A 144,179-nucleotide genomic window follows, 5' to 3' on the forward strand; every position below is an offset into this window, starting at 1 on the left:
AGCTCCACTATGTTTACATTCGGGCCGGTTGGCGCCCACGCGTCAGCTGATGGAGCGCCGCAATTGTTATTGCTACTTCGTGGCGGGGAGTGCATAACTGTACTGGGGAACGGCGGTGAATTTCGTGGAGGGTTATGATTAGTCATGCGCGAATTTTGTGTGTTCCACATATTCTGTCGGTGATTGTTAGGATTGTTATTGTTTTGATGGTAATTATGTCTGTTATATGGCATGTTCTTGTCAAAGTAGCCCGGGTTGTACCGGTTATTCTCACGTCTCCCATTGCGGTTGTTGTTGTACTGTCTGTGATTTTCATTTTGCATGTAGTTACCATTTTGATATGGGTGATAATTATTGTTGTTATTATTATTCCACGAATTTCTGCGGTTGTTCCTACCGTCATACACGTTTCCATTTGAATATGTTTCGAGCACAGGCATCGTATTGTGTCGCGGCGCGGACGGATGGTTCCACCAACCACCGTCACTACGGTTCCTTTGGGGTGGGTGCTGATTTTGGTTAGTAGTATGAGTAAAATTTGAATGGCATGAATCGCCTCTGTAAACTACGTCCATTTGATCTAAGAAGTTTAAAAAACTGTTAATGTCATTCTCCGGTACTCCTATTAATCTGTCTCGGTATGGAAAGGGTAAGTGGCTCTTTAAAGTGTCAATTATCGCTGGCAAGTCGGCTGGTTTGGACCAGTACAGTGTCTTGTCTAGGTACCTCTCAAAGTATTGTCTTAACGTCTCTTTTTTAGGGTCATAGGTCTCGGGGTTGCACACTTCTCTCCTAAGACTCTGTTGCTCATTCTCGGACCAGAATTCGTCCAAGAAGGCTTGTTCGAACTGTTCAAACGTAAGGCACCGCCGCTTCATAGCGGCACCCCACTTAGCTGCTCGTCCTCTCAAGAGATTGGTGACGTATCTGATTTTATCGACTTCTGACCAACTACGTGGAAAAACACCGTCAAATGATCTAATAAACACAATAGGGTGGACTTTGTGCTTGTCCTCACTGGAAAATGTCTGGAAATACCCATGCCTTACAAACGTTTCATCGGCCATGCCGGTTGGTATAGCAATATTGACGTGGTTTGTGTCACTTGCTACTCTAGGTGTCGTACCGTAATATTGCTCGTTTGGTGGAAAAGAAAGCGGCATATTGTAATTTTGACTTGTAATAGGTGATTCCACAATAGGTGTTCTGTCTGTGTCATTAGCCATGGTTTTAGCTGTTTTGTCGTTCCCTGACGATGCATTTGCACCAATCGCCAAACACGGCACAACATTGTCTCGTAATTTTGTCACTTCGTCTTCTATGTGTTTTGTCTCGTCTTTAACATGTGTCTTTGTTTTTGAAAGTATGTCTTGTGTAATTGTTTCAAGTTTTTTGTCCCACAATTTACATTCATGTACAATTCTTTCGGCCATGTTGGTGTCGTTGTTTAGTGACGCGAGGTCCGCTCGATCTTCTAGTTTTTCTATCTTTTCTTTGAGGCGGGTTTGTTCAAGAACTACCATTGTGAGCTGTTGGGTAATATTTCCCACTTCTTCAGTCAGCTTTTCTTGGGTGGAACTAGCTGAAGTGTGGGCCTGAGCTAACTCTTCCACACGAGTGTTCACTTCCTGCTGCACATTAACTATTTGAGTTAACTGATTCTCACATCGGGTGATATTGTTTTTTGTTTCATGTGTGAATGTAACCAAAGTTTCTTCCTGTTTAGTGACTCGGTCGGACAATGTCTCAAATCGCTGGCTGAGCTGTAGAGTGGTGTTATTTAATTCTGTCATCTGTTTTGTCGTTCGGTCATAGTACGGTTTAATACGTCAAATTTTTCGTAGTTTTTATCTAGCCTTTGTTTAAAGTCGTGACCAAGTGCGTCCAGTTTTGCGTCAATTTTCTGACTAACGTCTCGTTTCATGTCTGCAAATAACTCGAATAGTCGGTCCAGTTTGTCAGTCTCCTGTGTCCGATTTGTGTCACATTGCTGAATTTGTCTCATATTCGGTTCTGACATTGATGTTAACAATGGCGCTGACGGTCTAGTCTCGCGTCCATTCCACATTTCGTCATTTAAAATTGCCATCTGTGAATTATCACAAATGTTGCGAGTTTGAGGCAAAATCATTGCATTGATCTGTGAACTCGTCCATGGAGGGAAACGCGGACTTTCTTGTTGGTTGCACGATGAATCTAGTTCACTTAACTCATCTGCCGAAACTATCTCTACCTTACCGCGTTCCATTGTAATAGGATGTATAATCGTAAGTCAAAAAGGGAATAATATAAGTCTGACTAATAAAGATTTGACTCAAATTTAGGTTGAAATATTTTCTCGTCAATGTAAATGATTGCTCTATTGCAAACAATGGTTGAGAAAGATGCAGCAGGACGGACAAAATTTTTCGTAACAAATGACTGTTTGGCGGTCAAATTCACGATCTTCATATGCTACAACAATACTATAATTACCACAAACTACAATAGAGATAGATAATTTTGGAAAAATCTAGAAGAAAACTACAGGATGTGTGGAAAGGGAAAAATGGATTCTGCAGTTGGCTATTGAATGCTTGAATGAAACACAATTGTGTGACTCACCATTAAATTTTCTGTCTTGCAGCGGCTGGTCAATCACTTCTGCGTAAATCGTATTCGTCAAAATGTGGATTTTCTTAATACATCTCCATCGGATAATCACCAAAAGGTCTCACAATAACAGTTTTACATCAATATATGCCATGAAAAGAAAACAGATTGAATTAGTTACAAATATTCTTTACAATATTGTGGTATCATTTGCTTAGGTACAATAAAGTTGGTGTTTTCGTTACACTTCAGGATTTTTGGTTATTCTCTGTTGGGAAAAGATACAAATTAAAGTTTCAAATTTGCTCAAAAACGACACATCCGAAAATTGCGTCCTGTCGCGGGAGCCAGTTGTAGTGGTTAATAAAAAAATAAATGGGAGAAGAGAGACCGTGAAAAAGGGAAAGAAAGAAAAGCAAATCGGACTTTGTATTACAGAAAAGCTATCGGACTTCGTTATTCGGAAAAGCTATTGTTGGGGTGGTCCTTGTGGCGTTTTTGAGCAAAAGTTAAACCAATTTCCACTACAAAAATTTTTGAAAAAGAACAGAGAACAACAAAATGTAACTGACGGGGGGAAATGGCGTTGCTTTGAGTTCATTCTTTACCAGGTTAACATGTCTTCTTTCGTGCGGCGTCCAGGTCTTCAAAAATCTCCTTCAATTCTGCGTGAAAAGTCTGCTCCGAAATCTTGCAATCGTCCAGGAATCACTAATTTATACCAATTAAAATCATCTTGATACTGTATGCAATTTAATTTACTTCGCTACTTCCATCCTCCGAATTTCTTAACAACTTCCACAATATGTCTACACATTAAAATCAGATCAAGACTAGCTAATAAGTTTTTTTAACGTCTTCATCAGATCACGTCTGCCTTAAGCTTCGGCTATCAAGAGACAAACAAGAAACGAATAGAAAAAAAAGGAGTTACAATTTTAGTATTTTCTCTGCCGTCGAGCGCTCATACCGCTGCGACGGGATATTTTTTATCTGAGGGAACGAGTGTAGCGCGGCGAAATTCAAAGTCCCGCTACACCCATCTACTACACTACGAGAGGTTGTGACCAAAGTTCAAGAAGCAACGCAGCGAAGGCAGTTGAGATTAGCAGTTATGGCAGAAGGACTGCCAACACTATGCGCAGCCACCGTAACAACGCCAGAGAGAAATTTATTTACATTTAAATTTGTTATATAGGACTTGTCAGGATACATTTCAACAACTATATAATATCTTTACAAAAAAATTTTCTGTGCTGAATTCATATAAATCTATCTTATGATTAATACGATATACAATTAATAAGTGTTTTTATAACATAATTTATTATGTGCTTGACAGACCTATTCTTTGATGTTGTGATTTGTCACATTTATGATGTCATATTCTCATACAGTTGAGCAGAGCTATTCACTTATACTGTAGTGACATTTGTTAAGCATGTGGTTCTTAATCTTCTTATGTGCTTGACAGACATATTCATTGATGTTTAATTTCATTTGTCACATTAATTTAAACATATATTCTTATACAGTTGCGCAGAGATATTCACTTATGCTGTAATAACATTTGTCAAGCATGTGGTTCTTTATATTCTAATACAGTTGAGCATAGAAATTCACTTACACTGTAATAACATTTGTCAAGCATGTGATTCTTTATAACAGTTTTAAATTTATCCTCATTTTCCAGCTCTTTGATATGTTTTGGTACTGCATTAAAAGGTTTGATGCCTTGATTACATACATGTTTCTGACTTTGGGTCCTTGTTACACCTTGTAAGTGGAGAACTTTAAATTGCCGTGTATCATAATTATGGTAGTCTGTATTGGTTTTCATTTTGTTCTGATTTCTTTTGATCTCCAACAGACATTTCAGAATGTATAATGATGGAATTGTTAAAATTTTCAGTGCTTTAAAAAGGGGCCTACAATGTGTTTGAGGTGTGCTCTGGGTCATTATCCGAATAGCGCATTTTTGTAATTTGAAAATCTCATTTAGATGACAATTTGTTTTTCCCCAGAATATTATTCCATAGGATGCAATGGACTGAAAATAGCCAAAATATACTAATCTGGTACAGTCATTACTACAAACTCTTGAAATGATTCTAAGTACAAAACATGCTGAATTTAGTTTTATTGCTAAGCTCACCACATGTTCCTTCCAGTTTATCTTCTCATCAATGTGCATACCCAGGAATTTTGCACACTGTACTCTTTCAAGTTGTTTGGTCTCCATGGTGGTATTTAGGTCCTCATGTTCACTTATTTTTCCATATTGCACATAATTCTTTTTTTTTTTTTTGCATTCAGTGTTAGCTTGTTTGCACTAATGCCGTGGCCGTGTCTCGCCATCCAAGCAACTAGAAATGGGGTAACTTGGATCGGCTTGTGGCTGCACTGCTTACTGGCACCAACGACATTCTCTTGGAATAGGGAAATCCTTCCCTGTAACCAGGGAGCCAACAAACAATAGAAGAGGCAGATGCAACCTGGCACCCTCCAAGAGCCCAAGAATCAGCAGGCCATACCTATGGACCAGGGAGCAATGAAATGCATTGTGGAATGTGACAGACAAAAACTGAAGTTATTATGATAGTACTAGACCTCGATTTGGTAGTAGATGTAGTTTTTATTCATATGAGAACGCAATTTTTAAATTTTTTAAATTGTTATTAACAGTAGAAATAGTCATGGTGACTGGAGGTAGTAATGTGTAGGATAAAATTAAGTAGTAATGTGTCTTGCGTAATTTGTGTAAGAATCAATACACCATGTGTGTAAATTATAGGTAATAAGCAGCAATAGAATGGAATAAATAAGTGAATGCTTTCAGTTGTGCCAGTTTCCCCTGAATTTGTGCTCTGTGTAATGTCGGCAAGTCCAAATTACAATCTCGACAGTAATGAGCAGAACTTATACACAAATATACACGTCACACACACACACACACAGAGAGAGAGAGAGAGAGAGAGAGAGAGAGAGAGAGAGAATTGGCTACTGGGATAAGTCGTTATCAAACAGAGGAAATAAAATAATATATTTTGTACTGTCAGGTAATAATGAACATTTTATTTGAAATACATCAGGATTGAATTTATACAGTAATACTTCTTTTGTGATGCTTTCTCTGGTAGTGTCATGCAGGCATTCTGGTATGATTTGCGGCGCTGGTTTAACGCTGCACCTCACTGCATGGGAACTGTTCACATTTTCCCGATGTCAAACCAACGTCCGAAGCTCGGGTGATCCTCTTCTTGACAGCGTCGGGAACAAGTTCATTTGAGAATATCTCTTCTTTTATACTGAAAAACAGACAATTTTTTTTATATAGTCACTGGTGAGACAAGGGCTTTTAATGTACTGACTCAGTTGTAAATATCGATTGGTTTAAGACTGCCCTACGGCTGGCACTGAAAATAGTGGAATTTCCTGGGCAATACGTGCATTTCTTGCGGTGTAAGTGGCCTGTCAACAAAGCCCACAGTTACGCCTTACCCTGCGAATCGCCGTAAAGTGCACGGCATAGAATTCCTTTTATTGTACTACATATTACGATATCTTCCTCTTCCATTCTCAGGTGGGACATTACAAGAACGAGTGTGTACATCTCACATTCTTTTTCCCTAATTGGTCATTTCATTCCTCTCCTCCCCCAAACTGGAAGGGGCTGGTACCATACATATTGGTACTATTCAGCCATATAATAATACATAAACGGAAGTTTTTGCGTTAAAAGATTAAAATGGAATAATATCATTCCTTTTGGTGATTTGCTACAGACCACAGTTGGCGACAGCATAGCTGATGCTGAGACAATAATGAGGATGATGCTGCATGTGGCAAGTCCCTCGAAGTCCCAGTAAATGCTGTAGGGGTAGGAAGGAAGGAAGGATGGGGAAATAAGATAGTGACAGATAAGTGGGTTACTTTGCATGTGGGGGGTGGGGCCATTACATTGGCCTGGGAAATGGGATCTGTAAATGAAGGCTGGAACTAGAAGAGGCGCTAGTGGGTCAGGTGGCGGGGGAGGCCTTAATCAAAGGGAAGGATATGGGGACTAGGGCTATAAGCTGGCGGGATGGGTAATTGTTAAGGGGGTTTCTGCACTGAGAAGAAGTAGCTGTGGATATATATTTTATTTTATTTTTATTATTTTTCTTCAACGTCCGATTAGGCACGAAATTAAAACCACAGTGAAAATCTGCTGAATCTTCGCACATATGTATCATGCAGTGTCTCCAGTATGCCCATTCGTCGCATCAAGTAATACTTTTCACTTCTCAGTGCTCAGTGAGCACGCAAAGACGCCTAGGAAATAGCGTCTTCTGTCAAGTGTTAGGTGCCTACTGAGAGGTTTCGCCTCATTGCATGCAGCCCACATCACAATTCTCGGCCACACACTGCAGGGGCAGTCCTCCTCCCTGCAGCGTTTTCGATGGGAAGTGTTTGATCGCGGTACAGTCTGGACTTGGCTCCCTCTGATTTTTATCTCTTCGCTCGCTTGACCGCTGGCTATGAGGACAGCATTTTGGCACAGACGACGAGCTGCAGACCAGTGTAGGGAAACGACGGAAAGCACAAGTAACTGCTTTCTATGAAGAACGTATAGGGATGTGGGTACCACGCTACGACAAATGTTCAAATCGGAGCGGAGACTACGAAGAGAAGCAGCTGGAAGTTGTAGCTAAATGTTGCAAACAAAACATCTTTTATTTTCACTGCGGTTTCCAATACGCAACCAAACGGAGGTTTGAAAAAAAAATAGCCTCCGTATTAACTTAATTTTCTTTTCAACCTCCGTAAAAACACTATCTATGGCGGGCGAAGAAAATTCGTTGATTTGTCCTGAATACAGTTTACAGTGTCAGGTGTTTTGTTACAAGCGTCTTCCAGTAAAGATTTTGAAACGTTTCTTTCCCCTTTGTCGTGAGTGAAACAAGCTTGTGACCCTTTTGAGCGACCCTTATTTCTATACACTCTGTTAGTCCAACCTAATTTATTTGTCTGATGTTAGGATAGAATTCCGTTGTGGCAGTGTTTTTTAAGCAGTTCCTTGATTACGGGTTCCACACGATACTGTTGTATCCCACATCACTACCCCTGCTGGGTAGTCTGCACTTCCGAGATAGCAGTGTGCAGCATGCCTATATTGACGCGAGGACGTCTGCGGTTGTCCCCAAGTGCCACTAGGGACGACCACACTATTTCGTCATGTACGCCAATCGCCCATCATGATTACATCACCCCTCCTGTAGAGCAACAGTCTGGGCGCACGTTATTGCCTGCAGCACCAGCCAGTGTGTGGATGCAGTATAGTAATGCGTGAGGCTTTATGACCCGCGACTCAGTGATTCAACGGCAATTCATCGGAGGAGCTCATCTTCAGCAGAGCCAAGAGTTGACGATTCCTCGACAACCAGCAGCTTATCATCGGCAGCCAGGAGCCTGTCCTGACTAGTCCTCAGTCAGAGGGCATCAGCTACATAGGCTGGCGCTCAGGTTAGCAAAATGCGGAAGAGAGTTGCCACCAGTCCGAAATCCGCCATCCACAAGTAAACTGGCCGCGAGGGTAGTGACCAACACAGCCTGGGCAGCGCGTGGTAACTGATTTCGACTGGACAGTTGTTTACTTCTGGAAGTGACTGTACGTTTGTGGAACTTAGTTCTCGGCCTGGACAGTCTCAGAGGTGTTTAATCTGAACTGGATACACGTTTGTGTGGGTGGTGCAGTAAACAGATGTTCATTTACTTGTTTTAACTACTTACGTGTAATGTGATGCAAAAATGAAATGTTCGTATGGCATTGTTGGCTGGGAGGGCCCATTATTCGGGGAAGTTCGGCCGCCAAGTGCAAGTCTTATTTCAGTCGACGCCACGTTGGGCTACTTGAGTGCCGCTGATGAAATGATGATGAGGACGACAGAACACCCAGTCCGCGAGCGGAGAAAATCTCCAACCCGGTCGGGAATCGAACCCGGGCCCGCTGCAGGGGAGGTAGCACGTTACTACTCAGCTAATCAGGGGGACAACGTGATGCAGAACATATAGCACGATACTGCAGTCGTACGGATTAACGAACCTATGAAACACTCGCAGTCAACCAGGCACTTTGAACCGGGAAGAGCACTCAGTGGCAGCCAATGAAGAGGAAATAGAGTGGGTCACACTGGTGAGCTGTTTCGCATTTCGAGGGTGCACTATACAGTGTATTTTCACGTTTTTCTAACTCATGGTGTTGACTTGAGGACAGTATTACAGGGCATTGAGCTCGTTATATTTCCGAACTTGGGAATTTATAATTTTTTTTGATGGACAGTTTTCTTGTTGGAACTTTTCTTTTTGGAACCAACATTCTTGTTGGGTATTTTTGTTGTTGGAACCTTATCTCATTACTCTATCAAGTTGGCTGACAACTGATCTATCGGCAATACATTCCAGATGGCGCAGCAAACTGATTTTACGTTGACAATGTTGAACGTATTCCAGTCCGTTAATTCTACAATCGGAAAGGTGAGTGCTACCCAAGAAAATTTGTTGTAACGTTTCCAGGAACGAAAACGACAGCAACAAATTTACGGACGCCATCAGCTGTCCGCCCATTTGACGCGGCAAAGGTACAATGAGTCAGCTACACCGACAGTCTATGACAACACTTTACAGCATAAGGAACTTTAGTTGATTTTATCAAACTTGCTTTTTTATTGTCAAATGCTTCATGCAGCAAAACTTTCTGGGGAAGGATCTGAAAGCTGAATACTTTGAAAATAAGATTCTGGTGGTGGCGGCACACTATAAATTGTGTAGGACAAACAGGGTTATTTCGTTTGGACGTTACAAACTTGCGGAGATGATGGAAATGGGTGTGTCAATTTGAGGTAAGGGACTGTGGTCAGGAAACGACCGAGTCAAAATGTATAAGAGAAAATCGTTCTGGTACCTCTGACAGTGGAGTTCTTCTACTGCAACCTTTTTGCTTTTCATATTAGGAGAGATGGTGGCATGGACCAAAACAAGAAAAAAATATTCATTAAACATGGACTGTAAAGCGGATACCTTAAGAGCTATGAACACTTGTTCATTTTTGCTACTGTTCTGCTGAACAAATGCTCTTAAGGTATACATTTAAGAGCCCATGTTTAATAGCAGGGTGAATACTCGAACTTGAAAAAAAAGTCTCTGAGAATTTCCCCTTTCCTCTAACCTGAGATAAACTACCCATAAGCAGTAGTTTAACCGCAGTTTTTAAAACATCGATAATTTATACGGAATACTATTCATATAATTAACACACCTTGAAATACCAAATGGGTTATTTAAACATTTAAGATTTAGAAAACTAAATAATTAAATACCAGTGAAAGGTTAAAAACAAAGAATTCCCTGAGATTTCCTTGATATATCCAGGTAAAATATAATTCTAGGAGAATACCAGGTTATCCAGAAAATCGCTATCCTGCATAGACAACTTTTTCTTATTTTGGCCCACGCAACCTCTTTTCAGAACGCGGAAAGCAAAGAGCTTGCTGCAGGAGACACCTACTACCAGAGGTATCAGAACGATTTTCACTTGTATATTTCGGCTCGGTCGTTCCCGGACCAGGATCCCTTACCTCAAATTGAGACATTTACACTTCTCCATAATCCTTGAAAATTTGTAACATAATCATAGAATCACTCTGTATGCTCATTTTCATGCTTCAGACATAGGAGTGCGCAGTGATTTTATTCGCTTAAGTAATCCCACGTTTGCAGAGTGTTCATCTGTTACTCAAACCTTTGAACAGACTAAGCAAACGAGCGATTTCTATAACACAGAGGACGTTCAAGGCGGCACACCTCTCGGTAACAACGGTCAACAGGACGGCAAAACCTGCCACTGGTCTTAGAACAGCTCCGCTCCTCAAACTGGAGGCCAATCAAAATCCTTAGGACATCAGCCTACTAAAGTTAAATTTTGTGTTCAGAGCGTCCTGGCTCATGATAGACAGTTGCGTTTTTACAAAACCGTTAAGTACTTATATTGTCAGAAATAATGTCAAAGGCATTGTTTACAGAAACAAAGACGAACTGTCAAGTGCTCTGCTTGTACTGGCAGTGAGTTTGAACCTGATGTTCACTATTTTGAAAACAGTGTTTTCATATTCGTTTTTTATATCAATAAAGCAATGTTAGTAGGCGTTGACTAAATGGGCGCAACATTCAGTTCCAACTTGACACCGGTTTCGTGAAAACTATCATAGCAGTCAGAAATTTGCTTCTATTAGTGATCCGCTGTTATCCAATTTTCACGGCATGCCAAAGAATTATAGTGATCAGACAATTAAAGTCAAAGGTCTTTCTATGGTGAATGTCTTGTATAAAAACAAAAAAGTGCAGGATCCACTTCTAGTAGAGAAATCATATGTGTGGGACTGCGCTGCGGAATTTGAATCCCCGCCAGACGTCATGGACGTCGAAGACCCCTAGAGGTCTCTGTACCATCGCGCCGTAAGCTGTGGCGACGCGCGCCTGCTGGCCCGCATTTGGTGTGAGGGCGCCACAGTGGAACACGTGGTTCCAGCGGCCAATAACGGCGCCCCGGATAGAGTATTCAAGCGCCTGCATCTCTCTCATCCTGCGAGTCTAATCGTTGCATGAGTCTTAACATATCGCCTCGATAAGAGACAGCGTGTTTACCGTTCTTTGTTTTCATTACTAGTGGACGTCTTGGATTCATTTGGTTGTCTGTGTCACTTTGTTGCTTCTTGCATGTTGTCGTCGTAAGGTTTCTTTCCATCGTCCGTCGTTGTTTCGTGTCCGTCCTTTCCGTTTGTTTGTTTGTTCGCGGGCCGCTCTCCGTTTGGTCCCGCCGCGTTTTCTCGGCCATACCGCGACCGTTCCGGTCGCAGTTACAACAGCTTACAACAATATGCTGTAGCTAATTTCATGGGACTGGACTTTTCCCCGCAACTGAGCTTCATGGTACAAGATACGGGCAAATACATCTGCTTCATTGATGAGAATGTGGATCGCGTACTTTGCCTTGGCTTGAGGCAACGGAGCCCTGGAGTCAGCTTCAGCTCCGTTACACCGCGCTCTACATGGGGACAAACTGGCTCGTTCTTGTGGTCTGTGGATACCTATACCAATTACTGCTATGATGTAAGGATGAACAGTACGGGTACACTTCAAACGGTCCGTGCTCTGGAAGAGATTTTCGCCACACAATTCATTAGTCAATAATTCGAGTCTTTCTGCTTCGCCCTTAGTATACAGCATCTCCACAGTATCATTTCAACAGGGCCAGGTGGCGTGGTTGAATGCTTCATTTGGACATTCAAGGAGAAGATGAAGAAATTCATGGCTGATTATGCTTTGGAGGACTTTTTACAAATTTACTTTCTTTTTACAGAAACTCGCTCCACAAGGACGCATCTTCAGAGCGTATGTTGCATCATCGGTAGATGAAGTCCGTCCTGTCCCTCGTGGCACCCTGCCAGAGGGGGAATACTATCATCAGAGGATCTGACAACAGAAAACGGTCTTCAGGCCAATGCCAAGGTCTCATATTCAGAGGTACAGTGGAGAAAAGAAGAATGGTATCTGGGGTTGGTGGTTTGCCATCCAAGTAACCCATGTACTTTGTACTGATGGCAGATGGAGACACACTGTGGAAACATGTCCACCAGCTCTGGACATGTGCCAATACATCTCTTCTTTCCGAGATCTAACCACATTTCAGTCCCACGTGCCAGCAATGTGTCTGTCTCAGAAGGGGAAGGGGAAGCTTCAGCACTGGAGCAGCCTCCCAGTCATAACACTCTGTCACCATCTGAGCCCTTGGACGCAGGTTCCAGGAAAGTCAACACAGTGGTGGGATGGAGGTGAACTTTGCCCATCACATCACAGTACCTGCCAAAGAAGAAGAGGCTTCTCCTCCCTCTCTTGAAGGGGAGGGATGTTGTATCCCACATCACTAACCCTCCTGGGTAGTCGAAGTGACAGCATGCCTACATTTAGGCAAGACCAAGGACGGTGAGGGTCACAGCAGTTGCCCCCAGATGCGGCTAGCAGGGAATGCACTGTTTCGCTATACTTCGTCACGACCACCAGTCATGCACAACGATGACATTACCCCGTTTGTGGAGACAATGAGCTAGGCACATGTTATCGCTTGCAGCGACAGCCAGTCAGGAAGGTTTAGTGTAGTAACCCAAACTGCTTTTTTACTTGTGAACCAGCGAGTCAGAACCAGTTCCTTGGAGGACTTCATCATTGGTGGAGCCAAGAGCTGAGGAGTCCTCGACAACCAACAGTTTATCATTGGCAGCCATGTTCACCAGTTCTTGGTCACAGGACATCGGCTATGCAGGTCGGAACTTATGTTATCAATAGTCGGAAGAGAGTTGCCACCAATCCGGAATCTGCCACCCTCAGCTAAACTGCCCACGAAGATAGTGATGACCACAACCTGGTCAGCGACAGGGTAACTGACATTGTCTCTGGACAGTTGTTTACTTCTGAAGGAGACAATTTGTGGAACTGAGTTCTCAGCTTGGGCAGATTCATATGCGTTTGATCTGAACCGTATGTACATTTGCGTGTGTTTTGCAATAAGCAAATGTTCATGCAATCGTTTTAATTACTAGCACTTAGTAGTGTTGCAGAAGGCATACAAAAAATACAAGCTTGTAGTAAAGAAACATTACTAATTAAACTATTTCAACGTTTTTGGGATTATTCATTATGAAACAGAAAGTATGGAGTTAGGCGGCCGTGGTTGATAGGAAGTCGATAGCAGTGGAGTTTTAAGAGGAGACTGGAATGCCAGAGAATCATAGGCTTTTTCGATGTCTAGGGGCAGGAAGAGGGAGAGACGTCTTGTAGCGTTGCAGCTATTATGCGACTGCAGATTTTTGCAGTGTGTTACGTTATGGCAAGCTGTTTTGGGAGCCTGCAGTATAGTAGCATTTGGTGGCGGCCGGCATGTGGCCTGCCGTATGCCTCATAGCCCCACCTGTCGCTAAAGTGGACCGTGGGAATGCTCACTGTGGCGCGTACTAAAACCACTTATTTACCTCACCTAAGAAACTAAATAACTACGTTAAATATTAGCTGTTTTATTCCAAATTAGGTACATGACCTTTTGTTATTCAGACGAGCTTTGTGTCGAAATTTGATACCGCTACCTATAATAGTTTCAGAGATATAAAAAAACTATTAAAAAGCACTTAACCGACACTTACAAAATAAATTCAGATAGTAACAATAGCAGTTTATATTTCTTTTGTTATTTGAAAACAGTAATAGCACTCTTAGTGTGCCGATTTATTTTATAATGATTTTCAATTCTAAACTTTCGATAACAGTTTAAAAGGTAATATTTATATTTTGTGTTAGGGTGAGAGTAAATGAGCGTGAAAAAGTGTGTATGTGGGACATAAGTCAAATTTCAATTCTGTGTTGTATTACACCTTACGTAACTAGCAAGTGTTACGCCACCAGGATGTCATGAAAAAACTGTGAATCCTCCTAACTGGCGGATGACGTGTGTCTATCGGCGTTTGCTTTTGTAATAAGGCAGCCAGACAGATAGTAAGATGATAATCAGTTATAAAGTATATTTCAAGTATAGTATTCTCTTAGTTTTCGTTTGGTTTGGTAGGGTGGAACATTTGGTTAATACCTGCAGCATGAAATGACGTAGATGCATCTGCGAATGTTGATTGGAGTAAAGCAGATTTGAGCGCGAATATGACCACGAAAGATTAATCTGATTGGCTGTTCGTTTTGATCAACCAAAGAGAGTAAAGTCTTTCCCACGCATTGGGATGAGTTATATGCCCTGAAAGCAACGGCATTCAGTCAGTCGTGGACTAGCTGCCAGAAGAGAAGGTCATGGTAAACATGTCCGAAAAAATTGTTTGTAAAATGAAGAAAAGACATATCACGTTCGGTCTGTTTCGCCGTGCAAGCAGATGCAGTTACGGACAGTTCTGTGAAGTTTGGGAGATTGTGGAATGTTTGTTGTAGAGAAAACTGTGTGTGAAACTATCGGCCTTCGTAAAGAATTCTGCATGGCGTGTTCAGTGTGCATTTACAGGACATTTTTGGCGAGCATCTTCATTTGAAGAATCCACTGAAAAGGACAGAGAGTGAAACTCATTTCGTAGCAGAGTATTGACTGTATTAATCTCGTAATATTTCGGGTTGGACTTAGCACATTTCTGGCTGTCTTGTGTGTCACATAAGCTGCATGAACTAGTAGTGGTTGTGCTATTGACGTAAATGTGGGCTTGTTGACACAATAGCTAAAAGACAATAATAAACATTAGACCAGAAATCTACTCTATAGGAATCAGCATGGGTTTCGAAAAAGACGGTCGTGTGAAACCCAGCTCGCGCTATTCGTCCACGAGACTCAGAGGGCCATAGACACGGGTTCCCAGGTAGATGCCGTTTTTTTTTTGACTTCCGCAAGGCGTTCGATACAGTTCCCCACAGTCGTTTAATGAACAAAGTAAGAGCATATGGACTATCAGACCAATTGTGCGATTGGATTGAAGAGTTCCTAGATAACAGAACGCAGCATGTCATTCTCAATGGAGAGATGTCTTCCGAAGTAAGAGTGATTTCAGGTGTGCCACAGGGGAGTGTCGTAGGACCGTTGCTATTCACAATATACAGAAATGACCTTGTGGATAACATCGGAAGTTCACTGAGGCTTTTTGCGGATGATGCTGTGGTATATCGAGAGGTTGTAACAATGGAAAATTGTACTGAAATGCAGGAGGATCTGCAGCGAATTGTCGCATGGTGCAGGGAATGGCAATTGAATCTCAATGTAGACAAGTGTAATGTGCTGCGAATACGTAGAAAGATAGGTCCCTTATCATTTAGCTACAAAATAGCAGGTCAGCAACTGGAAGCAGTTAATTCCATAAATTATCTAGGAGTACGCATTAAGAGTGATTTAAAACGGAATGATCATATAAAGTTAATCGTCGGTAAAGCTGTTGCCAGACTGAGATTCATTGGAAGAATCCTAAGGAAATGCAATCCGAAAACAAAGGAAGTAGGTTACAGTACGCTTGTTCGCCCACTGCTTGAATACTGCTCAGCAGTGTGGGATCCGTACCAGATAGGGTTGATAGAAGAGATAGAGAAGATCCAGCGGAGAGCAGCGCGCTTCGTTACAGCATCATTTAGCAATCGCGAAAGCGTTACGGAGATGATAGATAAACTGCAGTGGAAGACTCTGCAGGAGAGACGCTCAGTAGCTCGGTACGGACTTCTGTTGAAGTTTCGAGAACATACCTTCTCCGAAGAGTCAAGCAGTATATTGCTCCCTCCTACGTATATCTCGCGAAGAGACCATGAGGATAAAATCAGAGAGATTAGAGCCCGCACAGAAGCATACCGACAATCCTTCTTTCCACGAACAATACGAGACTGGAATAGAAGGGAGAACCGGTAGAGGTACTCAAGGTGCCGTCCGCCACACACCGTCAGGTGGCTTGCGGAGTATGCATGTAGATGTAGAGTATCGATAAGCGGACATTTTCAATGAAGGAAGGAAGGATCCCCTTATGCCCGTTAATACTAGAGATTTGCAGGTTTATTTTGTTATCTGAGTTACGCGGACTATGCAATCGTAAGTATGGACGATGGTTTTCTTCAACGCTGATTTTAACATCGCCTGCATAGTACCTACGAATGTAGAGCAGCGTTTGGTGAACGAACGCTATACTGAGGTAGGCGGACGTTAATTTTGCAGCTTGCTTCACTCAGTGCTAGCGAACATAGTGGCGAATCGCCCCGCCGCAGGCTTTTGTTGTGTTTTTAATACAGGAGGTTTACTAGGCGATGAAGCTGATCATCAGAAGGGAAGTTATTAACGCATGACGATTTTTATTTGTTTGGATTAAGTCCTTCTACACATACCAAGAATGAAATGGCAGATAACAGCTGAAACGCCAAAGAAAATATTTCTACCGAGTTATAGATACCTGGTGAGCCAAAAGGATATTGGGTGTAGTATGTATGAAAGCTGAGTACTTACACATCCATGACTCGGCGGTCGAGTTCTGGAGCATCGGGGCGCTGCATCTCGCAGACGAGTCGCTGCAGACATGAGGACTCGCGCTGCCCTGAGCAGCTCAGGTAGCTGGCCAGTAGGGAGCGCTCCGCCCTCTCCTGGGGACCCACCTGGTTCAAAATGGTTCAAATGGCTCTGAGCACTATGGGACTTAACTTCTTTGGTCATGAGTCCCCTAGAACTTAGAACTACTTAAACCTAACTAACCTAAGGACATCACACACACCCATGCCCGAGGCAGGATTCGAACCTGCGACCGTAGCGGTCGCGCGGTTCCAGACTGTAGCGCCTAGAACCGGGCCCACCTGGGACACAGGAGAACAATGTGGCTGAAGCATCGGGTCACCGTCTACTGCGCCCTGGTGCTCCACGTATAACAATCGAGGCGATGGTGGAAAAAGTGAAAAGCAGTCGTGGATCAGTTATCAAGGTCTTGCACGACGTTTTATACATCACAAAAGTCACTGCCCACTGGGTCCCGTGAATGGTCACACCCGTTGGAAGAGACCGTCGAACTGGGGCAGCATCTGAAATATTGCCAGTCCAGAAGATTTTTTTCAGCAGCCTTATCACCAAAGACGAGTGCGGGGTGTATCATTACGACCCTGAGACAAAGGAGCGTAGAAAACAGTGGAAACAAGTGGTTCACCTCCGCCTAAAATGGCGAAGTCCCAAACATGATTGGTCAAAGTGCTTCTGTCGTTTTTATCTGTTGGGGTGGGGGGACTGCCATGGTGTGGTGGTAACACATTACACTCTTGAGGGACAATCTGTCACAGAAGCATACTGCCGAAATCTTCTGATAAGGTTTCATGAAATAATCAAGACCAAACATTGCGGAAAGCTGTGCAAGGTAGCGTTTTTGTTCCACGACAAGGTTCAAATGGTTCACATGGCTCTGAGCACTATGGGACTTAACATCTATGGTCATCAGTCCCCTAGAACTTAGAACTACTTAAACCTAACTAACCTAAGGACATCACACACATCCATGCCCGAGGCAGGATTCGAACCTGCGACCGTAGCAGTCGCGCGGTTCCGGACTGAGCGCCTAGAACCGCCCAGTGAGATCTTCCCTCGGATGAAGAAACCAGACTGTGACAGGCATTTTCAGAGTGACATTGAAGTAATTTTCGAGGTGGAACGTTAACTGAACAGCAAAAATACAGTTTTGACAACCAAGGTGTCCCCACCAAGTCATCCACCGTTGGGAAGAACGTCTCGGACTGAAGAGCAAATATGCAGGGAGAGACTAGCATCAAGTTTCATGGTCGTAGCTTGATTTTTCTCGAGGTGATAATTAGAGCTTTGTAACTACCACTTGTAATTAATTTACGAAAGAAGTGGCTTAAAAACGCTGGTTCGACCTATTCTTGAATAGGGAACAGTATGGCAAAATTGCACCCTTAAGACTTAATGAGCGTGTACTCAAGGAAACTTCATCAATTATAATAACACTTCAACTGGCTTTTCTTCTGAATATACCGAACAATGCGGAAAGAGTGCATTTATAGTGGGGTGAACCTGCGTCTGATTAAAAGACAATTTCATTTTCTACCTTGGTTTTATTATGATCGCAGTCATTTATTTCGCACGGTCAACTGATTTTTGCCATTTTCAAGTGCTTACTCATGTTCGTGATAGCGTAAAATTACTAGGATATGCGTAATGAGTTGAAAATGGTGCATCGCCGGGATCAACTGATAATAATGAAATTAATGATTGTGATCATAACACAGCCAGGGTGGAAAATGGAATTGTCTTTTAATAAATTTATAGCTGTGGCACCAAATAAAAAATTACTGCACGTTATTATTAAAAAGAGAAAACAATAGTGTCCTTCATTTCTTTTTCTACGTTTTACTTCGAGTACAGTGCACCTTTATATAAAGTACCTTGTTTCTCATCATGTAATAGTTACTACTAACACAAATTAGATTTTGTGTACACTACCGAGACTCGTCAACAAGGCAGAGTAAAAAATTCAAAAACCTACGAAATATTCCTGTCAGAGGAAATGCTATTCAACAAAGATCACAAATTCAACGTCCAGAATCTTCAGAATAAGAGCCGGATGCTTGTCTACATCTACATCTACATGGATACTCTGCAAATCTCATTTAAGTGCCTGGCAGAAGGTTCATCGAACCACTTTCACAACTCTCTATCATTCCAATCCTCTGGTAGAACAGCTAATGTTGAGGGCAAGTTTGATTCATATGCCGTGCAATTGCCTTCATTTAGGCATTATAATATTAAGGATGAAATGGTATTTTTCAGTAGCAAGTATCAAAACGTAATTTTAACAAGGGGAAGACATATACAGGGTGAGTCACCTAACATTACCGCTGGATATATTTCGTAAACCACATCAAATACTGACGAATCGATTCCACAGACCGAACCTGAGGAGAGGGGCTAGTGTAATTGGTTAATACAAACCATAAAAAAATGCACGGAAGTATGTTTTTTAACACAAACCTACCTTTGTTTAAATGGAACCCCGTTAGTTTTGTTAGCACATCTGAACATATAAACAAATACGTAATCAGTGCCGTTTGTTGCATTCTAATTTGTTAATTATATCCGGAGATATTGTAACCTAAAGTTGACGCTTGAGTACCACTCCTCCGCTGTTCGATCGTGTGTATCGGAGAGCACCGATTTACGTAGGGATCCAAAGGGAACGGTGATGGACCTTAGGTACAGAAGAGACTGGAACAGCACATTACGTCCACATGCTAACACCTTTTTATTGGTCTTTTTCACTGACGCACATATACATTACCATGAGGGGTGAGGTACACGTACACACGTGGTTTCCGTTTTCAATTACGGAGTGGAATAGAGTGTGTCCCGACATGTCAGGCCAATAAATGTTCAATGTGGTGGCCATCATTTGCTGCACGCAATTGCAATCTCTGGCGTAATGAATGTCGTACACGCCGCAGTACATCTGGTGTAATGTCGCCGCAGGCTGCCACAATACGTTGTTTCATATCCTCGAGTTGTAGGCACATCACGGTACACATTCTCCTTTAACGTACCCCACAGAAAGAAGTCCAGAGGTGTAAGATCAGGAGAACGGACTGGCCAATTTATGCGTCCTCCACGTCCTATGAACCGCCCGTCGAACATCCTGTCAAGGGTCAGCCTAGTGTTAATTGCGGAATGTGCAGGTGCACCATCTTGCTGATACCACATACGTCGACGCGTTTCCAGTGGGACATTTTCCAGCAATGTTGGCAGATCATTCTGCAGAAACGCAATGTATGTTGCAGCTGTTTGGGCCCCTGCAATGAAGTGAGGACCAATGAGGTGGTCGCCAATGATTCCGCACCATACATTTACAGTCCACGGTCGCTGTCGCTCTACCTGTCTGAGCCAGCGAGGACTGTCCACGGACCAGTAATGAATGTTCCGTAGATTCACTGCCCCGTGGTTTGTGAAACCCGCTTCATCGGTAAACAGGTAGAACTGCAACGCATTCTCTGTTAATGCCCATTGACAGAATTGCACTCGATGATTAAAGTCATCACCATGATTTTTGCTGATGTAGCGACGCATGAAACGGGTGAAAGCGGTGACGATGCAGTATGCGCATGACACTACTTTGACTCAGTCCACCGGCTCTCGCAATGTCCCGTGTATTCATGTGCGGGTTCATGGCAACAGCAGCTAACACACCAACTGCACCCACTTCTCCTGTGACGGGCCTGTTACGGACCCGTTTGCGTGCTACTATTATATCTGTTGCATACAGTTGGCGGTAGATGTTTTGCAATGTGCGGCACGTTGGATGCTCTCTGTCCGGGTACCGTTCTGCATACAGCCTGCAGGCTTCAGCTGCATTTCGTCGACACTCGCCATAGATGAGTATCATCTCCGCCTTTTCAGAGTTCGAATACACCATGGTCACAGTTCCTACAACATTACACTATCACAGACGTCTGGTAACACGGTGTATTACAGTTGGTCTGCGTGCGGAGACGAATGCAGAATAACAATAGCAGCAAGCGCTACATGCGGACACTGCGACAGCTAGACCAAACCACAACAGTGCACTACAGCCACACTCGTAAACACGGTCGTCATCGTAAACATGTCCCTGCAGATGCTGCTCGCCGACGTGGCCCGTGTTTGTTACAACACGCAACTGAACGTCGGAGGTTTCAAGCGTCAACTTTAGGTTACAATATCTCCGGATGTAATTAACATTTTACAATGCAACAAACGGCATTGATTACGTATTTGTTTATATATTCAGATGTGCTAACAAAACTAACGTGGTTCCATTAAAAAAACGTAGGTTTGTGTTAAAAAACATACTTCCGTGCATTTTTGTATGGTCTGTATTAAACAATTACATTAGCCCCTCTCCTCACGTTCGGTCTGTGGAATCGGTTCATCAGTATTTGATGTGGTTTACGAAATATATCCAGCGGTAACGTTAGGTGACTCACCTTGTATATCGTATAAATGGTAGGGTTGAGAGACTAACGTTGGATAACAGTGTTAACAGAAAGTTTTTTGAGGAACAAGGCAATATGGAAAAAGTTAAATAGTGTGTCAATAATAAACTAGGGCGTTTTAGCTGTCAAGGTTCGATTTTAGTGGTGTTCCTTGGAAGATGTATACTGGTAAAAATTCGTATCGTTTTGTTACCTATAGTAGACCAGAGAAATCAATGCCTTTGGATAAAGTAACAGATTGGACTAGTACTGAGAAACAATGTGGTGCAGGTAATATTGTATTTTAGACTAATTCATTTATATTGGAGTATTTGTTAGTGGTAGTGAACCTAAAGCAGACGATAATGTTCAGGCGGAAGTTAAATATGTATCATTTATGGCTAAAAATATTGTTACGCTAACGTTTTGTAAAAGGGGAGGGAATGTATCGTTCTAAATAAAGGCATATTATTCCAGCGTATGTCGGCGTTATTATTATTTTACGAAAACTGGGAGCACATCAGACACTATCCTGATTCACTCCGGCTTGCATTCCAGGTACCTGACACGGAGGCACGGATTGATATCCTCGCAAGGATTTTTTATGGAAACAAAATAAATGCGTCGGCTGCAGTTATTGTAATAGAAGAGTTGTGGTACTACAAACCTAATTTAGAACAGTTGTTAAGACAGTTCAGGGACACATATATAGAATATGTGTTTGTGCCAATGGTGTAAGATGTGCTAATAGTTATTATGGTTTTAGACAGGGTCGCTATCGACCTCTGTGGTTTACATATTAGAACCTCTATCTTTCCATACGAGATCTGATTTCCCTTATTTGGTTTCTCCCATATTTCGCGATATACATAACTTGCTGCCCTTCTTTGAACTTTTTCGATGTACTCCGTTGGTCATACCTGGTAAGGATGCCACACCGCGCAGCAGTATTCTAAAAGTGGACGACAAGCGTAGTGTAGGCAGTCCCTTAGTAGATCTGTTACATTTTCTAAGTGTCCTGCCAATAAAACGCACCATTTGTTTAGTCTTCCCTACAACGTTTTCTGTGTGTTCCTTCCAATTTAAGTTGTTCGCAGTTGTAATTCCTAGGTATTTAGTTGAATTTACGGCCTTTAGATTTGACTCATTTTGTCACCAGTCCTCTCACTCTATACACAGACTCCATCCTTCTGCTGATATGTTAACTGAGTTTTCACTACAGCCTGAATAGTGATATGCTCGTAGAGTTTTTGTCGATCTTTATTTATTGCTTCGCTTGATCAGAATCAAACGGTTTCCATTTTGTTTTCGTTCTTTTATGTTTTCTTAATTGCCATTACAGCTGATTTCTCAATGGGGTCACTGACTCCATTTGTGACGTATTTCCTTTTTTCTGTATTTTTTGGCCTCCTTTTCTTCTTTTGGAGAAACAGAGGTACCTGGTCCTGTTTGTGGGTTAATTGTAGATGCCTATCAACTTTGGTTCTGGAGAGATCCAGCTTCAGCTCCGGATGCACAATTAAATCACTGATAGGAAATCTTTCTCGGTGAAAATGTGACATCCGTGAGATAAATCATGAGCGCCTTTCTTGCAGTCGTCATTGTAGCCGTCCTTTGATAAGCAGTTCCAAAAATACAACAATACATTCTTGCGCAAATAAATATTCAGATGGTTAACGAATTATGATCCTTCAATGGCTTGAAAAAAGCAGAAATCCGGTGGTACGTTTTGTGGCTGCTATGGGGACGTTTCGGTAAATCCATGAATACTGAAGGCCCTGCAATAAAAGATAGCGTCCATACTCAAATGTGGTAAGTGATTGTCCAAGATCAACAAAAACTGATTTTCCTCAGTTGGCAGTCTGTATTTCCTAATATGTTGTAACCATGTGAGATACGGATATGAGTTGATGCAACCAGTACGCGAACACATCACTGGCGAACCAGAAGGGATGCCATTCTTCAAACAATCTTCCATCCTTTTCCGAGGAAATATTACTCCTGGAAGGGCGTGTCCTCCCCCATCCCCCACAGTCCCATAAGACATACAACCATAATCAACTGACCTCTTTCTGTGGCGTCTTCCTGATGCTTGTTTCCTGACTGTTGGAGCCCATCACTAGTTTTGTGTGCGGTCCCAAGGCTAAATACACGAAATCAGAAGACCAGTCCTTCCCAGCCATCTAAATGTTTGTGAAATACATGTTTCATTTTCTTCCTCTCAGAATAATCATAAACTAATTTTCTGAGGTCTTTGAGGGTCACACAATAATATTATCTGTCCCGACATTTGCAGTGTGCCGCTGTTTTGAGTTCCTGCTCATCATTAAAAGTTATTCTGAATCTTCCCAGTTTGTTTCCTCTAACGCCCTGCGACAAGAAACAGACGTAGGAGTTTTAATTGTAAGCTTGAGTTTACATAAGCAAGAAAATGGGTGTAGCTAGATCTGAAATGGACTCGTATCTTTTTAAGCAGGTTTCTGTGTGAAGCTTCACTTATTTGCACCTCCCTCGTTCTTGTAATTGAGACTTCCCTTTTTTTTCAGGACCTCTTTTGCAGCTTTCAGCTCTTGTACAGTCTCCGTTCTGTTTTTCTTTTGTAAATGGAAAAGTTGCCTCTTAGAAGGTATACAACATCCACTGGTAACGCTCATAGACGCTTGTAGATTTCTACCATGAAAAAATATAAGGGTAACGCGTGCAAGATTATGCACTGCAGAAGTTTGACTCACTTGCAACGCATAAATTTGCCCTGTTTTCCACGTCAGCAGTTTTTGTTTACTTCGTAGGAACGTTGTTGTGTTAATATATCACAAGAATGACATTGTAGCACATGACAGTATGGAGTTAAATTTCGTAAGCACATTATTGCCTGAGCTGTAGCCTATTTTCGTAACACAAAATTTTATATGAAAGTAACGTGAAACTGATCTTGAAGCGTTGAACAACGTTTAGCGCCAGGACAACAACCACACTAGGGAAACGAAGAGACAGCCACAGAAGTCCTTTCATGCCCAGAAGATTAACTAAGTGCTGCGTGATTACAAACTGAGATAGAGGCTTTGCGCAGACTTACCCGCCACTCAGACGCAACCCACTCTGCTCAACCAGCACACTCAATTCTTTCAAGAATAGATCTGTCATTTATAAAGCAGCTTCAAACGAATGATTATTGTGTAAATGAGTTAATTTGTTAAATATCTGATGTTAAGCATGTAAAAGCTTTATAGTTGAAGACGAAAAACTCTTGTTTTTATTAGTTTCAGATTATTCATTTATATCTCCTGAACAGTATATCATACAATGATATAATTTTGTAGGCAGATTCAGTGGTACATGGAAACACTGCGTGCAAAATATGTTGCGAACAGAGTTAGTAAATAAGCAAGAACTTAAAGCGACGTACCTGATTATGAAATTTTATTGCATGAACAGCGAAAGTGTGTAAGAGCGATGAAAAATTTCCAGATCAAAGGCCGTACAGTACAGAATCGGTATGCCAATCACGCAATATCGCCTTGAGCATTGAGGCAATCATCCCGCTGACGCGCCATGTTGAAGATACCCGTTTGGTAAAACACCTTGTCCTGCTGTGTGAAGAAGTCTGCAACTGTCTGCTGCAGATCCTCGTCAGACAGGAATAATCGACCATTCAAGGCCTTTTCTAAGGGACCAGAGGCTTGACAACCATATGGAGCGGGATCAGGTCTATAGAGTGTGTGCCCGAGTGTCTCCCAGTTCAGTTGGCGTAACTTATTGATTACCATATTTGCGATATGGTGACGTGCGTTATCAAGAAGCAGCAGCAGACATTGTCGCTCGCCATTCCACAACGGTGGTTTTCTACAAACAAACATGCCGTCCCATACCTATTTGTTGTTCTCCTGTGGATTGTTACCAGTGTTTGTCCTTTGGCAGCTAAGAAAAGAACAACAGCACGTTGGCCTTATGCGGACGCATTTGGTAATGACGTCGCCTTAGCTGACGTTTCCACATTTACCGCACGCGCGTCGGAATGTCACGAATGCCACACTAGTCTCTTGCCTCAATGTGGGTGCTTATACAGGGCGATCCAAAAAAACGTTTACAAACTGACATGGCACCACAACAAGCATCAATAATCACATACGAACCGGGAGTCGCAAACGTCACGAGAGGGCGCTACGGTCACGAGATCGAAGTTCAAATGGCTCTGAGCACTATGGGACTCAACATCTTAGGTCATAAGTCCCCTAGAACTTAGAACTACTTAAACCTAACTAACCTAAGGACATCACACACACCCATGCCCGAGGCAGGATTCGAACCTCCGACCGTAGCAGTCCCGCGGTTCCGGACTGCAGCGCCAGAACCGCTAGACCACCGCGGCCGGCGAGATCGAAGTCTTACAGCGAGTGTCCTCTTCACTAATGTACACTCGACAGCAAAAAAAGTGAGTCACCCCTGAATTCCAACGTGTAGGATGCACCTGAATGTATGCAACCAACAAAGCATATCTGCGTTGCACATAGTCGCAACCCTCCACAGTACAGTCGTTGTAAGATACACAATGGGTACCGCTAGAGACTACTAGAGAACACCAGTCTTTATGACAGTCCGTCCAGATGTAAAGTAAAGCCACGATAGTGCAGAAGAGATCAGACAGTCCTCAACGTTTGTAAACTAAACTTAATTACAATAAGTGACATTTCAAATGTTATGGGACAACTAGTTTTGTCACATAAATCGTTCAGTAATCCTTAGGCACAATTAAATATTTGAGACAGTATATGGATTTATAAAGTTGTATGGCAATTGGAAACAAGTTCTTTGCTGTCTGAAAGGATTACCCAACACATGCTGAACGTCGTTCAACGTTCAACGGGGAGTGGTTTCGCATCAACTTTATGTAATACTAAGCAGTTAAAAAAACGTAATTAACGGCGGCAACCACTCTATGGAAATCCCAACATTAACAGCGAATCACAAGTAATATCATTGTTCACATTACTTATCAACAGTTACTTGTACACGAAGTTGTACTTTAAATGACATGACCAACGTCTTCGTTCTGGATCCGGATGCAAACCCAGAACGTAAAGCCATTGTTAACCAAGCAAAGCTTTGTGCCTTATCGAGACACGACCACTAGGCAGAAAGAGACGTCAAATATTGACGTTTGCACCAGTATCAGTTATCAATTCTCAACTTGAACGTAAATGACGATAATGTTTGTACGAAAGCAGGAACCCTAACATGACAATTACCTTCTTGATAATTAACCTCGAAAGACGTTGTATAGTTTTGCATTGTCAAGGAATAAAGGATGCACATGCTTAAAATTGAAATGCCATCATGTAATGCTGGGGACAAGGATGTGAACCCAGCACCTAATCGGATTGTTGAATAAGTACGTAAAATCAGAATGTAGATATCACAGTTTGTCACCAGTAGTGGGGTTGGAACCTTAAATGACGACTGAAGTTGTATTGCCTGACCGGGATTCGAACCCGGCGCCTACCGCCGTCGTTGTCTAACCAGGAACAGACGAGAAATGTCCAATGTTGGTTCACCATCAGCGAGATGTGCACACGTTTAACTAGAAATAAGGTGACGAAAACGTCTATGCTGACTGAGAGTCGAACGCCGCACACATGGTTATGAAGACACGTTAATAATCAACTTCATATTCAGTAGTAGCTAGGAGTAGCATGTTTAGTTGCAAACCTTAAGGCCTTACTCATCCCTAGTAACGTGTTGCCTAATATCTGCGATATCATGATGTTAATTTACAAGTGGATTGACTGCCGTAAAGAGCAATGTTCTCTAGTAGTCGTGTATCATTGAGATGTAGATGAAGTGCCTCACCAGAAAGTAATTTCCGTCGTGCAGCACGTATTGTTTCAGAGACACTGAGAACATGTTATAAGTGCACAAAACGTGTATTATATACTAAGTATATACTATTATTTGGAGAAGCTGCCGCCAAACCTATTTACTTTTACATTCCGCTTAGTTGTCGTGGTTGAATACAGGTTTTCTTAAGGCTACATCTAATGCACAGCGCTTACAAGAAAGTATAGTTTCCTGTGTCATGCTATTGCTAGCTAGGTGAAATATTTTGTGGTAGCTATGTTTAAAATGAATGTATTTTTGAAAGTATTGTTCGTCACATATATGAATAAATCGTCAACTGTAGGTGTGCCTGCACATGTTACAGCATAATAGCTGTAGCTGCGTTAGTTTGTACTACAGACTTGGGTAGATTAGGTGTAACTTTTGATACTTCAAGGGGTGATCGTGGCCCTGCGGCCCGGGTCTGTACTAGCCGCGGCTCGCGAGCTACGGGCCAGCCAGGCTGGCCGAGGCGAGACGGAAGTGAGCGATCTGGCGGTGGCGTTGGGGAGCCAACAGCCCGGGACGAGCCAGCACGGCTGCGCCGCATGCCTCTGCCTCTGCCTCTGGGCGACCGCTACGGTCGCAGGTTCGAATCCTGCCTCGGGCATGGATGTGTGTGATGTCCTTAGGTTAGTTAGGTTTAATTAGTTCTAAGTTCTAGGCGACTGATGACCTCAGAAGTTAAGTCGCATAGTACTCAGAGCCATTTGAACCATTTTGAACCACTGCCTCTGCCGCTCCGTTTGACGTAAATATGTTTACCTCCTCTCCTGGAATCAGTATAAGAGCGGCAAGCAGAAATACACATCAGGCTGTCTGCCGTAATGGCTCACTGGGAGAGGTCTATTCGAGGTAGAGTCAAAAAATGGTTCAAATGGCTCTGAGCAATATGGGACTTATCATCTGAGGTCATCAGTCCCCTAGAACTTAGAACTACTTTAACTAACCTAAGGACATCACATACATCCATGCCTGAGGCAGGATTTGAACCTGCGACCGTAGCGGTCACGCGGTTCCAGACTGAAGCGCTTAGAACCGCTCGGCCACTCCGGCCGGCCGAGGTAGAGTCGTCGCTCTCATTGAGGAAGGAGGATGTTCCATCAGAGAAGCAGGCAGGCAGTATGGCGTACCACATACCACTGCAACGAGATGGTGGATGTCTGCCTAGGGCTCCTGGCTCAGGCAGGAAGAGAGTGATCTGACAGCAGGAAGACAAGGACCTAGTGTCTAGGAGCAGAGAAAATCCCTTTCTGATCGCGAAGCAGTTGCGGCGGGAGATCAACTTCCCCGGCTCCAGTGACACGATTCGCCGAAGGCTGAGGGACGCTGGACTGCATGCACGACGATCCGCCGTGAATCAAGAGCTCAGCGAAGACAACGTTTTATACCGGCTAGCATTTGCGGAGCTCCATCTGAGGGCGTCGTGGGACAACGTCATTTTCACTGATGAGAAGGTGTTTTCCACCAGTAACGACGGTCCACGAATCGTTTACAGGCCGCAAGGGACTCGCCATCGACGCGAATATGTAACCACGACGAGAAGAAGTGGCCGGCTATCTGTTACCTGCTAGGGTTGGAATCCTACGAGAGGGGCGGGAATTCTTCACAGGATAGAAGGAACTCTGGACAGCGCGCATTATGCCCACATATTGGAAAATGTGATGTTTCCGTCAGTGCGAATGCTGTACGCAGAAGGGGACGTCACATTGGAAGAGGACCATTCTCCCATTCACAAGTCTGCATTTGTTCAGCACGTATTGTCTTTACTCTCTCCCAAATCCACGATTGGCGTCAACGTCATGGACTGGCCGCCACGGGCGGCTGATATGATCTCCATGGAAAACATGTGGGCTGAGGTCGCCAGAACATTAACAGAGAACTGGCCACGAAACCAACCAACTACTGCGGACGCTCTTTGGGACTGCGTCCTGGAAGCCTGGGAGGAAGTTGCTTCTTCAGGCTGTTACGTCCGGCGGCTTATACATTCTATGCCAAGACGCGTGATAGAAGTACAAAATAATGAAGAATTCTTGATAAAATATTAGAGTTCTTAAAATGTTTTGTTATGTCTTCTTTTTCGTCATTTTTCCTCAAAATTCAAATGGCTCTGAGCACTATGGGACTTAACTGCTGAGGTCATCAGTCTCCTAGAACGTAGAACTACTTAAACCTAACTAACCTAAGGACATCACACACATCCATGCTCGAGGCAGGATTCGAACCTGTGACCGTAGCTGTCGCGCGGTTCCAGACTAGCGCCTCATTGGAAGCTAGTGGAAGATCGCGTGGCAGCAGAAAAGATACAATATGGGCTACCTTTCCTTTGAGTTGCCCTTTTAATTCAAGTGGGTTTCTTTTGAATATACAGTTTGTTAAGTATTCTATTTTGATTTCATTTATACCATGTCTACATACTTACAAACTAATCAGCGTAGATGGACTCTGTCACAGTAGTTTTTGTTATTTCAAATACGTCTCTCTCTTCCCCTCCATCCATGAATACACCCTCCGTCCGCCACACAATACGCCAACGATTTCATATTATGTTTACTCGCCGCGCGGGATTAGCCGAGCGGTCTTAGGCGCTGCAGTCATGGACTGTGAGGCTGGTCCCGGCGGAGGTTCGAGACCTCCCTCGGGCATGGGTGTGTATGTTTGTCCTTAGGATAATTTAGGTTAAGTAGTGTGTAAGATTAGGGACTGATGACCTTAGCAGTTAAGTCCCCTAAGATTTCACACACATTTGAACATTTATGTTTACTCGTTGTTAATATCTCTTCTATTCTCTCTCACACACTCTCTCTCTCTGTCACTATCGCCGCAAGTGCCCTTCTATTACACTGCCCCAAAACTTTGTAAACAAATCGAGCGGTTTCCAATGACGCTACATTTTCTCTTTTAATTGCTGCTGTCTTTACTCTCTATCATTCCTCTCACCACCTATGAAACCGTATTCGTTGATCTCCCCTTCCCTGTAACCCATTCTTCGTTCTGAGAACAGTCCTTCCTTATCTCTCGGTCCTAAGATAAAACGAACTATGGCACACGTCTAAATAAGCAATACTTTGCAAGCATTTCACGCTTATAGTTTGCACTTCTGCACTTCAATCCATTCCCAGATCCCGTCCTCCTTCCTGTTACGCGTCCCTTGACATCTGCATCTACATCCAAATGAATACTCTGCAATTCATAATTATGTGCTTGGCAGGGGGTTCTGTGGTCTAGTGGATTAATCTTGTACTGAGGTGTAAAACGTGTAGGTTCACATCTCACGTCGGGCGTAAATTTTTAACACACACAAGTAGCTCTCCTTCACCGCTAGTAACGCCAAGTGCAGAACGCCTGTAAGCTCCGTAGTTCAATATCCGCAGTAAAGATAATATCCCTTCGCTGCCGACTGGGCATTCGTTTGAGCTGTGACAGATGGAGAAAACCCGTAAGGCAGAGACTCTGTCACCAGCAAGCCGTCGTAAACTAGAAAACGTATTTCATTTTAATGAACCAATGGCCATGTATGTTCACAAGGGTCTTACTTGATTTTAAATTGAGACGTTGAAAATTGTGGTGCTGGACTGGGATTAGAATTCGATTTCACTATGTTCCCGAAGATTGCAAACTCTTCTAGGCGTCCTCGAAAGGCACCTATCTGGTTTCGAATCCTGATCAGCACAAAATATTCATTATTTCATTTCAAGCCCTAGCATGTGCACTCCGAACTACTGGTGAAAAATAGCTGCATTTTCAACGTCTCTTCGTGCGTTGTCAGCTGTAACGTGTTCGTTTCAACTCACAGCCACATGATAAGCGTTTTATCACAACATTACAAGATCAAACGTTTCCTTACATCTTTTCAAGTTAAAACATTCCTCTCCATCCTACTGGTGAAAACGGATTTGGGTTTGACGTTGTGTTCGTTGTGATCACCAACGACGACATGTTGTGGATTCAACTTCTAGCCAGCAGGGTATTTTCGATCACATCATTGACAATACAAACATGCCATTCCTAGCTATTATTGGAAAAGAATTTGATAGTTAACGTTTCTTCATGACCACGTGTGCGGGGTTTGAATTCCATTCAGCACAGAACTTTTCGTCGCCTGATGTCTAGCTAAACATGCGCCCATCTCGCTACTGGTGAACCAACAACAGCTATTTATCGTCTGTTCCTGGCTAGAAAACGACGGTGCTAGATGCTGGGCTCGAATCCCTGTCAGGAAAAAACAATTCTATCGTCAATTAAGGTTCCAGCATTTCGCTACTGGTGAAAACATTTGATATTTAACTTCTGATTTTATGTACAGTCGTGCTCAAAAGTATCTGAACGACCTGAATTGCATTTCATCTGATTCCCATGCGACCTACATAACGCAGCTGTCTAGCAGGTCCTCTAATCGCTCCTTGGTACAGTCGTTTGACTATTGAAAATGGTTCCAACAAGTCACCACTAGAAAACACTGCTCTGTATCGCAATAACTCAGGATGTAAAGTAATACCACGATACTAAAAATATCAGGGAACACCTCATCACGGGTAAGACTGTCCTTAAGGCTTGTAAGCTCGCATTTATTGCAATAACTGACATACCTGAAACGTTAGCACTCTCATTATTACCTCACATAGGTAGTGTACGTAGTAAGTTCGTCGTATTCATCATTTCCTCTTCAAAGTAACATACCATACTTGTTATTTAACACAAAATGTCATTAAAAATTTACGTTATTCACGAGCAGCTAGTTGATAATATGTATGAACTTCAAATGCCACGACGAACGGCCTCGTTCTGCATATGGATTCAAACCCAGGTCATGCAGGCTAGGCCGCGGTGGCCGTGCGGTTTTAGGCACTTCAGTCCGGAACCGCGTGACTGCTACGGTCGCAGGTTCGAATCCTGCCTCGGGCATGGATGTGTGTGATGTCCTTAGGTTAGTTAGGTTTAGGTACTTCTAGGTTCTAGGGGACTGATGACCTTAGATGTTGAGTCCCATAGTGCTCAGAGCCATTTGAACCAATCACACAGCCTAAGATTTCGTGGCTGACGGAAATTAACAGTCATCTGACTAGACATAAAGAGAGTGATATACCTCATTTTTGGACAGTATCAGTTAGCAAATATCAACTTTAAATTACATAATGTAACATTTTTAACGGACGCGAATTCCTATCCAGCATCTACTGTCCCTGTTAACGAACTACGAGAGATGTTAAATATTGCTACTTCACAAGTAACTTACTTGAAATGCAGTGAGGTAAAACTTTGTGTTGGACAAGGATTCGAACCCAGAATCTAATCGGATTGTTATCGAATCGCAATCAACTTTGACGTATCGGATTTTCTTGGCAGTAGCTAGATGTATTAAATGAAATGACGAGACGAAACATTAATTTTTCCTTTCCAGGACTCCAACCCGGCACATATCGCTGTTATATTCTAGAGAAAAGGAACGTTAAGTATGGGTTTGTTACACCAGCAGCGACATGTGAGCATGTTTGAACTAGAAATAATATGATGAAGTGTTCAGTGCTGACTGAGAATCGAACCCCAAACATATCATTGTTGACTACACACAAAGAGGCGACACTTACCGAATTTTTCTCCACCAGCAGCTCGGAATAACATCCCTGAACTTACAGTGATCTCGCAAATAGTCCTGTGTCTCACTGGGAGTCAAAACCGTCAGATATCGTTAGTGTTGACAACGAATGAAAATGCATTAAAAATAAAAATTATTATCCACCAGCAGATAGGTGTTTTCATGCTAGAGCTTGAGAATACATAGTGAAAAGTTTAGTGCTGGGCCAGGATTCCAACCCATTCATGCGCAATGTGTGGAGATGTTAAGGAATCTGCAGTTTTGAACAAACAAGTTGTAGTCGAGCTGTATTGTCACGAAGGGATCAAATTCCGCGTTAAGGGCGGTCTGAGTTGCATTCCCAGTTCAGAACCAATTTTATCGACATACAGACGCTCAAATAAAAGACGGAATAAATGTCATGTGACCATACACAGTGTTTGTTTCGTCACTAGAAATAAATAACTAGTATAAAAAAAGTTACTGGTGATAGAGTTTCCACATGTCGCCACTCCTTACTTTATTGTGGTTCCACCTAACGTCTACTTGGTAGAGAAGGAATATCATGTTTAATGTGATTTTCAGACCACAATGCCATTATACCTTCTTCACTTGGCGTAGCCAGAAGAGAATAGAATCTACCTCTCCTTATCAAAAAACATCGGCAGAAGTTGGAATCGAACCGAGACCAACAGCATATGAAACTACCATCAGTCCAACACACCCACTTCACTACGGCTCATTTCTCTCTCATAACATCGTTGCGGCATACAAGATGAGAATTCCGACACACAGGCTCCCTGTAGTGGTTGGGATGTTCAGTACATTCATTTACTTGGTTGACCGAATCGCCGTGAACTAGCTGCCTTGGCTACCCAGTGCATCCATTCGACTCTATTTTGTAATCACCGAAATAAAATAACGTAACTGCCACCTACACAGAACTGCCAACAGTGTAGGATGCAGAAATTTAAATAGGAAGTGTTCCTTTCGATTTGAGCTACTCTATTGCGCTATCTGTTTGTTGAAACCATCGTGCAGTGCAAAATAAATGCTGTAACTGTCTGTCTCTCAGAAGTCTATATCCGGTCATATGCATTATCTCACAGCACTGTGGAATGCCGAAGTTCTAGAGGAACTGTTGTTTACTTCCAGAGGTGCTGTACCTATGTCACAGCTAGTAGCGTAACGGTAAGCGTCATGCACTGATGATAACACGTCGCGTGTTCTATTACATTCGCTACTACATTTTTTTTTAAACTCAATTCTGCTGTCTGCTAAAGTATTCAATTTAATGGAACTTTGAACATAATTCTCTTCACTTCTCAACCCAAAATAGTCGCATGTGGAAAAAAGGCTAACTTCTGCGTCATTTTGTTCTTTTCAGGTTTAATAGACGGCCAGGCAGCAGATGCGCTCGAAGCATTTGTATTATGTATGGGGAGAGCGCATCGTGCCAAAATAGTCAGAAAAGTATTTTCTACATTAGCTGTCGTCTGGTAGTGGCATTTTATTCTTCTTCAAACCTTGTTTGACAGCTTTAACTCAGAACAAGTTTTCTACATGCATGTAATCAATAAACTGCATGTGCATTGCCAGACTGTTATAGATAACATCAGAGAATTCGCATATATCGTTGATGATTAATTTCTCTCTCATGTTTTACATTGTTTTAACAACACTAAAAGAAACCTTACGAAAACTGTGCACTGTATTGTAAGAAAGGAAATAAAACTACCCACGATAACCTTACGACGAAAGTCTGTTTTAACAAAACTGAGTATCTGTACAAAAGCGTGCCTCTATCTGCACGAATTAGTAAATCACTATTCACTTAGATTTCGATTGGGTCTGTGTTTAAACGGTATGCTGTGTCATACTCAACAGGTATGCAAACGTGATATTTCATAAATAAAGTTACGTATTCCTAGAAACCCTTAAATTTGCTTGTCAGCAGCGGAAAGAGGTGTTACCTGTCGTGAAGCATTGTAAGTTTTTCACCATTGCACTATGAGCTGAAAGTATTTTCTTACGATTTGCAAATCAATTTATTTCCTTCATACTTATCACCCTGGCATGGGAGTCTTAAGTGAAGAACATTATTGAATTTCATATCGTTGACGGTCGATTCGAATTTCTTCAGAGACGCTTGAATTGTATAGCAGCTTGGCAGTCAGAAAGCCGAGATCTATGACCATTAACACAAGTTACTGAGTCGAGCTGCCAAGAGGATTTGATGTGTAAAGGTTTTCTTCTGATTTTGTTACAGAATTTTTTCTGGGAATTCGCAGCTCCATGAAATAATACCCAAAAAAAAGCTCGCACGTTCTGCCCCTACCACAGTTAGAACTGACGATTTTCTTAACCGGTGGAACACGAGACACGGGCGGTACCACGGGGCTACGGACACGCTGCTGGCAGCACGCCACTCTCGTCATGGTATTGGTCGCTCAGCCTCATAACGCATCGTGAAAGATGTTAAAAGTTGTCACTTATGTGAAGAATAGCATTTCTTAAGTCCCCTAGAACTTAGAACTACTTAAACGTAGCTAACCTAAGGACATCAACACATCCATGCCCGAGGCAGGATTCGAATCTGCGACCGTAGCGGTCGCGCGGTTCCATACTGAAGCGCCTAGAACCGCTCGGTCACAGCGTCCGGCTTAACTTGTGGGCTGCCATCGTCGGAGACAGTTTAATTTGGCCGTACTTTCTTCCGGACCGGCTTGATGGTAGCACCTATCTCATACTCCTGCGGGACGTTCCTATTCGTCGCCGCATTCGATTTCAGTACGACGGAGTCCCCCGCGCATTTCAACAGACGGGTGAGGGCACATCTACAGGTAACCTTTCCCGACCACTGGATTGGTCATGGTGGGCCAGTTCCATGGTCATCACGATCACCTATTCTGTCCCCAATCGATGTTTTCCTGTGGGGGTATCTGAAGGGCGCTGTGTGTGTGTAGCTCCTGTTAGATCGACGGAAGACCTAGTGGGCAGGATTGTTGCGGCAGGAGGATGTCTTCGAGATGCACCAGGTATGTTTGAGATGGTGCGTCGTTCAATGCGGTTTCGATGTCAGGCGTGTCTCGATGCATCAGGACTAAGTTTTGAATATCTCCTGTACTGAGCGTCAATGGTTAGCATGTGACTAAATAACTGCAACGCTGTTTAGTAGCCCCGGATGGCCTTTGCGACCCCCCACCTCTTTGTTCCTATGTGATTACTGATCTTTGATGTATGTCGGATGTGGCATGTCCGTTTGTAAGCGTTTTTTTGGATCACCCTGTACACCCGTATCGTAATCGCGTTACGTTGCATATACGTTGCGGCAACACCTTCAGATGGAAACTTTTTGATCTCCCCTTATTTTAAGCGATCAACTTCTTTCCTTTAATTATTTTGTGAGGGATGACCAAGAGGAAAGGTTCTGAAAACTTTAAAATTGAGTGAGTAATTTTTGGAAGTCGCTACGTGCATTCTTTCTCAAATACAGGATGAATCTAGTCTGCGTAATTAGCGCGCTATGAGTTACACTGGCCCAGAACATATACACAGTTTCTAAATTTAATTTTTGACTTATTGTGTTAAGCCTTGAACGTAAGATTATGCCTCTTAATAAGTAGTTTATGACGTCATTTTAATTTTTTTTATTATGTGATATAATGAAAACCACATGTCCGTTGCCGTTAAATAAAAAACTGTCAACTGGAAGCTGGTGACCGTTTTAGACGTTTAGTATTACACATTTCTTGACAGTCTTGGAGGTTTACCGGGTAGAATCAATAGAAGAGGCAGAGAAGATCCAAAGAAGATTGATGTAGTAAGCGCAGGTTGTTACGATCAAAGTCCAGTGCCATACTGTACAATATAAGAGAAGCAACGTACATCAGGGTGAAGTTGGTTATTAAAATTCCGAGAGCGTATGTGTCAAGAAAATCCAGACTGAAAATTACTTCGTCCCACATAAATCTTATGCAATGCTGAAGACGAGAATGTAAGAGAAATACGAAGTTCATATGGAAGCATCCAGGTCGACGTTCTTAGAGACTGGTCTAAGGAAAGGGGTAATGATAGTGGTATAAGATGTATCCCCCGTCAAGCATTGTAAGGTGACTTAAGTTTTAACGTATAACCGTAGATGTAGGTGAAGAAGACTGTGGAGAAGAGAAAACATGTTAGTTTCAGGTACAGAATCTTTAACTGGAGATGGATGAGTTGAAAGCCTTAAAGAGAAACGTTTTATATGGTAAACTAGCCAAAGGAATAGTAGTACCTATAAATCATTGTTTGTACGAGGTAATGAACTGCATTTGAATCCGAAAAGTAATAAAATAACTATTTGATGCAATACATTGTATTATGTCGCGAAAGTCAGTTAACATGTGAAACATTTTAACTAACTTGATTGTGGGTTCCTAGTATTATTATACAGGGAAACACATTGAATTGCATTTTTCGCAACGTTTTATTTTACACGTCATAGGTTTCGAGTAACAAGCCAATTTTATAGTTTTATTGTTTCATATAACGTGTGAGTAGGATTTTGATACAGCTCTGGACAGAGAGAACTGATACTTTTGGGACCTGAGACATTACATTTAAAAAAAGGAGAGAACAGCATCAGAACAACAACCCAGTACTGCTACAGAACGACCAAACGTACTTTTCGTACTAGCCACATGGGATACTGTAAAGCAAATAAAAGAAAACCTCGTTCTACTTTTTCCCTTCCCATTCTTCCTGTAATGTTCTGTTAGATTATTTGTCCCAACATCTTGATCCCTAGATGCTGTGGCCCTTACTCAAACATTCTTTACTAATTGCTCTGTAGTAAATAGTGTCCCATTGTTAATGTTATGTAGTGAGACATACTTATTTAATCTGTAATCTATTTAACCAACTGGACATATTGTATAATGAGAGTCTCTATATTTAACGAGCAATCAGATTTCACTTAAAACTTCCTCGCTGATGGCCAATGGTTGATGCACAAAACTTTCCCCTAACGTTTCACCTCCGACAACGGAAGACATCTTCGCAGGTAAAATGGCGAACTGCATTTCGCCGCTTTACCTCTGGAGATGTCTCCCGTGATCGGAGGTGAAACGTTAGGGGAAAGTCTTATGCACTGACCACATCCTATCAGCCTGGAACTTTTAAGTGATGTCAGTACCGGACGTGAAAGCCTACACTGTATAATCTGTTAGATATTACAACAGCAAGGATTGATATTATTATCTAATTTTTTGTGATAAACTGTAAGGTGATGCATGCCAGATTACCGTTACGTTTACCAAGGAAGAATAAACACAAAACTCAAAACAGCATTTTCTGCCAAGAAATAAAATTGTTCTGTAAATTGTCCAAGAAGAGTAAAGAGGCCACTAAAACAAATTTAGTTTAAAAAGAGGGTTAAAAAGTATCTGTTAATCATTGCGTTCTATACATTGAAGGATTAGTTAGGCAACAAAGGTTCGGCAAAAAAGGAACACATGTAAATACTAGTAACGTTAATAAAACATATCATTTCAGCTACCATTTTCACACTTTTTTGTTTCCTTTTTCTTTTCTATCCAGTGTATAATACGCACACCTTTTTCTCTTTCTTAGGTTAACATCTACCTCGCTATAAAGGAATGCTTACTCAGTTTTTTCAGACTACCGAATGGCAATTGCAGTTCACAAAATGGAAACAGACATCGTCGCTATGACCATGACATTAGCTGATAGTGTATGTAGTGATATGCTAGGAAACTATATGTGTTTAGAGTGTGTAGTGTATGCAGCAACTGGGAGCGAGAAATGAATGAACGATGTAGCACTGGTTTTTTTCTTAATAAATAAATTCTTTGTAAAACACTATTGTATACTAGGGATAAACCAAATGAGGTAGAACTGTTTTAAACATACTGTTCTTACAGTCGGGAGGGTGTAACTCCTGTCTTCATCTGGCCAACCTGATTTAGGTTTTTCCGTAGTTACCCTAAAGTACTTCAGCCAAATGCCGGGATGGATCCCAGTATAAGGCCACGGTTAACTACCTATCTCATGCTTGTCAAATTAGACCTGTAAGTATGTATACAGGATGTACCATAATTAATGACGAAAACGCATTCAGTTGAAAGTACACGATACTAGAAACAACAAAGTGTAGCAAACATAGACTCTAAAATTCATATCTTAAGAGCTATGAGCACTTCTTCATCTTCTGTACCATGAAACAAATCTCTTCTATTGCAAGCTCTTTGTTTTCCCTACTTTGGGAGGCGGTAAAATACACCAAAACAAGAAAAAATTGTCACGCAAACATAGGCTCTAAAATGCATAACTTAAGAGCTACGGACACCTGTTCAGTAGAAGAGATACGTTTCACAGTAACGAAGATGAACAGATGTGCTCAGGGCTCATATGGCATGCACTTTAGAGCCCAGCTTTATTGGACATTTTCTTCTCGTTTTGATCCATACTAACTCTTCTCAAAATACAGGAGGAGAGGTGTTCCCACGTGGTGCATCCCAGGTGGCGAATAGGGGCTCGTCAAGAGCTTTGCTGGCGGACTTGAACGAAATAAAATAGCTCTCGTGGATTAAACACAAATCGTATCAATCTCATTTTTCATCCTTCCATATTTAATCCATCACCGTTCCAGATCACATCTGGAATTGTAAGCCCTGACCTTAGAGAGACACTTGAACGTTGATCGGATAATCAAATGAACATGAGGAGCCTTCTATCGAAAGAATCCACCGGTGTGGACAGTCACATCAAGATTACCCAGGTGAAGACACCATTCAGATACGGTGGGGCGTCACCAAGGTGAGTCGGAGCACCTAGCGACGCATTGAATAAACAAAGAAATATGCAACATATTGCACTCAAGAATAGGCTATAACAAACTAGGATGCTTTGCGTATTTTGCAACAGTAAGAATCATTTCTTTAAGGAAAGTCTGTAAGTCGAAACATCTAATAGCTATCTTATATCAATACAAAATAGTTATCACAGCCCTTCATGAGTTACTCGTGCGTAATACTGATCAAGACACGATGGAATCGTGTAATTTCCCACGAATGGAATTGTTAACAATTAAGGTGGACACCAAAATCTACACATCGATAAATGTTCACGCTCCAGCTAATGTTAAAAACAGAACTGATGAGGATGGAACAGAAAAATTTTGAGTGAACTTTACTAATTAATGATGATGATGATGAAGTTTGGTTTGTGGGGCGCTCAATTGCGCAGCCATCAGCGCCCGTACAAAGTCCCAAATTTCGTCACATTCCAATTTTTTACACAGTCGAATCTAGCCACTATCACGAATGATGATAATGATGAAATGATGATGACAACACAAACACCCAGTCCCCGGGCAGAGAAAATCCCCAACCCGGCCGGGGCCAATTGATAACAACCGTACCGGAAACTAATATAAAAATCCTACTTGGAGACTTTAATGCGAAGATAGGATGAGAGAAGAAATTTCGAATTGTGGTGAGGCGATGATCAGCACATAAACTTACAAGCAGAAAAGGAGAGCGGGTAACTGAGTTTTGTACTACACAGGGGTTGGTTTTGGAGACAACAAGGTTTAAGGGAAGACCACGTAAGTTAATGAGTTGGAAATGTCCCAAAGTCAAGCCAGGAGAGTTTCAGATAGATCAGGTGGCCATGGATCGGAAATCTCGTATAGAAATATATAATGTTAAAGTCCCCCGTGGGGTCGATATTGATTCAGAGCACTACAGGTAAAAATACAAAATCAAATTGACGTCGAAAAGGAAAAACAAACCTCAAAAGTTAGGTCGGAGAACTAATGATCCTAGTTATATTATTAATTATCCGATTCATTATGAGAGATCTAGAACAGTTGTAAGTGACAATCTAGCAGCAATTGTCAACGGCTTAAAAGTTTTGGTTGAAGATGTTGCTCCCTTACGAAAACGGAAGAGACATGCTTGGTGGAATGAGGAAAGCGATATGGTAATCCTGCGCAAGCATGAAGCTTGGTTAAGTGACCAACAGAAGAAAACTGAAAGTTTGGGGGAGAAATTAATCAACGATAGACGATCCACGGTTATAGAAGTTAGAAAGGTCAAGATGAAGTTTCAGCAGGACTCGCTAAAGTCTATCGAGGAGGCTTTCAGTCACCATAAGACGAGAGATTACTATCAGGTATTTAAACAGCACCAATCGAAATATACTGCACCTACTCTTATGATGAAGGATATGAACAGCAAGGTAGTAAATAACGATTATGACAGTTCAACGATTTTGGCTGAATACTTCAAACAGTTACTAAATAGTGCGGTATCTGAATATTTTTTGGAATTTGACCCTTATACGAGAAATAAGTTACATCTGCCACATCCAGACGAAGTACAAGCAGCGATTAATTCGCTTAGGATTTAAGTGCGAATTGAACAGGATAAGATTATTAAGACTGGAAGAATGATTCGACTTACTGTCTTGCATTTGCAGACGATTTTGCGTTGATAGCAAACAATATCGATGAAGCGAAGTTTCAGATAGGAGTACTAGAACCATTGCGGCAAAGGTGGGGTTGCAAATTTCTTTTGAGAAAACAGAAATGATGCCCATCTTTCTAGTTGGCACATCCCATACTATACTCCACAATGCTCAAAAAAGTAAGGTGGTGAAAAAGTTTAAATATCTTGATGAGATTGTTACTTGGCATGCCAATGAAAAAGCATTAATAGGTAATAGAACATTAAAACTACAACGAGCGCAGAGAACTACGTGGCCAACTTACAAAAAAGATCTATTTTGCTAAATGCTAAACTTCGGCATTATTCCAACGTTGTTACACCACAGGCAACATACGGAAGTGAAACGTTATTTAAACTAAACACTCAAGGAACAACTGATAAATTGCAGGAAGTTGATAGAAGAACACTCCGAACGATTATCAGTAAAAACATCAAGTTAATGGTAAATGGAGATTCTTGTCCAAATCAGTGTTTTACTAAGAAAGTTAATCCATTGCTGTTGCAATGCGGAAAAGAAGGGTTGCATTTTTCGGACACATTCCTCGTTTACCGAATACTAGACTCCTGAAACAACTTTTTAACTACTTCTGAAACAGTAAGACAAAAAATAACTGGTTTAAAGAAGTGCAAAAGAATCTAAATGGAATGAACGCTACCAAACGTCAGATTGAACACAGGGAAGAGAAGCTGCAGCTGAAGAACATATAAATACGACTTACATTTAAAATATCACAAAGTAAGAAGTATGTCACATCTGCAGAAGAGCGAGCCTCCAGATCACTTCGTGTGAAGAAGTCTTGGGATAGAAATAAAATGTTGATTGCTAAGGTATAAACTTATTCCTCGAAGATTCTGTTATGTAATCTTTCATTTTAGTGCTCCAATGTGGGCGTAAATTATGTAAATAAATAAACAGGCAAGAGAAGAATATTATCTTGCATAGTATGTGAAACGTGTTATCTTGGTTTCTGTTCCATCAAACTTTGCAGTTACTTCTACTGTAGAAACTTTATGAACCTATTCGTTCCTGCAGATCCTTGATGTGGTTCTTATTTTCGTAAGATTGTGCGATATCAGCCATGAAAAACCAGGGCATTATGTTTTTCAGCGAGATCTATGGCCTATCCAAGTCTTAGGCCAAACATAAAAGCCGCAATAAGTTTTGTGAAAAGAAATGCTTCTAATTTCTCGAACTTCCCCGAAGTGCTCTCTTGAGTACGTGGCTCGGAATGTAGCTGCAAGGTATTCACGTGAGCTGCGTGTCCATCGCAGAAGGCACACAGAAGGTTCGCTGCAGAAAGCACACAGTAGCGGCCTGTGTCACGCGATGAGAGGCGCTCTGAGGCCGTCATCTCCGGACCGTGACGTGGGACTCGAGGGTGTCGCGGAAGGGGCTCCACACTCCAAGAAAGTTTCCAACTTCTTATTGCCCGTAACAACCACTTCTCTTGCCATGGTTGCTGATACCTCACAAAACCTGAATAATCTCGAAATGGCGACCCCAAGGAAGAAGCAGTCAAATGTGACGAATATTACGAAACTTTCAAAGACGGACTGGAAGTCATAAAGCGCGTGAGTGAGTTAAGCAGCGCTTGATAAAAGACCGTCTTAGGCCGATACAGGAAGTTACAGAAAGAATTCGAACTGAACAGTGGGCTTTAACGGACGTAACTCAAGGTCAGATAGGAGAACGTATAGCACGTTAACATTACTAAACTCCGTAATAAATGAACTATATGACAAACCCTGGACTGTGGCGAGAACTTATACCACAACTACATTTGACATCCTCTTCTTTTTGTTTTCCAGGTTCTACTACGGGCTCGCCATTGTTATCTAGGTTGAGGCAATGTTAATGCCTGGACGACCTTCCTGACGTCACCACTCCCACCATCCCATACAAACACAGCGCACACATACCGGGTCAGAATCTGTGTACTTCATCTGCCGGCGTCTAGATTAAATCCATGCTCAAGTGTGAGGACGTTTTCTAAATGTTTGTGTAGCGTGTAAATGCGGCGGGACGTGGGTACTAGGCCGGTATTTACCTACTTGGATGTCAGAAACCGCCTAAAAATCACGTCTAGGCTGGCTAGTTCAGCAGCCCTCGTCATTAACCCGTGAGGCGTATTCGGTCCAAAGCAGTTTCGCCTCCCTTTCTTCTAGAAGCGGTGCTTAAACGCGCTCGGCTCTTATGGGGGAGGGTTTCAGGAAACTGTACCTTTTGGGCAAGTATTACGGGTATGACATGTTATGTTGCATTAACATGTGGTCTGGATCGGTTTCTGTGTTCTTGGTCAACTGAATGTAGATCACGAGGTCTGACTTATGAAGACGAATATTTACAATTACGTCAGAGAACCCACATACCGAACAGATTAAAATGGTTTACAAGTTGGAAATATTTACGGATGCATAGGAATGGTTTACGGATGCGGTTAAGGGACTTGCGAATGTCATTTCTCTTACTTGCGCAGATCTATAACTCACAGATTCTGACCAGTAACCCACCAAGGCGGAGATACTTACCGGCCGGTAACTTATAATTTTGAAATGTCGTTTAGTGCAGCCTGCATATCGCGGAAGTGGACCTTAACTAGCAAATCACAATGGTTTTGCAAGGGTGTCACTAAGTATCTGCGGCCGGACGACTTGTCTGTCGTAGCGATAATTTTATTTATGGGGTTCAGAGAGCAACGCTAGGCACCTGAATAAAGTAATTTTCACTGATACTTCTGCCATTGACCGCTAGATGGCAATGACTACTTTTTCATAGCGCCAGTTGTCTTTAATCGGTCGTAGTTCAGCCAATTCGCACGAAATCTTGATCAATTATATACACAAACCTTTCTTGTAAATCAATCTACCTGTTAGTAAAGACCATATCAAAATCCCTGTTGCCCAGATTTCCTTAGATTAGCCTGAACTTACGCATAAGATTTCGATTTATTGTACATATGTAGAGAAGAAGAAGAAGAAGAGGAATATTTCCCATCCTTCCTCACCGACATCGAACACCTGCACTCTCCTATGCTTGTTTCAAACTAGATTCCAATAACCAGTTGTTTCATCTCTGATTTCCAATCCTGGTATATTTCAGCGTCTTCACAAACACATCCTTCTGTCCCTACACCTACACACAATTCATGTCCTACCCCAACGCAACTTCAACCAACTCCTTCTCCCAGACAATGAGATCCGCTCCTATATTTATCCCTCCTACGAAGTTTTCCTCCCCATCCATCCCCATCTAATGTAACCATTACCCTAACCTCGCAACACACTACTCCTCACACTGTGTCTTTCCCACCGATTGTATTTCCCACTATCCACCTCAATTTCTGCCTATTACGTTCATAATTTTCCTGCCTGACAGGCCCCTATCTTTTTACCCACACCCCTCGCCTCAATGGAACATACTCTCTCCTCCGACAGTACTTCTCACCCAGTGCAGCATTTGACCCTCGTGGAGTCATATCACTTTCTCCGTTAGCCGCCACTGCCTACCATCTGGAATGAGGGTCTGAGGATGGTCAAATACTGACCGTAACTGGTTACATCTACATCTACGTAATTACTCTGCTATTCACAATAAAGTGCCTGGCAGAGGATTCAATGAACCACCTTCATGCTCTCTCTCTCTACCGTTCCACTCTCGAACGGCACGCGGGAAAAACGAGCACTTAAATTTTTCCGTGCGAGCACTGATTTCTCTTATTTTATCGTCATGATCATTTATCCTTATGTAGGTGGGTGCCAACAGAACGTTTTCGCCATCGGAGGAGAAAACTGGTGATTGAAATTTCATGAGAAGATCCCGTCGCAACGAAAAACGCCTTTGTTTTAATGATTGCCACTCCAATTCACGTATCATGTCTGTGACACTCTCTCCCCTATCTCGCGATAATACAAAACGAGCTGCCCTTCTTTGTACTTTTTCGATGTCATCCGTCAGTCCCACCTGTTGCGGATCCCACACCGCACAGCAGTACTCCAGAATAGGGCGTACAAGCGTAGTGTAAGCAGTCTCTTTGTTAGACCTGTTGCACCTTCTAAGTGTTCTGCCAGTGAACTGCAGTCTTTGGTTTGCTCTACCCACAATATTATCTATGTGATCGTTCCAATTTAGGTTATTTGTAATTGTAGTCCCTAAGTATTTAGTTGAATTTACAGCCCTCAGATTTGTGTGACTTATCGCGTAATCGAAATTTAGCTGTTTTCTTTTAGTACTCATGTGAATAACTTCGCACTTTTCTTTATTCAGGTTCAATTGCCACTTTTCGCACCATACAGATATCTTATCTAAATCATTTTGCAAGTCGTTTTGATCATCTGATGACTTTACAAGACTGCATCATCTGCAAACAATCTAAGACGGCTACTCAGATTGTCTCCTATGTCGTTAATATAGATCAGGAACAATAGAGGGCCTATAACACTTCCTTGGGGGACGCCGGATATTACTTCTGTTTTACTCGATGACTTTCCGCCTATTACTACGAACTGTGACCTTTCTGACAAGAAATCACGAATCCAGTCGCACAACTGAGGCGATTCTCCGTAGGCACGCAGTTTGATTAGAAGACGCTTGTGAGGAACGGTGTCGAAAGCCTTCTGGAAATCTAAAAATATGGAATCAATTTGATACCCCCTGTCGATAGCACTTATTATTTCATGAGTATAAAGAGCTAGTTGTGTTTCACAAGAACGATATTTTCCGAATCCGTGCTGACTATATGTCAATAAATCGTTTTCTTCGAGGTACTTCATAATGTTCGACTACAGTATATGTTCTAAAACCCTACTGCAAATCGACGTTAGTGATATAGGCGGATTACTCCTACTTCCCTTTTTGGGTGTTGGTGTGACTTGAGCAATTTGCCAGTTTTTAGGTACGTCTCTTTCTGTGAGCGAGTGGTTGTATATAATTGCTAAATATGGAGCTATTTTATCAGCATACTCTGAGAGGAACCTGACTGGTATACAATCTGGAGCGGATGCCTTGCCTTTAGTAAGTGATTTAAGCTGCTTTGTTACACCGAGGATATCTACTTCTATGTTTCTCTTCTTGGCAGTTGCTCTTGATTGTAATTCTGAAATATTTACTTCGTCTTCTTTGGTGAAGGAGTTTCGGAAAACCGTGTGTAATAATTCTGCTTTAGTGGCACTGTCATCAGCGACTTCACTGTTGTTATCGTGCAGTGAAGGTATCGATTGTGTCTTGCCACTAGTGTGCTTTATGTATGACCAGAATCGCTTTGGATTTTCTGCCAGATTTCGAGACAGAATTTCGTTGTGGAAATTATTAAAAACATCTCGCATTGAAGTACGCGCCATATTTCGAACTTCTGTAAAACATCGAAAAAAAGTTTTTGTGGTTGAGATTGTTTGTAATCGATTTTTGAAGTACTTTTAGGCAGATAGCTGTTTCTTCACGAGATATGTTCTCAAAAATTACTTCACATTTTAAGTGAAAGTACAGTGTTTCAGTGCTTTTTTTTCCACAAGAATACCACCTTCCTTTTTAACTGACAGCCCCAAATTTTGTTTATATTTCTCATTATATTTTTTTTTTTATTCGCTTGACTAAAGAGCGGGGAATTGTGCCGATGACAGCCAACACCCAGCGCATAAGGGCGAGGGGGATGAACTAACAATAAAGAACAAAAAAAGAACAAGAGGAGGGAGATGAAGATGCGAGGAGCGCAAGTGTCATCAATAAGGCGCCAGCGCAAAGAGTTGGCAGCCACGGCCGGCACTCACGGAGGCGAGGAAGTCCTCGAGCAGCCGCAGCTGCTGCAGGCGGCGCTGCGCCTCCGCCCCCGCTGCGGCGTCCCTCCGCTTCCGGCGCCGCCTCCCAGAGATGACGCCTATCTGCAGCAGCACCGGGTTGGCCGCCAGCGCCGCCGCCGCCCCCAGCAGCGCCGCCCCCGCCAGCGGGATGAGCAGGCCCTTCAGCACGGACGCCTGGACCCGCACAAGTAATAACACTCTAAGGTAAACAGCTAATTTCTGATCATTGTTTTCTGACTTACCTGTATTGCTACGACGCAGCCTCCGATACACTCGTCCATTCGCGACCCATAGTGTCTTAGCATAGAACATAGACTGAGAGTAAACCAAATATGTGAAACTAACGATAAACTCAACATAAAAGTGGGGGACCGTATGGTAGACGAAGTGATGGAATTCTGCTACCTTGTAAGCAAATTAGCCCATGACAGAAAAAGGAAGGGTGGAAATAAGAACCAGATTAGCACAAGTAAAAGGACATTCCTCGCTAAAAGAAAAAAAAAACATAGGTCTTAACATGCAGAATTTCTTATAATGTAGGAAGGCTAATTGTGTCAAAATGGAAACCACAGTGATTTCAAAAATGTGTTATTTACAACATTTAGCTACACCTTCCTGCTACTTTTCTACATAGTCGACACTCCAACTTTGACCTCTGCTGTAGTGTTGTACCAACTTTCCAATACTCTCATTATAGAAGGTAGCCTCCTATGCTTTCTGCCCTTTATCTAGGCTGGTCTTCAGATCATTGTCTGTGACAAAATACTTACCTCATAACCAGCGGTTCATGTGCGTCGAGAGATGAAAATCAGTGGCAGTAAAGTCTGGGCTCTATGGTGGGTGATCACTTTCCATCGAAAACGCTCCAGGAGTATCTTGGTTGCAGCTGCAGTGTGTGACCGAACAGTGTCATGAAGACGGACAATGCGTGATGGCAACATTCCTTTAATGCCCTTTGTAGACGATTTTCTCGAAGCGCCTGATCCACTCGCTGAACAGAAACATTAATTGACACTCGCTTCCTTCCCTGACTGCCTGCCTGCATCATGAACCTCTGTATGTCTTGCTTGAAAGTTCCTGTACCATTGCCACACTTTGCCGTCCCGCATGACAGTTACGCTACGCGGGTTGCATGAATTCAGGTGAAACCCGTCAGAATGTAGAAATCGAGTGACAGCACGCACGTTACAATCGGCGTGGGACTCTATTGTGCTGGGCATTTTTACATGCTCACTGTGCGCTCAGGATTCAAAAGAGCGACGACACGCGATCGACGGCTGTACTAGGGGCACTACACAATCCATCTGTGTAAAAATCGGCTTTTCAATGTGGTTTTAATTTCGCGATGACCGGACCTTCAAACAAAATATAGCCGTCGCACGTCTGGAGCACAGCACTGTATCGATATGCATTTGTGGAAAAACCGGGAAACGAAAAGAATCGAAACGTTTGAGGTGTAGTGTTAGAGAAGGACGCCAAAAGTCGAGTCAACTTATACCAGAAGAGGACGTCCTCCGCGCCGGCCGCGGTGGTCTCGCGGTTCTAGGCGCGCAGTCCGGAACCGTGCGACTGCTACGGTCGCAGGTTCGAATCCTGCCTCGGGCATGGATGTGTGTGATGTCCTTAGGTTAGTTAGGTTTAAGTAGTTCTAAGTTCTAGGGGACTGATGACCACAGCAGTTGAGTCCCATAGTGCTCAGAGCCATTTGAACCATTTTTTGACGTCCTCCGCGTAATCGGCGTTCGAATGAAACATACGATAAACACAGACGGCATGAGAGTGCATGTATTAAGACATGGAATAACTTACATGATTTTAGAGAAAGTTGTAGAGGACAGAACTGTAGAGGAAGGCAGAGATCAGAATCTAAATATTCTAGCGCGTTGGGTGCGGGTTTACTCTGAGATGAAGAGCTTGGCACAGGAGAGGAAGTTGTTGAGGGCAGCATCTAACCAGTCAGAAGAAGTATAAAAAAAATTGCCCACTCCATCCTTTATTGACGTGACTTGGTTAGAAAGGGTAATTTTTGGTTTGGACAATTATAGCTGCATTGGGATGCAGGTAGATGGTGTTATTATTTTGGATGGGTCGTATGGAATGCTGCACTGCATAACGATTGTACTGTCTCCTCTCTCTGAGCCCACGACAAATATAATTGTAGACATGTAACACAGCCTATGACTCGTGCTTAGAATTATGCAAAGACACATGCCTAAAGATGCAAGTGTGATCTTCCGAAAACGGACGCCTTTACTAGAGGGAAGTTTGCAAGAGGCGAATTCTAATTATTGTGTGTTCTGTGCTCCCCGGTAAAAAATTCTTTCTCGAAGTCCTCTGAGCCAATAGTCCGTGATCATTAGAGTTTACAGACTCGAACGGATGCAAATTAAAGACCTTTCAATTGGTGGGTTCGTGACAATAAAAGATTTTCTGCAAAAGTTATCTAGAGTTGCTATAAATAATGTTATGTGAGAGTACGGAGTTCACGGGAACATTGCGCCTGCTACGGGCAATAGCGGAAGAAGAATAGAACTTATAAGAGACACGAGGGAATTAAACAGAATTGATGTCAGAAGCAAAAATTACGCTGTCCGATTCTACAAGGTTATGTGAAGAGTGGAAGTGGGAAACGTTCTAAGTGCCAAATCTCACATTGATCAAGAGGATCAAAGCACAATGTGTCTCTATGTACATATTTGTATTCAAAAAAATGAGAAAATATTCTGATACCGAACAGTTTTGCTATCTACCTCATCACTGCAAAAACTAATGAGGTAAATTATAAAACAATTCATTTATTAAGACCGTTCTAAGTATCTTGCCAGTAAAGTGATTGGTTCTAAGGGCCAGTAAGAGACTTTTTGTTTCAAATGCCATTAATGCTGAGGCATTACATTTTATTTGTGATAATACAAGTACAGGAACACAGCATAAATATTTGAACTAGTAGCACTGTAGTGACAAAAATCATTTTTCATTTCTTTTACATTTTATGCAAGAAATTAACAGAAGTAAGTTCATGACAATACTCTCTTAGTATTGACTTGTGTTTCTTGTGCAACTCTATTCTTGGGATCCAATGTTACAAATTTCATTGTAAAACTTCCTGGGCTGTTGAGGAAGAAATGGCAAAATTGTCAACAGGTTTATCTGTTAAGCAGCTGATAAACACGACTTGTCTTTCAGATTAAGTACAGAATGACAAACATCTGTCATGGTATTTCCTCTTTTGAATTCATTGACGTTTTCCCAGTCTGCTGTTTCAGAGTAAGAACTTTTAATAGCTATTATCTGATGGATAACTATGTCACACTTTCATCGTACTGCATTTGGAGATCTTACACGCGTGCACTGACAAGAAGAGGCCCTATTTCTGCAGCATCTATGAAATGAAAGTAGTCACTTGTGTGCATTGGAATGGCATTTGAAACTCCCGAGGGACGCACTGCTTGTGACAGAGACCACGCACCTTCTGGTAACTAATCTTCGAAATGTTTTCTCCATGATTTGACACTTGGAACAAATCTAGGGACATGCAACAGAGTACCGAGAACACAACATCACTGAAAACGCGTTTTTGGGAGAAATGGCTCTAGAATGTTCTCCATTTCCACTCTTCATATCTTCTACAAGTTGAAGATGCAGGAGATGGACGAAGATATAGAAAACCAACGAGAAATGCATGCCTGATCATAAAAGTAGATGCTAGCCAAGCCTGCATGTTGCGCTGTTGTATTTGACCACGAACAGATCCTGTGCCACGTCCTCGAACGTGAGTAAATCGTTGGTGTTTTTATAGCGCGTGCCTCCGTAACCAAGGGAGTCGAAATGTTTGGTTTTTAATCAGCACCGTATCTAAGATTTATACCGCATACTGGGGTAGCGGAAAAACATCATCCGCTGTCACAAGGCGGACGAAAGTGTGTGTCGAGCGATCATCACAAACGGCCATTGTAGACAGGATTTCGTGAGGGTTCCCCCGTTCCCTGGTTGCTGCGGGGGTTAAATAGGGTTGCTGTTCCTCCCATTATCTGCTTGTTGTGTAGAGTTACTTCACGATGCCTTGTGTTAGTAGATGTTCTCAGGTTCATATGTCTTCTCTTTCACAGTAATGCCGGTAAGGAGTTGTGCTGTCTTCAATGCTCCCCTCCACAGCGTTTGGCACTCGGAGCACGCGCGCTCCTGCCGCCTGAAGATCTACATCTACATCTACATGGATACTCTGCACATCACATTTAAGTCCCTGGCAGAGGGTTCACCGAACCACCTTCAAATTCTCTATTATTCCAATCTCGTATAGCGCGCGGGAAGGATGAACACCTATATCTTTCCGTACGAGCTCTAATTTCTCTTATTTTATCTTGGTGATTGTTCCTCCCTATGTAAGTCGGTGTCAACAAAATATTTTCGCATTCGGAGGAGAAAGTTGGTGATTGGAATTTCGTGAGAAGATTCCGTCGCAACGAAAAACGCCTTTCTTTAATGATGTCCATCCCAAATCCTGTATCAGTTCTGTGACACTCTCTCCCATATTTCGCGCTAATAGAAAACGTGCTGCCTTTCTTTCAACTTTTTCGATGTACTCAGTCAGTCATATCTGGTAAGGATCCCACACCGCGCAATTCTGAAAGAGGACGGACAAGCGTAGTGTAGGCAGTCTCCTTAGTAGGTCTGTTACATTTTCTAAGTATCCTGCCAATGAAACGCACCATTTGTTTAGTCTTCCCTACAACGTTTTCTATGTGTTCCTTCCAATTCAAATTGTTCGTAATTGTAATACCTATATTTAGTTGAATTTACGGATTTTAGATTAGACTAATTTATCGTTTAACCGAAGCTTGACTCGTTCCTCTTTGCACTCGTGTGGATGACCTCACACTTTTCGTTATTTAAGGTCAACTGCCACTTTTCGCACCATTCCGATATTCTTCTAAATCGTTTTGCAGTTTGTTTTGATCTCCTGATGACTTCACTAGTCGATAAACGACAGCGTCATCTGCAAACAACCGAAGACGGCTGCTCAGATTGTCTCCGAAATCGTTTATATTGATAAGGAACAGCAAAGGGACTATAACACTACCTTGGCGAACGCCAGAAACCACTTCTGTTTTACTCGATGACTTTCCGTCAATTACAACGAACAGTGACCTTTCCGACAGGAAATCACAGAGCCAGTCACATAGCTGAGACGATATTCCATAAGCACGCAATTTCACTACGAGCCGCTTGTGTGGCACAGTGTCAAAAGCCTTCCGGAAATCCAGAAATACGGAATCGATCTGAAATTCCTTGTCAATAGCATTCAGCACTTCATGTGAATAAAGAAGCTAGTTGTGGTTCACAAGAACGATGTTTTTTAAACCCATGTTGACTGTGTGTCAATAGACCGTTTTCTTCGAGGTAATTCATAATGTTCGAACACAATATATGTTCTAAAATCCTGCTGCATATTGACGTTAACGATATGGGCCTGTAATTTAGTGGATTACTCCTACTACCTTTCTTGAATATTGGTGTGACCTGTGCAACTTTCCAGTCTTTGGGTACGGATCTTTCGTCGAGCGAACGGTTGTATATGATTGTTAAGTATGGAGCTAATGCATCAGCATACTCCGAAGGGAACCTAATTGGTATACAGTCTGGACCAGAAGACTTGCTTTTATTAAGTGATTTAAGTTGCTTCACTACTCTGAGGATATTTACTTCTGCTGGTGTCTTCTGTTTGCCTGCGAGTTTTCACCTTAGTGAGGTCGACTCGCAGGCCGTCAAGCGTGCTGTCACGACAACGCTTTCTGGCGCGCAGACGGCGTCTTCTTCCACTTCCTGGTGCAGATGCGGTGTCGACGGCCGCGCTGTCCGTCTTCGCAGCGTCGGTGTACGCTCTCTGCACAGCCTGTGAACCTGGGCGCGGACGTCGTTTGGAGTGGGCAATCTTCGGCTTGTGCGGCTCGCTGCGTTGACGAGCTGCTGCGGCTTGCAAATATTCACAGCCACGGTAACTCGCCACGTGCACGCCGCCACTTTGGTTCATGCGCCCTCGGAAGCGGACATTATTTGCTGGCGCACCAGCAGTGGTGAGCCACATGCGCCGCCCCCTGGCAGTGAAAGCACTGGACAACTCATTTCTGTCTTAGTGGCCCCACAGTGTGATTGCCCTGAGGGTCTTCTCGTCAGCTGGGATAGCGTCCTGTTCTCCAAGTTGTCCACAGCTATAACTAGGAGAGACGGCTACTCTTTCTGTGATTGATGATCCTTGACGCGCGAGACAGTAGGCAACATGGGAGCCGAGCTCCTGCAGTTGCCGACTGCGGAAACCTCTCGTAAACTGCCTTGATCAGTCGTTGCGGCACGGTGGCGTGTGTGTAGAAAGGCACCAAAAGATTGGAGACCTCCTTCGTCACCCACTGAAAATTTTCACGGTTGGTCATCTGTATCCTCACAATGTACAGCCCTGTCGTCTTCACAATGAAGCCCGCTGTTGATTGCTGTTTCAGACGAGCCCGAAACCCTTTGTAATCGTTTTTGACTTCCAGGCAATGGTTTCAGCTCATGACCCCTAGTTTCTGTTGGCGGTTAGGAGCTGCTCAGTTCTTCATTTGCAGCTGTGTTTTCATACTGGTTTTGCGGCTGTTCCAGAGCGCGATGTGGATCCGTCAACGCAGTAAAGCAGTTTGCAGACGTCTTTATTGATGCATCAGTTTTTGTGGTTGGCGCGGAACGAGCCGCACACCCCTTCTTCACTTCTGTCCAGCCATCTTCGCTATACCGGACTTGCAGGATGTGGCGTTATTCGCTACCACAGACGTCCATGCTCGCCCCATCACGGAATATCAGACCAGCTGTGTGGCTGGATTGAAGAGTTTTTAGCAAACAGAACACAGCATGTTGTTCTCAATGGAGAGACGTCTACAGACGTTAAAGTAACCTCTGGCGTGCTACAGGGGAGTGATATGGGACCATTACTTTTCACAATATATGTAATTGACCTAGTAGATAGTGTCGGAAGTTCCATGCGGCTTTTCGCGGACGATGCTGTAGTATACAGAGACGTTGCAGCATTAGAAAATTGCAGCGAAATGCAGGAAGATCTGCAGCGGATAGGCACTTGATGCAGGGAGTGGCAACTGACCCTTAACATAGACAAATGTAATGTATTGCGAATACATAGAAAGAAGGATCCTTTATTGTATGATTATATGATAGCGGAACAAACACTGGTAGCAGTTACTTCTGTAAAATATCTGGAAGTATGTGTGCGGAACGATTTGAAGTGGAATGATCATATAAAATTAATTGTTGGTAAGGCGGGTGCCAGGTTGAGTTTCATTGGGAGAGTCCTTAGAAAATGTAGGCCATCAACAAAGGAGGTGGCTTACAAAACAATCGTTCGACCTATACTTGAGTATTGCTCATCAGTGTGGGATCCGTACCAGGTCGGGTTGATGGAGGAGATAGAGAAGATCCAAAGAAGAGCGGCGCATTTCGTCACAGGGTTATTTGGTAAGCGTGATAGCGGTACGGAGATGTTTAGCAAACTCAAGTAGCAGACTCTGCAAGAGAGGCGCTCTGCATCGCGGTATAGCTTGCTGTCCAGGTTACGAGAGGGTGCGTTTGTGGATGAGGTATCAAATACATTGCCTCCCGCGACTTTACCTCCAGAGGAGGTCATGAATGTAAAATTAGAGAGATTCGTGCGCGCACGGAGGCTTTCCGGCAGTCGTTCTTCTCGTGAACCATACGCGACTGGAACAGGAAAGGGGGGTAATGACAGTGGCACGTAAAGTGCCGTCCGCCACACACTTTTTGGTGGCTTGCGGAGTATGAATGTAGATGTAGACCACTCTCGTGTCCACCACTGCCCACTTCTTCCCGCTAGTCGTCGATAACGCGAGCGGTCACGGCTTCTTACTGGAGGAGTGTGCTTCCGTCCTCCAGTGGCTTCTCTACACCTGGTCTAGGCGGAACAGCGATGCTGCTGCCTTACTTTTCTTTCACGCTTCCTCGGAAAGGCTGCAGCTGCGGCACGGGCCAGGAGGAGGGTCCTCTGCGTCGCTATTCATCTCAGATGAGTCGTCCACGTACATGAGCGCGTTAGCAGGACGCATAGTCTTGGCTGGGGATTAAGATGGTTCCACTGACGGAGCAAGCCTCGCCGGTAGGCGTCTGCCACACCATTTAGTTGGTTCAGCACCTCTGTAAGCAGCGGGCGCACCCACACTACGACTGAGTCAGGGCGAGCGGGAGCAAACTACGGGAAGGCACGTGCCACATCGTAGGTGTTGTCGCCTCGGCTGAAACCACATCCGCAGTCGTACACTTTGTTCCCGAACTCATTGCTACTCAGGTGCTGTGCCATTATGAAGGGATGTGACGAAAAGAAGAGGTCGCCATCTGCAAACGTTTTCTGCAGAATTGGATAATACACTCGGGAGCTCTGTCAGCACAAAAGCAGCGCGAAGGCATCTCCATAAATAAGGAAGTGCAGGGCGAGCTGGAATTGCAAAGCAACTCATCAGTGATGCAAAAGCCCGGAACAGGAGAACGTGGTGCCGAAGTCATGAAACCGGGGCTATGCAGCAATGGAGGAATGTCTTGTGGTCGGATGACTCTTGTTTCGCACTGCTTTCAGTTTTTGGCCGAGTTTACGTCCCACGAGCAGAACATGGCGGGGGTTCGGTTATGAATTTGGCAGCCATATCGTGGTATTCTACGTGCCCCACGGTTAGTCTGCAAGGCTGCATTACTGCCAAGGGCTATGTGGCCCATTTGGTTGATCAGTTGTACACATCTACATCTACATTCATACTCCGCAAGCCACCTGACGGTGTGTGGCGGAGGGTACGTTGAGTACCTCTATGAGTTCTCCCTTCTAGTCCAGTCTCGTATTGTTCGTGGAAAGAAGGATCGTCGGTATGCCTCTGTGTGGGCTGTAATCTCTCTGATTTTATCCTCATGGTCTCCTCGCGAGGTATACGTAGGAGGGAGCAATATACTGCTTGACTCCTCGGTGAAGGTATATTCTCGAAACTTCAACAAAAGCCCGTACGAGCTACTGAGTGTCTCTCCTGCAGAGTCTTCCACTGGAGTTCATCTATCATCTCCGTAACGCTTTCGCGATGACTAAATGATCCTGTAACGAAGCGCGCTGCTCTCCGTTGGATCTTCTCTATCTTTTCTATCAACCCTATCTGGTACGGATCCCACACTGCTGAGCAGTATTCCAGCAGTGAGCGAACAAGCGTACTGTAACCTACTTCCTTTGTTTTCGGATTGCATTTCCTTAGGATTCTTCCAAAGAATCTCAGTCTGGCAACTGCTTTAACGTCGATCAGCTTTATATGATCATTCCATTTTAAATCACTCCTAATGCGTACTCCCAGATAATTTATGGAATTAACTGCTTCCAGTTGCTGACCTTCTATATTGTAGCTAAATTATATGCGATCTTTCTTTCTATGTATTCGCAGCACATTACACTTGTCTACATTGAGATTCAATTGCCATTACCTGCACCATGCGTCAATTAGCTGCAGATCCTTCTGCATTTCAGTACAATTTTCCATTGTTACAACCTCTCGATACACTACAGCATCATCCGCAAAAAGCCTCAGTGAACTGCCGATGTTATCCACAAGGTCATTTATGTATATTATGAATAGCAACGGTCCTACGACACTCGCCTGAGGCACACCTGAAATCACTCTTACTTCGGAAGACTTCTCTCTATTGAGAATTACGTGCTGCGTTCTGTTATCTACGAACTCTTCAATCCAATCACACAATTGGTCTGATACTCCATATGCTCTTACTTTTTTCATTAAACGACTTTGGGGAACTGTATGGAACGCCTTGCGGAAGTCAAAAAACACGGCATCTACCTGGGAACCCGTGTCTATGGCCCTCTGAGTCTCGTGGACGAATAGCGCGAGCTGGGTTTCACACGATCGTCTTTTTAGAAACCCATGCTGATTCCTACAGATCAGATTTCTAGGGGTGTTGGGTGTTGTGTGATGTCCTTAGGTTAGTTAGGTTTAAGTAGTTCTAAGTTCTAGAGGAATGATGACCATAGATGTTAAGTCCCATAGTGCTCAGAGCCATTTGAACCAGATTTCTAGTCTCCAGAAAAGTCATTATACTCGAACATAATACGTGTTCCAAAATTCTACAACTGATCGAGGTTAGAGATATAGGTCTATAGTTCTGCACATCTGTTCGGCGTCCCGTCTTGAAAACGGGGATGACCTGTGCCCTTTTCCAATCCTTTGGAACGCTATGCTCTACTTGAGACCTACGGTACACCGCTGCAAGAGGGGGGGGGGGGGGGGGGGGGCAAGTTCCTTCGCGTACTCCGTGTAAAATCGAACTGGTATCCCATCACGTACAGTGGCCTTTCCTCTTTTGAGCGATTTTAATTGTTTCTCTATCCCTCTGTCGTCTATTTCGATATCTACCATTTTGTCATCTATGCGACAATCTAGAGAAGGAACTACAGTGCAGTACACTGTTTATTACACTATTCTCTAATGGTGTTGCTGTGTTCGAAGACGATATTGCCCCTGTTCAGACTGCTCGCATCGTATAGCACCGGTTTTGTTCACACGAGGATCAATTTTCGTAACTCCCCTGGGCACCACAGCCACTAGACCTCAGTGTTATTGAGTCTTCGTGATCAAATTTGGAGAGAAATCTGCGTCATCGCTATCCACCTCCACCATCGTTACCCGAATTTGTCACTATTTTAGAGGAAAATTCCCTTGAAAACCATACAGGATCTGTAGTTATCCATTCCGAAACGATTGCAAGCTGTGTTGATTACCAGTGGTTTGGCTACATAGTATTAGGCATGATAACGTGTCGTGTTTTGCTGTTTCCGTATTTTTGTCCAAGCCTCGTAGAAACCTGCATAAATTTTAACTCACGCATTTAAAATAAAACGCTGCGTTGGCCCCGCTTGTAAGTTACCAGCTCCTGCGGTTTCCACTAGGAGTCTCCCTGGTGCATCTAGCTGACTTGTTCGTTACCCAATTTGCGTCAAGTCGAGACGGAGGTGACATACCAGCAAAACGTGTTTTGCGTTCGCCGTTTCGACGGGTACAATTCTCGATTTTCGTCGAGAGTACCGCACTAAACCTGTGGCTGTTATGGGCGCACAGATCTCGCATAGCATCAGTAGCCTTCAAGGTCCTAATTGCAAAAACAATCCGAAGGTTGTATGTGCATACACATAAAACATATGCTCTTGTAAAATCAGATGATTCTTTTGAAAATAAGTCTTTGTACTCCTATACGTAAGTTAAAGTTACCTCACGTTTCTATTTACATTCATGTGAAACATGCACTGTTGTGAAATCGGATGGTTCTCCTTGGAGCAACGCGTAACTGTTTTTCGACATCGACAAGCAGTGATGAAAGGAGTGTTTAGCCTTTGTCACTGGTTCAGAAGGCTACTTCAGGGGTTGTGGAATTAATAATTAAACTATAAAATACATGTATGAATTAATGGGAATAGTTGAATTATTCTGATGACCGGAGCTAGTATGTTGAAACAGGTGGTGTGAAGAATTGACATGTATGTTAAAAAAGAGCGAATATTTTCGCATATCGAAATGAGTGGGGAAAATTTTAAAGGTATTGAAAAAAATAGAATGAGACAGCTGATACTCCACTTTTCGTTCAGAGTCTTTTAAATAAACAGGAACATATTGTAATTTTTTGTGCTTCAGTAGGAGCATTTTTCCCCTGGTATATTTCTTATTCCATTTTTAATTTTTATGTTCTGCAGTCTTTTAGTGAAATTATAACACTTACTCTGTAAAATAAAGGTTTTTCAAATGTGAATCATGTTCAAAAGTACATGGTCATGTACCTTGGAACAAATATTCTATAGCAATTTAAAAACTTTGCAGTAGAGAGAAAATATTGTCAATACGGTATTTAATATTCTATTTGTTACATTATTGCTCCACTACACACGAACGATCAGCGAGATGAATCAAACTGAACAGAAGTATTATCAAAAGCAAGTTACAGGATAAATAAATTTTGAAATAGGAACTGTAGGGAACTAACACAAACTTCCATTTTCAGGGATGGTAAGATTCTTAAGACATTAAAGAAACTCATTTCTTTCGAAGTATCATATGCTCCACAGTAAGATCTTCGTCTGTTCGAAGGTGCAAGAAGGCGCATGACGGACGAGGTATTGATAAACCGTCCACATATAAAATAGTTCTAAAATTATTAACATAGCACTATAAAACATAGCAGTATAAAATTCTGCACCTGAAGAATTAACTGTATGCACCCAATTGCTTTAATATGCACTGAGGTGACAAAAGTTATTGGATAGCTCCTGATATCCTGTGGGACGTCCTTCTGCCGGGCGTAGTGAAGAAATTTGACGTGGCATGGACTCAACAAGTCGTTGGATGTGCCCTGCAGACGTATTGAGCCATGCTGTCTCTATAGCCGTCCGTGATTGCGAAAGTGTTGCCGGTGCAACAGTTTGTACACGAATTGATCTCACGATTATGTCACATAAATGCTCCATGGGATTCATGTCGGGCGATCTGGGTGGCCAAATCATTCGCTCGAATTGTCCAAAATGCTTTGCAACCAGTGGAGAACAATTATTGCCCGGTGACATGGCGCATCGTCATCGATAAGAATTCAAAGATACTAAACAGACGGTTTACACTGCACTTGTCCGCCCTATTCTGGAGTATAGCTGTGCGATGTGGGATCCCTATCAGGTGAGACTGTCGGATGATATTGAAAAAGTTCAAAGAAGGGCGTATCGTTTTGTATTATCGCGAAATAGGGGAGATAGTGCCACAGACATGATACGCAAATTGGAGTGGCAATCAGTAAAACAAATGCGTTTTTCGTTGCGACGGGATCTTCTCATGAAATTTCAATCACCAGTTTTCTCCCCCGATTGCGAAAACATTCTGTTGGCACCCACCTACATAGGGAGAAATGATCATCACGATAAAATAAGAGAAATCAGGGCTCGCACAGAAAAATTTTAGTGCTCATTTTTCCCGCGCGCTGTTCGAGAGTGGAACGGTAGAGAGACAGCTTGAAGTGCCACGCACTTAATTGTCAATAGCAGAGTAGTCACGTAGATGTAGATGTTGTTCGGGAACATAAAGTACATGAATGGCTGCAAATGGTGTCCAAGTAGCCAAACATAACCATTTCCAGTGAATGATCGATTCATTTGGACGAGAGGACTCAGCCCATCCCCTGTAAACACATCCCACACCATTACTAAGACACCACCAGCTTGCAGAGTGCCTTGTTGTCAACTTAAGTCCGTGATTTCGTGGGGTCTGCATTACACTAGAACCCTATCGTCAACTCTTTCCAACAGAAATCGGGACTCATCTGACCAGGCCACGGTTTTTCAGTCGTCTGGGGTCCAACCGATATGGTTGTGAGCCCAGGAGAGGCACTGCATGCGATGTCGTGCTGTTAGCAAAGGCAGTTGCGTCGGTCGACTGCTGCCATAGTACATTAACGCCAAATTTCGCCATACTGTCCTAACGAATACGTTCGTCGTACATCCTACATTCATTTCTGCGGTAATTTCACGCATTGTTGCCTGTCTGTTAGCTCTGACAACTCTACGCAAAGGCCGCTGTTCCAAATCGTTAAGCGAAGGTCGACAGCCACTGCGTTGTCCATGGTGAGACGTAAAGCCTGAAATTTGTTATTCTCAGCACAGTCGTGATTTGTTCACCTCGGAATATTGAATTCCCTAACGATTTTCGAAATGTAATGTCCCATGCGTCTAGCTCCAACTACCATTCCGCTTTCAGAGTCTTTTAGTTCTTGTCGTGGGACCATAATCATGTCGGAAACCTTTCCGCATGAATCACTTGAGTACAAACGACAGCTCTATCAATGCACTGCCCTTTTATTCCTTGTGTACGAAATGCAACCATCATCTGTATGTATGTATATCGGTATCCCATCACTTTTTTCACCTCAATATGTTATACATCACTCAAGAATGTAAAGCGGAAATAATTACAAATGCTACACAAAGCACAACCTCATGTCTAACAGAAACAAAAACAGTAAAGAAATGGTGGAAACTGCTTATGGTGGTACCTAGTTCGCATTCCTTCGTGTGGTTCTAGAATCAGTCACTAGACTGAAGTACTGACCAGAAAACATCATGTGTTCCTAGGCACACTATCCTCTAGATATAACATTCTTTCCTATTGCCGAAATATCTTGTCGCGATAACGGGAGTGTTATACGTCTCGACAGCACCTCAGCCCATTCCACCGTGTTCTCTTGACATGGTACCTAGCGCCTTCTCTCTATTTCTCAGGGTGAAGAAACCATTGCGTCGCAGGCATTTCAAGAATGACGACGACGTAATTTTGGAGGTGGAATTTTTCCTGAACAGCCAAAATACAGACTTCTGCAATGAAAATCGCTGCCATGTCATCCATTGTTGGGAAATATATGCTGCACTGACGGGTGCCTATGTGGAGAAGGACTGACACCTTCACCAAATTTCATTGTCGCTGCTTGATTTATTCGAGGAGATAATTAAAACTGACGCATTCTTTATGTTACTCGAAGAAAAGGAGGGCGCTAGACGCTACAGTGAAAATATGTCTCGGCCCATCTGCTATGAAGTGTATAGTACCCAGCAGTCGTGATTTAGCGAAATTACGTTTTTCTGGACTGACATCAGGCGAATACTAGGGTAGTTCCTTTCACAAGACTCCGTCCGTATTTGTTTCCCCATCCTCACCCTGCAAGTCTCGTGCTCCTTCCGTGTGACATCCATGTCAATGGGACGCAAGATCTTGCTATCCGACTCTTCTAGGCATGTTCAAAGTATTAAATGGGAAAAATTCTTATTATTGAGAGAACCGAATTCCTAGTTGCTCTTGCGATGCAGCATACACTGATGATACAAAACTTAATGAAAATCTTAATGGCGCGTTGGTTCACCTCTGCAAGCCAATACAGTCGAGGCCCTGCGTATTTGGCAAGTTCTTGTTAGGTCTCCAGAGGTACGTGGCACCATATGTGAATGCACAGGTCACGCAGTTCCCGTACATTACGAGCTGGTAATTTGTGGGGGCAAAGCTGGTGTGCAATAGTGGTCCACACGTCCAGATGTGATCCACTGGGTTCAGATCAGGTGAATTTGGTGGCCAAAACACCAACGTGAGTTCACCGCCATGCTCTTCAAAGAAATGCAGCACGATTTTGGCCTTAGGACAGAGCCAGTTGTCCTCTCGAAGATCCCATCGATGTAGGGGAAGACATCAAATAGGTTATCCATAATAACGGTGCATAGTCCACAACTGTCGTGGTCCGCACGTAATGTGAATTGACGGTTCTTTGGTGTATAGTAACGCGCTTATGTTATTTGCGTCATATCTGTCATGCGAAGTGAAAACGATGCTTTTTTTTATTGAATGTGCATATGCAACACAGACTCATATATATATATATATATATATATATATATATATATATATATATATATATCAAACAATGGAAAATCCAGGATGGAATGTAATTTAATTTACCTGTGAAACCAGTCATGTGGTCTACAAGCTAAGCTGTAACCACTGTGCTGCATTCTATGTAGGCATGACAACCAACAAGGTGTCTGTCCACATGAATGGCCACCAACAAACTGTGGCCAAGAAACAAGTGGACCACCCTGTTGCTGAACACGCTGCCAAACATGATATCCTCATCTTAATGACTGGTTCACAGCCTGTGCCATTTGGATCCTTCCCACCAACACCAGCTTTTCGGAAATACGCAGGTGGGAACTTTTCCTGCAATACATCCTACGTTCCTGTAACCCTCCTGGCCTCAACCTTCGTCAGTCACTGTCCTAACCCATCCAGCCCCTTCCCTACTCCCATTCCGACACTATAGAGCCGTCATTCCACTGTCACACCCAGTCTTTTTCTCTCTCTTTTTTTATTTATTTAATTTTTTAATTTTTATCCTTTTTTATTTCTCTCTCTCCGTTTCCATTAGTTCCCCCACCCTCCTCACCTCTCCCCTGCCCGCTACCCAACCTACAGCACTTAACTGTCTGCCATCCCCCACTATGCTTCCCCGCCCCTCTCCCCCCCCCCCCCCCAGCCTCCTTTCCCCAGTCACTCCCATCATGCACTGGTGCTGCTGCTCGCAGTGTGGTTTCTGTTGCTGGAGACTGCAGTCAAGTGTGTGAGTTGCGTTTGCGTGAGTGTGTGTGTATGTGTGTTTATTGTTGACAAAGGGCATTGGCCGGAAGCTTTAAGGGCGAAAATCTTTCTATTGTGCCTATCTGCGACTCAGCATCTGCGCTATATTGAGACTCATATGTATGTTGTTATGGTTGTGAATGAAAAAAAAAAAAACAATGCAGCAGAACAGTTAATTAATATTATTGTAATATTCCAGCTGTGAGTGCCAGCGATGATGCGCTACCTTAATTGAGATAACAACGCTCTTTGCTGTGAAAAAGAGCATCTATGCCTTTTGTAATTTTGGAGATAAGGAATGGGGATTGGACATTGTTTTTTTGGGGTCAGATACGTAGTTTGCATGTAGATGTAATTTGAAGTGCAAATGAGATACAACTTGGAATCGCAGTTACCAATAATAAAAAAATTTATTTTGTGAAAAAGAAGGTAAATATCATCTACGAACCTTTATTCGATGTTGGATCCTTGGACCTTCATAAAACTATCAGTGTGTTTTGCAAACCACTGCATAGTGATTTCTTCACAAATTAACAATAATGGGCAAATCTGCAACTATCACACTCCAAACGACGCGAAATATTTCGCCGTCTGCTTGTGTGTTAAAGACGTTCCCTAAGCGACCAGTTTGTAAGTAAAAAAATATCGTACTGCTACTGTTGTTCAACCTTCTCGTTCTGAAAGTGTTTCCAGAAAATCTTATGGCCACTGCGAGCACTTTAACTGCCATGAGAGACGGGGTTTTCATTGGGAGTTGTAGCACTTTGCCTTGCGTTCTCTGAGAACCAGAGAAACGGAAATCTCCGACCGCCAACTCATCCTATACTTCACCTGTTCTCTCCTTACAGCAGCCATAAAAAAAACATAGAGGCAATTTTTTTCACTGATTCTTATATTAGACACCTCAAAATTTTAAAATCTATGCATATAGGAAAAAAAATCAAAAGAGATTTTAAACGCGGTAGCTGTCTTATCTGTCTCAAAGTCAAAGGTCAAGTTATTTAATTATACTTGTGAAAGCCCAAGTGAATGTCCCCCACGGCATAATACTGCCTCCACCAGACTGCATATGGGGCGCGGTCCACATTTCGAGCAGCCATTCGCCAGGATAACGGCGTCTCAAGATACGACCATAGACCTGGTATAACAAGAGTCAATCGTCTGACCACAGTCCAGTCTCGATGACCCCGTATCCACTGCAACCACAGCTGACGAAGTCGTTGGATTGAGCATAATATTCTCTCGTCAGATATAACACAGATCGCCGCCTCTGCTGCATTACAGAGCAGGCATGGTCCGACCTCCACGTTCTGCAATGAAGCGTGGACAACTAACAACCTGTCATCTATTCGTCGTTTCACCATCCTTCAGCCTCTTTCCATAGGTGCTGTCTACCGTAGCACCTGAACAGTCGACCAGCTTCTCCGTTTCCGAAGTGCCCGTTTCCAGATGCCGGACCGTAACGAAATGGTTCAAATGGCTCTGAGCACTATGGGACTCAACTACTGAGGTCATAAGTCCCCTAGAACTTAGAACTACTTAAACCTAACTAACCTAAGGACAACACACACATCCATGCCCGAGGCAGGATTCGAACCTGCGACCGTAGCGGTCACGCGGTTCCAGACTGTAGCGCCAGAACCGCTCGGCCACAGACCGTAACGGTCTGCCGTTTGTCGAAGTCTAATATGTCAGGGGATATCTGGTTTGTGGCCTGTATCATCGCTAGAATGGTTCTCCACTGGTTTCTGCTCTGCTTGTATAGTTTTCTTACCGCATCATGTGCTCGAGGCAGTATTCAGTCTCGCGATGGGCAGTAGCCATAATGTATGAAGCTCATAAATATATCTCCTAATGTAGCAACAAACACACATGTATAGTAGAGTATCTGAGAGGAGCAAGGACTAAACTAGTTGAAGTGTCGCTTACCGGGTAGTGGGGGTGATGACTCGGGACATGAGGATGCGGCAGCGGCAGGGGCTGGTGGTCAAAGCCCCCATGCACGCTGCCTCCGCCCTCCACACCATACGAGCCATAGGAGCCGCCGACCAGACCGGCGCCACCATAGCCCACACCTGTTCCCGGACCACTGACGAAGGAGCCGCCATGTTCTAGCCCGCCGCTCCCATACGCCCCATAACCGCCAGATGCTGTAACATGAGTACATCGAGTATAGTCAGAGCCAGGTCCATATTCAAATAGTGTAGATTTTGAAAAATGAAGAAACTGCAGGACAGCTGCTTAACCCACAATCTTTTATTGTTTACACTCGGTTTCGCAACACTTAAAGTTCCATCACCTGGTGTAGAAAAGTGTTCCGGAACTAGTCGTGTACACAATAAAAGATTCTGGACTACGCGACTGTCCTGTAGTTTCTTCATTTTTCAAAATGAACTTGCACAGTTGCGGCTGCCCCTTACGAAGAACTCTTGAAGCAATGTGCGTTTGGGACAGCTGCTGTGCTGGGCAGGGCTCTAGTGGAGGTGGTGCACCATTGCTTTCTTCTTGCGAAATAATTGTGTATTTGTGTATCTGTATCATGGGGATCACTTGTAGTGCAACAGCAAAAATTACAATTAGTAGCGTATAAATGTTTGTACCGTTTCACAAATATTATAAAAGTGGATGCAAAAGTGTATGTATGTATGTACCACATCTCATAAACCACTGGATCGATTTCAACTAAATAAGGTACACATATTACTAACTGTCTGAAAAGAACTCGTGTAGGGGTAAGTACCACCTACCTCACCTACCTCTCAAAAGAATGGAGCTGGAGGTGAAAAGAACGTAGTTCACGGCGCGCGAATAGTCAGGCTATATTCATCCAATATTGGAGAATGAGAGCACCTAATGACTGCCAACAAACTTCACGCACAATTTCAAACCTTTACGAGACTTTTTCTCGTTGACACCCTTCACGAAATGATGAAATGAAATGCGCGTATGGCATCGTTGGACGGGAGGCCCTGTAACGCTGGAAATGCATATCCTCCTATTTCCATCTATTGTACTATAAATTTTTTTCCTATATTTGTTACCTGCAGATATGACATTTCTGTGTCTTTATATGGCTCTGAGCACTATGGGACTTAACATCTGTGGTCATCAGTCCCCTAGAACTTAGAACTACTTAAACCTAACTAACCTAAGGACATCACACACATCCATGCCCGAGGCAGGATTCGAACCTGCGACTGTAGCATGTATATATATATATATATATATATATATATATATATATATATATATATATATATATATATGTGTGTGTGTGTGTGTGTATCGATATATAATTGATTTGCTTTGTAAATATTATTTGTATTTTTACGCTGTGTCTTGCCTAGGGAAAACTATGCTATCGAGCGATTACATCGATAGGTCGTGTGGAGAACCAAAGTGTTTAGGATCTTTGGTAGTGTTAACTCTGCCGCGTGGAGCACGGTCAGAGCGGAGTCTGGCTGAAGTAGGGCGATGGACGAGGTGTGTTGTGTGACACTCCCGCGAGTTACCGCGCTTTCGGGGTTTGGCAGCATGTAATTGCGCTCGACTTGCTATGCTAGTTTCTGACACGGTGTCGCGGACGGGAAGCATTAGCTGGCGCACATCAAGAGCCCGTTTCGCCTGGCGACCATGTCGAGAAGAAGGCGCGCCAACATCCAGCTTCTGCAACAGCTACGGCCGACAATGAGTGATTGTCGCCACCTCCTCCATCGACGACTTCAAACCTTCAATCAACCAACAAGGAAGACTGAAAGCACGTAAAGTTTTAGAACTCTATGGCAGACCTCAGCTTTTCAAACTATTCCATTATTTTAGTGAAAATACATTCCATTTCACCGCTTTAGTTTCAAAGTTCAGTTAGGGTATTCATAGCTGGCTACAATATTTAGATTACACAAGCACAAATTAAGAGTGCGAGTTTTGTTACCATATTTTAGCTTACCTGTGACTGCAGCTCAGCTTGGTACGTACTAAATTTTACTATTGTTAATTGTTCAGAATCATTTAATTTAAGTTCAAAATTATTTCTAAATTGCGTAGATTCAAGTAGCTTTTGAAATGATTGTTGAGGTAGTCCAAGACTAACCTTATTTTATTGAATTTCGTTGTTCTTCAGAAACAAAGTTCTCTATTAAACTCAATCACTAAATTAACTTTCAATTTTCCGGTTTTATTAATTATTTTGCTTAATTTAGTCAGAGTGTAGCGAAATTTATTACTTCTGCAAACATTCAGTTTTCACACAACACGTGTCAACCTTCAATGCCACGCTTTTAGGGCTACTCGTAATTATATGTGCATTAATCTTTCATTTTCAGTTATTATAGTAGTTGTCCATAGGACTGGCGACCGTAATTTTCCCCAAATCTCAAATATCTAATTAACGCCAATTAATTGTTAACGTAACGACCGTACGTTTACTTTCTTTATTAAATTTACCCTTTTCTCAAAATTCATTTCCACCAATTTCATTTGCATTTTTCCTTACATTTAGATGTAACCCTTTCCTCCCTCTTTACCGACAGATTAACTTCGGTGACGATTGCTTTTCCCAAATTTCCATTAGGTACACGCGGTTTAATTTTTCACTGTGATTAAGGTCGATAAGTGAGGGGGAGGTTACAGCCCCATCCGGGGAAGGTCGACCGCCAAGTGCAAGTCTTATTTGAGTCGACTCCACATTGGGGGACTTGGGCGACGGTGATGAGGATGAAATGATGATGGAGACAACGCAATACCCAGTTCCCGAGCGGAGAAAATCTCCAACCCGGCCGGGAATCGAACCCGGGCCCGTTTCCATGCGAGGCGAGCACGTTATCACCCAGCTAAGCAGGCGGAAATGTGATGATGAAAGGAAAAACAAAATTATCGCTTACTACATTCTCGCTGGTTATGCAGCAAAACTGTTGTATCAGTTATGACGTTTTAATTTACTACTTCTATTCGGAAAAAAAATTTGCAGACGGTATTCACATATACCACTGACTATTCATGCCATATGAGGTAATGAGAGAACTTAGTGGCTTGCAACAAACTTCACACATAATTTCAAACCTTTACGAGACTTTTTCTCTTTGACATCCTCTACAAAATGATGAAAGGAAAGAAATATTTCTTACTACATTTTCGCTGTTCGTGCAGTAAAACTGCTGCACCAGGCATGACGTTTTAATTTATTCTGTGGGATACACATACACATATGCATACATGTATACATACGCACACTACTAAGACACTACTACAGTCGAGTTAATTTAAGGAAATCCCTGAGATCTGGCATGGTTTTACACAGGTTTCAACTGCGAAGCGTGAACGGCTCTATGCGAAAACGATAGCCATCTATAGAGCTACGAAGGGGCGTTACCACAGAGACGTTTATAAAAGCGCGTTGTAGACATGCGAGGCAGCTGCACGCAATGTACAGGAACTGTCCGGGATCGTGTTCCTTATAATATGGTTATTGTACTTATGCGTTTATACCTAACGTATATTACTTGTATGACCGTTTCATAATTTGAAAGGTGTCTTCACGAATACATTGCAAATAATTTTTTTCGATGCTTCACTACAAACACTGTTCACTTTTTGTTTTCGTTCCTAATAGAAAACTGGCAGAACGAATCCCCGAGCAACGCTGGGTTTGTCAGCTAGTAATCAAATACCTTCAGACATCCGCGGGGGCAGTTTGGCGTTCCTCGATCGCCGCTGCACTATCGCCGTTCTGCCTGGTAGCTCGCTGTTGCTTCCTGAGTGACAGCATAGCTGTAACAACTACAATATTCTGAGACTCTCTGCCTTTCCGGTAGTTCGTTGGCCTCTCAGCAGTCCTGTTATTCAAAAACCTGGGAAGTAGATAGCGTACTCAAGTAGGTCATGACGGTCGCTATACGCGATTTGTCCCTCCTCTGGTGCAAGGACTTCTGGACAGATCGAAGAGATTCTTTCCATGTCATTGCACATGTTGTAACGAGGCGATGTTTTAAATCTTCTTGGATCGTCAGAACTTGTGAAGAGACTTCATCTTTGAGTTTATCCCAGAATAAAAGTCGGCTGGCGTCAAGTGAGGCGAACGTGTAGGCCAACTTATTATGTCTTTATGTCCTAATCAGAGTCCAAGAAAGGGCTGGGTGAGCGCTTTGCCAGCCACAAGCGAGTAGTGAGCCGGACACCCTTCACTAATCGAACTGGTACCACAACCACGTACATCAAGTATTTCAAGTAGTACTTCCTCTAGGAGAGCCGGTAACACTTGTAAAAAATTGTGCCCATTAAAGTTTCTTCAAAGAAGTAATGACCAGTTGCATAGTCTCCGATAACCCTATACCAGACATTCAGAATCCACTGGCTGTGGTGTTCAAACTCCTCAGCTAATATGGATTCTTAGCGTCCAAATAACGCATTTTTCTTATATTTAGCTTTCCATGATTTTCATCGGTAAACAGAAAGAACCTATTGTCCTGATGTGGCATCAGAACCGAGCGACAGAATTCCGTGCATCTTCTGTAGTTACGATGGTTAAGCCTCTGGTGAACTGACCCGTGGCGCGGGTAGAAGCTGTCTGACTGCAAAATGCAACAACGATCGTCTGATTTTGTCTAGAATCCCTCGCCGTTTCTCTGGAGCTAACATATGGATTATGAGCAATAACTGCCGTAACGACTAATTTCTTCACTGCGCTAGTTACAGGCTTTCTCCTTAGCCTCAACATTGTGTTCCAGTGCTCTTCCAATAACAATTTCCAGAACATTCGCTGAATTGACACCATCTGTCGGGATGTCTTTTTGCGTACAACTCAACTGTACCCTTGGCGTTCCGTCTGCGTTCTCCATAAAGAAGAAGCATATTTAGTTCCTCTAGTTTTTTTTTTCAAATTAATCAGCAATCTACACACGTGAACGATACAGACAGCTCCATTTTATCTGTGTACCTTTTATGCCGGTATCATGGCGAAGGGGCACTCTGCTTCCTCCTTATACGTCGTGACGTATTTCCTGATTTAGGTACGTATCAAACGACGAACTTCTGCATAAGATAGCAATCTGTTTCATCTTAAAAATAATTAAATCCCATGTCTTAAATGGTGTACTTACTCTGAAACTAGCAATCGGTTTTTAAAGAGTGAAAATGGTTCAAATGGCTCTGAGCACTAGGGGACTTAACTGCTGTGGTCATTAGTCCCCTAGAACTTAGAACTACTTAAACCTAACTAACCTAAGGACATCACACACATCCATGCCCGAGGCAGGATTCGAACCTGCGACCGTAGCGGTCGCGCGGTTCCAGACTGTAGCGCCTAGAACCGCTCGGCCACTCCTGCCGGTTTAAAGAGTGAAGCGCTGTTGAATTCGTCTCTTTCCGAACAACGAAACTAGCAGAAGAAATTATGAAAGTTCCACTTGAAAATGTGATACTGATATCTCTGTAATTAATACGGCTATGTAAAGAGACTAGAGACTATACGACGTTTAGACTACGACTTATTAGCGAGCGAGAGAATACGAAAATCTTCGTGTGGCTTATGAAGGCCAGCTACAACATTGTGGGTTGCATAAAGCGACATAAGGCGACAGCTGAATCACCCTACGAGGGTTACTCGGAAAGTAACGTCCGGTTTCTCGTGAAACATAAACCATCACAGGTCTTTTTTTTTTAAAAAAAAAAGAAGAAAAGAACGGTTTTATTTAATTCCTTACACGTTCCTATATTTTGCTACATAGTTTCCGTATTTGTTGAAATATTTGTCATAACGTCTTACAAGCATTTGCATCCATGAGTCATAGACATCTGCCTCTTGTAAGGGTAACCAGTCTTTAACTGCTTCCTCCACGCGGCCCCTCCCGCCGGAGGTTCGAGTCCTCCCTCGGGCATGGGTGTGTGTGTGTGTGTTGTTCTTAGCACAGGTTAGTTTAAGTTAGTTTAAGTACTGTGTAAGTCTAGGGACCGATGACCTCTGCAGTTTGGTCCCTTAAGAACTCACACACATTTGAACATTTTTTTGCTTCTTTCACCTCGTCATCTGATGCGAAGCGCTTGCTGCCGAGAAACGTCTTCAGGTAACGGAACAAGTGAAAATCACTCGGCGCTAAGTCTGGACTGTACGGTGGGTGGACAGTCTGTTCCCATTCAAAAGATCTGATCAGATTTTGAATGGCAGAATGGGGTCTGGCGTTGTCATGCAGCCAAAAAACTATAGACGTCAGCAAGCCACTTGGCTTAATCTGTATTGCACGTCGAAGCTTGCCTATATAAAACTGTCAAATCTCCATGTCTATCCAAAACACGGTTGCCACAACCTGGCATGCTGAGACTGTCTGCCTGACCTTGACATTGACTGGTGATGTCGTGTGACGCCTTTCCGTTGACTGATATTTAGACTCTGGGAGTCATGTGAGCAACCCACGGCACGTTCCCTGTGACACCGTTCTCTAAAAACTGATCACCTTCCTTAAGACATTAGTCCAAAAAATCAAGAGTACAAACCGAGCTTTCCATTTTGTCCTACTCAGTAAGCAGCCTGCAACCCAACGTGCGCGAATCTGCAAAATTGCAGATATTATGCAAAGCTGTTTTGCCCACATTCGGAAATTCCAGTTTTAGAGTTGAGATTCGCCGGTCTTCATGAGTTTTTTCATCCAGCGGCTTTGATCAAATCTTCTGAGATCACTGACGGTCGCCATGATCGCGGTTCATCATTGACATTCTCCCATCCGTCTTTGAAAGCTCTCATCCACTTACGCACTTATCTATCAACGAATTTTCATCGCTGCAACGTTCCTTGTTCCCAAAAACCAAATCTTTCACAAGCATTTCACAGTCGGTGGACCCGTCAATTGTTTTAAACATTTTGAACGGACACAGTAAACAGCACACTTAGACAATACCAACGCAAATGGCATCGTTTGACAAGCAAGGCATGCATGGGTTCGGTGCACAAGCGCAGTCCAGTGTTGGCGTGACATTCGATTAGCTACAGCGATTTGGGCCCTTTCAGAATAACCCTCATACAGGGTGTCCAGAAAAGGACTCCCTGATTTCAAAATTAAATATCTCGAAAACAAAGATCAATAGAGGAATGCAGTAAACGGTATGTTTATTGTGAAAGCTGTAAGAAGTTTATACAGCAGTTTGAAATAATAATTACAAAAGCTGCTAACAGATGGCGCTGTAATCGCCATACGTATTGCCTAGTATAAATCGTGATCCGAAGCCCAGAGCGATCAGTTCCACTACTGAAACGTGAAAGGAGCTTAGCGTACCGAAGGAAGAGATTAAAACCATGTACTCCATTGAACAATGTGTTTTTCTGGTGCTAGAGTACCACAGGTTAGAAGAGAGTCCTACGGCAACAAGGCGAAGTTTTCAAACACGATTTGATGTTCCAAAAGGACCCGATGCGAAAACCATTCGTACGCTCTTCGCAAAATTTCAACGAACAGGCAGCGTAACTGATGATCTAGTGGGGCATGTTAGCCGCAAGCAAACCGCAGTTACGCCTGAAAATATCGCCACAGTTTCTGGAATTATTCAGCGAAATCCAATGTCATCCTTCCGTAGAACTGCATCTGAGACTGGTTTGAAACGTTCCAGCGCGCAGAAAATACTGAGAAAGAGCCTACACATGTTTCCATTCAAAATTCACACGCACCAGGCTATACCTGTACGAGCTGTGCAACAAAGGGTTACCTTTGCTAATCAGATGCTCACAATGATTGATAGTGAAGGATTTGATGCTGGCTGCATTGGTTTACAGATTAAGCACACTTCCACCTGAATGGATACGTGAATAAGCAGAACTGGCGATTTTGGGGTTCCGAAAAGCCATATTGGTGTGAAGCGAAACCCCTGTATTCTCCTAAAGTTACTGTGTGGGCTGCAGTATGCAGCAGAGGCATTATTGGCCCTTTTTTCACCCGAGAAACGGTCACTGGTGCACGTTACGTTGCAATTTTGGAACAATTTGTCGCCACACAGCAAGCGTTAGAGGATCGACCAGGTACTGAATGGTTTATGCAAGATGGAGCCCGACCACATCGGACCGAACAAGTGTTTCGGTTTCTTGAGGAATACTTCGGGAATCGAGTCATTACTTTGGAATATCCCAAATGTACTGGTGCAGGCATGGATTGGCCTCCATATTCGCCGGATTTGACTCCCTGTGACTTTTTTGTGTGGGGCACAGTGAAAGACATGGTCTACCCGAAGCATCCCGCCACGCTGGACGAGCTTGAATCGGCGATCTCTGTGGCATGTGAATCCATTTCGGTTGAGACACTACGAAATGTGATGGCGAATTTCATTCTTCGTTTGCGCCACCTCTGTAGTGCCAATGGTGAACATTTTGAAAACATTGTGATGTGGTTGTTTGCAAAGATTGTTTTCATACGATTATTTCACTTATGTATGCTGATATGAGCTGTACAGCGTACAGCGCCATCTGTTAGCAGCTTTTGTAACTATTATTTCAAACTGCTGTATAAACTTCTTACAGCTTTCACAGTAAAAAACATACCGTTTACTGCATTCCTCTATCGATCTTTGTTTTCGAGATATTTAATTTTGAAATCGGGGAGTCCTTTTCTGGACATCCTGTATGTAGAAGAAATACTGACTTTTCAAACGGCGAAAGACAAGCTCAAGCCGGCCGAAGTGGCCTAGCGGTTCTAGGCGCTGCAGTCTGGAGCCGAGCGACCGCTACGGTCGCAGGTTCGAATCCTGCCTCGGGCATGGATGTGTGTGATGTTCTTAGGTTTAATTAGTTCTAAGTTCTAGGCGACTGATGACCTCAGAAGTCAAGTCGCATAGTGCTCAGAGCCATTTGACAAGCTCAAGAGAAATTTATTTCACTCTCTTTGTATTAAAGGGATATTTTTTCGGTGCACACTCTTCGTTGTCCTGACTATGATCCGGAGTATGCAACGCGATATACCTGCCGTTCACGGGATTGATAATGGCTCAGAGGTAGTACATCAATGTGAAGAGAGGCCCTATAGACACTGTGGACAGTAATGCCACCCCTCGAAAGGGGCGTTATATTCTCTGTGCCCCGAAGGTGTTATTTGAGAGTCAGCCATATGCGATACCACCAAGGTACGCTTTCTTCTTTGATTTATCACATATTCACCCATAACATGACTATCACAACAGTATACTTGATAATCTCAAGTATAACTCTAATGCCGGATGCATCATCCACGGGCACGGATGAAGGTAATGGGAGGCATATACATCTAAGTCTATGCAAACGATTGTGAAAAGCATAGCATAGGGTACCTCCCAGCGTTTCACTTGTTATGGATTCTTCCTGTTCCATTCATGTACAGAGGTCCCTCTCCGTAGTCGAGGTAGCTACCGCTCGACACGGAGGCTCAAATGGCTCTGAGCACTATGGGACTTAACATCTATGGTCATCAGTCCCCTAGAACTTAGAACTACTTAAACCTAACTAACCTAAGGACAGCACACAACACCCAGCCATCACGAGGCAGAGAAAATCCCTGACCCCGCCGGGAATCGAACCCGGGAACCCGGGCGTGGGAAGCGAGAACGCTACCGCACGACGACACGGAGGTAAACTAGTTCAAATCCTGGTGGTGAATAAAATTTTCGCTGCCATTATGTGGCCGGCAAGGAGGGAGAGGAAGTGGCTTAAAGACTTTGGGCCAGCGCCCTGGATTAAATACCAGACAACTCCTTGCCATCTCATGAAGTGAGGATATACGAGACTGTTGATGGTGATCCGTCGGTCAGATGGGGGACATTAAGCTTGGTGGTCCCCTTTGTACTTTTCAAGAGGAAAAGGCTATGTACCGGCGGCGGGTTTACCCTCTCTCTTCTCTCACCATTTTCATACAACACAAACATACCACAACACAATACACGCATCCATTACATCCTCTCGCACTCTACAAATACACACGCGACGCAGCTCTTATATATCCGCAAGGGAAGGGTGAACATGTTCGGAGGAAGGACAACCCGTTGGATACCATAGCCAACAATGTCATACCACACTTAACATTTTTACATGTATGGAGCGTGGTAAGAGTGGTTGCTTAAATGCCTCTATGCGAGTTCTAATTACTCCAATGTCCTCTTCGCGGTCCCTACTATAGCGACACGTAGAGAGTTGTCGTATATTCTAAGATTGCTCACTTAAAGCTCGTTCTTGAAACTTTGTAAGCAGGCTTTCTCAGGACAGCTTACGCCTATCTTAAAGTGGCTGCCAGTTCGTTTTTTCTTTTTTCTTTTTTTTTCAACATTTCCGCGGCGCTCTCCCATCGGTAAAACAAACCTGTGACCTTCGTTGCTGCTCTTTTTCGCATGCGCTCAATATCGCCTGTTACTTCCATTTGGCATGGGTCCGACACACTTCAGCAATATTCTACGTTTGTTTTTAAGCAGTCTCGTTTTTATCCGAATTGCTTTTTCATAGTATCCTAGAAATGAACCGAACTCTGCTACCTGCTCCACCTACGACATGGCCTATGGGATCATTCCATTTCATACCCCAATAAAGTGTTACACTCAGATTAGCGAAACCAGTGATGACGTACAGATATTTTAATCATATGACACCACATTTTTATTCTGTTTTTGAAGAGCGCAGTTTTACATTTCTGAACATTTAAAGCAAACTGCCAATCTTTACACCACTTTGAAATGTTATCAAGATCTATGTGAACTTTTGTGCAGCTCTTATTGGACAGTATTTACAGTATTTAAAAAGAAAGAGAAATGCTGTCTTAACACAAAAAAGGCGTATATGTGCTGGACAGAGTTAGAGATGTAAAAGAAGGGAACTAGCTTTTCGACGTATCTGAATGCTTCAAAGACATTTAAATCAAAACATTTTGACATATTTGAGCTTTTATACGAGTTAAACCTACAGTGAGCCCTATTAGCTGCAAGGTGTTCACCCACCTGCATCTTGTAATTTGTAGGGTAAAGCCGCTGATTCTATGCCCAAAATCAAGAAGATTCGCCAGCCGTAATAAACAGTATATAAGATCATATGGCTGAAGAGCATATATGGATTTGTTCCTGGAGGGTCGTTACAACATTTTGACATTTTTTTGATTTCTGGATTGGGGTGTGGGGGGGGGGGTTGATTTTTTCCCCGAGGGGACCATTTCTCCCTCTGTAAACGCAAGATTATGTCCTTCTGGTGAGTGGGTTGCATCTACAATAGGAAGTATCCCAAAGTGGGTGTGCATCTATAACAGGAAAATTCCAGAATAGAAATGGGTGCACGAAATGATAAATGCCATGTCGGATGACATGACGGCATGTGTCATGTTATACGACATGACATCATGTATCAAATGGCTCTGAGCACTATGGGACTTAACTTCTGAGGTCATCAGTCCCCTGTAACTTAGAACTAATTAAACCTAGCTAACCTAAGGACATCATATACATCCATGCCCGAGGCACGATTCGGACCTGCGACCGTAGCTATCGCTCGGTTCCAGACTGTAGCGCCTAGAACCGCTCGGCCACTCCGGCCGGCGACATCATTTATCATTTTACTTCATTTGACACGATGTGTTATATTACGTGACATGGGTACTAATACTGCACAGAAGCAACGAAGAATCTGGTATAGGCATGCATATTCAGATACAGAGATATGTAAACAGGCAGAATACGGCGCTGCGGTCGGCAACGCCGATACACGACAACAAGTGTCTGACGCAGTTGTTAGATCGGTTACTGCTGGTACAATTGCAGGTTACCAAGATTTAAGTGAGTTTGAACGTGGTGTTATAGTCGGCGCACAAGCGATGGGAGACAGCATCTCCGAGGTAGCGATGAAGTGGGGATTATCCCGTACGACCATTTTACGAGTGTACCGTGAATATCAGTAAGCCGACATCGCTGCAAGAACGCGGCCAAGGCGACTGAAGAGAATCATTCAAAGTGACAAAAGTGCAACCCTTCCACAAATTGCTGCAGATTTCAATGCTGGGCCATCAGCAAGTGTCAACGTATGAATCATTCAACGAATCATCATCTATATGGGTTTTCGGAGCCGAAGGCCCACTCGTGTGCCCTTGATGAAATGAAATGTCGTGTGGCGAGGGCCTCCCGGCGGGTAGACCTGATCGCTGACTGCACGACGCAAAGCTTTACGCCTCGCCTGGGCCCATCAACACCGACAATGGACTGTTGATGATTGGAAATATTTTGCCTGGTCGGATGAGTCTCGTTTCAAACTGCATCGAGCGGATGGACGTGTACGGGTATGGAGACAACCTCATGAATCCTTGGCGCTGCATGTCAGCAGGGGACTGTTCAAGCTGGTTGAGGCTCTGTAATGGTGTGGCGCGTGTGCAGTTGGAGTGATATGGAACCCCGGATACGTCTAGATACGACTCTGACAGGTGACACGTACATACGCGTCCTGTCTGATCACCTGTATCCATTCGTGTCCATTGTGCATTCCGACAATTCCAGCAGGACAATGAGACACCCCACACGTCCAGAATTGCTACAGAGTGGCTCCAGGAACACTCTTTTGAGTCTAATCACTTCCGTTGCCCACCAAACTCGCGATACATGAACATTAGTTAGTATATGTGGGGCGCATTGCAACGTGCTGTTCAGAGGATATTTTGCACCCCCTCGTACTCTTATGGATTTACGGACAGCTCTGCAGGATCCATGGTGTCAGTTCCCTCCAGCACTACTTCAGACATTAGTCGAGTCCATGCCACGTCGTGTTCCGGCACTTCTGCGTGTTCGCGCGGGCCCTACACGATATTAGGCAGTTGTACCAGTTTCGGCGGCTCTTCAGTGTGAGACGAAAAGGTAATTCCTTCTTTTACACCCCTAACCCTGCCTCGGACGTATTCGCCTTTTTTGTGCTATGATAAGAACATTTTTCATCCTGGTTCCCAACATTGTTGTTGTTGTGGTCTTCAGTCCTGAGACTGGTTTGATGCAGCTCTCCATGCTACTCTATCCTGTGCAAGCTTCTTCATCTCCCAGTACCTACTGCAACCTACATCCTTCTGAATCTGCTTAGTGTATTGATCTCTTGGTCTCCCTCTACGATTTTTACCCTCTACGCTGCCCTCCAATGCTAAATTTGTGATCCCTTGATGCCTCAAAACATGTCCTACCAACCGATCCCTTCTTCTAGTCAAGTTGTGCCACAAACTTCTCTTCTTCCCAATCCTATTCAACACCTCCTCATTAGTTACGTGATCTACCCACCTTATCTTCAGCATTCTTCTGTAGCACCACATTTCGAAAGCTTCTATTCTCTTCTTGTCCAAACTGGTTATCGTCCATGTTTCACTTCCATACATGGCTACACTCCATACAAATACTTTCAGAAACGACTTCCTGACACTTAAATCTATATTTGATGTTAACAAATTTCTCTTCTTCAGAAACGATTTCCTTGCCATTGCCAGTCTACATTTTATATCCTCTCTACTTCGACCATCATCAGTTATTTTACTCCCTAAATAGCAAAACTCCTTTACTACTTTAAGTGTCTCATTTCCTAATCTAATTCCCTCAGCATCACCCGATTTAATTTGACTACATTCCATTATCCTCGTTTTGCTTTTGTTGATGTTCATCTTATATCCTCCTTTCAAGACACTGTCCATTCCGTTCAACTGCTCCTCCAAGTCCTTTGCTGTCTCTGACAGAATTACAATGTCATTCCCAACATTACTCTATCACAATTTTGACATTAGCCCACATTAGCTTGGCAACCGAGATAGATTTTTGCTGACTCGGGTGACGAGTGTCTTTCGAATCATGTTACTTACATCCTAGCAAGGGATAAGGTTTTTACAAAACAACAGGAAGACCATTCATTAAACGTACTTATTTAACTTCTTACAGAATTTAAACCGATTCGCACAAGTTTGAAACATGGAATTGTGGTATATAAGAAAATCACAAAAACGTGTTTTTTGCACTTAAAATCAGAATGAAGCTAGATTTTTGAATGCGAGTTTTCAATTTTACCGTAAAAATCCGTATTTTATTTATTTGGTTAGCTTTAAACGCTTTCGTCAACTGAATTCAGACAAGAACGAATTCTACATGGTGCATATAACTCGAATTTAAACAGTAATGTGTCGACAACGGATAAAGATTAAACGATAAAAAAATTCGTTGTTACTTTACCCATTTATCTACCTTCGGGCAAAATTTGAACCGATTCGTACAAGTTTAAAGTACAGAACTAGCGCGCTTCAAACCCTCTCAGAAAAATTGCTTTTTTTGCACGTAAAATACAAGTTAAGCAAGATTTTTTCAAACGGTTATGACTTATCTTAGACCAAAGTCCGATACACAGTAGGACCAAATATGAACTCTCAGTCTCGCCTCAATCCGTAGTTATTTCAAATGGTTCAAATGGCTTTGAGCACTATGGGACTTAACGTCTGAGGTCATCAGTCCCCTAGAACTTAGAACTACTTAAACCTAACTAACCTGAGGACAGCACACACATCCATGCCCGAAGCAGGATTCGAACCTGCGACCGTAGCGGACGCGCGGTTCCAGACTGAAGAGCCTAGAACCGCTCGGCCACAACGGCCCGCCGTAGTTATTTAAGGGTGACTGTTATCTCATGTAAAATCCGAACGAGGGTGACTGTTTTTGCACTCGAAATGCGAACAATGCACATACACATGGTGCTGTTAGCTGAATTTCAGCAAAAGGATTTAATCAATTCGCACAATTTATATGGGCGCCAGGTCCGGCTGGTCGTTCAAACCTGGCTTAATATACTGTAATATAGCTACAGTAAAACAGATGTTCGAACGGCTATAGAAATGGCCGCTGGTCCGGGCCAAAACAAAAACTTTTTACCTCGTGTTCCTAGCTCAGAAGCTGAGTACCAAGACCCCCACAAACCGCGATTCTACATGCAGCCTTTTCAGGCATATTTGTTACAGCGCTTCCGCGCTGAGACTGTTATAAATAATTGCGCAATCTGTGAAAAGTCTGAGGATAGTATTGTCTGCAAGGTCAGTAATATGCAATATGAACCGTACTGGTCCCTACACACATCTCTGGAGCACAACTGAAGTTACTTTTACACGTGTCGATGATTTTCCATCCAAGGGAACATTACGTGTATTCCATGAAATCCTCAGTTCAGTTACAAATTTCGCCTTATACCCGATATGACCGTGCTTTCGATAATTCGAGGCGCACAGATATTCATGGGCGCTTGCAGAATATCTACGGAGACCTGGCGGTAAACTAAAGCATGGTGAGTTGGTGGGGAATGAAGCGTGGTTTCTTAACTTCGAAACGTAAAGAAAACGGCAATCCATGGAGTGAGGTCGCATGACGTCTCCTCGGAAAAAAAGTTCAAAGCCGCAACCTCAGCCGGTAAAGACGTGGCGATGCTCCTCTAGGACTCTGAAGCCAATTATCTCTGAAGTATATCGTGCTTCCTTCAGGAAATTGAAGAAACGACTTCAGCGTGTTCATCACCACAAAAATGCAAACGAAATTCTCCTTCTACATCTACATCTACAACTACATTTATACTCCGCAAACCACCCAACGGTGTGTGGCAGAGGGCACTTTACGTACTACTGTCATTACCTCCCTTTCCCGTTCCTAGAAGAGCGTAGCGTTCCAAAGGATTGGAAAAGGGCACAGGTCATCCCCGTTTTCAAGAAGGGACGTCGAACAGATGTGCAGAACTATAGACCTATATCTCTAACGTCGATCAGTTGTAGAATTTTGGATGTTCGAGTATAATGACTTTTCTCGAGACTAGAAATCTACTCTGTAGGAATCAGCATGGGTTTCTAAAAAGACGATCGTGTGAAACCCAGCTCGCGCTATTCGTCCACGAGACTCAGAGAGCCATAGACACGGGTTCACAGGTAGATGCCGTGTTTCTTGACTTCCGCAAGGCGTTCGATACAGTTCCCCACAGTCGTTTAATGAACAAAGTAAGAGCATATGGACTATCAGACCAATTGTGTGATTGGATTGAAGAGTTCCTAGAAAACAGAACGCAGCATGTCATTCTCAATGGAGAGAAGTCTTCCGAAGTAAGAGTGATTTCAGGTGTGCCGCAGGGGAGTGTCATAGGACCGTTGCTATTCACAATATACATAAATGACCTTGTGGATGACATCTGAAGTTCACTGAGGCTTTTTGCAGATGATGCTGTGGTGTATCGAGAGGTTGTAAAAATGGAAAATTGTACTGAAATGCAGGAGGATCTGCAGCGAATAGACGTATGGTGCAGGGAGTGGCAATTGAGTCTCAATGTAGACAAGTGTAATGTGCTGCGAATACATAGAAAGATAGTTCCCTTATCATTTAACTACAAAATAGCAGGTCAGCAACTGGAAGCAGTTAATTCCATAAATTATCTGGGAGTACGCAGTAGGAGTGATCTAAAATGGAATGATCATATAAAGTTGATCGTCGGTAAAGCGGATGCCAGACTGAGATTCATTGGAAGAATCCTAAGGAAATGCAATCCGAAAACAAAGGAAGTAGGTTACAGTACGCTTGTTCGCCCACTGCTTGAATACTGCTCAAGAGTATGGGATCCGTACCAGATAGGATTGATAAAAGAGATAGAGAAGATCCAACGGAGAGCAGCGCGCTTCGTTACAGGATCATTTAATAATCGCGAAAGCGTTACGGAGATGATAAACTCCAGTGGAAGACTCTGCAGGAGAGACGCTCAGTAGCTCGGTACGGGCTTTTGTTAAAGTTTGGAGAACATACCTTCACCGAAGAGTCAAGCAGTATATTGCTGCCTCCTACGTATATCTCGCGAAGAGACCATGAGGATAAAATCAGAGAGATTAGAGCTCACACAGAAGCATACCGACAATCCTTCTTTCCACGAACAATACGAGACTGGAATAGAAGGGAGAACCGTTAGAGGTACTCAGGGTACCCTCCGCCACACACCGTCAGGTGGCTTTCGGAGTATGGATGTAGATGTAGATGTAGATATGGTTCGCGGGAAGAACGACTGCCGGAAAGCCTCCGTGCGCACTCGAATCTCTCTAACTTTACACTCGTGATCTCCTCGGGAGGTATAAGTAGGGGGAAGCAATATATTCGATACCTCATCCAGAAACGCACCCTGGACAGGAAGCTGCACCGCGATGCAGAGCGCCTCTCTTGCAGAGTCTGCCACTTGTGTTTGCTTAACATTTCCGTGACGCTATCACGCTTACTAAATAACCCTGTGACGAAACGCGCCGCTCTTCTTTGGATCTTCCCTGTCTCCTCTTCAACCCGACCTGGTACGGATCCCACACTGATGAGCAATACTCAAGTATAGGTCGAACGAGTGTTTTGTAAGCCACCTCCTTTGTTGATGGACTACATTTTCTAAGGACTCTCCTAATGAATCTCAACCTGGCACCCGCCTTACCAAAAATTAATTTTATATGATCATACCACTTCAAATCGTTCCGTACGCATACTCCCAGATGTTTTACAGAAGTAACTGCAACCAGTGTTTGTTCCGCTATCATATAATCATACAATAAAGGATCCTTCTTCTCTATGACAACGCAAGGCCTCACACGAGTCAGCGCTCCCGAGAGGAGATCACAAAATTACACTGGACTGTTCTTCCTCACGCACCCTACAGTCCGTATCTCACACCTTCCAACTTACATGTGTTTGCTCCAATGAGGAATGCACTCCGCGGGAGTCAGTACGTGGATGATGGGAAGGCTACTGATGCAGCAAGACCTTGGCTCCGACGACGACCAGCAGAGTGGTACCATTCCGGTATACTGGTCCTTCCAGTAAGTGTAAATATCGTGTGATAGGGCCTCCCGTCGGGTGGACCGTTCGCTGGGTGCAAGTCTTTCGATTTGACGCCACTTCGGCGACTTGGACGTCGATGGGGATGAAATGATGATGATTAGGACAACACAACACCCAGTCCCTGAGCGGAGAAAATCTCCGACCCAGCCGGGAGTCGAACCCGGGTCGTTAGGATTGACATTCTGTCGTGCTGAACACTCAGCTACCGGGGGCGGACAGGAAGTAGATGAAGTTAAGGTATTCTTCTACCAAAGCAGCAAAATCGTCCATGACGGTTGGAGCAAGGAGGACATCAAAAGCAGACTAGCACTGCCAAAAAGGGAATTCCTGGCCAAGAGAAGTCTATTGGTATCAAACATAGGCCTTAATTTGAGGAAGAAATTTCTGAGAATGTACTTTTCGACCACAGCATTGTATGGTAGTGAAACACAGACTGTGGGAAAACCGGGTCAGAAGAAAATCGAAGCATTTGAGATGTGGTGCTACGGACGAATGTTGAAAATTAGCCATTGGTTAATCAGGAGGTAAAATGACTGAGGCGGATTTGGAGGGATGTTTGGAATGCAGGATAGAAGGCGAGGAAAGCGGTATCATCAGCGTACTGAAGGAGGTGGACTGGGGGAGTTGGTTTGCGCATATCAGTTACGTAAAACGGAGGAGAGGAAAGGAGAGAGGATGGAGCCTTGGGGCACGCCTGCAGTGGGAAGGAAAGTGGGGGAGTTGTTGATAACTGTGACAATGGATGGGTGATTAGGGGGAAACAGTCTAATAAGAGTCACATAATTAACTGGAAGTGCGTACGTTAGGTCTTCGAAAAGATGTCCGGAATCCCATACATGTTCGTAGGCATACTCAATGTCGAGGGAGACAAAAGTAGCAGATTTCTGGGTGTTGATCTGGTAGGATAGGAGATGGGTGATGTGCAGGATCTGGTCATCAGAGGAGAAGGTGGGATGAAAACCACACTGGTTAATGGGAAGGGGGTGGTGTTGGTTCAGGTGTTGATGAATGTATTAGACAAGTTTTGAAGACCTTGCTGAACTCTGAGGTGCGACAGATGGAGCTGTAGGAGGAGCCATCAATAGGGGTTTGCTCTGTTTGAGGAAAAATAGGATTTTGGACGTTTCCCACAGTTCTGTATAGTAACATGTAGCGAGGACAGTGGTGTAAAGGGGTTGCAATGGTAACTAAAAAGCAGACAGGGCATTCTTTGAGGTGTCAATAGGTAATGTGCTCATAACCAGGGACTGTGCTTTATTTTCTGTGAAGTACTTGTCTTGTCTCATGTGCTTGATTCAGGAGTTTAATTCTCTTTGTGGGAATCGAACCCGGTCCCCTTAGGATTGACATTTTGTCGCGCTGACCACTCAGTTACGGGGGGCGGACGCCCTTCCAGTAAGGTGGCGTAAGGCCGTCGCGTTGAACGGAGATTATGTTGAGAATCAGGGTTTTGTAGCAAAAGAGTGGAGAATAGTATGGTATATTGAATTAACCCATCCTGCTTTCAGGAAAAAGAGTTGCATTGCCTATTGAACCCTGAAAGTATTCATTAGCATCTTGCCAACAGAACACTATGTTGTTCCACACTCGGGCCAGTCAGAAGGAATTCTACTGACATGCCACGTACCTGGGAAGGCGGAAGCGCTCCTGTGTGAGGAGGGGAGCTGCTGCAGTTGGTCCTCGGCAGCTGGTGGTTCGCTCACGGAGCCGTTGGTTGCCGCGCCGGCCACGATGGCGCTCGCGGGGCTCGGAGCCAGTAGTGCCGCTAGCAGCAGTGCCGCCGGCAGCTTCCCAGCAGCCATGGTGCAGCAGAAGCGCTCCCGCGGCGGCAGGTGGCCCTATATACGCGACGGACACTCTCTCTGCCGCGACAAACAGAGCGGCACCGGCCGCCACAATGCACAATGGCAGACGAGGCGCTCGCGAGACGCACGGCACGACGCCTGCCGCTGGAGCCACGCGCTTCCGTGTTCCGCAATCTGCTGTCCTCGGTCACCGTCACTCACCGCACCTTACCGTACCTGGTACTTCCATGTACCTCTCTTTTCTACTAATTTACTTTATTTAACTTTGTGACCAGATGCCCTTCCTGTCATCACGGTCCTCAGTTAACCTACGAGAGGTAATCAGAAAACTTTAATTATCATCTCGAAAATCAAGCAGCAAACATCAAACTTGGTGTTAGTCCATTTACACAGAGTGATCCTGTGGTGATGTTACAGACTTTCGGGAATGATGAAGAAGGGTAAATTATTTGAGGTAACGGACCCTAGTACGACAACGATGGCTCCAAGCACTATCGGACTTAACATCTGTGGTCATCAGTCCTCTAGACTTAGCACTACTTAAACCTAACTAACCTAAGGACATCACACACATCCATGCCCGAGGCAGGATTCGAACCTGCGAACGTAGCAGCAGCGCGGTTCCATACTGAAGCGCCTATAACCGCTCGGACACAGCGGCTGGCAGTACGGCAAGTACCAAGTCGAAAGGTACACGAGAAAAACTACACTACTGGCCATTAAAATTGCTACACCACGAAGATGACGTGCTACAGACGTCAACTTTAACCAACAGGAAGAAGATGCTGTGATATGCAAATGATTAGCTTCTCAGAGCATTCAGACAAGGTTGGCGCCGGTGGCGACACCTACAACGTGCTGACATGAGGAAAGTTTCCAACCGATTTCTCATACACATACAGCAGTTGACCGGCGTTGCCTGGCGAAACGTTGTTGTGAGGCCTCGTGTAAGGAGGAGAAATGCGTACCATCACGTTTCCGACTTTGATAAAGGTCGGATTGTAGCCTATCGCGATTGCGGTTTATCGTATCGCGACATTGCTGCTCGCGTTGGTCGAGATCCAATGACTGTTAGCAGAATATGGAATCGGTGTGTTCGGGAGGGTAATGCGGCACGCCGAGGTGGATCCCAACGGCCTCGTATCACTAGCAGTCGAGATAACAGGCATCTTATCCGCATGGCTGTAACGGATCGTGCAGCCACGTCTCGATCCCTGAGTCAACAGATGGGGACGTTTGCAAGACAACAACCATCTGCACGAACAGTTCGACGACGTTTGCAGCAGCATGAACTATCAGCTCGGAGACCATGGCTGCGGTTACCCTTGACGCTGCATCATAGACAGGAGCGCCTGAGATGGTGTACTCAGCGGCGAACCTGGGTGCACGAATTTTTTCGGATGAATCCAGGTTCTGTTTACAGCATCATGATGGTCGCATCCGTGTTTGGCGACATCGCGGTGAACGCACATTGGAAGCGTGTATTCGTCGTCCTCATACTGGGGTATCGCCCGGCGTGATGGTATGGGGTGCCACGTCTGGGTCACCTCTTGTTCGCATTGACGGCACTTTGAACAGTAGATGTTACATTTCAGAAGTGTTACGATCCGTGGCTCTACCCTTCATTCGATCCTACTGCGAAACCCTACATTTCAGCAGGATAATGCACAACCGCATGTTGCAGGTCCTGTACGGCCCTTTCTGGATACAGAAAATGTTCGACTGCTGCCCTGTCCAGCACATTCTCCAGATCTCTCACTAATCGAAAACGTCTGGCTCGTGACAATACGCCAGTCCCTACTCTTGAAGAACTGTGGTATCGTGTTGAAGCTGCATGGGCAGCTGTACCTGTACACGCCATCCAAGCTCTGTTTAACTCAATGCCCAGGCGTATCAAGGCCGTTATTACGGCCAGAGGTGGTTGTTCTGGGTACTGATTTCTCAGGATCTATGCACCCAAATTGCGTGAAAATGTAATCACATGTCAGTTCTAGTATAATGTATTTGTCCAATGAATACCCGTTTATCGTGTGCATTTCTTCTTGGTGTTGCATTTTTAATGGCCAGTAGTGTAGTTAAGCTCCTCTTTAGCCTCGTGCAGCACTCAAACAGAGGACTCCATCTTCCGAACCCTGACTATGAAGTACATAATTATCGCTTAATACTCTCCAATACCCTCCGATAATTTGCCTTGCTGATTGTCTAGGAACAGCACGCGTAACTTGTCAGAGTCGAAAAATTCTGTGCGTACTGTATATTACTAATTAATTCCATTTAACAGCACAACTTTGAAAAGCTGCAACATCTACAACAGTTGTTGCAAATGGCGTTCCCTTGCGTCAATGCATGCACGGAATCTTCGCACAAAGTGGCGTAGTACCCGTTCTTATATCTCCGGCGTCGTTGAACAGTTCGCAGACAGCGACAGTTCTTACCAGTTGATCCCCTTCAGTCTCGACAGGCGTCTCGTACCGAAGACTTTTCGCATGGCCCCACGAGAAGAAATCAAAAGCCGCGCGCAGTGGCCGCGTGGTTTGAGGCGCCATGTCACGGACTGCGCGGTCCTTCCCGCTAGAGATTCGAGTCCTCCCTCGGGCATGGGTGTGTGTGTTGTTCCTAGCATAAGTTAGTTTAAGTAGTGTGTAAGTCTAGGGACCGATGACCTAAGCAGTTTGGTCCCTTAGGAATTCAAACACATTTGAAGAAATCAAATGGGGTTACATCAGGTGCAAGTGCTGGCCACGGAATAGGACCTCCTTACCAGAATGAGATTTTCACTCTGCAGCGGAGTGTGCGCCGATATGAAACTTCCTGGCATATTAAAACTGTGTGCTGGACCGAAACTCGAACTCGGGACCTTTGTCTTCGCGGGCAAGTGCTCTACCATCTGAGCTACCCAAGCACGACTCACACCCCGTCCTCACAGCTTCACTGCTGCCAGTATATCGTCTCCTACCTTCCAAACTTTACAGAAGCTCTCCTGCAAACCTTGCAGAACTAGCACTCCTGAAGGAAAGGATATTGCGGAGACATGGCTTAGCCACAGTCTGGGGGATATTTCCAGAACGAGATTTTCACTCTGCAGCGGAGTGTGCGCTCATATGAAACTTCGTGGCAGATTAAAACTGTTTCAATCTGTCAGGAAGTTTCAGGACCTCCTTAGTCTATTCACTTTCCAGGGAATGTCTGATTCAGGCCCTCACGAACCCTCGGTCCAAAGTGAGGTGGGGCTGCATCATGTTGGAACAACATCCATCGACGAATAACGTTTGGGAAACGTTCCAGGATCATACCTACCCAGCAATCTTTGCACCAACAGTACCGGTCGTGTATTCGAGTGTCAGAAGTATCAGAAAGATTTTCGCTTACAACTTTCGATTTGGCCGTTACTGGACGAAGGTCGCTTACCTCAAATTGATACACTTACCCTTTTCCATCATTCGTGAAAGTTAGTAATATCATCACAGAATCATATTTACCCTTACACGCGACGTGAAGTCGTCTATTGCTGGAAAAAAATCTGCGATGGATGACTTGGTGGCGACCTCGAAGTCAGCTTTCTGGCTGATCAGGGAAAGTTGCACATCGAAAATTACTTCGGAGAAGGAGGAAGCAGTCGCTGGGTGCCATGGCAGGAGAACACGGTGGCGTTGGGGAGTTAGGCAAAGATCAGTAGCCCAAAAAGCAGCACGTTTGACTGAGCAGAGCGAATTGATGCTTTGTCGTCGAGGAAAACCAGCTCCTTGGAAAGCTCCCCATGCACTTCGTCTTGAAATCCTTTCTTAACCTCGTCAAGAGATTTCCGTATTGCGCTCCTGTGATTGTTTGCCTCTTAAAAGCTCAATCTGCAGCGCCGCACTACGGCAGTCGCAAAAAAAATACTCAGCGTCAGCTTGCACAGCGCTAACACTTGATTTAAGAACCATGAAAGAAGGATGTACACGTCAGAGAGACCTACAGACACCGGAAGGTTTAAAATTGATTACATAATGGTAAGACAGAGATTTCGGAACCAGATTTTAAAATGTAAGCAATTCCAGGGGGCAACAATTTAGTGGTTATGATCCGTAGATTAAAACTGAAGAACTTGCAAAAAGGCAGGAAACTAAGGAGATGGGACCTGGATAAGTTTAAGGAACCAGCAGTTCCAGAGGGGGTATTAAGCAACGATTGACAAGAACGAGGGAAAGGAATACAGTAGAAGGCGAACGGGTAGCTTTAAGAGATGAAATAGTGAAGGCAGCAGACGATGAAGTAGGTAAATGGACAAAGCCTAGTACAAGTCTTTGAATAACTCTGGAGTCATTGAATTTAATGGATGAAGGAAAGAATGTGAAATGCAGTAAATGAAGCAGGCGGAAGAGAGTACAAACGTTTCAAAACTTGAAATTCACAGGAAATGCAAAATGGCTAAGCAGGAAGGGCTAGAGAACAAATGTAAGGATTTAGAATAATATTTCACTAGGGGAAAGATAGATATCGCCTACAGGAACACTAAAGAGGCCTTTAGAGAAAAGAGAAGTAGCTGGCTGAATATCAAAAACTCACATGGAAAACCAGGCCTAAGCAATGAAGGAAAAGCTGAAAGGTGGGGGTGGATTTAGAGGGTGTAGGAGATGTACTTGAGGACCATATTATAGAAATGGAAGAGGACATAGATGAAGATGACATGCGAAATATGCGAGATGTGATCCTGCGAGAAGAATTTGAGAGAGCACTGAAAGACCTAAGTCAAAGCAAAGTCCTGGGAGCAGATGACATTCTGTCAGAACTGCTGAGAGCCTTGGGAGAACACATCATGATAAAACCTTTCCATCTGGTGTGCAAGATGTATGAGACAGGCGAAAAACTTCAGACTTCAAGAATAATGTTGATAATCCGAAGACTGGTTCAATGCAGCTCTCCATGCAACTCTATCCTGTGCAAGGTTTTTCATCTCCCAGTACCTACTGCAACCTACATCCTTCTGAATCTGCTAACTGTATTCATCTCTTGGTCTCCCTCTACGAAATTTACCTCCCACACTTCCGTCCACAACTAAACAGTTGACAACTGTAAAAATTATCGAAATATCAGTTTAATAAGCCATGGTCGTAACATGTTAACGTGAATTCTTTACAGTAGAACGGAAAAACTTATAGAAACCGAGCATGGGGAAGGTTAGTTTGAATTCCGGAGAAATGTGGGAACACACGAGGCAATACTGACCATACGACTTACCTTAGAAGACAGGTTAAGGAAAGATAAACCTTCGTTTTAGCATTTGTAAACTTAGATAAAGCTTTTGCCAATGTTGACTGAAATACTTTCTTTGAAATTCTGAAGGCAGCAGCGGTAAAATACAGCGAGCCAAAGGCCATTTGCAATTTGCACAGAAACCAGACGGTAGTTATAAGAGTCGAGGGTCATGAAGGGAAGGAGATGGTTCAGAGGGGAGTGAGACAGGGCTGTAGCCTATAGCTGATGTTTTTCAATCTGTAAAATGAGCTGGAAGTAAAGGAGAATAAATAAAAATTTGGAGTATGAATTAAAGCTCAAGGAGATGAAATAAAAACTCTGACGTTTGCCGACGACATTGTAATTGTGTCAGAGACAGCAAAAAACTTGGAAGAGCAGTTGATAGGACTGGACAGCGTCCTGAAAGGAGGGTGTAAGATAAAAATCAGCAAAAGAAAAATAAGAGCAATGGAATTCAGTCGAATTAAGTCGGTGCTAGGGAATTAGATTAGGAATCGAGACAGGAAAAGTAATAGATGAGTTTTTGACAGCAAAATAACTGGTGATGGCCGAAGTAGAGAGGATATAAAATGTAGACTGACAAGGGCAAGAAAAGCTTCATGAAGAAGAGAAATTTATTAACGTATAATATAAATTTAAGGGCCAGGAAGTCTTTCCTCAAAAGGAGAGTAGTATGGAAGTGAAAAATGGGCGACAACAGTTTAGATAAGAAGAGAATAGAAGCGTTTGAAATGTGGTTCTACAAGAAAATGCTGAAGATTAGATGGATAGACCAAGTAACTGATGAGGAGGTACAGAACAGATTTGGGGAGAAAAGAAGTTCGCTACACAACCTGACTAGAAGAAGGAAACTGTTGATAAGACGCATTATGAGACACAAACGATCAACTGTTTAGTACTAGAAGGAATTCTGGGAGGTAAATATCGTAGAGGGAGACAAAGAGATGAATACATTAAGCAGATTCAGAAGGATGTAAGTTGAAGTAGTTATTTGGAGATGAAGAGGCTAGCACGGGATAGAGTCGCATGTAGAGCTGCATTAAACCAGTCTTCAGGGCATTGCTCAAAGACATGAACTGCATAGAAGTTTACAATACTTCTGACTCAAATGGAAAATACAAAGCATTAATTAATAAAGTTATCTCTACTTTTGAAAATTGTTTACCCATAAAAGTAAATCACACAGAAGTCAAAAAGTAAAACGTGGGCTACACAAGGAATAAAGACATCATGTGGGACAAAAAGGAGACTTTATCTACTATCTAGGAACCGCTCTGATGTTAGAATTGTAATGCATTACAAGGAATACTGCTAAATATTGAAGCAAATAATCCTGAAATCAAAGCAGCTTTATTATGAGAGAAAGATAATTACATCAGGCAACAAAATAGGAACTGTATGGGATGTAGTGAAGACGGAGACAGGTGGGGCCGAAAAGGACGAGGAACAGATAGCTCTAAAAATAAATGAGACTTTAGTAACAAGTGTATGTAGTGTTGCAAACCTCTTAAACAAGTACTTCATTTGTTACTGACCATATCTGAAGCGGTGGTGGCCCATGTTCCCAACAAACCTATCCACCCCCACCGTCCTACCCTTCCTCCACAGGCCATCCTGCCCTTCCCCGTGAATCCCACTGGCTTTACCGTTTCGTCCTCTGTACTCGTGACCGGGACACACTCCTCTGCCACTGGCAATTACAAAGACACATTCGGAGCCTTCTGACAGCAATGAAACGCCAGGAATGGCGCCATACATGCACATGATTCAACGCCACCGTCCCTGTCAACTCCTCGAAGTACTGGTGTGCCTTCCCCCTCCTTACTGGTAGCCATCCTGTCCCACATTACCCACTCCTCCATGACAACTGCCCCTTCCCTGACCTCAGTAGGGCTAACCATTTTGCTTACCACCTATCCCATACCCAATGACTCTCACTTTGATTACTCCCTCTTCCCTGATGTACTTGACCACACTGATACCACTGTCCCGCCACTCGTTCTTACTTGCTGGTACTTGGACCAGTTATCACTCTCACAATTGAACACTCCTATTACAGCACATGACATTAAACTCATCCTCCACTGCAAATGCAACATCGCCCATGGTCACAACTGCATGACCTACCGCCACCTCAAGGAATGCCCTTTCACCTTCCTCGCCGCCCTTGCCACTCTGTACAACACCGTCCTCTCCATTGGCTTTTATCTTGACCTATGGAAGATCTCCTGCATCCTGTTGTTCCTTAAACCCAAAAAATTCCTTTCTGACACCTCCTCCTATCACCCCATATGCCTCACCTCTGTGTTCACCAAGGTCTTCGAATCTATCCTTTCCTGCTGTATCCATCACCACCTAACTCAACACCACTTTCTTCCTCTTACTCAATGTAGTTTCCGGCCCTCCTTCTGTGCCGACAACCAGCTCCCTAACGATATCCATCTCCTCTCCCTCTGCCTAAAATCCCGTCGTTCTGCAATGTTTGTTTCTCTCGAAATCCAGAACGCCTTTAACTATGAATGTCGTTGTGGGCTCCATTTCAAGCTCTAGACCTACGCCCTTTCTATCAACTTTATCTATCTCATGCCTCCTTCCTCTCCCACAGTCCTTCTTATGTCACTGTCCATAATACCAATTCCCATACCTTCTACCCTATGACAGGTTTGCCCTAGGGGTCCTTCCTTTTTCCTCTCCTTTATCTCCTGTACACTGCTGACAGGCCCAAACTGCCCTCACCCGTCCATCTCCTTCAGTATTCTGATGACACTGTATTTCTTGCCCTCCATCCTACTTTTCAATGGCCCCAGTGTTCCCTCTAAACTGACCTAGACAGTTTACCACTTGGTACAACCAGTGGCTCCTTCGAATCAATCCTTCAAAAAACCCAGGCAATCGTTATAGGATACATTACCCCCTCATTTCAGCTCCATAATTTCTACTTCACCATCTATGATTGTCCTATCCAACTTACTCCCATCTTGAAATAATTTGGCCTCAACCTTGACAATCACCTCACCTGGGCTCCCCATCTCCTTATCCATCCAACGCAAAGTTCACAACAGACTCCACCTCCTGAACCTCCTGTCTGACCAGACATGGGGATTGCATCCTTCCACCATCCTTCATAACTACAAATTCTTGAACTCTCCCATCCTTTTTACACCAGTGTTGCCTGGATCTCTGCCCCCTCGTAAATTGTATAGTGCCCTCCAAATCCTTGAACGCCATGTGATCTGTCTCCCAACCCCTGTCAGGATCCTTTTTGACCTCATCCCTTTCCCACATCTCCTCCTTTTCCTTGAACATGTTTGTATCCTCTACACCATCATCGATCCCCCTCACTCCCTAATGTCTCCTTTCCTCTCCACTCCCTGCCTGCTGCTGCACCTCTACTGATATGTCCCAGCCTCTCTCAATCTCCACACCCTCCACGTCCTCTCCCAAAGAAACCTAGCATCTCCTCATCCCACATGATGTCTTTCATTGCAGGAAGTCACCATTATCCAGCTACAGTCCTGAAACTTCATGGAATACGCTTTACGCTGGGAAAATTTCAAGAATAACATCATTATTGGCTTCCCACTGTGATACCACATGACAACCTATTACTACAGCATTTAATCCTTTGTGGACGACAACTTCTCACCAGAGAAGAGACATTACTTACAATGAATAAAGTGTCACTATATAAATATTTATTTAAATATAGAACATTTCAACGGCTGAACAAATTATGATTTAATCAAAATGTGTACAGCCTAATGTAAATATTATATCACAAGCATGGAATGTGAGCCATGGGTGTATGTGTGTGCATGATTGATTATGTCTCTTATTTACTGAAATAAGTCTTACTTACTATAATTTTCATTGCGACATGTAGAGCCCACAAAGAACACCAGAATACGATGGTGTGTAGATTCGCAGTTGGCAGGGCATGCGCGGGGGGAGCGGCAGAGGAGGGAGGTGGGGTGTGAGGGGTTACTGACAGGTACTTAGAGGAAATGCTGAGCGCTGGAGGGGAAGTGCCGCTTTAAACTGAAACCGCCCCTCACATTTTTTCTAGATATTAAGTGGAACCCCTCCATGCCCACACTTGCATGGTGACCATTCATAAAGATCTGTCACCTCTGCTTTGGTTAGTACTGTATGTAAAAAGAATTCCACTGAAAATGCAGCTATCTATTTTCGCCTGAGTAATTAACCATTTGTAACTTTCAGAGAAGCATCATGAGTGGCGAATTTGGAGTAAAACCTACACGTTTCTCTTGTTGCCATGTTAAAATTTGCTTTTTTTGCTAAAACGGAGGAGTTTACACAGTCTCATCAACTCTCTAAGATTTTGTGCAGCCGCATTTGCGAGAGAATTCTGAAACAGTGGTTTATTAATCGAGGAACTGAGGAAATGTAAGGTCAGTAGCTTATGAAAAAGCACAACCTCGGTACAAATTAAGTCTTCACTTACGTTGTTTCAAAACCCCTTAGCACTTTTCGTTTCAACAGGTATCGATGACCCTTAAAAATTAATTCGTTCATCAAAAAATTCAGTTGTTGGTGAAGTAACACACCAGGTAATTAAGTTTTGCATAATAACCATATGGCAAAATACTCTCCTCCTTGTGTGCTACCACGTGCTAAAATCTCATTTCAATATCTCAAACTGTTTATGAAATATTAAGAATGTTGTGAATATTTCACTCTAGCTTTATCGCTGGAGCAGCGCGATGGCAAATTAGTGTGCTACATCACATTAATTTTCTCGAGATTGGTGATAGATAGAGACATCCCCCCAATTCTAAAGAAAAATTCAATATTTTAGCTAAATTTCATACACAGCAACATATTACACAATATGCACCAAACGGAAAATCATAGCGACTCCTACTTTTCACTGCAAAGTTTTTCAAATATCGCGGAGTGCCTTACTTCCACATTTATGTCTCAATAACAATGACCATTAACGAAATGGTGGGCACATCATCATGAATCTGGCACATAAAGCTAGAAGTAACGTAAAAATGAAATTTTTTGCAGAATAGTTACTGTAAAATCGTTTGAGAGAGATTGCAGAGTGAGCATTCGATTTTGTAATCGCAGACCGGCCGAAAGGTGGCAAACACTGACGGTCTCCCCTTCCGAACAAACGAATGAACTCGCCCAGCGCTTTGGAAGAAAACTGCTCACTGCACATTGACCACTGTATCCTGCGTGGATTCTGTCACAGGCTGACTGAATACCTTATCCCAAATTGATGCGTTTACCCTTCTCCATCACCCGTGAAAGTTTGCAACATTATCAGAGAATTACCCTGTAGGTACTATTCTGAATCCAAAAAATCATTATTTGTGAGTATAAAACATATTTTTAAGTTTTAATAACTGATAGTTCTGCTGGATGCTCTTTAATAATAATAATACGTACCATTCATTCGATCGTGATATTGATGTGCAATACCTTCGGATGTTCCCGTTTGCGTGCTCAGTAATCAGCTTATTTCTTCGTTGTACTGACAGGAAAAGCAGTGGATACGATCTACACTGAAGCACCAAAGAAACTGGTATAGGCATGTGCATTCAAATGCAAAGATATATAAACAGACAGAATACGGCGCTGCGGTCGGCAACGCCTCTACAAGACAACAAGTGTCTGGCGCAGTTGTTAGATCTGTTACTGCTACTACAGTGACAGGTTATCGAGATTTAAGTGAGTTTCAACTTGCTGCTGCAGTCGGCGCACGAGGATAGGACACAACATCTCAGAGGTAGTGACGAAGTGGGGATTTTCCAGGACGACAATTTCACGAGTGTACCGTGAATATCAGGAATCCGGTAAAACATCAATTCTCCGACATCGCTGCGGCCGGAAAAAGATTCTGCAAGAACGGGACCAACGACGACTGAAGAGAATCGTTCAGCGTGACGGAAGTGCAACTCTTTCGCAGGTTGCTGCAGGTTTCAGTGCTGGGCCATCAACAAGTGTCAACATGTGAACCATTCAACGAATCATCATCGATATGGGCTCTCAGAGCTGAAGGCCCACACGTGTACCCTTGATGACTGCATAACATAAAGCTTTGCGCCTCGCCTGGGCCCGTCAACATCGACATTGGACCATTGATGACTGGAAACATGTTGCCTGGTCGGACGAGTCTCGTTTCAAATTGTATCGAGTGGATGAACGTGTACTGGTATGGAGACAACCTCATGGATCCATGGACCCTGCCTGTTAGCAGGGGTTGTTGAAGTTAGTGGAGGCTCTGTAATGGTGTGGGGCTTGTGCAGTTGGATTGATATGGGACACCTGATATGTCTGCGTACTACTTTGACAGGCGACACGTGAGTAAGCGTCGTGTCTGATCACCTGCATCCATTCATGTCCGTTGTGCATTCCAACGGACTTGGGAAATTCCAGCAGGACAATGCGAAACCGCATACGTCCAGAATCGCTACAGAACGGCTCCAGGAACTCCCTTCTGAGTTTAAACTCTTCCGTTGGCCATCAGACTACCCAGACATGAACATTATTGAGCATATCTGGGATGCCTTGCAACGTTCTGTTCAAAAGAGACCTTCACTCCGTCGTATTTTTGCGGATTTATGGACAGGCCTGCAGGATTCATGGTGTCAGTTCCCTCCAGCACTACTGCAGACATTAGTCTACCCATGCCACGTCGTGCTGCGGCACTTCTACGTGCTCGCGGGAGCCCTACACGATATTAGGCAGGTATACCAGTTTCTTTGGCTCTTCAGTGTATATCGCGTAGGAAAGCAGCTCAGTTCTTGCAGTCCGGCTGCACAGATGTGGGTTTACGTGGCTTTCCCAAATCACTTGAGGGAGGTACCAGTGTAGTTCCTTAAAGAGACCACAACTGCTTCGGTTCACCATCATGTGAATTAGAGCTGCGTTACTTTTGATTTCGAGGGGAACTAAAGACCACAGTGCCCTTAATCCTGTTAGCATCATCATTTAATTACTTCGGCATTTATGTTAAGCTAGTCTGGAAATTTTCTACTTTCTTCTCTTCATTTCTTCATAGCGCGCCATTTTCTCTGCCATGTAAATTGTACTTGACAGGTTATACTTAGTGCGGATTTTTCTTTTTTTTTTTTTTTTTAGCAATTTGAGTTTATTTGGTTCGTCTTATTCGCCCCAATTGCCTTCACTGAAACATTCTTAAGGGCCCTACACACGAATGAGGGTCGCAGCGATCCGTCGCATTGGCGACCGATATCCTCATGGATCGCAGCAATCGGTCGGTGATCACTGATCGCATGGAATTCACAGGCAATCTGATGAATCACATGCGTTTCGTGCACTCAGTATGGCTGGCTCGATGGTAAGCAGCGGTTTGTGGCAATATGGCTGCAACTCGTTTCTCTATTTATTAAGCGTGGATGTGCAGTTTTGCCCACGTCGAGTAAGAAATTTACGTTACGATATATAGTTATCTAGAGACCACGAACTGCTCTGCGTAGTGAAGTGGAAGCAGGAGTTGCCATTATAAGATGTAATACAAGATGCACTCTCCAACTTCGCAATGGTTAGCATTTTGAAGCTTGTGCTATAGAAGTAGATTTGCTGGAAACTTTATAGTAATAGTCGTGATACAATGGGCTCGCTCTTATGATTTTTAATTATTTATGAAATAATTATACGGATTATTAAAGTTTTTAACTTCTGAACAGAATGACATAGATACCCACTGTAATGTTTAGAGGATATTTTAATTGAAATGTTAAGGGAAAATCTATTACACAGCTATACTCAAGTCTTTTGTTATTTCATATAATCTGGTCCTGCTTCATACAATTTATAACAACAGTTGTGGCAATCAGTAGTGCTGCTGTTGATATCATCTCTGTAGACACATCGAGCAAATTGTGTAAATACTTGCAGTTAAATTAGAAGACTAATGAATAAAAACAGGAATTGAGGACTAATAAACGCAGAATAAATTGTATTGGCACGCTTTAAAGATGTACACAACCCATTTGCCGTCAAAGAAGAACGTCATATATTCTATAAAGTAACCTACATTTCCCGAGAAAAATGTTTCAAAACCGGATTAATAAATCATAACTCTCGTTTATTTCTAATTTGTGTTTCGCAAGTATTCTCGGGAATACGGAAATCAGCTGCAACTGATACGAAACGCAGAGATTCATTTTACATAGCGGAACTTCTCGACTCAGTGACATTTATTATACAGTTTGAAAGTGCTTGGAAAATTGCTAGTGTTTGGGATGTCGAGGCTAAGGACCGATTGCAGGCGATATCGCAGGCGGCGAATCGCTGCGATCCGTTGCTCGTGTGGGGGCTGTTAAAGGCACATACACGCAACGCCTGTCAAAGATATTTTATTATTCGGGCGAGAACAAAGTGTGTTGTCTCTGTGACTTTTCGCTCGTTGTTTGTTTACGTCACACTGTTCTAACAGAGCTGAGCGATACATCGTCCCCTTTACAGCGGCTGTTGCGATTGGTCAGCATGTGTGCACACATTTAGTGAAATAGCTATTCCTCTCACCTTAAAAGGTTTGTCAAAAGACTGCAACACTTCTACAAGTAGATGTAAGAAGCCTCGTTCAGTCTATTGTATTTGTTGTGAAAATATAGTAAACAGTTTAACTGATTGCTTCGTAACGTAACGTAGGTGCTGTGTACACGTTAGCGATTATTCAGTAACAAAATGACAGGTGCTGGAAGAAACAACGCTGAATGGCTATTAATCAGGAAGAGTTTGTAAATACGTTATTATTCCAAAGACTTCACAGGGTGCTGAGAAATAAAGCATGACGCACAGGAAAACTATGGTTTCAAATCTTGAAAAGTTAATCGACTGAAAGACAACAGAAACAAAGTTGACGAGAAATTTTACAAACAATACAGGTAATACTATGAACATTCTTATCTAGATACTATGAAATAGTAACTAGATATACACATAAATCTGAATGATTTAATAAATACGAATAGCTAAAAAAACAACTAGATCAATATTGAATGCGTCTTACATTGCGTTTTAGAATACTGAAATCGTTAACTTCTTTTCACGATCTGCTTGTTGAACAATAAATTTAACCTAATGTAAATAACATTATTTAACCTAATGTAAAATAATGTAAATAGCATTCATAGCTTCAGATGTTTGGCGACGAGTCTTTCGTTTTAGGTTAAATTTAAGTGTGCTCTTACCTGATTACTATTCCACTGCCACAAAAAAGCAATTGATAGGCAAGTCTGATTTAATGAAAAACATTTGTTAAGGAAAATAATAATATGAAATGCATCTCTGACATCGTTTGGTAATGCTGTGCTGTTAAGGTACAGTGTAACAACGTTCTCCGCCTAGGATCAGTAGCAAATGTGATGAGCTAAGATACGATATTGCTTATTAAACACGAAGGACAGTACACTATGCGGTGGAGATGGAAAATGACAAAGCATATCTCGAAGGATTCTGGAAGTTATCGATGCATTTGTCGTAAAGCATGCCTCCAGAGACTCGGGAACGTAAAGACGCTACTAACGTCACGATTCTTGGGTACTCTTTGAGAGTCTGTGGAAACAATAGGGTCGAAATATTTGTGTAATGAGCAGGTACGCTGGGTCGTAAATGTTGCTGTGGCCTTTTGTCCACAGCGAACAGCATATATTTAATCTGCAAGGCCTGCCTGCAACGCAAACACACATGAACAACAAAAAAAAATCCGTTTCTTTTTAGCAGCATTATTAATTATGTGTGAGTAGGAAAGAGCTGTAGTAAACGCTGTACTGCACATGTTGATGACAACTTAAATGATGGGCCTGAAAGTGCTGTGTCATATTTGGTCCTCCAGTGCGGCTGGTTCCGGCGGAGGTTCGAGTCCTCCCTCGCAGGCATGGGTGTGTGTGTGTTTGTCCTTAGGGTAATTAAGGTTAAGTAGTGTATAAGCTTAGGGACTGATGACCTTAGCAGTTAAGTCCCATAAGATTTCACACACATTTGAACATTTTTTTTTTTGAACATTTGGTCCTCGCCTACTATGTTTTAAAATCAAAATATAACGGGCATTAGCTCTTCTTTGCAGGTTACTAGAGTAGGTAAAATTAATAACAACAGTAAGGTAGAGCCTATTCATTTTCTGGGGGAAGAAAGATATTTTTTATGTTCTTTGGGGATAAAATCATTTGAATGTGTTGCCATATGTAACGCAGCATGTATTCAGTTTCCTTTGTGGTGGACTTAAGCAATTACTGTCTTATTAATATATCTCTTCTCAGTCTTTATGAACACTAAATATAAAATATATTTGTCAGTTGTATGTTCCTTCGATCATTTTAACGATTCTTTTACCGAAACACGATAAAGAACACATAATTTTTATGTCTTAATTATGAAACTAGAACTTAATAACTTGTTACTTTACAGTCTACCATTGTTTACATAAAAATTCGTCTGTGGAATAGATGAAATTGTCTAGGACAAATTATTTCGGTTAGATCAAAAACTTGCTTTGCAATCTGTCAGACATTTTATGGTGTTGGGCAAATGATGAAAAATTTTTGTTGCTGCATATTGAATCCCTTTTGATACACTGACAACTTTAATAATAATGGTTAATGAGGGCCAGTATTTACTTTAGTGTTGTAGATACTGCTCAAATTGTGGTGCATTGTTTACGAGGAGTTTCATTAGTGAATAGATGTGTTGTGATGGTGTAGATAAAATGCCTGATTCGTTGAAGAAGTGCCTACATGACGACAGTGGGTGAACACCACATATTATTCTTACAGCTCACGTACATACATATATACATTAATCCTTGTTCCATAGATCATGAATATGACATTTTGCAATGATGTGGAACGTGTCACTTTAACATAAGTTTTCTTTACATAAAGTAATGAATGAATTAATTAAATTTTTTTGCGTTTACTACTACATATTTAAGAATTCATCTGTTGAGTAGAAGGAGTTGCCGTTCATAAATTCTTTTAATTTGCTTTTAAATGTTGGTTGGCTATCTGTCAGACTTTTAATACTATTTGGCAAATGACCAAAGATTTTTGTGGCAGCATAATTCACCCCTTTTCCCAAAGTAAGATTTAATCCAGAATAATGAATATCATCCTTTCTTCTAGTGTTGTAGCTATTCATTTCGCTGTTATTTTTTGAATTGGGATGGGTTATTAATGACAAATTTCATAAATGAATATATGTATTGCGAAGGTACTGTGAATATCCCAAATTCCTTAAATAAATGTCTGCAAGGTGATCTTGGGTGGGCTCCAGCTATTATTCTGATTACATGCTTTTGTGTAATGAATACTTTCTCTCTTAATGACTAATTGCCCCAAAATATGATGCCATATGAAAGGAGTGAATGAAAATAGGCATAGTACGCTAATTTACTGATATGTTTGTCACCAAAATTTGCAATCACCCTAGTAGCATAAGTAGTTGAACCTAACCGTTTCAGCAGATCATTGATGTGTTTCTTCCAACTCAATTTCTCATCAATGCACACACCAAGAAATTTTGAGTATTCTGCCTTAGCAACATACTTCCATTCATAGTCTGTATTTATCAGTGGTGTTATGCCATTTACTGTACAGAACTGTATAAACTGTGTTTTTTCAAAATTTAATGAGAGTCCATTTACAGAGAACCACGTAATAATTTTCTGAAAGACGTTATTTGCAATTTCCTCAGCAGATTCTTGCTTTTGGGTGTGATTACTATACTTGTATCATCAGCAAAAAGAACTAGTTTTTCATCTTCATGAAAATAAACTGGCATGTCTTTAATATATATTAAGAACAATAAGGAGCCCAAGACTGGAAGCTTTGGGACACCATTCTTGATACCTCCCCAGTTAGAGGACTCTGCTGGTTTTTGCAGACTTTCTGTACTGTTAATTTCAACCTTCTGTATTCTTCCAGTTAAGAATGAATTAAACCATTTGTGCACTGTCCCACACATACCACAAAGCTTAAGCTTATCTAGAAGAGTTTCATGATTCACACAGTCAAATGCCTTTGAGAGATCACAAAATATCCCAATGGGTGATGTTCGGTTATTCAATGCATTTAGTATTTGATCAGTGAAAGCATGTATAGGATTTTCGGTTGAAAAGCCTTTTCAGAAAACCAAATTGTCATTTTGTTAGTACTTCATTTTTACAAATATGTGATGCTACTCTTGGATACATTACTAGCTCAAGAATTTTGGATAAAGCTGTCAGAAGTGAGATTGGGTGGTAGTTGTTAGCATAAGATATATCCCCTTTTTTAAGCAATGGTTTAACAATAGTGTATTTCAGTCTGTCTGGAAAAATGCTCTGTTTCAGTGAGCTACTACATATGTGGCTGAGAATCCTACTTATTTGTTGGGAACAAGCATTCATTACTCTGCTGAAAATGCCATCAATTCCATGTGAGATTTTACTTTTTAGTAAATTTATTATTTTCCTAATTTCAGTAGGAGGGGTGGGTTGAATTTCAATTTTATTAAATTGCATGAGTACTGCCTTTTCTATATACTGCCTTACATTTTCTAATGAATACCTGGATCCTATTTTCTCTACAACATTTAAAAATGATTATTAAAAATGTTTTCTACTTCTGACTTCTTGTTAACAAACTTTTTATTGTGTTTGATAGAAATACAGTCTTCCTGTGCTCTCAGTTGCCCTGTTTCTCTTTTCACAATATTCCAAATTGTTTTAATTTTATTATCAGACATTCTAAGCTTAGACATAGTGCACATACTTCTGGACTTTTTAATAACTTTTCTTAATACAGTGCAGTAGTTTTTTTATAATGTTTCACTGTTTTGGGATCATATTCCTCCTAGTTATAAGATACATTTCCCTTTTCTGTTTACAAGATATTTTTATCCCTGTAGTAAGCCATGTATTTTTACATGGTTTCTTACAATTATATTACACTGTTTTCTTAGGGAAACTGTTTTCAAATATACTCAAAAAGGTATCATGAAACAGGTTAAATTTTAAATTAGCATCATGTTCCCTGTACACCTCTGCGCAGTTTAACTGTTGCAAGCTTTCCTTAAAATTTTGAATTGTTAAATCATTAATGGAATGCACTGTTTTGGAGGACTGTTTTGCATTAATGTATGGAGCTATATCATATACTGTAACTAGCTGTGCATCAGGATCAGACAGACCATTCTTAACAGGAAAAGTTTTTATTTGATTAAATTTATCTTGGTCTATGAAAACGTTATCTATCAGTGTGCTACTTTCCTGTACCACCCGAGGTCAAGCTATCTATCAGACTCTTTCAGAAAATCTACATTGATATCCCCACAAATTTGCTTTCCTAATTATAGGTAGTGGAACAAAGAATCCAAATTTTTCAAAAATAGTTGAAAATTCCCGAGTGGGGACCTATACATGGCTACATTTATAAAAGTGCCATTATTTAGTTTAAGCTCAAATGCACATGCTTCTATATGTTGATCTACGCAAAAAATTTTAATTTCCGAATTTTTCACGCTATGACTGATTTTAACATATATGGCAACTCCGCCTCTCTCCATAGTGTCTCTACTTACATGTGCTGAAAGCTTATATCCATCTACATTTACCATTTCCATACCTCTGACTATATGTTGTTCAGACAGGCATAGTACATCTATTCCACCCTCAGTTTCTAAATCTTCTAAACATACAAGAAGCCCATCTACTTTGTTTTTTAATCTCCTGATATTCTGATGCAATGTGTTAACGTTATTTTTCACTGTGCTTTTATCTGAATCTTGTGACGTACTAACATTATTTTTTACTTTACTGTTACGAGAATCTTGTTACATTTTCACATCTCTAGTACCTGCCTGTCTGAACTTCTCATTAAGCTTAATTTCAATCAATGTAGGATGACTGGACACTGATCTTAGCCTAAAAAAGTACTCCCATGAGTTTCAGTGCCCCCCTTAAAGATTTTGCTATCATCCCAGACAGTTTACCCTGCCCTTTCCTGTTGATATGCTGGTCATATCTCTTGAAGTCCCAACTACCAATACCATCAAGAGGAACCAAACCTATGTCTGACAAAGTAGCCGCCCAAATCAGTTGATCTAGCTCCATATTGACTGTCCTGACAGAGTTGTTCAGTTGGGGCCAGTCATACTGCATGAAAGCAGGAACCAAGCCAACATTTGTATGGTTCGTTGCAGATGCTATTTTTAGCAGGTCACACTCAATATTCTAGCCCTAATCCCTATCGATACTGTTTCCCGCTCCACCCACTACCACAACATGATCCTGCTTTGTAAAACCCTTGCACAATGATCCTACATCCTCTACCACTTGACTAAGACATGCACTGGGCTTGAAAATACTCCTGACTTGGTACCTGTCACCTATTTTTTCCTGCAAGATCTGGTCAACACCTCTTCCATGGCTACTACCTAACAACAGAACGTTCATGCTATTTTCTACTTTTTTGCAACAGTTCGTTTCCTAGTGAAAGTCTGTTGAGCGCTGACTACACTTACAACTACTTGAGCCTCTTCATTCGCTGACTGAGGTAGCAAGGCAAATCTATTGTTTGTGCCAATGATGAAACTGTCTGATACTGTTCTCTTTCATGCAATCAGTATTTTGTTTTTAAGTGATGAGTTACCCCAGAAAATTATTGCATAAGACGTTACTGTGCGGAAATACGCAAAATAAATAAGGTGGTTCATTCATTGGTTTACAAGAATAGCAACTATAAGAAGAGTTAAAGTAGCTGAGCTCAACTGTTTGAGCAGCTCAGTAAAATGCTTCTTCCAGTTCAAATCTTTCACCATATATACTTCTAAAAATTGGACCATTCTGCCCTATTTACTGACGCCTTTTCATGTGTTATACCAGTTGTCGGTGTGCATCTATTTGTTGTACAGATCCGAATACCTTGTGTTTTCTCAAAATCAAGGGAGACTCCATTCATGAAGAACCAATCAACAGTTCATTGGAAAACTCAGTAACAGTCTCTTCTGTTGCTTTCTCCCTAATAGGATTTATTACAACACTAGTATCGTTTGCAGAATGAGTCAGTTCTGCTCGATGAGCTTTAAATGGAAAGTCAGTCATATATATAAGAAATAGGAGTGGACCCAGAACTGCACCTTGCAGGACTCCCTTCATGATTTCTTGCCAGTCAGTAAAATTTTCTCTCCTTTCAAAGTTGTTTCAGTTGTTCGGCATGTGATTTCTCATTCCGTTTGTTAAGTATAATTCAAACCAGTTGTTGTGTAAATCCTTCAGTTAAGTATTTCTAAGTTTTTTTAAAGAGAGTAACATGAACTACACAATCAAACACATTGGCGAGGTCACAAAATTTATTATTTATTATTATTTAAGGATTGTAATATTTAGTGAGTGAATGTATACATAGAATTCTCAGTAAAGCAGCCCTTCTGGAATCCTAAGTGTGATGTACTTATTATGTTGTTTCTATTTAAATGCAGGACTATAATACTTTTTCGAATATTTTGCAAAAATACATCGGTAAGGGAACTGGACGATAATTATTTAAGTCTTTCTTATCACCTTTCTTATAAGGAGGCTTAATTGTTGCTTATTGTAATCTGTCTGGAAAAATTGCCTGTGCCTGTAATACATTACATATACTGTATTAGTAAGGACATTGCTTATCAATTTAGAATTCTCTTTCAAAATTATGTCTGAAATTTTACCAACACTGTATGAACCTTTGTTTTTTTTAGAATTTCTACAATTCTTTTAATTTCAGTGAAGGGTGTTGGTGTTTTTTATAGTTGTTTAAAGTTATGTGAAACAATATTTTTAATATATTCTATTGCTTTGTCAACTGAATCATTTAATCCTATTTCTGCAGCTGCATTTATAAAATTATTATTAAAAATACTTGCAACTTATGAGTTATCACTGATAACTCTGCCATTTAGTTGAACTGGTTGGTATCTTGTACCCTAACTGGCTGTCCTGTCTCCCATTTCACAATACCCCATATAGTTTTGATCATAATACCTGTATTATTAATTTCTTTGCTTATTTCTGAACGTTATAATGACTTTCCTTAAAATATCACAGAATTTTTTTTATAGAATGCTAATAATTTCGGATCTTGACTTATTCTGGCCTCTATACAAATTCCTCTCTTCCTCTTATATTAAGTTTTAACCCATTTAGTTATCTATGGTTTAGTTGTTTTCTTAATGGACTTTCTCGATAAAGGAAAGCTTTTTCCAAATACTGTCTCACATATTCGATGGAATATACCGAATTTCACATCAGCATCTCTTTCTACATATAACTCATTCCGCAGTACCTCTTTTAACTCACTCTTAAAACAGTGTACTATGTCCTCATTAATAAGCCTCATTGCATTGTATGAACATGTCTCATAGCTGTAAAGTACCACATTGTTTATTTCCATTAACTGTGCATTATGATCAGATGGCCCATTAGCAAATGGGCACACATTAATTGTTTGTCTGTAGACTGTGTAAAAAAAGTTCCTGCATGCGAGATGGAAAATTTCCAACCACTGAGGTCAGACTAAAACGGTCAAATAATGATTTCAGTTCATTTCTCTTGTCACTATCTTTTAAGAAATCTATAATACATTGAAATCTCCACATGCATCTAACGATTTCTTCTTGTCTGGCAGCTCAGTAATGTATCTAGATTTCTCATAAATTACTGTAAGTTTCCTAGAGGGGATCTTTAGACTGTTACAGTTACAGTTGAAGTATTCTACAGTAACAGTTCACAAGCACTTGCTTCTAGGCTCTAATCTACACAAAACCTGCTTGTATGAACATTATTGACTTTGTGTCCAACTTTTACCTATGCTGCAATTCGTCCTTTTTCCGACGTTCCTCTACACGAAAATGATGCTAGTCCCTGAGCTCTTCAGAGCAGAATTTTCCACATCTTCGAGGCATACAAGGAGCTCATTTACCTTGTTTTCAGTCCCCTAATGTTCTGTTGAGACATACTAATTTTACTTTTCTGGAAACTGTTCCATACAGGGTGTTTCATAATTACACGAAGAAGGTGTCTAGAGGGACAAAATGAGAATAAGAACCCATGTCCGGAAACATCATGCAACGCCGCTACAGAGCGTCGAAGCTATAGGTACAGGCTCCTGTACGTGTGTGCATATACAGGATGATTCCTTGATGGTGTTACAAACTTTCAGGCATGAGGGGGAAGGATAAATGTATCAAGCTCAAGTAAGGGACACTGGTCCGGAAACGAATGAGTCGAAAGTTATAAGCGAAAATTGTTCTCATTCCTCTGACAGTGGAAAAAAAGGTAACGGCACTGTTGTTGCTGAGATTGTAGGGCAGGCAACTTTCGGAGGCGGTAGTATGGATAAAAACAAGAAAAAAATGTCCAGTAAACATGGGCTCTAAAATGCATACCTGAGGTGCTATCAACACTTCTGTGAAACACATCTCCTCTACTCAACAGACGCTCATAGCTCTTAACGTAGGTGTAAGTTTTTAAAATATTCCGCAAATTTTCAGCATATTTAAATTAAGAGACAGTGGGATGTCCTGAGCTGTTTCCGAGTGTTGTACTATATCGGTGGTCCCCAACTTCTCTGAGGCCATTACTCCTGAACTAGATCGTATAACAGACAATACTACGCAACAGAATTTAGTATCTAATTAAATTTTACACTGAAAAGAAATATTTGAACAGTCCTATTTTTATAATTACTGGAAACAGATAATAATTTTGTTTTCAACATCGTAAATCGTGTACCAAGTTCAATCGGTTCCTTGCTTTTTTTCTTTGCCACTATAGTCGCAAATCTACTTTCGCACGTTTAAGTCACGGCGAATAGAACCACTACTCTTAACGCTTTTTCTGATGATACTGCATACTCTTCACAAATATTTCTTCTAAATGTTGCTAGTTCTGTTTTTGATAAATCTGTTTTTAGTCTCTTGTCTTCACATAGTCCAAGAAATTCTGTTTTGGTTTGAACTTCAGTATCTTAAGACCGAGGCAATTATTTGTCGATTGTCCAGTTCATGAAAGTAGTTATCTGTACTGATAGAATTTCTTACTGCTCATAAGTTATGAGTTATTTCATGCGTGACTGAGCATGTTTCACTGAGTGAGCGTCGAACATTGGTATCAGTACTGGGAAAATCGAAATGTCCTGAACTTCAGCCCTACGTTGGTAAAGCTCCAATCTATGACGAAAATTGGCAACTTTGTCCTGTGCTGTCAAAATATTCGCCATTTATCCTTGAAAGATATATCACTTTGGAAATAAATATGTTATCTGCTGTTTTTGTATGTGAATCTTTCTGCTTTTCCGACTTCGCCCTTTCGAAAAACAAAGCACTCTATGATACATCTTGCCATGTAATAGCCATCTTACTTCTGTGTAGACCAAAAACACATCATTTTGGCTCCAACTTCTTTGCACAACTCTTTCAGAACTCTTGTGGTTACTGTAGTACCTCGGCCGTAGTTTACAGTCGTCACCACGTGAGTGAGTACGTTCAACAGATCAGGAGGAAGTGTTTTCACTGCCAAAGGTATAAAGATACAATGTTATAATGCACTGGCTGAATGCAGTGTTTGGTAAAACTTCTTTAATCAATATGCGTAATCTAGAGTGAACGTCACACATGTAAGCTGCTTCGTCTGTACATACACCTACCAAATTCGACCAATGTATTTCACTTTTCTCAACAAAATTCTTCATTGTTCAGAAAACACCTACGCCGCGTTTAGTAGCGTCCAGTAATTCCGTGAACAAGTATTCTTCTTGCAGGCCGTCGTCTTTTACGTGTAGAATATAGACAAGTAGCAGGGTACAAGTAGCTCAATTCATGTAACAAATAAGTGACCTGATCTTATTTCGTTGAGTATGTGTTCGAAATACCGAATCTCTTGTCTATGATACCACTTCTGATTGTGTTTTTAGAAAGAAATCCTTACGTCTTGGCATTGGATGCAAGGTGGCAAGCCCTCTGAGCCTTCATACACTTATTCAGGACCAAAAAACCAGCCTACCTTGCTCTTTAATACTCTCACTTCAGACAGTTTTTTCTTCTTTCAGGAGTCATGTCACCTGGTAAAAATATCATAGAAAGATACTTTTAGGTCATGGGGTTTTACCATGATAGTTTATAAAAGCTAATGAGGAACCTCTGTAGGTTCTGTGCAGTGAAGTGCTAACAGCAACCATTTAAAAAACCGTTTAAAAAAGAAGTCATGCAGAGTTTGCTGGGAAGACATTGAATTCTTCGAAAGCAAAGATATTATACTGAAAAGTTAACAAAAATGATTCTTCGGGCTATTTTTTTCCAGTCAACGGAAGGTGGTCGTGAAGTTTCATCGCTGTTCAAGTCGCTCAAACCAAGAAACCTCTTACAATAGGACAGGATTTCATCAAGCTTTCCTTACTACATGCAGTGAAGTTAGTACTAGGAGAGCTACATGTGGAAAGAATAAACATTATGTCTTGTCAAGTAAATATGACTTCTTGACTTGTCCATTATTAAGCTTGAGGCTGTTCGAAACGAACGAAGGCACTTCGAGGTGGGGAATCAGACACAACGCAGACAGCAGGAAAAACTGACAGCCGTTAGGTTATCAGAGGTAAACGGTAACGGTAGAAGCCTGCGAAGTTACAGACAGTCCCGGCAGCTATTCCAGAATAGAAGTTTCACTTCAGAGAATTACGTAACTGGTAACTTCATACACGGCCTAGTCGCCGTTGTAAGGTGTAACATCACAAGATGGTCTCAAACAGATACGTCGTAGCACAGGTAGCAATCTTGGTACTTGCTCCTGAAAACAGCGACGTCAGTGGATTACAGAGAGATAGGAAATGAGTAAAGCTGCTGAAACAGCTGTACCAACTCATGAGAGGCCTCCAAATGGGGCCAATTGACGTAAAAAAAAGTATTGTTGGCAGCCATAATAGAACGGGCAGTGACGTATAGATTTCACCTGAATGCTGTTGCTACCAAACTTGGAGCTTGTTAATATAAAAGCCAGGAACATCCCCATCTATATAGTAGGAGAGGGTGAAGGATCTGAATATGCTTGGCCAGAGGTACAAGGGAGGTGCAGAGCCGTACATCAGATTGGCCGATGACTGTAAACTGCCGGTGGATTGGCGGGCCGTCGTCACAGCCCTTAAAAAAAATTTTTTTTTTGTATTTAGAGGAGTTATCAGGCAGATCGTTGGGACGGCCACTCCTGGTAGCTCGTATAACAACCCTGTTTTCTCACTTGAAGTGGTGCTTTCAATATTTGTACTTTACTGTGTTGCTAGTGATTGCTACTTCTGTTAACTCTCACCTCGGCGTCTCAAACACTGACTCCTGATATGCAGCCAGTTGCATCCTTTGTTTTATTAGTGCTTGGAATTAGTCTACAGTGTGGTAGTTAGTCTGAACGAAATAAATACTTGTAAATTTATTCAGACACTTGAGTCCTCTGAGTCTCCTGCATGTATGAATTTTCATACATGCATATTAATGTAATTTCGATATCTTATTACAGTGTCATGCAAAGTGTGCAGAGGTGGGAGGACGTCCAGTCACTGAGATTTTGCAGTCAGAGTCCCGACGTCTGGCTGGCTAGCGGCTTTCTCTTTTGATGTCTGGTCTCAGGGGCCAGAGAGATGGAAGCTCGCTGTTTAACAATGACTGTGCGCAGTTTTCTCTCGAATGCCTCATTTTTTGCACAGGAAAGCACCAGCTCGACGCCACGGCTGTCCTGTTGTCTGGGACGCTTCAGAGAAATGGTTGCCGAACACCATGGGACAGCCGACAGAAAGGCGCGATACAAAGCACCTCAAATATCACATTTCATTGATACCCGTCGTCAAAATGCTTTCCGCGCAAAGTCCTGGCGGAGGCTATGATAGGCCTTTTGACGTTACGACAGCATACGTTTGCAGTCATCGCCGGAACTGGTAGGAAGGAACGTTTTGGTGCCTAGTCTGGCTGATTACGGTTGTGGGAATCTAGACAGGTTATTGTAAGGCCATAACTGGCGAAAGTTTAGTTTATTGGCGACAATTGGCCAAGTTCTGGCACAAGCAGAGAGCGCGCCGTTTAGGCTGTCTGGCCGCTGCAAGAGTAGGTCGCGTGCTTTGCCATCCTTGTTGCAGAGTAATTTCATTCAGGTTTCACTTGTCCCACCATTACGACAAACACTCAGACTTTTTTTCCTTTCGCGCTCGTGCTTCGATCGGTCTCCAAGGCGGAGACCATCTCCATGCAGCGCAGCCGACGACAGGTTTCAGCCGTCGTCAGCACGCCGCCTTGCGCCATACTGTCGGTAATATACGCAACTCGGGCCTGTAGGATTTCAGTTGATATTTCAATCTCTAAAAACTCGAATTGAGATTCCTCAGCGATGGCATCAATAGAATCACTTTGCCTCCTTAGGTCGTATCGTGGTACTGCATCCGATTACCCACTTATTCTACATTTCACTTTTTATACTTGTTATACATTTAACTTGAAATGTTATACATTTCACTTGTTCGCTTTGCTCCCCCTTCTCGCAGTAGAGAAGAACGCTAGATTCCAATCAGTGTCGTTTGCACTAGTTTCTTGCCGACACCTCTATCAAGTAAGGACTGTTTACATGTTGCTTTTACATTAATATACATGACTGTTCATTGTACGAATTCATGATCAATTTTGTGTTCTGTTAAGGGAAAATAAATGTAATTCTAAATTCTTAGAGCAGCGTTTATCTGTTAAACAGTCACACTCACCAGAAAGATTTCTCATTGTCATTTCTGGAGTGAAACTTTGATAATTTAATGTAATGAATAAATTATATGAGAGGCTAGCCACCCCACGTAGGATTTGTTCAAATGTTCAAATGTGTGTGAAATCTTATGGGACTTAACTGCTAAGGTCATCAGTCCCTATGCTTACACACTACTTAACCTAAATTATCTTAAGGAAAAACACACACCCATGCCCTGGGGAGGACTCGAACCTCTGCCGGGACCAACTGCACAGTCCATGACTGCAGCGCCTGAAACCGGTCGGCTAATCCCGCTCGACCCCCGTAGGATTTGTATCAGGGTTTTTATAAGATTGCATTACACACCTTGTGCAGGTTCACTATAAACCCACTTGGGTGTGACTTGCATAACGTCGTGATTCTGCCCCCTAACTTGCATAGCGTAGCGTTCTCGCTTCCCACGCCCGGGTTCCCGGTTTCGATTCCCGGCGGGGTCAGGGATTTTCTCTGCCTCGTGATGACTGGGTGTTGTGTGATGTCCTTAGGTTAGTTAGGTTTAAGTAGTTCTATGTTCTAGGGGACTGATGACCTTAGATGTTAAGTCCCATAGTGCTCAGAGCCATTTGAACCATTTTAACCTAACTTGCATATTAATTAAGGGTCCTACGGTATTAAACACGCCGCTAGTTTCCAAGGAGAGACAGAAAAAAGGCTTAAGGTCAGTCTGCAATCTCCGTGCGTTTAGGAGCAAATGCAGAAAAACAGACTTCCAGTGATGGCATGTTGATTGCTTGTACATCACGAATCACTGCCGCAAGGAATGGACGAGAGGCGTGGATTTTGGGGCTCGATGGGATACTCGCAGGAGACTCAGAGGACTCAAGTGTCTGAATAAATTTACAAGTATTTATTTCGTTCAGACTAACTACCACACTGTAGACTAATTCTAAGCACTAATAAAACAAAGGATGCAACTGGCTGCATATCAGGAGTCAGTGTTTGAGACGCTGAGGTGAGAGTTAACAGAAGTAGCAATCACTAGCAAAACAGTAAAGTAAAAGTGAGAAAATAGGCTTGTTGGAGCTTACCCAAGGCTAGCGACGAGCGACCAGGAGTGGGCGTCACAACGATCTAACTGATAACTCCTCTGAATACAAAAAAAAAAAAAAAAATCATTTTTAAAGGACTGTGGCGACGCAGTATTTTTGCCTGTCTGTAGACGGCCCGCCAATCCACTGGCACTTTACAGTCATCGACCAATCTGATGTAGGGGACCGAGGGGTTTGTTGTAACAGTTTTCATGAAAACTAATATATCTTGAGATCCAATGATGAAATTGCTACTAAGTAAAGATGGATGGATGCTGTAACTCTTCCTCTACCAAATCAAGTAAAAATAATACCATAACTATTGGTCATTATTTTACAATCAATTATTTGCTAGAAGTGCGGTGTTACAACTTACCTCGTGCTTGGGGAAAGTTGTAACGTCTACCGGGGCAAGTAGTAACGACAACAAAAAACAACAATAATACCTCTAATCATTTATTCTTTGTATATTGTTAACAAAATTGACATTTTTCTAAAGTAGGTATTATGTAATTCTTATCAAAAATCAACATAAATACACTTTTTAAGTAATCAACACCTAAAATTAAGTAATTAACAGTTTTATTTAGTTAAACACTACTTATAATCATCATGACACTTTTCAATCACAGTAAGTAATTAAATTATTTATATCTAAGGTATTCTTCATAATTCTCTTTTTAATATCTAACTAACAAAGTATTGCACTTATATACGAATCAACATTTGGTGGGTTTCATTATAATTAAATTCAGTCTTCATCTAAGCTACAATTAATACAAATAAAAGATATAGTGTCTCCTGTAACGCATCCTACATGTGCCCACATCTTACAAATGCAACACTCGATTCAATCTTCTTTATTTGAATCTGTGTAAGCGTCACCACATACCAGACAATACCACTCTTCTGATTCAGATTCTGAATCTGAACATAAAATCTTCTTTTAGCTCTGTCTACTCCGGTTTTATGTTTTGTTGATTTACCTTTGCCTTTCCCCTTCCCCTTTCCTTTACCTTTTCCTTTAACTTTGTCATCTTTTTTCTGTTTTTTTTTTTCATCATTTCCTCATATTCCTTTTTTAAAGCTTCTATTTCAGGAGTGTCCGTCAATACTGTAGATTTTCTTTTGCGTCTGCTATTTGTATTAGTTTTTCTTGGTGGCGCCTTTGGCAGAGGTCTAATCTTTGATGGCGAAAAAGGTTTTTGTAGACTGGAGCAACTCGGAGTTGGTTCATTCGCAGTTTCAATTTGGCTTATAATTTCCGTGGTGCTGATATCTAATTCAGGGGCAGAATCTAATAGTTCTGGATTTTCAAGATTCAATGATAAATTTTCTGTGACATTTACGACATCTGGCTCTTGTGTCGGATCTGGACGATCAGTAACATAAGATGGCGCAAAGTCGGAGTCTTGGAAAATATCAGCATTCAAAGGCCACACACCAGAAGCTTTAAATCCACTCATAATATTAGCAGGGTTTAAGGCAAGCAGTAACGACTCTTTCACAATACCTGGGATGTCATATATTGTCATCGTTTTCCCCGGATTGTTGTGCATCCATGCTGTCTATGCCCTATTTATGTAATTTTTAAAAGGGCCGTACACTCCTACGTCTAAAGTTTGCAGATTGTGGGAGCAATGCGGGGGAAACGATAACATGATGACATTATTTTCTTTGGCTTTTCCAACAACTCCAATATTCACGAGTGAACTATGGTTATCAAGTAGCAACAGAACTGGCTCTTCCTTGGTGGGTTTGGCGTGTTTGAAAAAAGGATCCATAAAAATTATAAACTCTTTTCGGTCATCCATCCAGAGGAATTACCAGCTCCAATGCAATCTGGAGGTCCACCACGAATAAACATTTCAGAATATTTGAGCCTGGGAAAAACGAACATCGGTGGGATAAAATTACCCAAGCGTTAGAGGCACAAGCAGGTGTTACAAGAGTTCCCCTCTCAGTCGATGTGTTAGCTCGAATTTGCTTTTGGCCATGAGCAGCTACTATTTTCTTAGATTTTTGAACCGTTGTGACCCCTGTTTCATCAATGTTCCATATTCGAGAAGCATTAAACTGATATTTTTGGAGAAGTCGTTGATATATTACAAAGAATGAATTAACGTTAGTCTTACTGAACGACGTCGCTCGGCATAAAGACGTCGCTTCTGGTGCCCTTAAAGATAACTGTGTATTTCTGCGCATAAAATTTTGGAACCAGTCAGTACCAGCCATGTTATTTTGATGCCAAGAAGCAGGAATGTTTTTAGCAGTCCAAAATATATTTCGGAGCACTTGAGTTGGTAGGAAGCCATCTTACCCTCTTCTTCTGCAGTAAATACTTGTCTAGGCTTAACATAACCAACTCTTAAACACTCATTATTCTTCTTTTTCTTTATGTATCTATAAAGAGAGACGTGACATAATCCGAAAGTCTGACTAGCTTTCCGAATACTTCATTTTTGTTCTACAACTTCAGCTGCCGCTAACTCGTACACTTCTTGGCTTTGTGTTGCCCGCTCTGACTTTCTTTTATACATCCTCATTCTAGAAGAAAGGAGAAAAAGTAGGTATCTACATCATATCGTGGGGCATGTTGTAATACGTTACAACAAGCCCCGGGATTTTGTTACAACTAACCCCGTGGTATGATTTTTTAACATTATCAAGATAACTATTTAAACAATTTAGCAATCTGAAAAACTTTTACACATTATCAGAGATAGATAAATTTGAATGTAAATAAGATATAGAAAGTTTGCAATTAGTCGATAATAATAACGCAAACCAAAATGTTAGGACAGTACAATTTTATATTACCTGGCAAAAATGAAGCAGGTGCACACTTTCGCTCATTGCGCCGGCCGGCGGGACACTGGTTATGGCAACATGGTGCGGCGCGGTTTATAGGTCAAACCGAGTCAAAGAAATACGCCAATAAAGTTTAAGATCCTAGTGAAAAGAGCCTGTTACTACTTACCCCTGTTACAACAAGCCTCTCGCTCCCCTCTCCTACTATATAAATGGGGATGTTACTGGCTTTTATATTAACAAGCTCCAAGTTTTGTAGCAACAGCATTCAGGAGAAATCTAGACGTCACTACCCGTTCTGTTTTGGCTGGCAACAATATTTTTTTACGTCACTTGGCCCAATTTGGAGTCCTCTCATGAGTTGGTACAGCTGTTTCAGCAGCTTTACTCATTTCCTATCTCTCTGTAATCTACTGACGTCGCTGTTTTCATGAGCAAGTACCAAGCTTGTGCCTGTGCTGCGACGTACCTGTTTGAGACCATCTTGTAATGCTACAACTTACAACAGCGACTAGGCCGGTTATGAAGTTACCAGTTAATTCTCTGAAGTGAAACTTCTATTTTGGAATAGCTACCGGGACCGTCTGCAGCTTTGCAGGCTTCTACCGTTACCGTTTACCTCTGATAACCTAACCGCTATCACTTTTTCCTGCTGTCTGCGTTGTGTCTGATTCCCCACCTCGAAGTGCCTTCGTTCGTTTCGAACAGCCTCCAACTTAATAATGGACAAGTCAAGAAGTCATCTTTACATGACAAGACATAATGTTTATTTTTTCCACATGTTGCTCTCCTAGAACTAACTTCACTGTATGTAGTAAGGAAAGCTTGTTGAAATCCTGTCCTATTGTAAGGGGTTTCTTAGTTTCAGCGACTTGAACAGCGATGAAACTTCAAGACCACCTTCCGTTGACTGGAAAACAACACCTCGAAGAATCCATGCGTGACCTCAGTTTCATATCTTTGCTTTCGAAGAATTCAATGTCTTCCCAGCAAACTCTGCATGACTTCTTTTTTAAATGGCTGGGTGTCATACTCTCTGCTGTTAGCACTTCACTGCACAGAACATACAGAGGTTTCTCATTAACTTTTATAAACTACATTATGTCTATTTGCGACTGAATTAATGTAATTTATATTTCTCAATATACATTTCTTCTCAATTTATTATGAAGCACGTTCAGTAGCATGAAATGTATATATATTTATGAGCTGCTCATTACACTTATTTAGCTGTACGTGAACATAACTTCAAAATCATCAATACAGTCTTGTCATGCTTTATTCAGAGTAAGTTTAACACGGATACCAATATTGCGCTATGTTTTACCAGGCAAAGAAAGAGAAGACTTCACATACGTTGCAGCACCGTGTTTACGTCCGACAGAGAGGTAGACGGAGATTTTGAAAGCGTACCCTACAGTAGTCCGAAGCCCGATTCGCACTGCGACTCACTGTTGCAGACCTGTGTATAGACTGCAACCCAGATGAGTTCGTGACATTGCATCTTGAATCTGGTTTTGCGAGACAGTGTTTCGCATGCGTTTTGAATCCTACACGGAATGAGATTCTCAGAGTCAATGCTACGAAACAATGCCAAGTCCAACCAGAATCAGTGTCTATTTCGTAATCTGTTCCATGGCTATAGGCGTAGAGGGATTGGCTTCCTAGTGGCATGTAAATAATACCTAGCTGAAGTAAGTAGATTGCTTATGGCCTCGGGTGCCGTCTGTGGTTCTGGCAGTGACACTGCTTGACTCAAAAATATTTTAGTGACTTGAGATAGCAGCGCTATTGACATTCTCGGCACTGACAGTATGGTATGGGAGGCAGCCAACACAACTACGTAGTTTAGGTACTAATGGGTTGTAACCTCCAAATAGATAAATTCCGTAACCTCCCAATAAAAAGGTGACTGACCTCCCAATAAAAATGTGACTCATATATAACCATTCAAAAGAAATCTCGTAATGTAACCTTTCAATAATTAACTGACTGTGAATCTAAACTGTTAAATCTGGACGTCAGCAGTGCTGCGTCATGGCACTGAAAAATCATTCTGAATAAACTGAAAATTCTTACCTCAATGATGTCGTCGGATAACGCGTATATATCTGCTCCTATAAGAAATTTTTCTGGCACATCCCAGTGCAATGCTGGCCACTATATTTTGTTATGTATGAAAAACACCTGATTTTCTTTACGATAATCGACATGACTATGGATAGGAGAAATTAGTAAAAACTTTAAATTCAGATGAATGACTGTCAAAAGTTATCTTTATAAGAAAGATTATTACTGAAAGATTTCTGCAAACATTTACATGGGACTTTGATATAACAATAGTACAAAAATCAGTTGTAGCAATTAACATATGCGCGCGGCAATAAAGAACAATAATATTTTGCATTTACCTTATACTACATCGCTCAGTCACCGCCATTGTTCTCCACGACCGGCCTTGGTAGTTCTATAACTCTACTGCCCTTCTCGAGCTACAAAACACCACTACTGTACTGCATTGTCCGAACTCCAGCACACAAGTGCTCTCTGTGAGCTATACAGCTCGACAACTGCTCTCTACGAGCGATCTGACCCAACCGCCCGACTGCGAGCTACTGTTGCTACTGCTGTTGCTGCCGACACTGCTCTCTGGTCTGCGGTTCTATTGCAGCTTACATATCAGAGGCAGCGCGTGAGCAATCCATCGAAGTTACATCTGCTCGAGTGCGCTAGCAATAAATTCCTTAGTCATGGACCTCTTACAGGGTCTTATAATTACATTTCTAACTTAGTATGTATACACTTTAATGACTGGTGTGAGCAGTGAACACACAGCATGTAATATAGAATATTACGCCTGCAGGAGAGTGAGTGTTAATGTGTTAGTGGGAAATAAAAGAGTAAAGGATACATCTTAGAATGTATGGAATGTTAAAATCCTTGAGCAACTCTGCTTATCATGTTAACTAATTTCTCCATCGGTTTTTGATAGAACAACATAATTATAAATGAAGTGGCACAATTTTGTATATGTTCTACGGGATTAATTTTTTTTAGTTAACCGGTTTTCGGCTTACAAGTCCATCATTACATTTTAAGCTGCTTAGGATAGAAACCTGAAATTTTGAAGGGGTGTTAAGCTTATGGTGCAGGCGTCGTTTAAGAAGGAATTTTCCGAAATTCCACCCCTAATGGGGTGAAACAGGGGATTAAAAGTTTTTTGAAAAATGTCACTTTTAAAGCAACGTTGAAGAAATACTTACGAAAATTGGTATTTGGTTTCTCGCTAATAAATGAAGAAATACGTGTTTGAGCATTTTTGGAATTTTAATCCCTAAGGGGGTTAAATAGGAGTTGAAAATTTTTATGGAAATTTTTCATTGTAAGAGCATTTTTGAAGCTAAATCTATGAAAATTGGTACTTGACTCTTCAATTAGAAATTAAAAAATACGTGTTTCACTGTTTTTGGAAATTCAACCCCTTAAGCGATTGAAATAGAGGATGAAAACTTTTATGAAATTAGTTCATTATGAAACCATTTTATAAGCTAAATCTATGAGAAATTGTATTTGGCTTCTCTGTTAGAAATTAAAAAAATACTTTTTTCGGTGTTTTTGTAAATTCAAACTTTAAGGCGATGAAATAAGGGATAAAAATTTTAAGAAAATATTTCGTTATGTTAAAAAATTTTTAAAGCTAAATCTATTAAAGTAGGTATTTAACGTCTCGGCTAGATATAAATAAACATTTGTTATGGAATTGAAGTTTGTATGGAAATATCATCATGAGAACGCAAAAGGCATGGTAACAAAAACCTTTGACTGTAGCTACAAGTATCACTTTTTGGTCAGAAGTACATTCGGAAAAAACCATGCTCCTATGGCCTTAATGAGTGTGAAAAGCTTTGAAGGTGTTGCAGTTTGTAAACAACATAAAAATTCGATTAAAGGAAACTGAAATTAACGCAGTCTACAAGAGTGAAATATCGGGCACGAAGCTAGTGTAAATATAATTTGCATTGAATGAATCATAGTACAAAACAAAAATGGTTGCTAATTCAAGACTAGTCTCGTGACTGTGTTCATAATCATAAGATTCTTCCATATCCACAGTTGATTCATTGCTTACCTAGTTTTGCCCCATAAACAATACACCTGATTCTGCAAAACATAGCTACACATAAATTGTTTCCTAATGGTGTTACACACGCTATCGTATGCCGGATATCACTTCTGGGTCATCCCATGGTACATTTGTACAATTTACGATGAATTACTAACATAGAAATAAAAATCACACATCTGAAATCTGAATATGACACTGTATACACCAACTGTTTGATGAACGAGATTTGTTGATCTGTCACTGAACAAAGGGACTCGATGTCTTACAGACATAACAAAACCTTCACTTTTCATAGGGTGACCCTTTCGTACTTTCACCTTTGTTCTGTTTATACTACGTTAAGTAGAATATCCATTCTTTTTTCTAGTCCGCTTAAGAACTCCTTGCTTCCCCAAGAAGGATTGCATTATCTGTCGATGATGCATTGTCGTATGTTTTATCTGTCATTATAACAGGTACAATAATTGTTACGGTTTCTTACATAGGTTCACAAAAAGTTTATTTCGTTCCATTTATGCGACTATACCGACCTTAAATCGAGTGTGTACTATAGTCGGTCGAAAAAGTCGTAAATTTTACGCTTTATTAAATAATTTATTCATTATGTTACAAATTTTAGGAATGTATAAGTTATTTTCCATGTAGTTCATAGGTGCAATAAGTATATGATAAATGTCTTGCCAGATTCCTGTAATTTAGCTCTTTAGATCAGTAAGCGGGAATCTCATGGTATCAGTTTTTCCATTTTGTTTTTGGATGGCAGAAAATATTAAAGAATAAATCTTTCAGTCAAGCATAATTTCATTGATTGATGTCAAAAAATTGCAAATTATTTTAATCAGCATAATATTAAAGTTATTTTGTTGTTTTCTTAATAGGATGAGCTCAGGAAGGAACACGCCACATATCCAGGAGGAAGGTAAGCTGGAAAAAAGCAACAACTATCGGTTTGTATGTTTCTTGCCAGTCTGCTGCAGTTAAGTGCTATGTCGAGTTGAAAATATTCTGAAATTTAAATAAGTGCTATTACGTACGTCACGTGGCATATATTGCTTTGATTAGTTACGTGCGTCCTTGGTAACTGGTCATTCATGCTTGCTTATGTGTTCCACATAAACAGCTGAATGTGGTATCGAACGTGATGCTAGAATACATAACCATTTCATGAGAAGTATGAGGGAAAATACAAAGCAGTTAATATAAGAGTTTCGTTGGGCTAACTGGGCACTGTTACATAACCACATCGATGGGGTTGTAAAGTGGACACAGTGCATAACGACTGCCCACACACTTAACGGATTGGCTCCTCATCTAATTATAGATGCGTTTGCTATGTAGTTTGCTATGTAGTTTAGTTTCTGTCAGCATGTAGTGATGCGTCCCTACACCTGCGTATCAGCAAGGCTGTCTCTCTTCTGCTGGTTGCTTCAAGCATGTCCTTACCTCTCCTCTTGTTGCCAATTGTACTGGCTTATCACTAACTATTTGTTTTTATGATTCAGCTCTCGAATTATGTCCATATTTAAAGAATATCTGGAATGCTTGTACAATTTTCTCTTCTTTGTTAATTAGTTATTGCCATTTTGTCTGATGACATATGGTTCTTATGAACCAAAAAATCTACTTTTTGATTTTCATACTCTTGCTGTTTTCGACTCGAAACTTTCACATCATCTCTAAAACATTTCCGAATAGTTTTGTTCAATTCAGTATCGTCTTACTACTGTTATTTTTAAACTCATGCGTTGTCATTGAAAGACGCCACGTCTTATTTGAAGTTTGCTTTTCTTTTGCGTTCTTCATACCTTCACAATTTTGTGAACTTTTGGATGTCCTTTTCGTCTTTCTAAGACGCTAAGTTTGTTGCTTAATTTAATATAGTTTACCTTCTTATTCTTAAATAAGTGTTCCTACTCTACATTTTTGACTTCATGTTTGACAAGTATATATGATCTATTTTACGCTGCTTCTCTGTATTCATTTTTACTCTATGATCTCTTGGAGTTTCTGACATGGCTTATGACTGTTTTTTTTTCAATAACCGGTACTGTATGGTTTGGTAAAATGTAGTTAGTTTCATTTTCAGTTTCACTTGGTCCTTTCCAAGTTATCTTCCTTTTATTTTCTCACGGACGGCGAACTCACTATGAAAAAACGAAAATGACGTTTGAATGTAGGAATGAACAAGATATTTCCACTAAACTGAATATATCACCTACAGAACACGACACATTTGAAATGGGTGCTACTATATTCGCTGAAACGAAGCGGAACGCTAATGGAGAGGAAGATCTTGATAAACACGTACATATTTTGAGACCCATTAAAATTCTACAATATACCGAATGATTCAAAAGGAAGAACACATTTTAATTGTTTATTACAGACAAACTATAAAAGATATAAACACATTGTGCATGTCACTGGATAGAGGAAGGTTTTTTTTTTTCTTTTCGGGAAGCACTACTGATAAAATGTAGAGAAGCAGCATTTGAAGTTAACTGCAGAACGATTCTGTTGCCTCCAACATACATTGCGCGAAAGAACCACAAAAATAAGCCACGAGAAATTAAGACTCATACGGAGGCATATAGATGTTGTTTTTATCTCGTTCTGTTTGCATGTAGAACAGGAAAGGAAATGACTGTCAGTGGTACACTACATAGTCTAGAAGGCTGTGAATTGGTTTGTTTTGTGCCTGCTGCTACGTCTCAGAAGTTGGCATTATGCATAAACCTAAAAACCAAGCTGGGTAACACAAAACTGTCTGATGGCAAGACAATAAAATGCGCTGGACGACTAACGGACAAAGTAGTTGATGAATTACAGGAATATTACGGGACGGCCACTAGAGATAACTGTGGCAATTTAGAGAAGATGAAAAGAGCTGTGTGGAGCACTTTCTTTCATCGAATATCAACCGATGAAAAGCCATGTCATGTTTTGTGTCCACCTCCATTTGGTGTAAATATAGGCAAGCTGAATTTTCTGGCACCTTGCTTGAATTTACACATAAACATTCTCTTCCTTTGGCAGTAATGGAGGCAATCAAACCTATTTACAGAAATTTGGCAAATCCTGAGCTGCTAAAGAAGTGTCTACATGGAAAGACCCAGAATGTGAATGAGTCCTTCAATAATGTTGTGTGGTGCCGAGTGCCTAAAAAGGTATTTGTTGGATTTATGACTCTAAAGTTAGCAGTGTCTGATGCTGTAATAACTTTTAATGGTAGGAACTATGAAAGACTTAAGGTTCTGGAGAAGTTAGGGGTAAGATTTGGACAGAACAGAGCTGAAGGACTGCGGAAACTGGATGTGTTTCAAGTACGTGAAGCAGAGTTAGCCGCTCAGCAAATGACAAAAGAAGGAAGAAAGAAAAGGAGGAGGCAATCACTGGGCTGTTGTGACACTGAAGAAGACACAGACTATGGGACAGGGCAATTCAAGTGCATAAAAGACGCAGAAATGTATGTATAAGAATTTGTAATAAAAAAGTTTCAAACCTCAATATCTCTGAACTACAGTTTTTACAATAAATGACTTGTTTTCACGAAAACATGAAATTTTCACAGCATGCCAAGTGTGAGATTCAAATATGGAACTAGAATAATTAAAATATCCTGAGTTGTTTTGCTTTTATGTTCATTTATTTACAAAATTCTGTGAAAAAACTGAGTGTTTGAACAAGAAGATAACACGCCCAACAATACCATTTTATTAATAATTCTAGTTCAGTGTATCCAGAAAGGTGCATCCAATAATTATGGAAAATTGTAAGTTGGTGTCTTAAAAAGTTTCCAAGACAATGGGTCACAAAATTCTATAATTTAATATTGGCGGCACAGGACATACAACGTCCTCTTAACACCGCCTACTTTGGAATAGCCGTCCATGTTGCATTCACCTGGTTCCAAAGTTCATTTGTGGTTGTCGGCATTGGGTCACAGCGTTGCGCTCGTTGCTTCACCATATCCTACACATTTTCGGTTGGCGACAAGTCTGGTGATCTGGCAGCCCGGGGCTGGCTTCCTGTGACACCGAGAAGGCACGTGTTCGTGCAGCAACATATGGTCGTCCATCGCCTTGCTGAAAAATGGCGTCTGATGTGTTGTGCAGAAAGGGTATGGCTAGGAGTCGCTAGAAGTCATTCACACTGGTCACTGTGTGCCCAAAACTGTGATTTGTGGTTGTGCTCAATGGCACCCCATACCATGAGGCGTCGAGTTGTCTTGTACGAATGCAGTCACTGTGATGCCGCTCCCGCTGTCAGCGGGGAACCAAAATGTGGCCATCATTTTCAAACAAACAGAAGTTGGATTCGTCTGAAAACACATGCTATTCCTGTCCACAGTGACGTCGTTCCATACACCATTGCTTTCTAGGATTTTTCTGCAAATCCGTCTGAGGTAGGCGGAGAAGTGGACGACGCGCACGTAACCCGTGCCGTAATAAATGCACGATGTGTTTCATTGTTCCACTACTGCGCCAGAGCCGAAGAGGACGCAGATCTATCCTGCAATGCCATTCGGATGAGGTATCGATCTTCTCGAGGGTGTCTGGGTGGTGCTATCTGACCCATCTCGTCTTGTTCTATGGTCTTTCATGAATCATTCTGCAAACACCCGTTGCACTGTCGAAACACTCGGTCCTACAAGAGCAGCAATTTTCCGCATGGATGCACCACATTCTGTCATGCCAATAATACGTCCTCTTTCAAACTCACCGATTTGAAGGTACCGTTCGCGCATATGTCTGCAAAGTATGCTACACGTCTGCGTAAGTCACACTGATCCATTGCCTTCAGTTAATAGCGACAACGAGAGTGGCAGGCACATTTTACCAGTGGGTGATGTTACGCCGCGATATCGATGTTGACCTTGAAATGCGGGCCGACATGGTTCAAATTCTAATCATTTCTGCAGAACATACTAATTTACATGTCCTGTGAATGTGAACGTCTCAGCTCTAGTCGTTCAAGGTGTTCTGTTTTTTTCTGAACATGAGTGTATGTTGTACAAACATTTACAGGCATACCGGTCTAGTATGACAAGTATGGGACGAGTAGTCAGCCGTGGCCTTATGTTAGGTACCATTCCGGCATTTGCCTGAAATAATTTAGTAAAGCCACCGGAATCCTAAATCAGGATGGCTGGATGAAGACTTGAACCTCCACCCTCCCATTTACAAGGCTACTTTCTTCAAAACAACCGCTTTACCCTTAGTGTACAATACCGTTTAACAAATAAGTTATGTAATTCATTTCTCACTCCCAGTCACTGCACACATTATACACCCTGTATACATATTGTTACATAATATTACACACACTATAAGCTGATGTCAGGACCATCTTGTGCACCGCAACTCCCCATTTGCTAGCCAGAAAAACTGAGTTAGCATTCCTTTATAATGAGTGAGGTGTTACGTTCAAAAAGAGGATAAAGTGTTAGCTTCTGGAGTAAGCTTTTCCAGAAAAGGAAAAAAGGAGGAAAAATATGGTGCTAGAATGGAAGTTTTATATAGAATGTTAAATGTTTTATTATCGGAATTATTAGTTATTTGTGTTACAGCTTTTACAAACCCGTACTCTGTGTTAGCTCAGTAACCCTTCAGAGCGTATAATGTATTACTTAACAACTACCTTTTAACTGTCTTTTTAAATAAGTTTGTTCTGCCAATTTCTATAATCTCCCTTGGTAATTTATTGTACGGTTTTATTCCTTGGCAGAAAACTGTTTTGCCTGTTTTGTTTATTCTTTCTTGGCAAATGTATGATCAGCCTAGATATTGTTCTAAGCTCATGAACAGAGCTGTTTGTGCAGTAATTATCAAGGTTATTTTTGATATGTACAATTGATTGATAAATGCATTCACATGGTACAGTTAAAATTCCCAATGTTCTGAACTACTAGTTCTTGTTATTATTCTTATGGCCGTTTTCTGCAGTTTCAAAGTTGTGTTCATGCTTCGTGCATTTGTTCCCCAGAAAAGAACGCCACAATTAAGATCTGAGTGAAAAATGATTAGTATGTAAACTAAGAGAAATTGGCTGTAAAACAGTGACGACAGAGCTCTAAGGGTACAACATGCTGATGACATTCTGTTTGTTAGTATCCTTGTGCGTTCCTAACACCTCAGCTGAGAATCAGTTTTTATTTCTAGAAATTCTGCGTTTGCTTCACAGTCTCTAGAGGTGTCATCTACATTTAGTTTAACAGTGTAATTTTCCCTCTTGAAGCTGAAATTCGTGGCATTTGTTTTCTTTATGTTCAATGTCACATCATTGCTTCTTGACCAATCGTAAATTTCGTTAATGGTTTCAACTTTTCTCTCTACGATAAGTTCTCTTGTTTTCCCAGTGACTAGATGTCATCAGAAAAGAGAATTTTTTCCCTGTGACTAACACTACTGCAAAACTCATTGGTGTATATCATGTACAATTCTGACCCAATAATGTTTCCCTGAGGAATTCCCTCATTAATATATTTTGGTTCTAATAAATGTTTTATTAAAAGTTTATACATGTTTGAAGTATGTATTATCTCTACCCTTTGTACCTTATCTGCTAGGCATGACTGGAACCAGTCATTAGCTACCCCTCTTATTCCTAATGTTTATAGCTTATTTAGTACAATTTTATGGTCAACATTATCAAAAACCTTAGAAAATTCTAAAAATATGCCTGTGACATGCCCGTTTTTGTCAAGAGCATCAAGTACCACTTTTGTGGATTCTACTATGGCTGATTCCGTACGTATACCACTTCGGAAACCAAAGTGTGATTCATTTAAAAGACTGTATGTATTCAAGCAATTCATTAATCCGTCTTTCATAATTGATTCTATTATTTTTGAGAATGGTTTCAGCAGGTAAATGGGCCAGTTATTTTTCTACATCTTCTGCATTACCTTTCCTTATCAGAGGTTCTACTCTACATCGACATCTACATCGATATTCCGCAATCCACCTTACGGGGCGTAGTATGTAGTTCCCAAGATATGACTGCTCAACTGTGGCAGTATATGCGTAGCCCCGAAATTTGACAGTCACACGTAAACATTCAAAATATTTTTTGAAGTCTCACAATTGTCTGATTTTAATGTATTATATACCAACATGTTCAGGGAAGTGCAAAGTACATTAAAGAGTAGAAAACAGAAAATGTCAAATTTCAACGAATTTCACGTAGGCCTACAATGTCCCCATAAGTGTAACAGGAGACCATTCGCGCTAATACGCGCCGATGCCATCACGCATGGAACAAGTTATCAGTGCCCATGACGGACCCTGTGCCTACTAGGAAATAGGACACAGGCTGAACCGAGGTGACTGGAATACTAATCATTTCTGAAGGACATAATAATGTACATGTCCTGTGAATATGAATGTCCTATTCATAGTGTTCAAAGTGTTTCGTTTCTTTCTGAATATGAGTGTAATTTAAAAACAACGAAAATAAATCAATTCACATATTAAGTGAATTACTTTATTTTTTATTGTTCTTTAATTGTAATAACAACACACGTCCAATATCCTCATAAAATAGAGCACCAGATGAATAAAACTACTACAACAACTAAAACTACACTACACACCTCCACTCAGCTACTGTCTAGTTGATGTCTTGCCTCGGCCATTGAGGAGGTACAACTTCGAACAATGGTACTCGACTCAAATTGGCCATCACATGCAATTCCCTTCGCGACGTTGCCTCAGAAACTGGTTAAGATGGACCTGCGTTCACTGATAACAATAATTCCTGGCCATTTTGAAACCGATTGTCATTGAGAAGGCCCTGTCGGTTAAGATCTTTTTACGACCACTGTACTTACACTGTGGTAAATAGATGCGAGTAGTGCTCCATTACTTGTAGATGATATGGACAGCCTGCGTTGCTACACCAACAAATTTGGGATCTTCATTCATGGTGTGGTAATGAGCATGCCCAAATACGATAGCTCCTTTCTGCCATTCTCTCATGTCTCCACGTTGGTAATTTTATTGCGCCAATTCTATATTAACTGTTTGGTACATACACACCACTTCCCTGTCTTGAGTCACATCAGCAGCGGGAGGCACATGGACTCTTGGTACCGGTTCTCCACCACCTACAGCACACATTTAAAGAGGTGACTAATGTTTGTTTGTTGAGCTAATCAACTGAACAGTCCATGTGTTAAGTCGATTATTTGTCTTACATGCCTAGTTACCGATTTCGACGTCGCCTTTGGGAAAAAAACCTGCTTGTAGAGGGATTATGAACGTACCATGTCTTCAAAATTGCACGCATTTTACACCAGCGCTGTGTTTACGAAATGCTTTTGATAGTTTAAACTTAAAAATGGTCGTAGATAGGGGCTTTTTGTCTGCAGCAATAAGTATATAACATTCAGGTCTAGGATAGACAAATTACTTAATAAATTCGGATATATGTTTTGCCTTTGCCTTATTTCATTGGCGTTAACGCACCGACGTATCACCGCACTCGTTGGTACGGCGAATGGGATAACATTCAGTGGTGCTCTCTTGCTTAATCTGGGACGTGAGCGCGAAGGCTGTGGCACTTCAGAAGCGACTCACCAGAAATTAATGCGACACATGTATCCTACAAGTCAGTTTACGGAATATAAAAGAAAGGTACAAGACTATGGTACAAGGTATGAATTAGGAAGTAATGATGAGAGGAGGTACCAACACCTTAAGGCGGACACTACCGTATCAAGTTTCCTCGAGGTACTAATCCATTTATTTCGGACACATTAAGTTTCACATCCTCGAAAAAAGGAAGACTGCAATTTAACGCTCCGTCTACGACGATGTCATTAAAGATGGAGAACAAGCATATTCAGGAAGAAAATAGGTCGTGCCCTTTCAAAGGAACCATTCGGGTGCTTGTCTTAAGCCGGTTTTGGGAAACAACGGAAAATCAAAATCTGGATTGTCCGACAGTTATTTAAGGCGCCGTCCTCCTGAATACGAGTCCAGTTATCTGTGCGATCTCGTTCCATTTTACAGTCTCGACCTCGTTTCAAAATAGGCTGTCCGATTCGACACCAAGCTGTAAACTGGTTTTTGTACAAGAAAGATGTCCTGTGAAGGATACTGTTGAAGCCTTCCGGGAATAGATTCCTTCAGTGCGGATCACGTCAAAATAAAGGATCAAAGGGAACGCGTGTACAAAATGCAGTCCAAAGTAGCTACTGGTTTCAAGAAGGAAAGTTATAGAATTTGCTGTAACCAGTTGAAATAAGATGGCCCATTAGTAGACGGTCCAGTATGCAATTACGCTCTCTGGAAAGTTGTTGCCGACAGTTTTTCTGTAACATTCCTGAAGCTGAAGGATAATTTGGAGGAAGAGTTGGTACAAACTTTCAGAGGCAACAAGAGGAGTTGGGTAATGTGCATGTGGGATGCACCAATTGCGGAAAATTATAATCAGAGTCATATGAAAAATTGTTCTAAAACCATATATTTTAAAGGAAAGCTTAGCAACGCTGATCGAAGAACTTCCATACGACGAATTATTGTACAATCTGGCAGAAGAAAAGTGACGACTTGTACCAAGAAAGTAGCATCTTCTTTGCGTCAGCTACGCGGCGCATGTTTCAACCGGCGAGTGAAAAATATCCGAGGAAATTAACAAAGGCTACAGAGTTAATTACCCAAAATAAAGAAATTACACGTTGAACAGATGCAGACACCCTCATTAATTCATCATTAGCTATTATCGCCTATAGTTATAGCAGGAGAGCATAGATACACTACTGGCCATTGAAATTGCTTCACCACGAAGATGACGTACTACAGACGCGAAATTTAACCGACAGGAGGCCGATGCTGTGATATGCAAATGATTAGTTTTTCGGAGCATTCACACAAGGTTGGCGCCGGTGGCGACACCTACAACGTGCCGACATCAGGAAAGTTTCCAACCGATTTCTCAAACACAAACATCAGTTGACCGGCGTTGCCTGATGAATCGTTATTGTGATGCCTCGTGTAAGGAGGAGATATGCGTACCATCACGTTTCCGACTTTGATAAAGGTCGGATTGTAGCCTATCGCGATTGCGGTTTATCGTATTGCGACATTACTGCCCGCGTAGGTCGAGATCCAATGACTGTTAGAAGAATATGGAATCGGTGGGTTCAGGAGGGTAATACGGAACGCCGTGCTGGATCCCAACGACCTCGTATCACTAGCAGTAGAGGTGACAGGCAAGGCATCTTATCCGCATGGCTGTAACGGATCGTGCAGCCACGTCTCGATCCCTGAGTCAGCAGATGGGGACGTTTGCAAGACAACAACCATCTGCACGAACAGTTCGACGACATTTGCAGCAGCATGGACTATCAGCTTGGAGACCATGGCTGCGGTTACCCTTGACGTTGCATCACAGGCAGGAGCGCCTGCGATGGTGTACTCAACTACGAACCTGGGTGCACGAATGGCAAAACGTCATTTTTTCGGATGAATCCAGGTTCTGTTTACAGAATTATGATGGTCGCATTCGTGTCTGGCGACATCGCGGTGAACGCACATTGGAAGCGTGTATTCGGCATCGCCATACTGGCGTATCACCCGGCGTGATGGTATGGGGTGCCATTGGTTACACGTCTCGGTCACCTCTTGTTCGCATTGACGGCACTTTGAACAGTGGACGTTACATTTGAGATGTGTTACGACCCGTGGCTCTACCCTTTATTCGACCCCTGCGAAACCCTACATTTCAGCAGAATAATGCACGACAGCATGTTGCAGGTCCTGTACGGGCCTTTCTGGATACCGTAATGTTCGACTGCTGCCCTGGCCAGCACATTCTCCAGATCTATCACCAATTGAAAACGTCTGGTCAATGGTGGCCGAGCAACTGGCTCGTCACAATACGTCAGTCACTGCTCTTGATGAACTGTGGTATCGTGTTGAAGCTGCTTGGGCAGCAAGGCCGTTATTACGGCCAGAGGTGGTTGTTCTGGGTGCTGATTTCTCAGGATCTATGCACTCAAATTATGTGAAAATGTACTCACATGTCAGTTCTAGTATAATATATTTGTCCAATGAATACCAGTTTATAATCGGCATTTCTTGTTGCTGTAGTAATTTTATTGGCCAGTACTGTATAACGGTTACAAAAAGGAAAATAAAAATAAAACTACTGTGACATTTAAGTGTATATTGCCCCACAGAATCGGGTGCACTAAAATGCAAACATGCAGAAGTCTCTTTTGCATTCTGTGCACACTGTAGTAAACTGCACTATTTTACCTGATGGTGATGCATCAGCTAACAGTTACCCAGGCCTATATGACAACAACAAACACGCAGGATACGATCACGATCACAGTTTCATTATGATAGTCGTCTCGTATAAGTTCCCACAGTTTTCCTTCATTCGTAATAAAATACTGCGGGTGGAAAGTCGAAGGGCTTGGTTTACACCGTGGGTTGACATTCGGCTTCAGAAACCGAGTCACTCGTCTCATGGCTACACGGCCAGCTTGTCGCTCCGTTAACGTCAATGACACACCGAAGTGACGATTATGTTAACAAACAAACTATTGTTCGAAGACCAAAATATAGTTATTCTTTTCTGACCATATCGACTAAATCTAACTTTATACGATATCTCGCGACGAAGTTTGAATTTAAACAATTAAACGTGTCTTGTAAAGAAATCGATAGTTGAAAACGCCTACGGTTTTGCAGATACGTTACTTTCAAGATTATCTACATGCGATTCTGTTTGGCATATTTGAAAACAGAGGTCACAGTCCAGGAATCCCATTATTAGTCTCCGACATTACGCTGAAGGGACAAAAGACATGGGACACCTGCTGATGTCATGTCGGACCTCCTTTTGCCCACCGTAGTGCAGCAGTTCGACGTGGCATGGACTCAGCGAGTCGGTGAAAGTCCCCTGAAGAAATAACGAACCATGTTACCTCTATAGGCGTCCATAGTTATGAAAGTGTTTCTTGTGCAGGATTTTGTACATGAACTGACCTGTCGCTTATGCCCCATAAATGTTCGATGAGATTCATGTCGCCGGCCGTTGTGGCTGAGCGGTTCTAGACGCTTCACTCTGGAATAACGCTGCTGCTACGGCCGCAAGTTCGAATCCTGCCTCGGGCATGGATGTGTGTGCTGTCTTTAGGTTAGTTAGGTTTAAGTAGTTCTAAGACTAGGGGACTGATGACCTCAGATGTTTAGTCCCATAGTGCTTAGAGCCATTTAGATTCACGTCGGACGACCTGGGTGCCAAATCATTCGCTCGAAATGTCCAGAATCTTCTTCAAACAAATCAGGAACACTTGTGGTCCGGTTACATGACACCGTTGTTTGGGAACGTGAAGTTTATAAATGACTGCAAATGCTCTCTAAGTAGCCGAACACAACCATTTCCAGTCACTGATCGTTTCAGTTGGACAAGTGAACCCAGTCTATTCTATGTAAACACAGTCCACGCAATTAGGGAGCCACCACCAGTTTGCAGAGTGCCTTGTTGACAACTTGGCTCCATGTTTCGTGGGGTCTGCGCTTCACTCGAATCCCACCATCAGCTCTTACCAGCTAAAGCTGGGACTCATATGACCAGGGCACTGTTTTCCAGTTCAGTTATCTATGGTCCAATCGATACGGTCGCGAGCACAGGAGAGACGCTGCAGGCGATGTCGTGCTGTTTACCAAAGGCTTTCGCGTCGATCGTATGCTACCATAGCCCATTAACGCCTGATTTCACCGCATTGACCTAACGGATAGGTTCGTCGTACGCCCCACATTGATTTCCGTGGTTATTCCACGCAGAGTTGCTTGTCAGTTAGCACTGACAACTCTACGCAAATGGCGCTGTTCTCGGTCGTTAAGTGAAGGCCGTCGCTCACTGCGTTGTCGGTGGCGAAAGGTAATGCCTGAAATTCGGTATTCTCGGCACACTCCTTGCACTGTGGATTTCGCGACATCGAATTTCCTAATGACTTTCGCAATGGAATGTCCCATGCGTCTAGCTCCAACTACCACTCTCCGTTCAAAGTCTGTTAATTTCCGTCGTGCGGCCATAATAGTGCCGGACATCTTTTGACATGAATCACTTGAGTACAAATTACCGCCGGCCGAAGTGGCCGTGCGGTTAAAGGCGCTGCAGTCTGGAACCGCAAGACCGCTACGGTCGCAGGTTCGAATCCTGCCTCGGGCATGGATGTTTGTGATGTCCTTAGGTAAGTTAGGTTTAACTAGTTCTAAGTTCTAGGGGACTAATGACCTCAGCAGTTGAGTCCCATAGTGCTCAGAGCCATTTGAACCATTTTTGAGTACAAATTACCTTTCCGCCAATGCACTGTCCTTTTATACTTTGTGTACGCGATACTACCAGCGTCTGTATATGTGCATATCGGTCACCCATGACTCATCTCTGTATACAACAGAAATTGGGTTTTTGTTATAACTTTCTTTTTCAGAATAAAATTTCAGTCTTCAGTTGCTTTCTCAAGGACGTGAATAGTTTTTCTTTAGACAGAAGATCGTAAATAGCCATTTGTAACCTATTACAGTACAGTAATGACTCTACCACACAGTGACAGGCTTTACCACACGACGTAACTAATTTAACTACCTTTGCTATATGTTACATTTCTGTATTGTAATAATTTCGAGTAGCACATCACTTAAAGGGCGCGTTATCGCTATGTGCCAACTGTTTTATGTAAGTGACAGAAGAGGACAGCCCCCTCCAAAGGCTGATATACACTCCTGGAAATGGAAAAAAGAACACATTGACACCGGTGTGTCAGACCCACCATACTTGCTCCGGACACTCCGAGAGGGCTGTACAAGCAATGATCACACGCACGGCACAGCGGACACACCAGGAACCGCGGTGTTGGCCGTCGAATGGCGCTAGCTGCGCAGCATTTGTGCACCGCCGCCGTCAGTGTCAGCCAGTTTGCCGTGGCATACGGAGCTCCATCGCAGTCTTTAACACTGGTAGCATGCCGCGACAGCGTGGACGTGAACCGTATGTGCAGTTGACGGACTTTGAGCGAGGGCGTATAGTGGGCATGCGGGAGGCCGGGTGGACGTACCGCCGAATTGCTCAACACGTGGGGCGTGAGGTCTCCACAGTACATCGATGTTGTCGCCAGTGGTCGGCGGAAGGTGCACGTGCCCGTCGACCTGGGACCGGACCGCAGCGACGCACGGATGCACGCCAAGACCGTAGGATCCTACGCAGTGCCGTAGGGGACCGCACCGCCACTTCCCAGCAAATTAGGGACACTGTTGCTCCTGGGGTATCGGCGAGGACCATTCGCAACCGTCTCCATGAAGCTGGGCTACGGTCCCGCACACTGTTAGGCCGTCTTCCGCTCACGCCCCAACATCGTGCAGCCCGCCTCCAGTGGTGTCGCGACAGGCGTGAATGGAGGGACGAATGGAGACGTGTCGTCTTCAGCGATGAGAGTCGCTTCTGCCTTGGTGCCAATGATGGTCGTATGCGTGTTTGGCGCCGTGCAGGTGAGCGCCACAATCAGGACTGCATACGACCGAGGCACTCAGGGCCAACACCCGGCATCATGGTGTGGGGAGTGATCTCCTACACTGGCCGTACACCACTGGTGATCGTCGAGGGGACACTGAATAGTGCACGGTACATCCAAACCGTCATCGAACCCATCGTTCTACCATTCCTAGACCGGCAAGGGAACTTGCTGTTCCAACAGGACAATGCACGTCCGCATGTATCCCGTGCCACCCAACGTGCTCTAGAAGGTGTAAGTCAACTACCCTGGCCAGCAAGATCTCCGGATCTGTCCCCCATTGAGCATGTTTGGGACTGGATGAAGCGTCGTCTCACGCGGTCTGCACGTCCAGCACGAACGCTGGTCCAACTGAGGCGCCAGGTGGAAATGGCATGCAAGCCGTTCCACAGGACTACATCCAGCATCTCTACGATCGTCTCCATGGGAGAATAGCAGCCTGCATTGCTGCGAAAGGTGGGTATACACTGTACTAGTGCCGACATTGTGCATGCTCTGTTGCCTGTGTCTATGTGCCTGTGGTTCTGTCAGTGTGATCATGTGATGTATCTGACCCCAGGAATGTGTCAATAAAGTTTCCCCTTCCTGGGACGATGAATTCACGGTGTTCTTATTTCAATTTCCAGGAGTGTAGTTCCTTATTGGGTTTACACCCTACTGAATAATTCCATGCACGGATTAGTCTCTCCGATTTTTGTCTCATAATTACACATATGGTGCAATATAGACACTGTGCATACCTCTTGTCGTTTGTTAACGATTTAGCATCATGCTGGTCACATGTACATACACTACTGGCCATTAAAATTGCTACACCACGAAGATGACGTGCTACAGACGCGAAATTTAGCCGACAGGAAGAAGATGCTGAGATATGCTAATGATTAGCTTTACAGAGCATTCACAAAAGGTTGGCGCCGGTGGTGACACCTACAACGTGCTGACATGAGGAAATTTCCCACCGATTTCTCATACACAAATATCAGTTGACCGGCGTTGCCTGGTGAAATGTTGTTGTGATGCCTCGTGTAAGGAGGAGAAATGCGTACCAACACGTTTTCGACTTTGATAAAGGTCGGATTGTAGCCTATCGCGATTGCGGTTTATCGTATCGCGACATTGCTGCGCACGTTGGTCGACATCCAATGGCTGTTAGCAGAATATGGAATCGGTGGGTTCAGGAGGGTAATACGGAACGCCGTGCTGGATCCCAACGACCTCGTATCACTAGCAGTAGAGACGACGAGCATCTTATCCGCATGCAGCCATGCCTCGATCCCTGAGTCAACAGATGGGGACGTTTGCAAGACAAGAACCATCTGCACGAAAAGATCGACGACGTTTGCAGCACCATGGACTATCAGCTCGGAGACCCTTGAGGCTGCATCACTGACAGGAGCGCCTGCGATGTTGTACTCTACGACGAACCTGGATCCACGAATGGCAAAACGTCATTTTTTCGGATGAATCCAGGTTCTGCGTACAGCATCATGATGGTCGCATCCGTGTTTGGCGACATCGCGGTGAACGCACATTTGAAGTGTTTATTCGTCATCGCCGTACTGGCGTATCACCCGGCGTGATGGTATGGGGTGCCATTGGTTACACGTCTCGGTCATCTCTTGTTCGCATTGACGGCACTTTGAACAGTGGACGTTACATTTGAGATGTGTTACGACCCGTGGCTCTACCCTTCCTTCGATCCCTGCGAAACCCTGCATTTCAGCAGGACAATGCACGACCGCATGTTGCAGGTGCTGTACGGGCCTTTCTGGATACAGAAAATGTTCGAATGCTGCCCTGGCCAGCACATTCTCCAGATCTCTCACCAATTGCAAACGTCTGGTCAATAGCGGCCGAGCAACTGGCTCGTCACAATACGCCAGTCACTACTCTTGATGAACTGTGGTATCGTGTTGAAGCTGCATGGGCAGCTGTACCTGTACACGCCATCCAAGCTCTGTTTGACTCAATGACCAGGCGTACCAAGGCCGTTATTACGGCCAGAGGTGGTTGTTCTGGGTACTGAGTTCTCAGGATCTATGCACAGAAATTGCGTGAAAATGTAATCACATGTCAGTTCTAGTATAATATATTTGCCCAATGAATACCCGTTCATCATCTGCATTTCTTCTTGATGTAGCAATTTTAATGGCCAGTAGTGTCTGAAAACTGAAATTTTCTAGTTCACTGGAGTGAATGGATGATGAGTTTTAAAATTTACTATAGGGAGTTTGATCCTAAATTATGTACACTTGTTGTTGTTGTGGTCTTCATTTCAAAGACTGGTTTGATGCAGCTCTACATGCTATTGTGCAAGCCTCTTCATCTCCGAGTAACTACTGCAAGCCGGCCGCGGTGGTCTCGCGGTTCTAGGCGCGCAGTCCGGAACCGCGCGACTGCTACGGTCGCAGGTTCGAATCCTGCCTCGGGCATGGATGTGTGTGGTGTCCTTGGGTTAGTTAGGTTTAAGTAGTTCTAAGTTCTAGGGGACTGATGACCACAGCTGTTAAGTCCCATAGTGCTCAGAGCCATTTGAACTACTGCAACCTACATCCCTCTGAATCTGCTTAATGTATTTATCTCTTGGTCTCCTTCTACGATTTTTACCCTCTCCCACGCCTCCCTCCAGTACTAAATTGGTGATCCCCTGATGCCTCAGAATGTATCCTACCAACAGAGCCCTTCATTTAATCAGACTGTACTAAAAATTTCTCTCCTCCCCAATTCTATTCAGAACCTCCTCATTCGTTATGTGGTCTAAATTTATCGCCCATGTTTCACTTCCATACATAGCTACACTCCATACAAATACTTCAGAAATGACTTCCTGACGGTTAAATCTATACTCGATGTTAACAAATTTCTCTTCTTCAGAAACGCTTTTCTTGCCATCTATTCTACATTTTATTTCCTCCCTACTTCGATTATCATCAGTTAATTTGCTTCCCAAATAGCAAAACTCATTTACTATTTAAAGCATCTCATTTCCTAATCTAATCCCCTCAGCATAACCTGATTTAATTTGATTACATTCCATTATCCTTGTTTTGCTTTTTCTGATGTTCATTTTATATCCTCCTTTCAAGACACTATCCATTCCGTTCAGCTGCTCTTCCAAGTCCTTTGCTGCCTCTGACAGAATTACGATGCCATCGGCAACAGCAAAGTTTTCATTTCTTTTCCCTGGACTTTAATTCCTACTCAAAGCTTTTCTTTTGTTTCCTTTATTGCTTGCTCAATATACAGATTTAATAACAGCGGAGGTAGGCTACAACCTTGTCTCACTCCTTTCTCAACCACTGCTTCCCTTTCGTTCTCCTCGACTGTTCTAACTGCCGTCTGATTTCTGTACAAATTGTAAATAGCATTTCGCTCCCTGTATTTTACCCCCTCCACTTTTAGAATTTGAAGGACAGTAATTCAGTCAACATTGTCAAAGGTTTACTCTATGTCTACAAATGGTAGAAACGTAGGTTTGCCTTTCCTTAACCTATCTTCTGTGAAAAGTCGTAGTGTCAGTATTGTCTCGCGTGTTCCTACATGTCTCCGGAATCCAAATTGACCTTCCTCGACGCCGGCTTCATCCAGTTTTTCCATTCTTCTGTGAAGATTCGTGTTATTATTTTGCAGCCGTGACTTATTAAGCTGATAGCTCAGTAATTTTCACGCCTGTCAGCACCTGCTTTCTTTGGAATTGGAATTATCATATTCTTCTAGAAGACTGAGGGTATTTCCCTTGTCTCATACATCTTGCTCACCAGATGGAAGTTTTGTGATGGATGGCTCTCCCAAGGCAATCCGTAGCTCTAACGGAATTTCGTCTGCTCCCGAGGCTTCTTTTAAACTTAAGTCTTCCAGTGCCTTATCAAATTCTTCACGCAGTATCATATATCCCTTCTCCTCTTCGTCTACGTTCTCTTCCACTTCCATAACATTGCCTGCAAGTGTATCTTCCTTGTACAGCACCTCTGTAAACTCCTTCCACCTTTCTGCTTTCCCTTCTTCGCTCAGGACTGGTTTTGCATCTGAGCTCTTGATATTCATAAAGGTGGTTCTCTTTTCTCCAAAGGTCTCTTTAATTTCCTATAGGCAGTACCTATCTTACTCCTAGTGATATATGCTTCTACATCCTCACATTTGTCCTCTAGCCATTCCTGTTTAGCCGTTTTGCGCTTCCTGTCGATCTCATTTTTTAGACGTTTCTATTCCCTTTCGCCTGCTTCACTTATTGCATTTTTATATTTTCTCCTTTCCTCGATTAAATTCAATATCTCTTGTGTTACCCAAAGATTTCTACTAGACTACGTCCTTTTACCTATTTGGTCATCTGCTACCTTCACTATTTCATCTCTCAAAGCTATCCATTGTTCTTTTATTGTATTTCTTTCCCCAGTTCTTGTCAATCGTTCCCTAATGTTCCCTCTGAAATCCTCTACAGTCTCTGGTTCTTTCAGTTTACCCAGTTCCCATCTCCTTAAATCCTGCCTTTTTGCAGTTTCTTCAGTTTTAATCTGCAGTTCATAACCATTAAATTGTGGTCAGTCCACACCTGCCCCTGGAAATGTCTTACAATTTAAAACCTGGTTCTTGTATCTCTGTTTAACCATTATATAATGAAGCTGAAACCTTCCAGTGTTTCCAGGTCTCTTCCACGTATATAAGCTTCTCTTATGATTCGTAAACCAAGTGTTAGCTATGATTAAATTATGCTCTGGGCAAAAGTCTACTAGGTGGCTTCATCTTTCATTTCTTTCCCTCAGTGCACATTTTCTTACTACTTTTCCTTCTCTTTCTTTTCGTACTATCGAACTCCAGTCCCCCATGACTATCATATTTTCGGCTCCCTTAACTATACGAAAAATTTCTTTTATCTCATGATACTTTTCTTCAATCTCCTCCTCATCTGCGGAGCTAGTTGGCATATAAACTTGTACTACTGTGGAGGGTGTCGGCCTCGTGTCTATCTTGGCTTCAATAATGCGTTCACTATGCTGTTCATTGTAGCTTATCCGCGTTCCTATTTTTTTTACTCATTATTAAACATTCTCCTGCATTACCCCTATTTGATTTTGTACTTATAACCCTGTGTTCACCTGACCAGAAGTCCTGTTCCTCCTGCCACCGAACTTCACTAATTCCCACTATATCTAACTTTAACCTTTCCATTTCCCTTTTTAAAGTTTATAACTTACCTGCCCGGTTAAGGGATCTGACATTCCACGCTCCGATTCGTAGATCACCAGTTTTGTTTCTCCTGATGACGTAATCCGCCTTAGTCCCCGCTCGGAGATCCGAATGGGCGACTATTTTACCTCCGGAATATTTTACCCAAGACAACGCCATAATCATTTAACCATACAGTAAAGCTGCATGCCCTTTGAATTACGGCTGTGTTTCCCATTTCTTTCAACCGTTTGCTGCACCAGGGCAACAAGGCCGTTTTGATTGATGTTATAAGCGTGATCAGGCAATCATCCAGAATGTCGCCCCTGCAACTACTGAAAAGGCTATTGCCCTTCTTCAGGTACCACACATTTGTCTGTACACTTATGACAAAAAGAATGTTTACTGTGTTCAAGAACCTGAAGATTGTTAAGAGCAATACCGAAATCTGTTGCGTATAAAATGAGAGCTACATAAAAATAAGATCTATATAAAAAGTTAGCAGAATATATTACTTTCCAAGTGCATTGTAGGATGGCTCATTGAAACATCAAAATGCAGCGAGAATGTTTAGATTTGCCTACACTCTCATTTCTCTTTACTACATTCTCCAGTTAACAAACCGAGCGAGGTGGCGCAGTGGTTAGCACACTGGATTCGCATTCGGGAGTACGACGGTTCAATCCCGCGTCCGGCCATCCTGATTTAGGTTTTCCGTGATTTCCCTAAATCGTTCTAAGCAAATGCCGGGATGGTTCCTTTGAAAGGGCACGGCCGACTTCCTTCCCCGTCCTTTCCTAATCCGATGAGACCGATGACCTCGCTGTCTGGTCTTCTCCCTCGAACAACAAACTCCAACCTCTAGTTAACAAGTAATACATATACAGCTGCATGTGTATTCTTCAGATCTCCGTGAAGTGCAGGACGGAGGGTACTTCCGACAGCCGCCCGAGGTGGCCGAGCGGTTCTAGGCGCTACAGTCTGGAACCGGGCGACCGCTACGGGTGCAGATCCGAATCCTGCCTCGGGCATGGATGTGTGTGATGACCTTAGGTTAGTTAGGTTCAGGTAGTTCTAAGTTCTAGGGAACTGATGACCTCAGATGTTAAGTCCCATAGTGCTCAGAGCCATTTGAACCAATTTGGTACTTCCCACAGTACCTCCTATTAGGCTTCGGTTATGGAGCGCTGGAAGAACGACAGCTTAAATGCATCAGTGCACTTTGTAATCGGTCTTCAAGGTAGATGGGGAAGCGACGAATATGCAGACGTAGTATATTCCTTGAAACATTTTAAATGGAATTTCTCTCGATGGTTGGCGTCTATATTCAAGTGTCTGCCAGTTGAGGTTTTTCAGCATCTCCGTCACGCTCTCCCAAGGGTCAAACAAACATGTGACCATTCTGGACAGCCTTTCATGAGTATTTTTTGTAAGTAATTACCTTTCTAGACTAATTTTCCTGCTATCCCACGCGTGATTCCACCTCTTTTACCTACTACTCGGCTTATGTTTATTGCGTTTCATATTCTCACAAGTTGTTACATCCCTGTATTTGTATGTCTAGCGGAGACAGGATGTCTGTTATTGACCTCCTAACATGACGCGGTGATCGTGCAGGGCGCTAAACAAGGCAGCAGGTACGAAAAACCAATTCCTGAGCCGTCCTGGATCACAAGGGGAGTGAAAATAATAACTCAATTTATTTAGCAGAATTTATTCATCATTAGTAGTCAGCACACAAATGACGTGTGTTGTCCGTGGGCGGTGGTACTTGCTTGGCTCAGCACGCAGCAGCAGGAGACGGCCACCGGAACGAAGATGCAGGAAGCTGGGGGAAGAATTCTCCAGTATTGCGATGATTGTTGAGTCAAGAATTTTTTATTTTTATTTTAACAGTGTTTGCTCTCATACAGCACTCCGATGATACTGGTCCAGGCGTCGGTCGAGGCTTTTAACAGTGGGTGACGTCCCCAGCATAATGTTGCGGCAGTGCCGCAGGGCCTGGCGCCGTCGTGTCCAACCTGACACATGTCTTGCATCAGCACTGTGACAGAGCTAGGTTAGGCATCTGGACTTATGATTATCATCTGCAGCCGAAGTGTCTGGCAGAAATGTGCGGACGCCCTATGCTGAACCCTGAACCCTCGGAGACTGGCTGGATTATCAGGTGATGGCATCCATTAGCAGCCTCACCTCAGCGGATCCATTTAGGATACTGGAACCACCGGGGCTAAATGACGACTCATAGTTCAGTGGCTTCGCCTTGCTGATGACGCTGCCCGATGAGGCTGTAGTAGCTTGGATGCGTGTTCAACCGACGACGGGAATGGAGACTGCGCCAGTTTAATGCACAGTGCAGATAGAACGCACTTCCAGCTCAGATGGGAGCGTTTATACCCACTTTGGCCGGGTGTGTTGCGATGGGAGCTAGGCATACGTCACATAGAAGGCTCTGGAAACACCACATTGTTCTGCTGGATGTAGTAATACTGTACACCACTGAGGTGGAACACCATGTTGCAGGGTGCTGCTCCAGCACTGTTGCAGAGCTGCGGAGTTACACTGAGCTGACAAAAGTCATGGGATAGCGATGTATACATATACAGATGGCGGTAGTACCGCGTACACAAGATATAAAGACGGCATTGACAGAGAGGTAATTTTACTCAGGTGATTCATGTGAAAAGGTGTCCGACGTGATTATGGCCGCACGACGGAATTAAAAGGCTTTGAACGCGGAACGGTAGTTGGAGCTAGGCGTATGGGACTTTCGATTTCGGAAATCGTTAGGGAATTCAATATTCCGAGGTCCACAATGTCAAGAGTGTGCCGGAAACGCCAGATTTCAGGCATTACCTCTCAGCGCGAACAATGCAGTGGTAGACGGCCTTTAGTTAACGACCGAAAAAAATGGCTCTGAGCACTATGGGACTTAACATCTGTGGTCATGAGTCCCCTAGAACTTAGAACTACTTAAACCTAACTAACCTAAGGACATCACACACATCCATGCCCGAGGCAGGATTCGAACCTGCGACCGTAGCTGTCACGCGGTTCCAGACTGTAGCGCCTAGAACTGCACGGTCACACCGGCCGGCTAAACAACCGAGAGCAGCGGCGTTTGCGCGGAGTTGTCAGTACTAACAGACAAGCAACACTACGTCAGAAATCAATGTGGGACTTATGACGACCGTATCCGTTAGAACACAACGGCGAAATTTGGCGTTAACACGCTACATCATCAGATGACCGATGCGTGTGCCTTTGCTAACAGCACGATCCCGCCAGCAGCGGCTCTCCTGCACTCGTGCCCCTTTTAGTTGGGTGCTAGATGACTGTAAAACCGTGGCCTGGTCAGATAAGTCCCGATTTAGGTTGGCAGGAGCTAATGCTAGTGTTCGAGCGTGGCACAAACCCCAAGAAGCCATCGACCCAAGTTGTCAACAAGGCACTATGCAAGCTGCTGGTGGCTCCATGATGGTGTGGGATGTGTTTACGATAAATGGGCTGCCTCCTCTGTTATGATGATTTACTATAGTTTAAAGAGGAGCTAACTCAACGAAAAATTCTGTCGAAAATCTAGTAGGATTCCATTCGCCCCTGGAGCATTTAATTTTAACTATTTCAGCTATTTCTCAACGCTATGGAGTGAACAACATTTATTTAATAGTATCGACTGTGGTTCTAGTTACGGATTCCAACTTAATAATTTGTTAAATACAATATATGTCTGTTTTTACTCGATTTCTGGAACCTAGTAAATTTCGCACCTATTTACATTTCAAAATGATTCTTTTTATCTCCCTGTTAGCTGAATTTACATTATGTGGTAGTGGCTAAATGTTCATTGCAGCAGTTGATAGTAATGTTGACAGTGTTGAGCTAGTTACTCCTCAAGAACCTAAAAGGACGCACAAGTCGAAAGATGTCTATAACTGTATTATACACCTTCAGTAATAGTGAAACGTCTTTACGCCTCATTTTGTTTTCTTTATTTAACGTAGACTGAAACAAACAAAACTATTCTTTGACTGCTTATCTATTTTAAGATCAATAGGTGCAGTTTCTATCTAAGTAAAACCATATTTCACAGTGCAATAAGAACGATTAACTAAAAACATTTTGTACTTGAATTTCATGTAACTAATGCAGTACGCAAATTTTTTTGAAGTTTTTCGAAATAAATGATTTGTGATTGATGTTTTCATGAAATTCTGTTGTGGATTACAGGCAAAGATTCAACACTCTCTCTCTCAGAAGACCCGCCAGAAACACATATGAATGTGCTCCACGACCCAGCGTCGGAAAATGGTAAAACTGAGAATAGATCAGGGCAAGAAAAGGAAGAACGAAGGCAAAGACAAGGAAAATGTAAACACGAATTGGGACAAATAAAAGGTGAACAGAAATCAGTATTAGAGAAAGAGGAACAAGAATTAGGACAAAGAAAAGAGCGAGAAAGACAATGGCCAGAAATAGGAAAATGGAGGTTTTTGAAGAAAGAGGGAGGTATAGTGAAAGGTAGGCTAAAAGAGCAGGTCGGAATGCATTGTTCTGTATCGATTTCAGAAGCTGAGCTCAGCATGGGAATAATGGAAAAGTTGGGGACTATAAAACGGAGAGGGAAGAAAATGAACTTAATAGAAAGGGAAGGAGAAGTAGGGGCAAGGATAAGGCAAGAAGAGCGTCACACGAATCTGGGGCAAAAGGATCTCGAGCTACGGTCAGGACGAGGTGAAGCTAAATTGGGCCACGGGCAGCGT

At 42.5% G+C, this 144,179-nt stretch overlaps 1 protein-coding gene across 1 annotated transcript; it reads right to left on the reverse strand.

The window, feature by feature from the left end:
- Window positions 1-5,770: 5,770 nt before the first annotated feature.
- Window positions 5,771-84,730, reverse strand: LOC126252530 (uncharacterized). Its single transcript, XM_049953425.1, has 5 exons — window positions 84,556-84,730; window positions 65,052-65,272; window positions 46,852-47,055; window positions 16,640-16,785; window positions 5,771-5,900 (listed from the first exon to the last, which is right to left on the reverse strand). The coding sequence occupies exons 1-5, from the start codon at window positions 84,728-84,730 to the stop codon at window positions 5,771-5,773; spliced, it is 876 nt and encodes a 291-aa protein (XP_049809382.1).
- Window positions 84,731-144,179: the final 59,449 nt, after the last annotated feature.

Source organism: Schistocerca nitens, chromosome 4 (genome assembly GCF_023898315.1).
Source record: "Schistocerca nitens isolate TAMUIC-IGC-003100 chromosome 4, iqSchNite1.1, whole genome shotgun sequence".
Lineage (NCBI taxonomy): Eukaryota > Metazoa > Arthropoda > Insecta > Orthoptera > Acrididae > Schistocerca > Schistocerca nitens.

Coding starts and splice junctions, on each gene's coding strand:
- LOC126252530 (XM_049953425.1), bottom strand. CDS start 84,730: ATGGCTGCTGGGAAGCTGCCGGCGGCACTGCTGCTAGCGGCACTACTG. Junction 47,056..65,051: donor GTCATCACCCCCACTACCCG/GTAAGCGACACT, acceptor GTGCGGGTCCAG/GCGTCCGTGCTGAAGGGCCT. Junction 16,786..46,851: donor TCGAGGACTTCCTCGCCTCC/GTGAGTGCCGGC, acceptor ATTTTGAACCAG/GTGGGTCCCCAGGAGAGGGC.